This window comes from Haliotis rufescens, unplaced genomic scaffold (assembly GCF_023055435.1).
Source record: "Haliotis rufescens isolate VD_foot unplaced genomic scaffold, xgHalRufe1.0.p SCAF_27, whole genome shotgun sequence".
Lineage (NCBI taxonomy): Eukaryota > Metazoa > Mollusca > Gastropoda > Lepetellida > Haliotidae > Haliotis > Haliotis rufescens.
This window is the reverse complement of record NW_025963968.1, coordinates 2,784,208-2,928,386: the sequence shown is the minus strand read 5'-3', so window position 1 is coordinate 2,928,386 and position 144,179 is coordinate 2,784,208. Positions and strand designations below refer to the sequence as shown.

Here is a 144,179-nt window from a genome sequence, read left to right as displayed (position 1 = left end):
CCAAAGGATGTTATTGGTAAAACAGGAATGAACATAGAATCGTGAATGGATCCCTGAAAATTAGTCCTGACACCAGGTGTTCGCGAAAAGGAAAAGCATGTCCTATTCTACGGGTAGCATCAGCCATTGACACATTTTTAATTTGTAAAATAGTGAGTGAGTGAATTGGGTTTAACGCCGCGTGCCCCAATTTGTAAAATAAGTGCCATTGAGTACGGATGTGTGAAAAATCCATTTAAAACTCATATCATGGGATAGCATTGCGCATTATGTGGACAAGAACGTATCATATTGTGTAAATTCCTCTGAAAGTCTACCATAATAATTCTCGAATGACTTAACCAGACTTAAGCCTGATTTAAAAGTGTAAGCAAAATTGAAATAGAAAATAAAATGTACATCCTCTGACGTATCTAACACTGATGAAATTTCTCAGATTATAACTGCCATAATTATTAGATACTAGTATATATGATAAAGACTGTTCGCAGCCTACAAGTTTTTCTGAGCATCAGTAAATGTTACTAGCAAGAATATACTCTAATGTAGAAATGTCAACGTTAAACTATTCCATTGTTAAATGTCAAAGATGCAGTTTGCACTCCTCATAAATAAACTGATCAGTGTATAACTTACACTCAGTCTGTCATATGTTAGTTTTATGGTCGTCTGTGAAGGGTGTCTTCCACAATGGCGTCCTGGGTACATTTAAGCCTAGTTGACACAGGTGAATGGATGTTATAGTTATCGAGAATACAGCTGAGAAGTGAAGTCCTCTTTCATTCGGACCTGCTCACATGCTTCCGGTACTGTTTTGTTTCCCTTCCAGAAATAGAAATCGAACGAACACATATTGAAAAGGTCAGCATAATATGCGTTTATGACATTTCAGGAAATATGTTGTGTCATTCGTAATAAACCGTGGCACACGCACGTAGTCACGGAACAGACCGAGTTTTACCGATACATTCCGAGATAACTGTGTGCCTTGCACTCCCTTGACCGTCGTTTAATGACAGCGTGTTGCTATTATAGATATTATTAGCCTAATGTCATTACTTCCCTGAGTTGCACAAGCTCTGTATGACATGCATCTTACTCTAGCGTGTTCATGTGACCTTTAATCATTTTAATGCACACGTTTCTCATTGCTTTCAAATGTATTGTCCTATTCATTATAAAAAAATCTTTTGGGATTTCCATGCTTCCAAAAATATTTATTTGGCCATGATGACTGGCTTTAAGGGCCTTTGGTTTGTATCTGATTACAAAACCTACATGATGGTATTTAGCCTATGCAATATTTCTAACGATAGTGGCAAGAAGCAATCTCAGGAGATATAACAGGCAATATCAGACAGCTATCGATATTCCCTCGTGGCGACCTGTTCTTGAGCCAGGGTACGGACAATTACATTAATTTGTTTTTCTGGCTATACCTGCTGAAATGTGAATCCGAAACAAACAGTTGACGAAATATCACTGATAAACATGGCAGCAGGTCCATATGCTTGTGTTCCAGTATTTGGACACGACATGCTCACGCTGCGACTGCTGATTCTACATCACTGTAACGTAGTGTTTTACCGTACTCGCAGCTGGGGTGGTGGGGTATATACATCACTGTAACGTAGTGTTTTACTGTACTCTCAGCTGGGGTGGTGGGGTATATACATCACTGTAACGTAGTGTTTTACTGTACTCTCAGCTGGGGTGGTGGGGTATATACATCACTGTAACGTAGTGTTTTACTGTACTCTCAGCTAGGGTGGTGGGGTATATACATCACTGTAACGTACAGTTTTACTGTACTCGCAGCTGGGGTGGTGGGGTATATACATCACTGTAACGTAGTGTTTTACTGTACTCTCAGCTGGGGTGGTGGGGTATATACATCACTGTAACGTACAGTTTTACCGTACTCGCAGCTGGGGTGGTGGGGTATATACATCACTGTAACGTAGTGTTTTACTGTACTCTCAGCTGGGGTGGTGGGGTATATACATCACTGTAACGTACAGTTTTACCGTACTCGCAGCTGGGGTGGTGGGGTATATACATCACAGTAACGTACAGTTTTACCGTACTCTCAGCTGGGGTGGTGGGGTATATACATCACTGTAACGTACAGTTTTACCGTACTCGCAGCTGGGGTGGTGGGGTATATACATCACTGTAACGTAGTGTTTTACCGTACTCTCAGCTGGGGTGGTGGGGTATATACATCACTGTAACGTACAGTTTTACCGTACTCGCAGCTGGGGTGGTGGGGTATATACATCACTGTAACGTAGTGTTTTACCGTACTCTCAGCTAGGGTGGTGGGGTATATACATCACTGTAACGTCTAGTGTTTTACCGTACTCTCAGCTGGGGTGGTGGGGTATATACATCACAGTAACGTAGTGTTTTACCGTACTCTCAGCTGGGGTGGTGGGGTATATACATCAATGTAACGTCTAGTGTTTTACCGTACTCTCAGCTGGGGTGGTGGGGTATATACATCAATGTAACGTCTAGTGTTTTACCGTACTCTCAGCTAGGGTGGTGGGGTATATACATCAATGTAACGTCTAGTGTTTTACCGTACTCTCAGATGGGGTGGTGGGGTATATACATCACTGTAACGTAGTGTTTTACCGTACTCTCAGCTGGGGTGGTGGGGTATATACATCAATGTAACGTCTAGTGTTTTACCGTACTCTTAGCTGGGGTGGTGGGGTATATACATCACTGTAACGTAGTGTTTTACCGTACTCTTAGCTGGGATGAGGGGGTAGTCGTTTGGTTAAAGCTTGGATGGTTTGGTAGTCTTGTGGTTAAAGGTGGGATGGTGGGGTAGGCTTGTGGTTAAAGATGGGATGGTGGTGTAGTCTTGTGGTTAAAGATTGGATGTTGGGGTAGCCTTGTGGTTAAAGTCGGGATTGTGGGTAGCCTTGTGGTTAAAGCTTGGATTGTGGGGTAGCCTTGTGGTTAAAGCTTGGATGGTGGGGTAGCCTTGTGGTTAAAGCTGGGATGGTGGGGTAGCCTTGTGGTTAAAGCTGGGATGGTGGGGTAGTCTTGTTGTTAAAGCTGGGATGGTGGGGTAGTCTTGTTGTTAAAGCTGGGATGGTGGGGTAGTCTTGTTGTTAAAGCTGGGATGGTGGGGTAGTCTTGTGGTTAAAGCTGGGATGGTGGGGTAGTCTTGTGGTTAAAGCTGGGATGGTGGCGTGGCCTTGTGGTTAAAGCTGGGATGGTGGGGTAGTCTTCTGGTTAAAGCTGGGATGGTGGCGTGGCCTTGTGGTTAAAGCTGGGATGGTGGGGTAGTCTTGTTGTTAAAGCTGGGATGGTGGGGTAGTCTTCTGGTTAAAGCTGGGATGGTGGCGTGGCCTTGTGGTTAAAGCTGGGATGGTGGGGTAGTCTTGTTGTTAAAGCTGGGATGGTGGGGTAGTCTTGTTGTTAAAGCTTGGATTGTGGGGTAGCCTTGTGGTTAAAGCTTGGATGGTGGGGTAGCCTTGTGGTTAAAGCTGGGATGGTGGGGTAGCCTTGTGGTTAAAGCTGGGATGGTGGGGTAGTCTTGTTGTTAAAGCTGGGATGGTGGGGTAGTCTTGTTGTTAAAGCTGGGATGGTGGGGTAGTCTTGTTGTTAAAGCTGGGATGGTGGGGTAGTCTTGTGGTTAAAGCTGGGATGGTGGGGTAGTCTTGTGGTTAAAGCTGGGATGGTGGCGTGGCCTTGTGGTTAAAGCTGGGATGGTGGGGTAGTCTTGTTGTTAAAGCTGGGATGGTGGCGTGGCCTTGTGGTTAAAGCTGGGATGGTGGGGTAGTCTTGTTGTTAAAGCTGGGATGGTGGGGTAGTCTTCTGGTTAAAGCTGGGATGGTGGCGTGGCCTTGTGGTTAAAGCTGGGATGGTGGGGTAGTCTTGTTGTTAAAGCTGGGATGGTGGGGTAGTCTTGTTGTTAAAGCTGGGATGGTGGGGTAGTCTTGTTGTTAAAGCTGGGATGGTGGGGTAGTCTTGTTGTTAAAGCTGGGATGGTGGGGTAGTCTTGTTGTTAAAGCTGGGATGGTGGCGTGGCCTTGTGGTTAAAGCTGGGATGGTGGGGTAGTCTTGTTGTTAAAGCTGGGATGGTGGGGTAGTCTTGTGGTTAAAGCTGGGATGGTGGGGTAGTCTTCTGGTTAAAGCTGGGATGGTGGCGTGGCCTTGTGGTTAAAGCTGGGATGGTGGGGTAGTCTTGTTGTTAAAGCTGGGATGGTGGGGTAGTCTTGTTGTTAAAGCTGGGATGGTGGGGTAGTCTTTTGGTTAAAGCTGGGATGGTGGCGTGGCCTTGTGGTTAAAGCTGGGATGGTGGGGTAGTCTTGTTGTTAAAGCTGGGATGGTGGGGTAGTCTTGTGGTTAAAGCTGGGATGGTGGGGTAGTCTTGTGGTTAAAGCTGGGATGGTGGGGTAGTCTTCTGGTTAAAGCTGGGATGGTGGCGTGGCCTTGTGGTTAAAGCTGGGATGGTGGGGTAGTCTTGTTGTTAAAGCTGGGATGGTGGGGTAGTCTTGTTGTTAAAGCTGGGATGGTGGGGTAGCCTTGTGGTTAAAGCTGGGATGGTGGCGTGGCCTTGTGGTTAAAGCCGGGATTGTGGGGTAGCCTTGTGGTTAAAGCTGGGATGGTGGGGTAGTCCTATGGTTAAAGCTGGGATGGTGGTGTAGTCTTGTGGTTAAAGCTGGGATGGTGGGGTAGCCTTGCGGTTAAAGCATTGGCTTTTCATGTCGAAGAGCTGGGTTCGACTCCCGACAAGGATACAACCCATACATGATGTCACCTGACGTGATATTGACGGAACATTGCTAAACGGCGTGATCAATACTCACTCACCTAGATAATTATTTCGATTACAAAATATTATTTTTAATTATGTAATTCCGTCCGATATACTGTAATAAAGTTATTGCTCTCAGAGAAAATTCTGTGTGGACTTGAAATCAATAGGCTGGCATTCGATACACGACTATAAGCTGGGCTATAGAGTATAGTTACATCGACATACATACCAATATAGGGTGTTTTTTCCTTGCCTCCAAGCTGACCCAGGTGTCCCGTGTTCTCATATGTGTCTCTGAGCTGCCAGGAATATTCACATAACTTAAATACTCTAACGCCAGACATTCTAGCCGCCTTAAATCCCAAATCTGTCATTTACACTTGCAAATACAAAATGTCAACACCAGAGCATATTCAGCGTCGATTATCTGCCGAAACAGATTCCATTCGGCGTAGAAGTCAAAGTGGCGAGGAATATTATATGAATGAATCACTGAATGTCATATCAAAACTATTTGCAGAGAACCAGGTTAATTGTTTTGAATATTACCTGTTGCTGGTTCAGATTTTGTTTATAACATAAAACTGACTGACACAATGACACTTGGCATCATTAGAATTACAAGTTTAAGCACTAATGTTAAATTCTTAAAGTGAAAACAAAACAAAAAAATGTTTAAAAAGATAATATCTCATATTTATTCCAAACTCTTGTAGCAAATCAAACCTATATCATTGACGGAACTGAAACATTAATATATGGCTTAGAGTATAAATTAAAAAGTTCTTTCATGTGAAAACAAAACAGTAAGACAATATAAATTTATATAATGTGTTTCCGGGGCGGTTGAGTAGGCTCGTGGTTAAAGCGATCGCTCGTTACGCTGACGGCCCAGGTTCTATTCCCCGACATGGTGAAACCCATTTCAAGTGTGGTGTTGCTGGAATATTGCTAGAAGCGACGTAAACCCATACCCACTCTCTCGTTGTTCCACGTATCTGGGCTGTTCACGTCCCTGCTTGTGTAACGGTTTAATTTCCCTGGCCTTGTCGCCGCGTCACACAAATCACCAACTGAAAATATCTTCTTTCAAGATGCGACTAAAGATGGTATCAAATTACATTTTGTTAGGGGGTCTTTTTCTCTTCTTCGAAGAAACGTATCTCTATCACTTTGCCTACAGAAACACATTTCTTCTTATGTATGATAATGAGCCATCGGACTCATGTTGTATTGACTTGAAAGGTAGATGTTACGGAAAAGTTGTCCTTGACATCCCATTTGGGGGACGTTCCAGGAGCGCCCTTAGCGCTTTATATGACTACGTAGCTCACATGTACTTTGTGGGACGCATCCCGTGAAACGGTCGGTGACATCGGGAACAGGTCTGTCACTGACGCAGGACCCTCGCCATCTTGTCTGACTGTGTTAGTGCAACCCCAATGTTCAGAATTCATAATTCTGACGCCGTCCTCTTTTTAACAACTCTTGGCTCCGCCTCTGAGTTCCACTGCATCTCTGTACCAAGAAAACACAAAACGTGGGTCCGAGTAATAACATTTGGCATTCGTCACCACTCGCCCCTTTCCGTAACCTGCAAGAAGACTCGTCCCCCTAACGATCAATGTTATGTGCGAAAATACGACAAACCAATCAGATTGCGCGTATGATTTCAAGTTCTTCGTCAAAGAATCCCTCAGGAACAATTTTTGAATTCACATATGTCTTGCATCTAAAAATATACCAAAGACACAGTTAAATATGTTTAATCATACTGTATAATTCCGCACGTCCCGATGTGCTTTAAATTGCATCTGAAATATATATAATATATGGGGAAAATGTGTGAACCATTACGCAACGAGTTGACAATTGTTTTAGGTATGCGCGTTTGCGCTAAGACGGAACCCGGTCGCAAAAATGGACACGAGAGGGGCACGAGTCGCTATTTGGCTTGTCCCGGAATAACACGAGTTGGTCACGAATGAACATTTGGGTGACCTGAGACAACCGAGGTTACCACTTTTGTGACAGCCAGGGTTGACTAGATTCAACCTTAGTCAACCAGGGTTAATCAAGGGTAACTTAGGGCATGCGCAGTACCCAAAGTACAAAGCATATAAGGCAACCTTGGCTATAATGATGGTTGCCAGGGCCCCGTTCCTTGAAGTGATCTTAGAACTACGATGAACGTAAGCCTATGTTAAAGTATGGGACTTACGATCACCTTAGCGCTAAGATGGCTTTGAGGAACGGGTCCAGGACATGGAGGAACACAACAGCCATTGCTATAACACACAACTATGAGAGGTTTACAAGAGTTTCTCATTGCTCGATAAACCTACCATTGTACCTTTTCTATTTTCTATTCTATAGATTGAAATCTAATCTCTGGCTTCTTCTCGGCTGTCTGACACTGGCTGCAAGGGCTCACTAGCTGCCGTGAGTCGATTTGCTCGCTGACGCAACTTAGAGCGTTTGGTCAAATTGATCAACAAAATATAAATACAATTTTGGAAATAATTAGGAAATGTAGGTTTCTTTGTTGGTAGCATTGGTAATGGTGACGACGTTTTGATAAGACACTTGCTTGGTAATTGTGCGATTTTCGTTTACACTATTTTGATTTGAAACACAAAGTAAATATTTCACCTGAGCATTTCTTATTTCATCGTGTTTATATTTTTACAGTCAAGATGTGCAAAATGTTCAAATATGTCCATCTGTATTATAATGATAACAAATTCCAAACATTTTTATTTTTAATATCATCACCAAGTGACTGAAAATGGTAGGATTACAAGTACATTTGTACATTGTTTTGCTTCTAATCCCAGCATAATTAATCTATTGTGATGTTTTTGACCGTCTTAATAAGTTTTAGTCAATCTGTTAAATAAATGGACAGATTTTTCAGTCAATTTGTAAAATTACTGAATATTTTGGCGTTTAATAAATTTTCTAAAGCCTGAGTGAATCACATTTTACACATTGACTGTAACATATACACGCTTACAAAGGAAAAGACTTGTGAAAACAACGTCTATCGCGCATCGAAGAACTTCCCAACCAAGACGAAGAGGAACAAGAACGATTCTGTTAAATGCTACAGCAAATGAATGAAAACAAAATGCAAATATCATAATTTCAACCTACCAAGGTTTATACATAATTTTATGAAGCTTCCATGTTCGAGGAATGTATCCGTGAATATCCACATAAAGGAACAATATCCCCCACGTCTGCAGCTGTACAAAGAAACTTACACATATCATTTCGGAATATTATAATCCGTGTTCCTTTCTCAACCTAGCACTTAGTTTGTTTCAGTTGTTTCACATAGGTGTCAAGTCTAAAAGGTCAGCTGAGAAAGCCCACGTGACAACTATTTTCATAATGTCCACGGTTCTTAAAAAAATCCATTGAGTTAGATAACAATGAGCAATCAATCAACGTATTATCGGTTAACTCTTTAAACAACGTATGATGTTTTTACATCGGCACTTCACGCCGTGATATGACTGTATTCCCTTTGCTTTAGTAAACCTACACATGTAAACACTTACTTTTGACATATCGACTGTGCAAGATAACATGATAAATCAGTCAACGTATTTTCTGTTGATCCTTTGATGGCTAGGAATTTACAAAAAAGTAAATCAACTGATCATTCATCTCTTGCTGGGCTTCCACGTGCATATTACATAACACAAATTTCCCCTCACTTTAAACCTAGATTTAGATTGAATAATTACTCCAGACACAAGAAATGCCGAATGGGACCCTTTATCAGGTATTCGGACTGGTGCTATCCACTAATTATACCTGTAATAAACTCATTACCTGAGCATCAAGTGAATGACGACACATACACAAGTGTAGGGTTATACCAGAAAACATGGATGACAACAAGGGAGTAGTGATCGTATTATCCACGCAATCCGAAATCCGAAAATGCTTTCACTGCAGGGATACTGTTTTATTATTAAACTATAACCATCAGGGGTATTTAAAAAAACGGCATCCGATAAGCTTCCACAGTTCTTTTTGTCTGTTTGTTTAGGCTGAAGAAATTAATTAACATGCGCCCTTTGTCGAAATCTTCATAGATCACGGGTAACGAATGTGTTCAAAAAAGGGTAAAACAAATATTGCCTCCAAGTATATTTAGCTGTCCTTGCAGACGGTAGCCCAGCCTCTTGTCACGCTCAGTTGCGTTAGCGAGCAAATCGACTAGTGAGCCCTAGCTGCTACTGTCAGACAGCCGAGAAGAAGCTTAAGCCAGAGATTAGTGCCCCTTTAAGGATGACGTCATTTGGAGGGTGCTGGCCGGAGTTCCACACCCCAGGGGGTCAGCACGTGTGGGCAACTTAGGTCAGGCGAAGTAACAGGAGCTATCATCTTCACACTGGTGCTTTAACCAGGTGAGCTTAAAAAAAAAAGATGCTCTGTTATTTTTTTTTATTGACTTTGTGAGGGGAAACAAGCGGAAAAACGCGGACATTTGATAACGGTGAGAGGGCATTCAAAGTCTCCCAGGGATGATGGTACTTGCTGTACGTTGGACATTAGACATGCGTGGTTAAACTTAGATAGCTGTTTCTAATGCATCGGTTTAAGGGCATAAGTTAACTTCTTAAACCCTACAGTGAACAGAAGCTCTACAAACATTAGCAACGTCTCCATGTGAGAGAGAACACCCAAGGGACAGGGGTTACTCCTGCGTGGGCACCCTTACGTCTCAGTGCACCACATTTGCTCAGTGCGAACAGCCCAAGGGACAGGGGTTACTCCTGCGTGGGCACCCTTACGTCTCAGTGCACCACGTTTGTTCACTGCGAACAGCCCAAGGGACAGGGGTTACTCCTGCGTGGGCACCCTTACGTCTCAGTGCACCACGTTTGTTCACTGCGAACAGCCCAAGGGACAGGGGTTACTCCTGCGTGGGCACCCTTACGTCTCAGTGCACCACGTTTGTTCACTGCGAACAGCCCAAGGGCTGCAATTGTCACCTCAGCAAATACAGCTCGTCAAATTTTGAAAGAGAATATCATTTTTTCGTTTCTGGGGAATCGATATTTCGAGCAGAGTTTGCTCGTTAACATGTCTATACTTGCCTTTAGAATTACGTTTAACCATCACCTGACCGGTCTTTGTTTCAGAAGCGGACTGGCATTACATTATCTACGGTAATACATGTTAAGGGATGATAGTAGAGGCAAGTAAAACATGTTTGTGTTTATATAAAAATAGCCATGTCATGTTTAATCTATACCTGTTACAGGGTCACTCAGCAGTTATCAAGTATCTTCTTGAAAATATCACAGTTAAGGCAGAATGACTATTTCGTTCATTTTAAAAGTGTTGTGATATGGTTGAGACATCTCCAAAGCCGGGTTAAATATTAATTGTAATTCACTTAATGGAAGCTGTGACTTCAGCATATTTTACGATCAATGTTGCGTGCCTCACGTCACATTGCTGCTGGGTGTTTGCTGTGTCTTCACACTTTATAATAATACTTCGTGAAATTCAAAATTTCAAATTCATTGAACCGGAACGAGAAATACATAAAATGTTCCCAAATCAAAATAGTTTACAAAAAGCAGTTTTCCAATAATTTACTATCAACTTTTCACACCCGTAATCTTTTTCGTCTTTTAACTATTATGGGTCTGTGAGCACGAGATACGGGTTTAGCCTTGATACGCATCAGAGCCAAGTTAAAATTACTTGGAAGCAAATTTCACATTTGGACGCCTTCAAGTATTATACGATACTGTATTTGATGACTGCAATATTATTCCGTGATATCCATAAATAAACTACAAGGCCAAAAGATATTCGCCCATGTTTGATGGTGGATACCAAAATAAACAAACAAGAAACGGAATTCCATCGTGATGTATTTGATACGGGCCTTAAGGTTACAGTAGTAGTAGTAGTAGTAGTAGTAGTAGTAGTAGTAGTCGGACATTTAACGTGCGCTTTCCGCGTGTAATAATTACACTATAGCGTATCTCGCACACGGGGTTGCACTTATACTATTTGGGTAAAAAAACCGTAATGAACTAATAACTATGCGGACCTTATCTCAATAATATGGAAGGTTTTGGCTTGGGTTGGAGGGGTGGGGGTCAAGCGTGGGAAGGCACGGTGTCGGCGGGCGAGCGTGTGTGGCGTTTACAGTGTTTCGGCGACTGCTTTCAACCTAATAACGTTTTTATAACGTTTATAATTATGTTCGTTCAATCCATATATCAAGTGTATATTTTCTTTTGCCCGGTAGTTTATATTCTATTGTGTCAGTTTAGGAATAATATGTTTTGTTCATGTGATGTAATCTATTAATTCATATGTATTACTTCATATCGAACATATTAATACATATAATATATTCAATATTAAAGATGTTAGTTCATATAACTTATATCTCTATTAGTTGAAAATGTTATGTATAATCGGGTACATCCTTTACGATCCTTTTGATGATACAAAGCTATTTCCGGCAGTCTTAAGAGCCGCAGTTTGTAGAGTTACGTCCCTTTGACCTGTCGGGATCCTATATACACTTGCCTAGGAAATCACATGCTGCACATGTTCAGATTTTAACAAGAGACCCGTGATTCCGGGTTCGAATAGGCTACAGAAACACATGCCTTGTCGTGTCTCCGAAGTATCCAGTTGCGCGAGTCCGTCTTGTAGGCTAGACCCATCGTTTGAATGTTGTTGAAAGTGTTGGCTGAGTGTGTGTTGAAAGCGGGTGTTGAAAGCGGATGGGTGTGATGGTTTAACGCTTCATTGGCCAGTGTTGTATCACTTGGTGCAGAAACTGGATGTCGTTTGTCGACCCGTGAAGATCCGGGTAAGAATAGGTCTTCAGCAACCCATGATTGCCATAAGAAGGGCTATGCTTGTCGTAAAAAGGCGACTAACGGTATCGGGTGATCAGGCTCGCTCATGTGGTCGATGCATGTCATCGTATCTAAATTGCGTAGATCGATGCTCATGATGTCAGTCAGTCGATTGTCTTGTCCAAACTCGATTATTTACAGACCGCCATCACGTTGCTGGAATATTGCTGAGTGAGGCGTTAAACAACAAACAAACAAACAAACGATGTCGTTTGTCACGAGTACGGGCATGGCTCTGACAGACCAAAGGTCATAACAAAGGATATTCCTGGATTCAAACCCTCAAAACGTTTATCCTGACATGGCAAAGGGGCGCAACTCTGCACAGCAAAATGTGGTGAGTCTGTAGTATTGTCGAACGCATGACATATTTTTTATTCATATCACCAATGCTTGTTTCATGAGCATGGTATGTAACAATAGACGCCGACTTGTCTTATAATCATGTCAACTTATTCCTATGTTATGGCTCCAACCAGGGGTCACTATATTAAAATCATGAACAAAGGCACACATAGTGGCATTCATATAAATTGAGAAGTGTACAATGTCATGTAGAAGTGCGTGAAAGAATGATGTTTAACGCCGCAGTCAGAAATAGTCAGCTATATGCCTGTAGAAAGTCAAGTCTGGCGAACCATTGACTTAAAGCGTGAGCATTGACCAACGACAACGACACGATGACATGCAATCAGCTCATCACCGAGTTTGACCACTCGACCAATTTAAGCCGACTCTTACGCCAAGTATAAGTCAATGGGGATCAATTCTTACCAGGCTGTATCCGCGAAGAAAGTGAGTGAGTGAGTTGGGTTTAACGCCGCTTTTAACAGTATTCCAGTTATATCACGGCGTGTCAGCTTAATGTGGGAGGAAAGCCCGAAGTGATGCATGTCTCAGACGTTTACCATTTCGGTGAAACCCCCACGAGCATGGGTAAGGTGCTGACAAACCTAGAAACATTATCGGGGCGAACCGGGATTCGAACCCACAATCATAGGTTTCTGGCGTGTCCAAGGGACGCAATTCTGCATAGCGAATCGCGGCGCCCTAGACGACTGGGCCACCCGTGCCCCCCCCCCCCCCCCCCCCCCCCCCGCGAAGAAAGAGTAGACGTGTTCCTAAAGAACCAGCGGTAAAGAATATAAGGTTCATTTACATAAAGACAAGGCATTTCAGATACAGTCATTTATGATTATGAATTACAGGAATATTCGGCATATTTCATTTTTGCAAAGCGAATTGCGGCACCTGAGACGACTGGGCTGATACGAACTGATAGTACAGGGCAGTAGGACTGATTAATAATCAGAAATTTGACTTGAAAAGGATCCTGATAATTCACTGTGTCTCAAAATCGATTTACAATAATTATTATTCGCAAGAAAATCCGACATAATCAATACTTTCGTCCTTCGTAATAATTTCCGGACTGCTAGGAAAAAAATATGAAGCCAGGCAGGGTCCAAATCTAATTAGCACATATCCTACAGCGATAACCAGACCCCAAGGGAGCATCAACCGGGCTTGACACAGATATGGAGACAAAGTGGAGAAGAAACTGCCACCTCCTGCTTTGAGAAATGAAGCCAGCCAACATCTCTCAAAACTCCGGGTTAGACTTGGTCTTCAGTAAACCCATGTTCACTGTAACAGGCGCCTGTGTGTCGGAAGGGGTGACTAACGGGATCGGGTGGTCAGACTCGCTGACTTGGTTGATGCATGTCATCGTATCCCAGTTGCGTAGAAAGATGCTCATGATGTCAATCACTGGATTGTCTGGTTCAGACTCGATTATTTACAGACCGTCGTCATATATATTGCCGAGTGCGGCGTTAATCAACAAACACAAAAAAGCAATAATCCCAATTTTGAACGGCGACGGGTAGATGTAAAAAATGACATACACTGTCAGCTCTTCGCTATTCTCCATCCGGAAGAAGATGAAGTCAAAACAAACGTTATTGTCTTCTAGCTGGTCGTTTGCGTTTCTCTCAGTTTACAGTGATGACACCGGGTGATCAGGAATACTGTCAAATGACAGCGAGTGTTCACGAATCACTGTCAGTTCATTTTTATGACCCCGTGTCTTGTGAATCACTATCAAGTCACGGTAGTGAATGTTTCACCGTCAAGCCACATTGATGACACCAGGTGTCCATGGTCATGACGGCAGGGGTACACGAGTCACATCAAGCACCATTGTGGCACTAGGTGTTCACGAATCATTGAGTCACAGTGATAACACAGGTGTTCACGAATCATCGAGTCACAGTGATAACACAGGTGTTCACGTATCATCAGGTCATAATGATAACACAGGTGTTCACGAATCATCGAGTCACAGTGATAACACAGGTGTTCACGAATCATCGAGTCACAGTGATAACACAGGTGTTCACGAATCATCAGGTCACAGTGATAACACCAGGTGTTCACGAATCATCAAGTCACAGTGATAACACAGGTGTTCACGAATCATCAGGTCACAATGATAACACCAGGTGTTCACGAATCATCGAGTCAGAGTGATAACTCCAGGTGGTCACGAATCATCAGGTCACAGTGATAACACAGGTGTTAACGAATCATCAGGTCACAATGATAACACCAGGTGTTCACGAATCATCAGGTCACAATGATAACACCAGGTGTTCACGAATCATCGAGTCACAGTGATAACACCAGGTGTTCACGAATCATCGAGTCACAGTGATAACACAGGTGTTCACGAATCATCGAGTCACAGTGATAACACAGGTGTTCACGAATCATCGAGTCACAGTGATAACACAGGTGTTCACGAATCATCAGGTCACAGTGATAACACCAGGTGTTCACGAATCATCAAGTCACAGTGATAACACAGGTGTTCACGAATCATCAGGTCACAATGATAACACCAGGTGTTCACGAATCATAGAGTCACAGTGATAACACAGGTGTTCACGAATCATCGAGTCACAGTGATAACACAGGTGTTCACGAATCATCGAGTCACAATAATAACACAGGTGTTCACGAATCATCGAGCCAAAGTGATAACACCAGGACTTCACGAATCATCAGGTCACAATGATAACACCAGGTGTTCACGAATCATCGAGTCACAATGATAACACCAGGTGTTCACGAATCATCGAGTCAGAGTGATAACACAGGTGTTCACGAATCATCAAGCCACAGTGATAACACAGGTGTTCAAGAATCATCGAGTCACAGTGATAACACAGGTGTTCACGAATCATCGAATCACAGTGATAACACAGGTGTTCACGAATCATCGAGCCACAGTGATAACACCAGGTGTTCACGAATCATCGAGCAACAGTGATAACACAGGTGTTCACGAATCATCGAGCCACAGTGATAAAAACGGGTGTTCACGAATCATCGAGTCACAGTGATAACACAGGTGTTCACGAATAATCGAGCCACAGTGATAACACAGGTGTTCACGAATCATCGAGTCACAGTGATAACACAGGTGTTCACGAATCATCGAGTCACAGTGATAACACAGGTGTTCACGAATCATCAAGTCACAGTGATAACACAGGTGTTCACGAATCATCGAGACACAGTGATAACACAGGTGTTCACGAATCATCGAGTCACAGTGATAACACCAGGTGTTCACGAATCATCGAGTCACAGTGATAACACAGGTGTTCACGAATCATCAAGTCACAGTGATAACAACAGGTGTTCACGAATCATCGAGCCACAGTGATAACACGGATGTTCACGAATCATCGAGTCACAGTGATAACACTGGTGTTCACGACTCATCGAGTCACAGTGATAACACCAGGTGTTCACGAATCATCACGTCACAGTGATGACACCAGGTGTTCACGAATCATTACGTCACAGTGATAACACCAGGTGTTCACGAATCATCACGTCACATTGATAACACCAGGTGTTCACGAATCATCACGTCACAGTGATAACACCAGGTGTTCACGAATCATCGAGTCACAGTGATAACACTGGTGTTCACGAATCATCACGTCACAGTGATAACACCAGGTGTTCACGAATCATCGAGTCACAGTGATAACACGGGTGTTCACGAATCATCAGTAATCTTAACCAGTAATGTCTTTATGTTTCCAGTGTCATCTGACACAGATGTTCAGAGATTAACATACTGTACGCTTTATCAAACAGTCTGATGTTCGATGGTTCTGATGCAAGCATGATATGGCTGTGTTGGCTGGTATCAAGCCTTGTACAAGTGTAATGTGTAGGTAGGAATGACGTTTAACGCGTAGCCAAAATAGCACAACAACTGACAAAGCAAAGGACAAGTGTGGGCTCAGAACCCCAGACCGGGTGATCATGACTGCCAAAGGGAGGCAACTCTACACAGGACGATGTGACGTCATGGACTACTGTACCTCCCTGTTCTCTGGAGTGAGTGAGTGAGTGAGTGAGTGAGTGTGTGAGTGAGTGAGTGAGTGAGTGAGTGAGTGAGTATGGTAAAAACTCACGCCCATTTTAGCAATATTCAAACAATATCACAGTGGGTAACACCAGAAATGGGCTTCACACATTGTACCCATTTCGGGAATCTAACCCGGGCCTTCGGTATGACGAGCGAACGCTTTAACCACTAGACTACCCGACCGCCCCTGGAGTGAGGGGGGTTTTACGCAGCTGTCAGCAATGTTCCAGCAGAATCTCCGGCGGACATCATAAATGGGCTTCACACTTTACCCTTTTGGGAATTGAACCCGGGCCTTCGGCGTGACGAGCGAACGCTTTAACCACGTGGCTACTCCACTGCCCCTCTCCCCTGTGGATTGATGTACGCGCACGTATTGAGCAGGTACAGACATTCCAGTAATGCCATACTTGTATAATACACGGTCACAAACGTAAATAACAGGCTGCTAGTTAAATATGTCTGGCCCCATTAAGTACTGCCTGTATAATGTCAAAACAAGACAGACTAAGTACGCAACATGGACAGAATAAACGATGGCATTGTAAAGAGATTGGACGGATCCCAAAGTGGTGAAAAGTTTCCTACAACGATGCTGCGGTAGCGCGGACGCTTTAACGTGTGTCATAAAGTGTGTTAGCTTTCAGGTCTCAGGGCAAATACGCAACATGCTCTATCGAAAAAGTTGGATGGTTTTGTAAGCGGCACGCAAACACAAAATTGTGCCATGAAATTTTCATAGTGCCGAGCAAACAATTCAAATCCCTTTGGGACTTTGCGTATCGGTTTTGTTTGATGATGGTTAAACATTATCCATTAAATATGCGTGATTAAACTTGGATAACAGGCGGCCTCTATGTTTACTTGTTAAACCAGTTGTAAACTAAATATCTTTAAATTTCAGTATCATTTCCATCCAATATAGAGTCCCCAAAGGACAAGGTTTGTCAGAGGCGTGGACACATTCATGTCTCAGTGCGTCAAACTATCTCTCATGTAAATAAAACATGGTGTGATTTGTCACCTAAGGAATACAGAACGGTAAATTTCGAAATAGAATATGCTTTTTGTCACGAAATCAATAAAGAGCCGATTTTGCCGGGAAAATGTTCATACCTGCCGTTAGAGTGACAATTAACTTACAACTGACGATGCTTTTATCGGAAAATGATATTTGTGTGTGTGTGAGGGGGGGGGGGGGGGGGGGGGGGGGTTGATTCAACAGTAGACTTATGTTGGACTGTTTCAGTACAGAGCAATGGGTGAGTGAGTGAGTTGGGTTTAATGCGGCTTTTAACAGTATTCCAGTTATATCGCGATCGCGGCGTGTCAGCTTGATGTGCGAGGAAAGCCCGAAGTGATGGCGCATGCAGATGCTGAAGGCTGTGGAGGGTGATACCGCTATGGCTGCTTTGAGAAACGAGACTGGGTTTTGTCATTACATCAATCAACATTGCATTTTATATTGGCCTGGTGTCACATTGTGGATGTTAACGCCAATATCATAATGTGCACGACACGTACTTTACGGCACTGACAAGTCCGAGGATTACACAGGCAACTTGGCCTATCCCGAGAAGCGCGCTATCCCATGGAATGAGCAACACTTTTCATTTTGGAACACTAAAACTGTTATTGTATAAGGTCTGAGCATATAGGTAAATAATACCAGCAAATCATAATCATAATTGTTAAATGTTTATAAAAGATAATATTCCATATTTTTTTAAAAGAAATTGTAACAAATCAAGCCTATATCATTGACATTGACCTTAATGGCTTGGAGTATAATAAATTGCGTGCGGAGGTATGCGCTTTATAGGTAGTTATTATTTACACATTAAAACAAAAAATGCAGCAAAGAGGGTTTGGGTGATCCTGGCACAGTCAGGCTGGTCAGACTCATCAGCTCAAGGCCCTTGCCCCCTCTACACGCAGCCCAGACAGCGAAAGGGACCTCTCCCAGTAAGCGCTGCAGAGTCGAACCCACCCAGAACTTTTCGGAGAATGTGAAGATTCCCAAATACTGCAGCCTTCTGCATTACCCAGATTGTCAGAAGGGCTGTATTCCTGGTACTCTCCCAATGTAAGTCAACAGATTGGGAGGTACCAAACCTAAGGCACCGAGAACAATGGGGAGTCGGACAACTTGGTACTTAGGATGCAAGCGTGACATTTCGAAAGCGAGGTCTGCATATTTGCCATATCTTTCCTGAATCTTGTCAATCACATTAGTGTCAAAAGGAACAGAAAATTCAATCATATGTACTCAACAACAAAAGTTCCTGTGACACCAATATTTAAGTGTATTTTTCAAACAAGTAAAGCTTGGTTTTCAATATTGTAATATATGTATGGAATCAAGTCACAAAAACGCAGCTGCTACAGAAAAGCATGCATTCCATGCAAAAGTTGACTTTTATGCAAGCCCCATGCATCTCACTACCCAAGAATGGGTAAAAAAACATGTGCGTTAACGGGATTAAATATGCATTGTTTAACATCGTGCTGACAACAACCACCCAGAAAAACAACAAAATTACGCAATTATTCAACATAACTATTCGTCTGCGAGCCATTGGTATGCTTGAAGCAGGATCGAGTCAACGTGATGCAAGACAATTTAACGTCCACAGAAACACCATTTGGTGTTTATGGCAACGTTTGCAACAAACGAATGCAATCAGAGACCATCCTCGGAGTGGCAGGCCACACTTAACCAATTATCGACAAGACAACTGGATTCGAACAACACACCTACGAAATCGATCGTGTCTTTTATCTGTTGCAAACCGAAATTATTCCAGATTTGGTAAAAAACATAACTGCATTAAATCAATGTCACGGGAACTTTTGTTGTTCAGTATATAAATGATTTCCTTGGATTTATCTGAAAGGACAAGATCAAGTTTGTTGACCTGGATAGGTCTGAGGCTGTACATGGGCCTATTCCAAAGAATTTTGTATTCATCATTTTCCATGACGCCCTCTAGGTCGTATCATGGATGGACTTCTGTGCCAAAACCAGAAGCATGGCAAAGACCATAATAAAATGATCCAGCCACTCCATCATGTGGCTTAAGATACTGTGGTTGTGCCAAAGGTGGGCATCCACTGACAATGTGTAGGCCAGTCTCATTACATTCATTACATAATCTACATTTCATATTTACATCTTGATACAAAATCGGGGGCACGGGTGGCCCAGTCGTCTAAGGCGCCGCGATTTGCTGTGCAGAGTTGCGTCCCTTGGGCACGCCAGAAACCTATGATTGTGGGTTCGAATCCCGGTTCGCCCCGATTATGTTTCTAGGTTTGTCAGCACCATACCCGTGCTCGTGGGTTTCACCGAAGTGGTAAACGTCTGAGACCTGCATCACTTCGGGCTTTCCTCCCACATTAAGCTGACACACCGTGATATAACTGGAATATTGTTAAAAGCGGCGTAAAACCCAACTCACTCACTCACTCACTTGATACAAAATCACACATTGACAGTTTCGAGTGGGAAGATACTAGTCCTGAGCAGCAAACAGAAAGCCTCCTGCTGTGAAGGACAGACAGACATACATCACCCATGTCTATATCTCCTCCTGTCTTCGTCCTGTCATGTGTGATCGGAAGGACAGACAGATATCACCCATCTCCCATCATTCTGTCTGGGTGATATATACATAACACAAAGGCAATTTTCTATATAAATATGAATGTTTATTGAATGGCTCTGACGCAGTTAACATGTTTGTCTGAACAAGACTAAAACAATCGGAATGTGACTACAAGGAACCAAAGCGACAAGCAAGATTGTGAATATACCAAGTGAATATCTAATTTGGGAATGACTTTAACTTTATCTATTGTTTATCCACCTTTGTTATCCCATTACTTTTGTTGTTCTTACAGTTACAGGTACATATATATGCTCTCTGCCTCATAGCACTTATTCACCTGATGAAGAAGTAAGTATAATACTCTGAAGCGTTAAGTTCCTCATAATATAGAAGTTGACATCCATAAAGTCTCTTCCTTCTAAATGCTTCAAAGTCTTCCAAGTGTATCACTTCTAAATGCCTTTTAAAGACTTGACTCAAACAAAAATATTTTTTTTACAATTTTCGAACAAATTGAGGATGTGGCAATTAATGCCTTTGTTGTAATTTGCATTACTGCTGTAACAGCATGACAGTAAGCCACAGCGGAACTCTTTCAGTTCGGTATATGAAAAGACAGGCAATGAAGACTATGACAACTTGCAGGAAGACAGGGAGACAACTCTGTGTGTCACCAATACCATATACACATAGCCACGAATATGAAAAAAAGACTCAGATTAAACCCTATTTTGAAAACGTAAAATTTGAACATAAACAGTTCAACTCATCTGTATAGAATCAACATTAACGTCATATGATCCATATGTTTATGTATATTTCTTGTTAAACACCGCACTCAGCAATATTCCAGCAAAATGACAGCGGTTTGTAAATAATTGAGTCTGAACCAGACAATCATGAGCATCGATCCGGGCAATTGGGACATGCATCAACCAAGTCAGTGAGCCTGACCACCTGATCCAATTAGACGCCTTTTACGACAAGCATAGTCGCCTTTTCGGCAAACACAAACATTATCCACTGCCTCAGGATCATGTGAGTAAACATGAAAGGCAACCAACTGTTAGTCCAGGATGCTGCCATTCTATTCACAAGGTACTAACATGGCGGAATTATTTTGTTGTAATTTGTCCAGACATGTAATTAAGAGTACTGATATTTAGCACCTGTATTTTACGTCTGGTTATTATTTATTTCATCCAAGAGAGTCAAATAAGCATTTCTGTTTTTCAAGACCAATGTCCAAGGCACTTCTGAGTGCTACTAAGATGATCAAATAGCCAACAAATACCTAAGACCACCAGGATGATCAAATGTTCAAGAAACATCTTGAGGCCATCATGAGTATCAAATGGTCTAAAACATAACTTAAGGCTTATCACAGTGACATATAATCACAAAACAAATCACAACTCTTAACTTTTACAAATAACTAAAGGATAATATAAAAACTTAATTAATCACAGTTAGACATATCCCACTATTTACAATAATCTCACGTGGTATTCACAGTGTCCCGAGCACTACTCAAGACTACATCTCACAACTGTGAGGGTGCACACGCAGACAGGAATATTGCAATATTTCATTTTCTGAACTGGTGAGATTGTTACAAATGTCCTCATTCTCTTCAGCACCATTAAAATCAAAATTGGGCATGACACAAAAAAAGAAGCATTATTTATGCTTTTAAACAAAAGATAAAAATTCTGACCCTGAGGGAGTCACATTAAGGGCTCCCACTTCACCAAATGTCATTTCACCTAGAAGCATCTTATTCTGAGTATGAGAAAATGGTGTGGGTGCAAGAAAGTTGTTTTAAGCTGTATTAGCAATGTTGAAGCTGGAGTTTGCCAACACATTAGGAGTGTCAGCTGGAAAAACTTGTGCTATCCAATCAGGACACATCAAGAATGAATAACTGCCGTATCAACACAGTCCCTCATGTAGCTATTGTCACTATTTACATATTTACATGAACATCTACATAATATACACAATGTACACATAAGAATACAGATATATTTCACAGATGTGGCTTTGTTATGGGACAGGAATGCTATTATTCCAGATTGTCTTTGAGAATGTGATTTTAACCCTGCTTTGAACAGTATTTTAGTTTATCACGGTGCGTCAGCTTTTAGCAATATTCCAGCAATATCACTGTGGGGGGACACCAGAAATGGGCTTCACACATTGTACCCAAGTCGGGTTTCGAACCCAGGTCTTCGGCGTGACAAGCGAAACGCTTTTACCACTGGGCTATGCGACCGCCCCAGGATTCAAATGAACGACCCTTGTTTCACATGGACTATATCCACAGCCCATACAGGTATTACTGATAGTCAGCTCTGTGCTACACATGCATTTCATGCACAATTTGATATTCTGCTGTGCCTTCAGTGAGCTAGTGAATCTCTGACAGAACACCAGCAGAACTCTATAAGGATAACTGCACAAAAATGTTATATTTACATTTCTTCTTTTATAGCAGCAGTACTGTCCCATATCTACATCTACAACATGACAATACGTGGGCGATCTTAGCGCTAAGACTATTGTAAGCCTATGATAAAGTATGGGAGTTACGATCATCTTAGCGCTAAGATTGCTTGTGCAAGTGGGCCCAGGTACTCAAGCAATGTCAGTGAATATAATTATATAACATTCAATATCAGGGAATAATCAGTCTCGATTATCCATCGAAACAGATTCCATTGGGTGCAAAGAGGCAAAAAGTGGTGAAAATTATATGTATGGATCACTGAAGATCAGTGGTGACAACAGGGCCCACTTGCACAAAATGATCTTAGCGCTACGATGATCGTAACTCCCATATTCTTACATAGGTCTAAGATAGTCATAGCGCTAAGATCTTTGTACAAGTGGGCCAAGGTGTCACGAAAAGGGGAAGCATGTCCTGCAGCATGTGTCACAGACACAATTTACACAAAAACTGATGTGTTTATGTGTTACCCAACGCCGCACAGCAGCACTCCTGCCACACATTGCCAAGTGAAAACAAAATATTTCTGCTACATGCCAGGCCAATTCCTTAATTATGTTTCAAATAAGTCTATATCAAATTTGGTGACCGAACAAAAGAGCAAAATGCTATTGATAACATTGAATGCTTATTTCACACTACACCTACTCACTCAAAATACCTTTCAGAAAAATTTCTAATATTTGCTAATAATCAACATATATTTCTAGAACCCAGATGACACACTTCTTAACACAAGATACATATTCAAAAGACATTGCCAGGAACCAGTTACCTTTTCATAGATGTCCAACAAATGTAACTGTGGCTGTTACTTTGTATTTCATTCCAAGCCCATACCGGCAGCTTGTAATGGCAGATAGCCGTGGGACCAACATGCTTACTCAGCATATACTCCAGCCCAATGCTACACAATGCAGAGCTTCACCTGGAACTGATCAACTTGACAGAACACAAAGCTACTTCCCAAATGGACCATGAATATACATGTATCAAGGCATGTGGCTTGTATCTCTTGTATAATCGCACAACTTGTCAGTAAAACAATTGTACTTTTTGTGTTGGAAACTGAATAAACGTATCCTTTGCTTTAACCATGCTTTGTAATGATAAAGGAGTCATTTGAAAATATGGGATCTGTGTTCTTCCAAACACGTTTGTGACATGTGAAACAGAGCAGAGGTAAATGTAGGGCTTAAGGTAACAAGATTTACCACAAGCGCCAAAATAAGCACCATGATTGACGAAGACACAACGCAGTTATTGCTTCAGAATACAACTCATGCTAACCAATTTCCATGCTAACCATTATAACCAAACATAACACTTTTTATAATGATGTTGCAATAGGCAGTATACTTAAATCATGGGCCAATATCCCAGCTATATCTTCCTGAAAATTGTAATAGTGAAGCTTGTTTCTCAATATATCATTGTCTACTGTCCTCATTGTATCATATTCCGTTTCCTTCCTGGTTACCGTATTCGACGTAATAAGCGCCCTGCTCTAATAAGCGCCCACGGCGACATTTGCTAATATATTGGCTTGTGAACATCCCCAATTAGCACCCCTTCCGATTGATCAATGTACACAAGACTTATTTATTCGCGTATAATACGCACTCGTGTGTTATATGCACCCTTTATTATGGGCAATTAAATTCTGGAAAAATATATCTGTCGTACATAAACACTTCAGGCTGTCAGCATAAACCACGAAATTTATCTTTCAGCTGTTTTTTTTCACCAAAATAATATTCTAATAAGAGCCACCTATTTCTAATTTCGAGAGCGCCCTGGGTGCTTATTACATCAAATACGGTATGTCATGGCCTTGCTGAGGCTCTTCATAAGTTAAACTATGTACAGGATACAGAGAAACTCCGAAAAAAAACTGCTAGTGATTCTGTGGCATTTGATTGGGTAACCAAGCAATTCTTTTTGTGTATATACTTCCAATGTTTTTTGCGTTTTTGGAGGCATGAACATAAAAAACAGTGTGCACACCATAAAAGCAAAAGATATTGATGTCAATTTTAAATAATCATAATAATACAATGTACAGTAAAAGAAATTCACCAGATCAACAAATATCCAGATTAATGATTTATGGGTACAGTCTAATGTCCTTTGTATAATGTTTTTTATGTCTGTAGCAGAAATCACCCCCCAAAATGGCTTTCCAGAATTCCAGGGTCAAGGGTAATAAGGTTTTATTGAATAAACTGGCTGGTTAAATCAAATATCTCATAAGAAATCTCTCATTTTTTAACAACAATGTAATGTTCCAGAACCTAAACCAATATCCTGGTTAAATTATCAAAGTGTCCAGGTAAATGTTTGACTATCTTGGGACATCCGGATTATAAAGGTTTTGTTTATACGCATGATGGGTGTCTTTAAAACACATCAACATGAAAAGACTTATCATTTCTACTGATTTGACACCTCACCTATGGTCAGCAAATCCTAACTCATCTAAGGGCCACAACTCTGCACATTGAATTAGATGACTAGAATGTACCAAGGACCAAAAATGGGTTTCATGATTCATCATTTCCTCTACAAAGCAAAAGCATGCCTTCAAACATATGACAGAAAATACTTCAATCAGGCTGTAAGCACTAAGCATTAATCACAAAATATACATCATTGAAGCTCACCTGGTCAAATATTCAATGTCCACAGCCGAGGTGTGCCAATACACAAAGAGTCGTTTTTAAATATTCACCCTATACCATGATTAAACACCTCAAACCTCATTTACAAAAGTGCAAGTAAATGTTACATTTTCTGTTTATGGCATGATTAATCACAGAATTAATACCAATTATTTGATGTAAAAACTCATGGGTAATCTGTGTGCAATATACACAACACATGATATAACGTGCCATATACACACCACAAAAATACATTTCTGGGATTATTGAGTGAGTGAGTGAGTGAGTTGGGTTTAACACCGCTTTTAACATTATTACAGTTATATCGCGGCGTGTCAGCTTAATGTGGGAGGAAAGCCCGAAGTGATGCAGGTCTCAGACATTTACCACTTCGGTGAAACCCACGAGCACGGGTATCTGGGATTATTGAAACAGGTTGCTTCTTACTGTGTGTAGATAGTGAACATGTTCTACAAACTGGACTTTGGTGACAGCTTCATCATGTTTGTCTAATACTACTCAAAAGAAGTTAAGGACCACTTGATTCTTTCATATTACTCTCATGGCATGACAGAAATATCTAATATGAAAGAATCAGGTGGTCCTTAACTTGTTTTGAGTAGCATACATTCATCATAACAGGGTAAACTCAACAATCAACATTATTATTAAGATACAATATGACAGCCAAAAATATTTGCATCCTTAATATTGTAAGGACCGTGTGAACTTGGAGTATCCTGGATCATGACATCATGATTTAGCCCAAACCATAAAGTTAACTTTAACAGAAACAGACCTAAGAATGACAGTTTGTGCAAGCTGTCTGATAGGAGTTGTGTCCCTTGTCATCACTCACTCGTCCTGTAAAAGGGTTCACAATTCTCTGACATGAGGATCAGTCGTTTATCATCGTGGAAAGCTGTGGAATGGAAGAGTTAGATGAAGCCTTTGGATGAGGGCTGGGACGGGTAACTCGGGTACTCAAGTCGTGTGGGTCCTGAGTTGGACTCGGGTACCCACATGACTACCCAGACCTGTGGTTAGTCACATGATATATACTGTTTAATGACAAAAATAATCAAAAACACTATGGTTACACTACAAGTCACTAATGTACACATTTCTTTCTGACAATGCACCCATTCCTTCTGACTTTTATTTGTTTGAATAAAGATAAAACTTCATGAAGTAAATTTTAGTGTATGCATGACCAGATCGTTTTACATGTGTTTCTAAATACATTTTGCCAGGGCTACAGTCAAACGTTTCCAAATTGGACAGTTTGTACCTATTTCTAAATATCTTCAACAGGTACCTGGGTAGGGTCGGGTAATAGGGTGGTGGGTACCCGGGTGGTAAATTTGGACTCGTCCCAGCCCTTCTGTGGATCCTTGGTAAAAGGTTTTTTTGACCAAACTTTTCATCAAAGGTTTTGATAGTGGGTGAACTCAACACTCTTATGAACCAAACAAGAAAGATTATTTTACAGTTGTCCTCCACATAACATTTTGATAAAAAAACGTTTTGATGGTCAGGGCATTCCCTGAGATTATAGTGATGCTGATCTCAACAACAACAAGTCACCAGCACGACTGAGATCAGGCATATTTATAAGTAGCACTACAGTGGAATAAAAGGTCAAATCTAACACCAAACATTATGCCAATAGCATAAAATCATATTTTATATTAATTCAAGGCAAAACAGAATTTTCTTGATTTTCAAACATCAAACATGAACTCAAGCTTTTCAACCTGGGCCCCGTTCCACAAAGCAATCTTAGCGCTACGACTGTCGTAAGTCAGTGTTGAAGAATAGGAGTTACAATCACCTTAGCGCTAAGATCGCTTTGTGGAACGGGGCCCTGGAGACAAGCAACAATATACATACTGCACAAAAGAATTTAGAGACCACCCATTTTTTTCTTTGTCATTTGACTGTAGTTAATATGTCGTGACATGATGGATCAGCTGCAGCCATAAAAAAACAAACAGATGTTCTTTCACTTCTTTTGAGTAGCATATTATGTAAACAATGTTTCCATGTGATTTTTTTTCGTAATCACATAAAGTACATATTCTCATCTCAGAGTAGCACAATTTTTCTCACAGAAAATATATAGCCACCATCAATATTTCAAATCTTAAAAAATCAACATCATCTAAATTTTCAGTGTAAAAACTGCTTAAATTATTGTTAAGCACAATAGTCATTCACAATCTTGTTATAATGGGCTGATCTTTGAGAAATGAGTAACCCCTAATTCTGCAAGTTCACAAACGTCCCATTTTGCAAATAAACCCAGTGACCAGTCAGGTGTGATCTTGGTCCACTGTAATAGTGCGGTAATATCACTTTGATAAATCCACTTGCAATTCCATTTTATTTCTTTGTGACGATGAAGCTATAAGCTGAGGTTTACATCTCAAACATGCACAAACAAAAACAGGGCGGTCGGGTAGCCTTGTGGTTAAAGCGTTCACTTGTCACGCTGAAGACCCGGGTTTGATTCCCGACATGGGTACAATGTGTGAAGCCCATTTCTGGTGTTCCCTGCCGTGATATTGCTGGAATATTGCTAAAAGCAGCGTAAAACCATACTCACTAACTCACAAACAAAAACAGTAGTATAATAGGTGTTTTGTTCCAAACAAGTCATAATTGTTATCATCCATCGTCAGTACTTCACGATTTTGTGCTTACTACAATCCTCCATCACCTGTGAATATATGCAGCCAATATATGAAGTGCCTGGAGCAGGTGGTGTCTCCTAAGGAATGTGACCTCATTGGTAATATGCCTCTGGTCACCCAGCAGTGAAAGGGTACCCGGTAGAATGAGATGACCCTTAACCTTCCGGCACCTTACTAGCAGCTTGGGTTGTATACTCCCAAAGGAGCTGAGAGTGAAAATCGAGTGTACACTGATCCATTGAGTAAGGTAATAATAATGTAGTGATATTATCATTCACTAAGTGAATAGAATTTGGCGCATTATTATAAGCATTGGCATTATCATTGTTATTATTAGTCAAGCAGTGAAATGGGGCCATTTGTAACTCATGGAGGTGAGGGTAGTGGATGCAAGGCTGTAGCAAATGTTGAACAAGAAGTACAGCAACTTGTGTCATGTGAGTGAGTGAGTGAGTGAGGTTTTACGCCACTTTTAGCAATATTTCAGCAATATCATGGCGAGGGGCGATTAACAGGATCGGGTGGTCAGACTCGCTGACTTGGTTGATGCATGTCATTGATCCCAATTGTGTGGATCAATGCTCATGATATCAATCACTGGATTGTCTGGTCCAGACTTGATTATGTACAGACCACTGCAAATAGCTCGAATATTGCGGAGTGTGGCGTTAAACAAACAAACAAACACAGCGAGGGACACCGGAAATCACGTTGTACCCATCTGTGGAATCGAACCCTGGTCTTCAGGGTGACGAGCCAATGCTTTAACCACTAGGCTACCCCACCGCCCTGTTGTTATCGGAGTGCCCATTGGTCTGGGCATTTGCTGGTTCCCCCTTAATGGATCCAGGCCATGGCTTCAGCTGCCATTAAAGCAAACACACAGCAAAGCGGTTGTATACATTGACTGGTGATGAAAGAACACGGTGAAACCATGCAGCACTAATGATGGTTATCACCATCGATCTCATCATCAAGTGTGAAACATAGCATGAACATCTGGCGCCAGTGATATGTGACACGTTGGTTTGGATTAATACGGAATGTTGTTTTTTACAACATCTAGAAAACTCACAGCTATAAATACACATGAATCTTAACAGTCTAACCCCATATCATATATCAGATCGGTAGATACAAGGTATTGGAGATGATATAACATTAAAGGGATATAAATGACATGAAAATTGCACAATATTCAGTTAGAAATCTACTTGTGGCAATGATATTCTTGTCAAGGCTTTAATAAGAAGTATAAGTCAACAATTAACAGAAGCAAAGCACTGAATCACGATTTCATTCTGGAATGTCTTCCGGCTTCCTGTATTCTGTATACATGAAGTAGTCTCCACATATTCATCCACTCCATGTCTCTCAATTAGGGCTAGGATGGGAAACTTGGGTACTCGGGTCAGGTGGGTACTGAGTAGGACCTGGGTACCCACAGGACTACCTGGTACTAGGGCTGGGATGGGTAGCTTGGGTATTTGGGTCGGGTGGGTACTGAGTAGGACCTAGGTACCCACAGGACTACCTGGTACTAGGGCTGGGATGGGTAGCTTGGGTACTCGGGTCAGGTGGGTACTGAGTAGGACCTGGGTACCCACAGGACTACCTGGTACTAGGGCTGGGATTGGTAGCTTGGGTACTCGGGTCAGGTGGGTACTGAGTAGGACCTGGGTACCCACAGGACTACCTGGTACTAGGGCTGGGATGGGTAGCTTGGGTATTTGGGTCGGGTGGGTACTGAGTAGGACCTGGGTACCCACAGGACTACCTAGTACTAGGGCTGGGATTGGTAGCTTGGGTATTTGGGTCGGGTGGGTACTGAGTAGGACCTGGGTACCCACAGGACTACTCGGACCCATGGTTAGTGCTCAGTGGTATAGTGCTCAATGACAAGAGTTCACTAACACTCCATGGTTACACTACGAGTCACTAATGTTCGCTTTTCCCTTTTCGACTTTTTTTATATGTTAAGATAAAGATTCAGTCAACTTGTGTGTATACATGACCAGATCGCCTTATTACATATATATGAATATGTTTTGCCAGGGTTGTGGTTAAACAATTCCCAAGCAGACATTTTGTACCCAACTCTTGAGACCCATAGCGTGTATCCGGGTAGGGTCGGAGAATAGGGGGTCGGGTTCCCAGGTAGTTAATTTGGACTCATCCCAGCCCTAATCTCAATCCTGTCATGCTGAACTAGTAGCAAGTTATGAAGGGACAATTACTGTCCCTATCACTGATCAACAGTTTGCCATCGTCACTTGTCTGTAAACTGTCAAGCCTGTGAAGAGTCTGTGAGTATGTCATAGAATTATCTCCCCTTGTCCTGCTACAAGCCCTGATACACTGCTTGCACGGAGGTCATCATGATTTGCAGAATTATCTCCCCTGTCCTGCTACAAGCCTTGATAAACTGCTTGCACGGAGGTTATCAGGGTTTGCAGAATTATCTCCCCTGTCCTGCTACACACCATAACACTCGTTGCACAGAGTTAGTCAAAGGTTCAGGGAATTATCTCCCCTTGTCCTGCTACAAGCCCTGATACACTGCTTGCACGGAGGTTATCGGGGTTTGCAGAATTATCTCCCTTGTCCTGCTACAAGCCCTGATACACTGCTTGCACGGAGGTTATTGGGGACGCAGAATTATCTCCCTTGTCCTGCTACATGGTTGCACAGAGTTTGTGAAGGGTTTGGTGAATTATCTCCCCTGTCCTGCTACAATCCCTGATACACTGGTTGGGGGGACTTTGTTAGGGGTTCACTTTCTCCTGTTGGTGTCAGGGTCATCCGTCTCTTCTGCCTGTAGCACTGCACACTCACGATGAGAACCACCACAACACCAGCTGGAACACATCACCAGTACTGATATTATCAGACATTCATATATACAAGACCAGGTGTTTTCTTGAGCCAATCATGGACTATACGAAAATAAAAAAACTACTTTTTACATTTATTAATAATTGAGTTTTATACATACATACATAAATCTTGAACATTCAATTGAAAACTTATGATCGAAATAGTAACATGCATAAATTTTGTAAATAATGACAAAATTGGTGTAAAATAATAACTTTATTGATAATTTATAACAATAATTAGATGTAGTCGTTGCAACTTCCAAACTTTCAGAAAGTTGTAATCTTTTGGTGCGTCATTCAGGCGATGTTTCTGACAGATCACGATCTGGAAAATACCTACCAGTGCTGATTACCCCCAGTCTCCCATTTGCCCTGTGTCCATTACCTATTACTTATCTATGATAACTGAAGTACTGGCTTCCACACTTTCAGCGCTAAATACTGTAAAGTGTTGGCTTCAATTGTCTATTGCTAATCACCTATCAGTGTCAATCATCTGTTGGCTTCCCTTGTGAGTTTCTACCCTTTGTTATTTTCCACCTTTTATTATCTTATTAATTTTGTTGTCCTTACATGAACATATATAGGCTCTCTGCCTCATGGCATTCATTCACCTGATGAAGGAGTAAGCATAATACTCCGAAATGTTGTGTTCCTCACAATAAAGAAGTTGACATCCATATATTCTCTTCCTTACTATTGAGAAAGTGTATACCGTGGATAAGACGACCCCTTTCTACAGAATCTTTTTTGTGGTCCTCAAAATTCGGCTTATCTGCGGATATATATGGTACAATCTCCTATTTCCTTCAATGTCTACCTGTGGAATTCCTTTTTACTTCAATGCATATCTATGAAATTCCTTTTTACTTCAATGTCTACCTGTGGAATTCCTATGTCCTTCAATGCCTACCTGTGGAATTCCTATTTACTTCAATGCCTACCTGTGGAATTCCTATTTACTTCAATGTCTACCTGTGGAATTCCTAGTTACTTCAATGCCAACCTGTGGAATTCCTTTTTACTTCGATGCATACATGTGGAATTCATATTTACTTCAATGTCTACCTGTGGAATTCCTTTCTACTTCAATGCCTACCTTTGGAATTCCTTTTTACCTCAATGCATACCTGTGAAATTCCTATTTCCTTCAATGCCTACCTGCACTACAGCCACCTATTATGGCTAGCAACTCCCCTGTTGGTTTACAGCTTGTACCATGGTCATCTATCACATAGAGAGGGGGGTTGCAGCTGTGGGGGGAGGTGCTCCCCGGGGGACAGTAGGTGTTTTCGGGGCAAAGGACTGGCAAACGGTCATTTTGCTGAAAGAGATAAACAATGTTTTAATGTACACACTTTCAAAGTTACAAATATACATTAAATAAAGAATACCCAAGACCATCAAAAAACCAAGTTAATTTTTTCCGAAAACCATCCAATATACAAGGGGCATCCTGCATGACCTCCCAATATCCAAGGGGCATCCAGTCAAGACCTCCCAATATCCAAGATCATTCCTTCCCAAGACCATCCAATATCAAAGGTCATTCCTTCCCAATATCCAAGGGGCATCGTGCCTAGATCACCAAATATACAAGAGGCACCCTACCAAGACCTCCCAATATCCAAGGGGCATCCTGCCAAGACCACCCAATATCCAAGGGGCATCCTGCCAAGACCACCCAATATCCAAGGGGCATCCTGCCTAGATCACCTAATATCCAAGGTCATTCCTTCCCAATATCCAAGGCGCATGCTGCCAAGACCACCCAATATCCAAGGGGCATCCTGCCAAGACCACCCAATATCCAATAGGCATCCTGCCAAGACCAAACAATATCCAATAGGCATCCTGCCAAGACCACCCAATATCCAAGGGGCATCCTGCAAGATCACCCAATATCCAAGGGGCATCCTGCCAAGACCACCCAATAGCCAAGGGGCATCCTGCCAAGACCACCCAATATCCAAGGGGCATCCTGCCAAGATCACCCAATATCCAAGGTCATTCCTTCCCAATATCCAAGGCGCATGCTGCCAAGACCACCAAATATCTAAGGGGCATCCTGCTAAGACCACCAAATATCCAATAGGCATCCTGCCAAGACCAAACAATATCCAATAGGCATCCTGCCAAGACCACTCAATATCCAAGGTCATTCCTTCCCAAGACCACCCAATATCCAAGGGGCATCCTGCCAAGACCACCCAATATCAAAGGTCATTCCTTCCCAAGACCACCCAATATCCAAGGGGCATCCTGCCAAGACCACCCAATATCAAACGGGCATCCTGCAAGATCACCCAATATCCAAGGGGCATCCTGCAAGATCACCAAATATCCAAGGGGCATCCTGCCAAGACCACCCAATATCCAAGGGGCATCCTGCCAAGACCACCCAATATCCAAGGGGCATCCTGCAAAGACCACCCAATATCCAAGGGGCATCCTGCCAAGACCACCCAATATCCAAGGTCATTCCTTCCCAATATCCAAGGTGCATGCTGCCAAGACCACCAAATATCCAAAGGGCATCCTGCCAAGACCACCCAATATCCAATAGGCATCCTGCCAAGACCAAACAATATCCAAGGGGCATCCTGCCAAGACCAAACAATATCAAAGGGGCATCCTGCCAAGATCACCCAATATCCAAGGGGCATCCTTCAAGATCACCCAATATCCAAGGGGGATCCTGCCAAGACCACCCAATATCCAAGGGGCATCCTGCCAAGACCACCCAATATCCAAGGGGCATCCTGCCAAGACTTCCCAATATCCAAGGGGCATCCTGCCAAGATCACCAAATATCCAAGGTCATTCCTTCCCAAGACCACCCAATATCCAAGGCCATTCCTTCCCGACCATCTAATATCAGAGGGGCTTCCTGCCAAGACCACCCAATATCCAAGGAGCATCCTGCCAAGACCACCCAATATCCAAGAGGCATCCTGCCAAGACCACCCAATATCCAAGGTCATTCCTTCCCAAGACCACCCAATATCAAAGGGGCATCCTGCCAAGACCACCCAATATCAAGGGTCATTCCTTCCCAAGACCACCCAATATCAAAGGGGCATCCTGCCAAGACCACCAAATATCAAAGGGGCATCCTGCAAGATCACCCAATATCCAAGGGGCATCCTGCCAAGACCACCCAATATCCAAGGGGCATCCTGCCAAGACCACCCAATATCAAAGGGGCATCCTGCCAACATCTCCCAATATCCAAGGTCATTCCTTCCCAAGACCACCCAATATCCAAGAGGCATCCTGCCAAGACCTCCCAATATCCAATAGGCATCCTGCCAAGATCACCCAATATCCAAGGTCATTCCTTCCCAAGACCACCCAATATCCAAGGGGCATCCTGCCAAGACCACCCAATATCCAAGGAGCACCCTGCCAAGACCACCCAATATCAAAGGTCATTCCTTCCCAAGATCACCTAATATCAAAGGGGCATCCTGCCAAGACCACCCAATATCCAAGGAGCATCCTGCCAAGACCACCCAATATCCAAGGAGCATCCTGCCAAGACCTCCCAATATCCAAGATGCGTCCTGCCAAGACCTCCCAATATCCAAGATGCGTCCTGCCAAGACCTCCCAATATCCAAGATGCGTCCTGCCAAGACCTCCCAATATCCAAGATGCGTCCTGCCCAACAAGAATGGGACAGGAGGATAAAGGCTAGTGTATGACCTCCCAAACTACCTGGGTACCCCATTTTACACAGATCCATCTGTGATGAACTTACTGGGCAGAAGTACTCCTTTGGACACTCGGTACACATTGCTGCTCCACTGGAGGTGTTGTACCACCCATCCGGGCAGTCACGACAGATGTCGCCATCCTCAAAAGGTTTGAATGAACCTGAAATGAAGACACATTTCAACTAACTGTCTTGTAACTTGATCGCATTAGCTCCAGTTAGTCTCCTCCTTCAACAAGCATGGTTCTAACCTGAATCTACACAGGGGCAGTTGAGCCTGAAATTCAGAAGACCAATTCTAGCGGAGGTTTTTCACGGGGAACAAGTATGGATCACTGAAATCTTTGATTTTGTATTGAGATCCGATATTTTTTCAATTAAAACTATGAGCCAAAATATTTCTTTAAAAAAAAATGCCATTTTTTCACATTTAATAGAAAAAAAGTCAAACCAATCTTTTTAGGAATTCAAAAAGAAATACTTCGATATTATGAAATTACAAAACGTATTGCATATTCAAATTGTAATTATGCAAGGGTATTCTCTACATGTATTATTTAGAATCTCTGTATAACTATGTTATATGATCTGTCCATGCTACAAACATGCCAATAATGTCACAATAAATCCATGCACACTGTGTACGATATTGAAATGTAAAATATGATGGAAAATGGAATAAAAAATTTATAGAAAAGATGTAATTTTTGTGGCAGACAATTTCTATCTTTTCCCAACATTATGAAGCATAATTATTTTTAAAGAAATTTCAAGGACAATTAATTTTTTCGATAAAACCCCAGCACAACCACCCCCAAGTATCAAATGGTCTGCCCCATAGGCTTGAAGCTATGCCTTCACATTAATTATCATTTTACCCTACGGGTACCAGAGGGTGGGTGAGATTCTCTTGGAGTGTTTGGTTTAATGCCGCTTTGAACAGTATCCAGTTGGGAGGGAATCACGAAGTGATTCAGGTCTTAGACGTATACCACTTTGGTGAAACCCACGAGTACGGGTATGGTGCTGACAACCCTAGAAACATAATCAGGGTGAACCGGTATTCAAATCCATTAAAATGGTTTCTGAACAGCGAATTACAGCACCTACCAAAATTAGAGCATTTCACAGTTTGAGCCCAGATTATAGAAAAGCGATGTTGATTAACCTACCAGGTTGACAAGGTGTACAGTTGATAGCCCTCTCCATCGTGGCCTCATAGCCACTGGGGCATTCAAAACACACATGGCAGCCGCTGATACTGAAAACGCAACATGCTATAATCAGCCATGATCAATCTGTGCGTTAGTCGTCAATGCATTTTGAGATTATTTAAGAGGAATGGTAAAATCAGATAGGTGACACTAAGATCCAAATATAATGTACCGGGGTATCTGAAAAAAGGAAAACATGAATCCTACTGGTTTTTTATGTTTGTTTTTTGTTGTTTAACGCTGCACTCAACAATATTGCAGCTATTTGACAGCAGTCTGTTAATTACCAAGTCTGGACTAGACAATCCAGTGATTGACATCATGAGAATCCATGCATCAACCCAGTCAGCCAGCCTGACCACCTGATCCTGTTAGTCTCTTCATACACAATTACAAATAATAGCATCTGGAATACTTATGACATATTGGGGAAATGAATGTGAATCATTAGGTAACAAGTTGACAATACTTTTAGCGATGCGCGTTTCCACTTGGACAGAACTCAGTCATAAAATATGGTCACTAGTGGGGCACGAGTCGCTATTCAGTTTGTCCCGGAATGACAGTTGGCCACGAATGCTTCAGGGGATCTGTTGTGTGGCTTACTTTAAGTCAGTGGTTCAACTCACTTGCAGTGGTAGCCTTTCGGGCAGTCCTCACACTTCTTGGCCCCTATTACCTCCTGGAACGTTCCTGGATCACAGAGCTCACACTCCGTGGCGTTGCGGACACTGGTGAAACTACCTACAACACATTACACAGTGTGGGGCCAAAACTTGTGTGTCACATTTTGCATGAGCGAGATAGTGCTAATGTATTACATAATAGACAAAAACTGAAAATATGTTCATCACAGAGGCTGAATCAACGTGCTCCGAAGGAGCGTGTTGTTCTACTTTCAAAATCAACAGATTTGACTGATTTCTCCAGTTAAACTATGTGAAAGTTCAAGTATTAATTTCTCATTAATTTTGCATAAGGATCTCCAGTTGCATTGGTTCTTCCTGTTTAAATGCAGGTTCATAATGGCCAGTAAATACCTGGCTCAGAATTAACTGCAGCAACAATAGCGTGATACGTGTATCATCATACTGGTGTAAAGATATTGGATCAAATCCTACCAAAGACATCATAAAATACCATGAATACTGAGCATAGTTTTTGTAAGTATTACAAAGCAATTAGGAAATGAATTCACACAAATATAGGGAATCAGAGTATTCCCCTATCTATATACTTATCCTGACACTGCAGTATGCAATATTCCTTCTTGCTTTGATCATATAACAGTGAATGACATTCTAGAAACATTCACCCGAACACACCCTCGGACCACCTCACTCCCAGCATGCTCCAAGTGTAACTCTTTTCATACAATGGACTGTAGACATGTGACAAGCTGATCCAAACGAGGGGACGGACGGGTGGGCAGTCACATCTGCACATGAACTATGTCCGAACTTGATCTGAGTGGCATCGACAGCGTGTGTTTGTTGAGGAGCAGTGCGTCTCGATTAACAGCAAGAGTTGCCGCCTCCGAGAAACCCCTGGATATCAGCGCCTATTGTAAATGCACCACACATGCATGGCTGATGATTCTGGGCATGCATCCGTTCTTAGTTTGGCGCTCCAATGAGTCAGAGCAGATGGAAAAAAAACCATGTCTGAATGGGCCTTAAGGTGCTACCGAAAGAAGCTGTATGCTCATGTAGATACCAGTTTCTGCAGAACTTGTGGCTGTAGGTGGAAATGCATAAGCGTGTTGGCCGTCTCGTCTGATAGCTAGGCACCAGCTGAAGTTGATGGTTGTTACCAGTGGCAAGTAAGTTGATGTTTGAACTGACTGATGAGAGAGAGCATTGGCTAGAATGCTGGAAACTGTGGAACTCTTGACCCCTTGACATCAAATCTGCCAGCAGCCTTGACATTTTGTGAAAACACACCTTTTCACTTCCTACTGATCCTAAGCTGCAGTTTCTGCTTTTGATAGTGAGAGAGTATGGATTTATGCCGCTTGACTACTCAATACTGAATCTCACGTTCGGCACAGAGCTTACAGAGATCAAGGCCAGTGTTGTCCTTGTAGGATTGACTACTCAATACTGAATCTCACCTTCGGCACAGAGCTGACAGAGGTCAAAGCCAGTGTCTTTCCTGTAGGATTGACTACTCAATACTGAATCTCACCTTCGGCACAGAGCTGACAGAGGTCAAAGCCAGTGTCTTTCCTGTAGGATTGACTACTCAATACTGAATCTCACCTTCGGCACAGAGCTGACAGAGGTCAAAGCCAGTGTCTTTCCTGTAGGATTGACTACTCAATACTGAATCTCACCTTCGGCACAGAGCTGACAGAGGTCAAAGCCAGTGTCTTTCCTGTAGGATTGACTACTCAATACTGAATCTCACCTTCGGCACAGAGCTGACAGAGGTCAAAGCCAGTGTCTTTCCTGTAGGATTGACTACTCAATACTGAATCTCACCTTCGGCACAGAGCTGACAGAGGTCAAAGCCAGTGTCTTTCCTGTAGGATTGACTACTCAATACTGAATCTCACCTTCGGCACAGAGCTGACAGAGGTCAAAGCCTGTGTCGTTCTTGTAGGATTGACTACTCAATACTGAATCTCACCTTCGGCACAGAGCTGACAGAGGTCAAAGCCTGTGTCGTTCTTGTAGGATTGACTACTCAATACTGAATCTCACCTTCGGCACAGAGCTGACAGAGGTCAAAGCCTGTGTCTTTCCTGTAGGATTGACTACTCAATACTGAATCTCACGTTCGGCACAGAGCTGACAGAGGTCAAAGCCTGTGTCGTTCTTGTAGGATTGACTACTCAATACTGAATCTCACCTTCGGCACAGAGCTGACAGAGGTCAAAGCCTGTGTCGTTCTTGTAGGATTGACTACTCAATACTGAATCTCACCTTCGGCACAGAGCTGACAGAGGTCAAAGCCTGTGTCGTTCTTGTAGGATTGACTACTCAATACTGAATCTCACCTTCGGCACAGAGCTGACAGAGGTCAAAGCCTGTGTCGTTCTTGTAGGATTGACTACTCAATACTGAATCTCACCTTCGGCACAGAGCTGACAGAGGTCAAAGCCTGTGTCGTTCTTGTAGGATTGACTACTCAATACTGAATCTCACCTTCGGCACAGAGCTGACAGAGGTCAAAGCCTGTGTCGTTCTTGTAGGATTGACTACTCAATACTGAATCTCACCTTCGGCACAGAGCTGACAGAGGTCAAAGCCTGTGTCGTTCTTGTAGGATTGACTACTCAATACTGAATCTCACCTTCGGCACAGAGCTGACAGAGGTCAAAGCCTGTGTCGTTCTTGTAGGATCCGGGTCGACAGCCAGTGCAGTTGCTTCTGCCTTTGTTCCTGTAAAGTTCAGTTAGCGATACATACGTCATACCATACATATCAAGGCACAGTGTCAATACAGCACTCTCTTATGTTCAAATATGTATATGTTTCTATATGAGGTCAGAGAAAATAACTTGTGGAAGCTCATGGAATATGTTTCTTTTAAATGTTCACACAATGATAGAAATATATGCAAATGATTTTGCCAAGTTGATGTGTGCATTCCAACATATTGTTTCAGGACTTATCAACAGACAGGTTACTGTGAACTCAAGCAAGATTGTGATAATCCCTCTCTGCAGTTTGTACTGCTATGTAACGAACTTACCTTGCTTCGAATCCTGCGATACAAGGATTGCATGAGAACGATCCTGTCTCGGCCTGAAAGGATCCTAAAACAGACATAGTGTTTCCATATCATCACCTACACGTCTCCAACACATCGTCTACTCAGTCCTTCCATACCACAAGCAGGTAAGTATATAAGGAAATTAGCATCAGTAATCATCAACTCCAGACATTTTTAAACGAGTATAAGCTAAACAGATTTCTTCTATGGGAAATACAGGTGCAGGATCAGATATATTTTTAATTTGAAAACAAATCCCCAAAATGACCTACTGCTAACCTGGCAAAGCTGTCAGGGAACCGGCCAATTCGAGGCCAGCTTCATTAATACATTTTTTTGTGTTGTTTAAAGCTTTACTGAGAAACACGCTGGCACAAACTGCCCTGTTTGTGTGAAAGGTGAGTGAGTGAGTATGGTTTTACGCCGCTTTTAGCAATATCACGGCGGGGGACACCAGAAATGTGCTTCACACATATTACCCATGTCGGGAATCGAACCAGGGTCTTCGGCGTAACGAGCGAACGCTTTAACCACTAGGCTACCCGACCGCCCCTTGGTGTTAAAGGAACCTGTGACGTACGATGTTATCAGGCCAGTGGACCATCTAATAATAGTGAGATTTCTTCCTTGCAGTAGAGTATGATGACACACTTAATACTCAGAGAAAAACTGAGAGTTGCAATATGGTGGTGACCCATATTTAAGTACTATTTTCAGCAATCTCATTAAAATTAGATTTTTAAACTTGTACTATCTCACACTATGCATTTGTCATTCTTCTTTTGATCCTAAGTGGAAACGTGCCTAAACAAAGTTTTACACCCACACAATACAATGCCTCTCTGCTTGAAGATCTGACAACACTTCCCTGAAGGGGGCACGGGTGGCCCAGTCGTCTAAGGCGCCGCGATTTGCTGTGCAGAGTTGCGTCCCGATGATTGTGGGTTCGAATCCCGGTTCGCCCCTATTATGTTTCTAGGTTTGTCAGCACCATACCCGTGCTCGTGGGTTTCAACGAAGTGGTAAATATCTGAGACCTGCATCACCTCGGGCTTTCCTCCCACATTAAGCTGACAAGCCATGATATAACTGAAATACTTTTAAAGCGGCTGAAAACCCAACTCATTCACTCACTCACTTCCAGGAAGGTGAACCTTGAGAGAACTGTGAACGCCCAAACAACATAAGGGATGCGTGGGTTCTTTGCCATCAAATGACAGCTTTTGGCTTCATTTCTCAACCACCTTGATTTTCGGAAATTTCAATCTTAGAGAAAACAACCACGGAACACAAATATCCCCTCCATAGTACACCCTTGTGAGTGTAGATGCACAAATATCCCCTCCATAGTATACCCTTGTGGGTGTAGATGCACAAATATCCCCTCCATAGTACACCCTTGTGGGTGTAGATGCACAAATATCCCCTCCATAGTACACCCTTGTGGGTGTAGATGCACAAATATCCCCTCCATAGTATACCCTTGTGGGTGTAGATGCACAAATATCCCCTCCATAGTACACCCTTGTGGGTGTAGATGCACAAATATCCCCTCCATAGTACACCCTTGTGGGTGTAGATGCACAAATATCCCCTCCATAGTACACCCTTGTGGGTGTAGATGCACAAATATCCCCTCCATAGTACACCCTTGTGGGTGTAGATGCACAAATATCCCCTCCATAGTACACCCTTGTGGGTGTAGATGCACAAATATCCCCTCCATAGTACACCCTTGTGGGTGTAGATGCACAAATATCCCCTCCATAGTACACCCTTGTGGGTGTAGAAGTCAACATGCTCAGTAACAACAGAATGTTTAACATATCCAAAACACTATAACAGTGTGGCTGTTATGTCATTCAGACATCAATGATTTAAGAAACCTTTCGGAGTATATGCTTACTCCTTCATCAGGAGCATATACACCGAATCGTTGTGTTCCTTATAATAAAGAAGTTGACATCCATATATTCTCTTCCTGATGTGAATCACTTCTAAATGCCTTTCAAAGACCTGTCAATGATTTTCTTAATGTTTTAGATACAGAATTTGGATATTCTTGTCTGAAAGCGTTGGTAACCCATACAAAGAAGCTAGAGCCTTGACACGGATCGGCTGAGGAGATAGTTCACCTGACACAACTTCTGGGGAGGTGTCCTCAAGTCTTCACGCAGAGAGGTATTGAATCAGATTGAAAGATCTGATTTTAATGAGATGACTCTCTTGAATCTAAAGACCACCATCAGCCACTGGTATATAAAAATCAACTTTACAAGGAAATAGTAGTGGAACGATACACCGATGCATAGATGGATCACCATTTTTACTTCTCGATACAAGTACCAATCAAAAGCGCACTAAGCTAAACGATTTTATTCTTAACTGGGTGTATCGTCCCAGCCCTATAAGAAAATTGGTTGATTGTAAAAGACAATATACCTTGGGGACACTTGACACAGTTGGTCGTCCTTGTAGCATTGGCATATGTCCCTGCCTGGCACACATCACACTGGGTGCAGCCTGTTTTACTGCAATAAATATCAATGTTATTGTTAGACACATCATCAGTGCCCAGCAAGACCCGGGTTAGGATAGGTTATCAGCAACCACTGCATGTCCTGAGAGGCATCTACAGGATTACTTGTCCGAAAAAGTGACAAACAGGATGGAGTGGTCAGACTCACTGACTTGGTTGATGCATGTCATTGTATCCCAGTTTCATAGACAGATGATCATGATGTCAATCACAGGATTGTCTGGTCCAGACTCAATTATTTACAAACAGCTGTCATAAAGCTGGGATATTGCGGAGTGCGGAGTTAAACAACACACAAACAAAGAATAAACTGTCTAGTAGCCATGAAATTTCTAAGATCCTTTGAGGGATTTGAACCGTACGGTCCGAGGTTGGATGCCTTGTCCACATGACCAAAGAGGGTAACTCCAGCAGCAGGCTGTGGGACGACACCACACCTGATACACTTCCAGTAGTGAGTGAGTGAGTATGGTCTTACGCCGCTTTTAGCAATATTCCAGCAATATCACGGGGGGGGAACACCAGAAATGGGCTTCACACGTTATACCCATGTCGGGAATCGAACCCGGTTCTTCAGCGTGACGAGCAGACGCTTTAACCACTAGGCTACCCGACCGCCCCCATTCCAGTAGTACCATATATATAGTTTACAGAGTGAATTCTCCCTTGTACACTGAGAGTTGTACAGTATGCCCAGCCAGAGCTGGGTTTGTTCCTTACTTGCAGTGAGATCCTGGCGAGCATTCGTCACAATCCAGCTGGCCTGTCATGTTCTGGAACATCCCGATCATACACAGGGTGCAGTTAGTGGTGCCGGGTTTGTCAGCATGGGAGCCTGCAATAGAGACAGTGTGTGAGTGGTGTCTTTAGTTAGTCAGCAATATACCAGTTATATCATGACAGTCAGTCAGTAATTGAGACACGTCACACATACATGTACTATTCATACTTATCATGGGTTTGAATCCTGGTTTGCCCCGATTATGTTTCTAAGTTTGTCAGCACCATGCCTGTTCTTGTGGGTATCACAAAAAGTGGTAACATAACATAGAGATCTCAGGAAAGTTGTCTCCCATTTAGGTCACTCACATACATATACCATCCAAAGTGATCCCAGTGGAGAGTTGTCTCCCATAGAGGTCACAAATGTACATGTACAATCCATAGATATCCCAGTGGAGAGTTGTCTCCCATGGAGGTCACACATGCACATGTACCATCCATAGAGATCCCAGTGGAGAGTTGTCTCCCATGGAGGTCACACATGTACATATACCATCCAAAGAGATCCCAGTGGAGAGTTGTCTCCAATGGAGGTCATACATGTACAATCCATAGATATCCCAGTCGAGAGTTGTCTCCCATGGAGGTCACACATGTACATGTACCATCCATAGATATCCCAGTGAAGAGTTGTCTCCCATGGAGGTCACACATGTACATGTACAATCCATAGAGATCCCAGTGGAGAGTTGTCTCCCATGGAGGTCACACATGTACATGTACCATCCATAGAGATCCCAGTGGAGAGTTGTCTCCCATGGAGGTCACACATGTACATGTACAATCCATAGATATCCCAGTGGAGAGTTGTCCCCCATGGAGGTCATACATGAACCATCCATAGAGATCCCAGTGGAGAGTTGTCTCCCATGGAGGTCACACATGTACATGTACCATCCATAGATATCCCAGTGGAGAGTTGTCTCCCATGGAGGTCACACATGTACTTCTACAATCCATAGATATCCCAGTGGAGAGTTGTCTCCCATGGAGGTCATACATGAACCATCCATAGAGATCCCAGTGGAGAGTTGTCTCCCATGGAGGTCACACATGTACATGTACCATCCATAGAGATCCCAGTGGAGAGTTGTCTCCCATGGAGGTCACACATGTACATGTACCATCCATAGAGATCCCAGTGGGGAGTTGTTTCCCATGGAGGTCACACATGAACATATACCATCCATAGAGATCCCAGTGGAGAGTTGTCTCCCATGGAGGTCACACATGTACATGTACCATCCATAGATATCCCAGTGGAGAGTTGTCTCCCATGGAGGTCACACATGTACATGTACCATCCAAAGAGATCCCAGTGGAGAGTTGTCTCCCATGGAGGTCACACATGTACATATACCATCCATAGATATCCCAGTGGAGAGTTGTCTCCCATGGAGGTCACACATGTACATGTACCATCCATAGATATCCGAGTCGAGAGTTGTCTCCCATGGAGGTCACACATGTACATGTACCATCCATAGAGATCCCAGTGGAGAGTTGTCTCCCATGGAGGTCACACATGTACATGTACCATCCATAGAGATCCCAGTGGAGAGTTGTCTCCCATGGAGGTCATACATGAACCATCCATAGAGATCCCAGTGGAGAGTTGTCTCCCATGGAGGTCACACATGTACATGTACCATCCATAGATATCCCAGTGGAGAGTTGTCTCCCATGGAGGTCACACATGTACATGTACAATCCATAGATATCCCAGGGAGAGTTGTCTCCCATGGAGGTCATACATGTACATGTACCATCCATAGAGATCCCAGTCGAGAGTTGTCTCCCATGGAGGTCACACATGTACATGTACCATCCATAGATATCCCAGTGGAGAGTTGTCTCCCATGGAGGTCACACATGTACTTCTACAATCCATAGATATCCCAGTGGAGAGTTGTCCCCCATGGAGGTCACACATGTACATGTACAATCCATAGATATCCCAGTGGAGAGTTGTCTCCCATGGAGGTCATACATGTACATGTACCATCCATAGAGATCCCAGTGGAGAGTTGTCTCCCATGGAGGTCACACATGTACATGTACCATCCATAGATATCCCAGTGGAGAGTTGTCTCCCATGGAGGTCACACATGTACTTCTACAATCCATAGATATCCCAGTGGAGAGTTGTCCCCCATGGAGGTCACACATGTACATGTACCATCCATAGAGATCCCAGTGGAGAGTTGTCTCCCATGGAGGTCACACATGTACATGTACCATCCATAGAGATCCCAGTGGAGAGTTGTCTCCCATGGAGGTCACACATGTACTTCTACAATCCATAGATATCCCAGTGGAGAGTTGTCTCCCATGGACGTCACACATGTACATGTACCATCCATAGATATCCCAGTGGAGAGTTGTCTCCCATGGAGGTCACACATGTACATGTACCATCCATAGAGATCCCAGTGGAGAGTTGTCTCCCATGGAGGTCACACAAGTACATGTACCATCCATAGATATCCCAGTGGAGAGTTGTCTCCCATGGACTTCACACATGTACATGTACCATCCATAGATATCCCAGTGGAGAGTTGTCTCCCATGGAGGTCATACATGTACATGTACCATCCATAGATATCCCAGTGGAGAGTTGTCTCCCATGGAGGTCACACATGTACATGTACCATCCAAAGATATCCCAGTGGAGAGTTGTCTCCAATGGAGGTCACACATGTACATGTACCAACCAAAGATATCCCAGTGGAGAGTTGTCTCCAATGGACGTCACACATGTACATGTACCATCCAAAGATATCCCAGTGGAGAGTTGTCTCCCATGGAGGTCACACATGTACATGTACAATCCATAGATCATGTAGATATCCCAGTGGAGAGGTGTCTGACATGGAGGTCACACATGTCTACTATTCATACAGATCCCAGTCGAGAATTGCATTACGACCACCTGATCTACATTTCAATGGGATCTGGGAACCAACTTTCCCAAGAGGTCTAAATACACTTTTTGGACTTTCTTAATTAATTACATGCAACTGAGTGACAACATTTCTCACCTGCTTCACACTCACTGCAATTTGTACAGCTGGGGGATCTGAAACAAGGTGATTGCGGATCATAAATGGACATGTAAGGCTATATGGTGAACAGTAGGGGATGTAACGTGTACGCAAGACAGGTCTCCCGTCTCTCGTACAAGTGACCACCTGAGAGGGGTCACTCGTATGCGTGACAGTCTGTCAGTGGACCATGGATTTCTGCATGTTGGACAAAAATGTCTCTACAAGTGTTATTTGTGAAAATAATATAACAAAAATGTGCAAAATTTGAGCAAAATGTTCTGTTTTTGACAGCGATTTTCTCCTATGTACATATTTTTCAGAAACTAACATGTAGTATTTTCTAAAAGCTTATTCATCGTAGAATTACAAAATATATGAATTATTTCACGCACACCAATGCACACCCATTTGCCATCGCGTTGAAACATGTTTACTTTCTTCGAAACTGCGCGAACCGTCCGCATACAAGTGACTGGTCGACAAGCCGATAAAGGGAGGTGAAGACGAGAGAATTATTTTCATCTGAAGAAAGTAGTAAAAGGGTTTTGTCCGTTCAATGACAATAAAAGTGACTTTCCACTTCTTTCTGATTTTATCTTTTACAATGTCATCATGGTCATATTTCTATAAAAAATATCAGTCATGTTAACACAAATGTAAACCGGATACATTGACACAACTTTATACCCTTAACAAGTTTTGATTGGCTGAAGTGAATGTGTGTAGTTATATGCCAGCAAAACCAGGACAAGACAAAAATTGGGAATCAAACCTTCAGCATCATAGGCGAACACTTTAACAACAAGGCCAACTAATCACCCCATGTCGACTGAAGACATCCAGTCTATGGGACGGAGTGGAATTCCTCAAGAGAAGAATCATCTCCAGCTTGTAGGCTGCTAATCGGACATGTTGGGGTAGTCTCCTGTCCAGGATTCGAACCCACACTTGCCAGAGTCAGGCACCTAATCGCCAGCACACAAAGTCAGTGATCTAACCCACTCAGCCACTGAGGCTTCCACAAAACGAAAGTCCCACAACTGGTAGTCTAGATCACGTACTTTGAGTACCCCTCTGACAAGTGTAAATTGACATCCAATAATATTGCTGGAATATTGAAAGTGGCACTAAACCATACTCACACAATCACTCTGAAGTCAAGACTACGATACTGAAACCCCTGAAGCCCCACCAAGCCAGAATGAGAGTACAATGTCGGCTACATACCCACAGTAGGTCCCCTCATCACACGGCAGACACTGTGTCTGGCCTGTCTGGCCCTGGTAGTATCCTGGAGTACACGAGGGACAGCCTGTCATCTTTGTCTGGTTGTTAGCAGTGCCTGGACACCATTGACAAAAACATCATCCATTAACAGAAGAAGATAGAAGTAGTACACTTATGTGTCATATCAATTTTGATAGGTACATCGGACCTCACTATAAAATATTCATAATCATAAATGATTACTGACGGACAGACATGCTGATCTGGGAACAAAAAAGCTGTTCAACCACATTTTTTATTTGAAGCTCTTTTTCATGAAATATTCTAGAAATATTAGGTCATCCTGACAGTGGACAAGGCAAACAAACAACACACACATGCTCAAACAGATCTCTCACTGCAGCCACACGGACAATGCATCAAGTGGGTGCACATTTACACCAATACAACCAGATTAAGTGGAGAAACATAAAGCTCCATTCTAGTAACTATGGTAATCTAACATTAAAATTAGAGAATGAAGAACATAATTCAACAATGTCAAAAAATCAGGCAAAGTTGTTATAATTTCATTTATTGTGATATCTCCCAAATTAGACCAGCATGTACACATGGTATAATCATTGAATGCCGGTAGGTTCCTAGTGTTAAACTGATACACAAACATCAGCTTTATAATTTGTACAATTACCATACAGCATATTGTTCCTTCATATGACAATTGATAAAAAAAAAAGCTGAATGTCTCCCTTTTTGACATTGCATAATTAGATCACAACATATTTGTTGATGGTGTTCGTTACAACATCAATACAAGATCAGATTACATATTGGGCATGATGTAAACACAACACACCAGCATGTCTCATGCAGCTGGCACACCATCTGTTGATCTGCTATAACAATGAGCACTCACCATGCTGATAAAGAGTGGTGCATGTAACACAATGTTCAGTTTAATATAGCAATGCACATGCGAATTGTTTCGGCATTGTGGTACAGTAATTCACACAAATGAATTCCGCTCCTACCCTCAGGGCAGTTGAAGCAGTCTGACAGTCCCGTCTCATTGCTGAATGTCCCGGGGTTACACGCCTCACACTGTGTGTGGCCTTCCTGGCTGAAAACAACAGTCACAATCATAAATCTGTCACAACAGCTTGGAATCATTGGAAAACCCTTATTTTGTTGTTTAACGCCACACTCCATTCCAGCAATATGATGGTGGTATAATTGAATGTGAACCAGACAATCCAGTGATTGACATCATGAGCATTGGTCTATGCAATTGGGATACGATGACATGCATCAACCAAGTCAGCAAGCCTGACCACCGGAACCCATTAGTCGCCTATTAAAACAAGCATAGTGTCCGGCAAGAATGGGTTGCTGAAGACCTATTCTGACCCGGAACTTCACAGGGCTAAAATTCTAGTAGCATTTGGATGCCTCTGACATTAGACCAAATGACTCTGGCTAGCAGGCTACGTCCAAGTTGCATCCTTGGTTTTCTAATGTACAAATAGACTATGAGTAGGCTCACTTTTGATAGAATCCTTCAAGGCACTTGTTGCAGCTGATCTGCCCTGGGTTCTTCTGGAACTCCCCCGCTGAACACTTGCTACAGGACGAACCGAAGCAGTTGCCATTGCCTTCCCGGCAACACTTACACTCCCAAACACCTGCAACAACAACAAACTGTCTGTTACCATAGTTACCTCCACTCTGTTACCATAGTTACCTCCAGTCTGTTACCATAGTTACCTCCAGTCTGTTACCATAGTTACCTCCAGTCTGTTACCATAGTTACCTCCAGACACACCTACCCATCGGGGTGCTTGTCTTGATACAACAAAATTGGCTGCGCTACCGACATGAAATCAAATATCTATATAACCCACCAGTGTCCTAAATATCTGCCTGTTGGGCTGTATGAAATTTTCCTCTACTTGCCTGGCTGTCTGGCAGATAGTTTTAAGCCAACTTACAAATTCAGTCTTATAATAACTCCTCGTAGATTCTCAAGTAACTGTTAGCTTTATTTCAACTGTATCAAGACAAGATTTGTCTCTTATTATTTTGCGATTTTTCAATTTTTATAATGTCTGACTGTGGGCAGGTAACTTTGAAGATGAGGAGGCAACATCTATGGGTCAGTTGCCAGATTGTCTTGTTGGGTTTAAAATTATTTCAAACATTGTGTCTCACCACCTGGAGCCATTATCATGTTTCTAGGAAATATGAGATTACAATTTTATCTACATTAGTTGTTTAAACTATACGTATGAAAAAAGGAAGGTCATTATGATGCTATTGACCAGTATCTGGAACTAGGGACATGACAGTTGAGGTGGTTATTTGAGTCTGATGATGCTTTGAACAATATTCAGTTATATCACTGTGTGTCAGTTTAATGTGGGAGAAAATCCTGAACTGATGCAGGTCTCAGACAATTACCACTATGGTGCTGACAAACCCAGAAATATAATCAGGGCAACTCTGTGATTCAACCCTCGATCCAGTGTCATGAGCAACCTACAGACCAATATCTCATAGCCATGACTACTTCCATCTGAACATGATTGATTGGCGTACTACACTGACCCCATTGTTACAGCTATTTATTACCTATATGGGAAGGAAGATGCGAGGTTGTATTATAACTCACCTCTAATTTCATTGGTTAATCATGCATAGCCGGAACTACTTTTTCACATTCATTATGTTCATTAATCTTTTTGGACAAACAAATTTCTGTCATACAAGACTTGTCATTTACAAGATCAGTGTTCCCGCTGGATTTTGAAGCTGCCAGTCCACCAGGACTGGCATCTCTAAAAATTTCCAGTCCCACCTAAGTTTTGTCAGTCCCAACTTTCAACAGATAAATAAATGAATGAAAAAATTGCCTGGTTTTAATTCTTTCAACATCATGTTCAATGCAATGACTCATCTCTGAAGTAACTTAGTTCAGTCACAATTTCCTCTTTTGTTTCGAAACTAAATCACTAAAAGTATATATTTAACCTCAAAGCAAAGCAAAATGTTATTTCCTTGCACGAAAAGTAGCCAGAGGAAAAATATAGTTATATGAATATCACTGATTTAATATTTATGAGGTACTTTAATTGCCGGTCCACAGGGCCTGGTAGTCACATGAATTGCCGGTCCAAGCTTAATTTTACCGGTAAAAAACTGGTAATTACTGGTAAACGGGAACACTGAACATGCTGTGAATATATAAAGCGTTTTCATTAATCCAAATAATATATCATTCACACATTGTTTCTAATATTGGACAACACAAAACACAAAAACTAAAAAAGATTTGTAAAAACATTAAATTAGATTTAATAAACTGTCTGCTATCCCTGCATGTAAACATGTATGTCGCCTGCCTGCCTGCCATCATGGCCATGTTGGTTGTTATTCTTTTGGAAGAACAGATGGTCTACAAACGGTATGAATTACTTTATTAGCAGTCTTTGCTTGGAAGCATTTTGTGTTAATATAATTAACTTATCAGCAGCACTTTCTATAGTCATGATAGTATTCAGTCACGTTATTTAGTCTGTATTTTCACAGGCTGTTTGCCGCATTCAAAACTCGCTCACTTTGCACGAGGTTTTAAAAATAGATTTCGCAACAGGTTGTTTTGCGAGGGCTTTTCAAACTTATTATTTAACAATAAAAGCTTATTTATAAAAATATTGGTTATATGACCTGACTGACATGTTTCGGTTCTCAAGAATTTCAAAGATGTAGACTTTGTAAAATATATCTTTATTGGTGAAGTTTGATACATAATATTGTAATAGTATTGCAATGTAAAATAGCATTATGCCATGCTATATTTTCCCTATTTTCGTATTTATTGCAGCCAATCTGACACAAGTGAGGCTTCAACATGTACAACAACTGTAAACTCTATGAAATAAGAACTGAACTTTGATATAAACTTACAGTCTTCAGTCTTGCTTGTTTTCTAAATTGGCTATATGGATCTATCTACTATAAAGAAGAACAATGTCTGCATTCCTATCTACGATAAAAGTAAACGATCTTGTGAGGATTGACGTGAGTTTTGTTGGAAGAAATGTAGAGGTGTAACGATACAGTGGGGTCATGATATGATACATATCCCGATACAATGGGTGTGATATGATTCGTATCCCGATACAGTACTTTTATTTCACAAGTTGATACACACTCCTGCGCAGTGGTGACTTGGCATAACACCACTGCCACAGACTAATTTGCATAACACGTGACCGGACTCTTCTCTTGTTTGTAAACAAACACACTTTTTCAGACATCAGAATAGAACGGACTAATGCAAGTATTTGTTGGGGCTTTACATATTGTTTCGCATGATTATATAAATATGCTACTACAATTGCGACAAAGGTTGCTTGACAAAACATATTTACACATCAAAGTTACATATCACTAGCTCTCTGGAGGGCTTCGATGACAGCATGTGGAGCCATACAACCAATGTCAACATTGACTAACTACGCAAATGGAAATAGTTTTTCACGATTTAGGATATTTTCTCCATGAAAGTTAATCATTCTATGACATATGTTTATCTAGATATGTAGACTTGTCCAAATGAAACAGACGAAAAACATTTGCAATATCTTGAATGAACTGTGTAAGAATACTAAGATGTGACGAATCATCACATGGCGGTGGCTGTGGCAGAGCTACTATGCTGGTCGCATGGAACTCTGGGTAGGAGAGTGAAGTTGATATTCTTTCTTTTTGCATGTGAATCATTTTGTTATTACATTTCAGAGTTCAAGGATGGGATATTGAAGGGCAGGAACATATTGGCTAGACATGCAAGAGGGCACTGTGAATGTTATGCTGTTTATGTCCAACCATGAAATACTAGAGAATCTGCGTAAGCTGGTTGCTGAACAGTTTCTCTTATGATTCACATGTGTTTACGCCATCATAACTTGGAGGGAAATTTATATGTATTGAGATACGGAGCTCATAAATCGATGTATTTGGGCCTCGTAATACGAAAAAAATACTGTGTCGTTACATCATTAAAGAATTGTGAACATAAGATAGTCATTGAACAGTTATAATGACTGGGTGAGTAAAACGTCACTCCTATAACACTAAAGAAATACCAGACCGAAAAACCCCATTGGGAAACCTCATAGTGAAACAATTGCATAGTCACTGAATGAACTGAATTCTATGACAGGGCGAAATAATAAGTAAATTACTACACATATGACAACAACATATTCCCTACTTTGGTTGGCAAACTGTCCAGGTGGACACTGGGTGCAGTTTGGAACAATGTGGCTTGTACAGTTGACCTGGTCTGTGAAGGTCAGGCCGGGGAACACCACACTCACACACACGTGGGCACACAGCAACAGTGTTCCTGGAATAAATAACCAAGATAATAGCAACTGCACCTGCTAAATGTAAATCTAAAATAATCATAGCATTCTTTTATTCTATGTTTTAAATTTTCAGAACAATACAAGTGAGGTTTTGTCAGACCACATATGGTGTCTGTTGGAGATGTCCTCCAAAATCTCATGCTTGATTGCACAGAAAAACTGCCCTCTGTTTGTGGTCACAGTCGGTTGCCCATGTTTCGTGGCAAGTAAACTTAACATAGCAACTATACAGATTTTAATACTTTAGGGCAGACTTAGTCACAAATGCTTGACCAAAATTAAATCGTGAAACAATTAAAATAGCATAAAAGAGACGATAAAAAATGACAGGCGACATCTTCCCCCACATAAAAAGATCTATGACTGGAGTTAAAACAGGCACCCAGTGTTTGATGCACTGTGTAATTTCGACAATCCACCTGGCGCCCAATCTGCCTGCTTCCGGCTCAGGTTTGGTAACCACTATACACAGCTTTTTGTGTCTGCTCATACGTTTGATTATCATGTCCACATTTTATGTCAACTTATGCCTTATTAGTCATCTAATGTCTAATTAGTCACCTTATGCCTTATTAGTCACCTTATGCCTTATTAGTCACCTTATGCCTTATTAGTCACTGTACGCCTTATTAGTCACCTTACGCCTTATTAGTCACCTTACGCCTTATTAGTCACCTTATGCCTTATTAGTCAACTTATGCCTTATTAGAAACCACATTGAAGATGTCTTCAGTTGTCTACTCAGGGGATTCATCATCTGATCATTGTGTGGAATAGGACCAGATGTTGGTCATAAAAAGCATTAATTGTCTTTTAATTATTCACAATGTCAAGATCAAAGGTCATTTTACACATTCCACAATGTATGCAATGTTATTTTATCCATGTCATACCAACAACAAGTAAAGCTTTAAACTGAAAACTCTGACATAAGATGTTTCGAGGGAAATGCCAACCTGTGAAAAAACATAAGTTATTCTGACATCAAGCTTAGACATTCTGTTGCTACTATGTGTTACAGCTGTTTCCTTTTGTAAAATTAGCAAGCATGTTCACAGGAACTTTCAGAGTAAAGCAACTTAATAACAACCTCAGTGATGTTGGCCACTGCAAATGTAAGCAACAAATATAACCAATTCAAGTGAAAGGTAGGTCATGTCCACGATAGCTGTCACCACATGATATAATGATTAGAGAGATTTATCTGTGATTAACAGGCAAACTGGGAATAAAATCATTGATTGTGAGTTTGCCAAAGTTCTTATTTTCTCAAATTCAGAGGTATTAAAACATCACATTAAACATGTTAAAAATACAATAATGTAAAACTACCCGTATCATAATATCAAAGTCTTTTCCTTTTTATTAGCCCTGTTATCGGCCAAAAACAATAGCCATTCAAATATTAACCTGTTTGTGGGAATTTCCAATTCCAATTTGGGAGGTTTAATTAATATTTGATCATGTTGATGTTGACTTGGAATCTCTGGATGACATGATTGTTATTCCTTCTAATAATCAAGGCTAGCCCTGAGCATGGCGCCATATATATATCAACATTGTCAATCATGATAATCATTTTATATTAAAAAAAGATGTTTTTTCTTCACTGTTTATGTGTTTGTCATTTGTAGGTTTCATAATTTTCTCATTACAGATTTAAGATATACATTTTTCACTGAGATACATATCACAAGTACAGTATCCATCTGATTTTAACTTTTCAAGGAAATTTGGCATTGCATGAAGATATTAGCCTCTGTTAACATACAAAAGGGGAGTCCCAAAACATGTAGGGCAGAATCATCAGCTGATTATTTATTATCACAATCATTGAGTGTTTTTCTGTCATCCTGGGCTATATCAGGCTAATACCTACAATAACCTTGGACATATGCATAACTATGATTGCATATATGTATATAGAATATATTTACAACGTTTGTCATTTAGAAACAAAACCGTCAATCAGCTGCAAACATAATTATGAATCCTCAGAGTCAAAGTCCTAGGGACAACACCCATTGCAAATTTCTTCCTAAACGTGTAGAGTCCCGGTGAAACGAAGATAAATATGACACTCAGCATGTTCATAACCTAATCGGAAATCCTTGGCCAGATTCTAAATTCACCGTCCTCGTAATAGTTGTACATCCGATAACTTTCAATATGTTCAGCTGTATGTGCCTGGCGTTTTCAGCAATATTGGACAAGTTGTAAGTGTAATTATGGTAAATAACCACTGGGATAGCAAACAGTAGTAGTTTTCAAGCTTTTTTCTGTAAAATGTAAAAAGGGTAAACTTTTGCCTCCCATCTGATCGAAGTCTAGGCATAATCAATGACTGCCTATCTACTTACCCGTATAAACGACGAGCAACCATTTTGAATTCATGTTGTTCTTCTTTCACGTATCAATACAAACATGCTTTCGATGCAATCTTTCAGTAAGTTTCCTCTGCAAATACATTGATAAAACACGAAGTATTACTCAGTGACAAGCAGAGGAAAACGCCATTTTCAAGTCATGTGAATGATCCAAGCTCCTTACATCAGTGGTGTCACGCGCTGGGAAGGAGCTTGGTGAATGTGTCGATAACTCTAAATTTGTTATGTTATGTTCCCGCAGAGTTACCGTCCGTCGTGGCGAAAATCTCTAAAACGAAAACAGAGTATTTATTTCATAATTTGTTTATTTCAGGACGCATGTGATATCTGATCAAATATTCATCGCATAAATAATACTATACTACTATGTGTATCATATCTCTCATAATAATGACTCGAATACTTTACACAAATGTTCTCCGACGTAACTCATTTCGTTTAAGAACTCCCGTTTCATTTTTTATAAACTGATGTTATTTACGCGGTGTCTTCAGATGCGACGGACACCTGTTGAACCAAAATAATGTACACATGAAAAATAATGGATGTCACGTACGGATTGATATCGAATCTCGTAAGAACCAAGTCAGTTGAAAGAGTGCTGGCCCCGATTGCATCACAGGTAAGGAAACACTGCGAGGATCGTCATTGTAAATAAGGACACGACTGCCCTACGTTTCTCTGTATTAATCATTCATTGATAATATTGATTCAACATACAACTCATTCTTCGGCAGACATCAAACCACAGCCCGAGCAGTGCATGATATATCAGAGTAACAATTGTGAAACGCAGTTGATTTACTCACTATCAAATCATTACCTTCAAGAATAAACTGAAGTGAAACATTTTGATTTCAAGAGAATAATTATCGAGCGTAGTTGTCGAGTAGGACTACGTATGAAAAATATAATCATGATAATGGATGTTGCATATGGATTTATAGCAAATTACATAAAAATCAGTGAGTGGTATCTGCAACATATTGAAACATAAACATCGTTGTGTAATATATATAATTTCAGTTGAATTTTCTGTTATGCCATGCAGTTCTAAAACATATTTTTGTTTGTTTGTTTAACGTCGGACCTAGCAATATTTCAGCTATATGACGACAGTCTGTAAATAATCAAGTCTGGATTTGACAATCTAGTGATTGACATCATGAGCATTGATCCACGCAATTGGGATACAACATGTACAATGATATGCATCAACCAAGTTAGCAAGCCTGACCACCTGATCCCATTAGTTGCCTCTTACAACAAGCATATAGTCCCCTTTCACGGCAAGCATGGGTTGCTGAAGACCTATTCCAACTCGGATACAGTACGTATCCCAATATTATACATGTTATAGACCCTGTGCAATACGATTCGTATCCTTATTAAGTACTTTTATTTCTCAAGTGGATATTCTTTCTTTTAAATGGTGCATCGTAACCCTGAATCATTTGTGATTAACTTTCAGATGAAAGATGGGATATCTAAGGGCCAGATGGTATTGGTTAGAGGGCACTGTGTGTGAATGTTATGCTAAATATGTCCTAGCATCAAATACTACATTATCAATACTTCCGTGATTTTTAACATTATGGTGAAATGGGGTTTAACGTCGCGTCCAAGATTATTGCACTTATATAGCGACGTGCATGTACGTGTGTGTGTTTGTGTGGCTGCTTGTACTAGTCCGGACTGATGCCGATTTATAGTGCTAGCTCACTGAGATACCATGCCACAGTTTAACATGAATACCCCACTCAGACACAGTATACTGACTCCGAGCCCACCAGTCCTTGTTTTAGCCCCTTAATGCCGAGCGCCAGACAGGGTAACAACAAGTACCATCTTTTAACGTCTTTTGGTATGACGCGGCCGGGGATCGAACTCCGGACCTTCTGCTCTCCGGGCGGACGCTCTACCACGGAGGCGGTTCTCCATGGATGAAAGTTTGACACATCAACTTTTGAAATTGTCTAATCATCACTTGCTAACAACTAGTTAGCATTAAAGTGATTCAGAGCTGTAGATACGCTTTTAGTTATTTGGGTATTTTACCCAGGGGTTTGATTTTGATTGGGTATCCACAAGTTTTGGAGGGTATTCAATTTTTTTTATCCACCCTTCTCTTCACATTTGGGTATTTAACTTAAAACCTGTTATGTAACAATCTCTATAAATCATTTAAAACTATGTGATTTGTAGTATGCCTGTCTGTGTCTGCTTGCAGCTCCCACTCCAGGAAGACATCTTTTAAGAATTTGTTTATTTCTTTAATCACCAATGAGCGACTAATTAAGATATAACATGTACATTGACTAGGTACGATGTGCTTTTCAATTTGCATCTATCAATAGTCTTATCTAACAGTTGTAATTTACGCAATTGTTTTATCGAATAGTTGTAATATACACTTTGATTTTATTTTAATAGCATATTTATAGTTTTTGTTGCATATTTGATACGCAAGCATTTGATATATCTCGAGCTCTGGTGATTGCAGATCTACAGATGTATATACAGATACAGAATCATTAATTTTATAATTTATTTTGAGTCGATATATCAATACAAATATTTCCAAATAATGACAACCCTATTAACAATCCCCCATGCATGGAGCATGTTGATGGCTGTCATTAACATTGATAAACACATGTTTCTGTATCCAATTCTCTTTTATTAAAAACTATGCAACCTTCAAATTTACTTCAACCTTAGCTTCTGTTCTGCTGCTGATGCCTTACACTGATACTACCACTCAATGTTCACTCCATCATTAAAATAATTAACTGTTGTAATGGTTTTTGGGCATGTTTTTATGAAATATAAGTAAGACAAAAAGGAGAGGAAAAAAGGTTTTTTTGAGTTTCTTTTTTATAATTGCAATAAACATGATAAACATTTTCTACTGCTACGAAATGGATTGGGTGGTCAGACTCCATGACTTGGTTTATTATATGTCCTCGTATCCCAATTGGTGGATCGATGCTCATGATGTCAATCACTAGGATTGTCTGGTCCAGACTCGATTATTTACGGACCGCCCCCATATCAGGTGGAATATTGCTGAGTTCAGTGTTAAATGACAACCAAACAAAACAAACAACTAGTAGTCATTTTAACTGTTCAGAATGTGTAACAGATCTATTCATTGTTGCACAGCATGACGTACTCATTGGTTTTATTACAAGAGTCTCTTATGTTGTTACACCTATTGCAGGTATCTCTCCTTATCATACTTAACGAGGCATCCGACACTCACCTTGATGGAAGGGAGACAACTCCAGGAGATATCTCGACTTGTGCAAAATGTGTCAGTGCAGCAGTTGAAGGTTTCATTGGCGTTGCCAAGCAACAGGCTCAAAATGCACAAGAAGCTGTAAGAAAATGAAGAATCATTTATTTGTTTATATATACACGTGGAAATAAGTTTAGCACCACTTACTATGTATATCCACAGATAATAAGCCTTTTTAAAAATTGTATCTTGTATTAATATTTTTTCTGTATTATTAAATGCTTTATTAAATTAAACTTTCATTTTTGCTTACAAACTGACATACTCATATTGAAATATAGGACCTGAAATTGATTATAAAATGACTTGAAATGCAGTAGTTCTATTTCTGTCATTCTGAATAGCTCCAATAGCTTATGATTCTTGGTTTGTCAGCACCATACCCGTTCTTGCTCACCAAAGCAAACGTCTTTGACCACAAATCCCATCACTTTACATGTTTTGGTCTTTCTTCCACAGGGGCGGTCGGGTAGCCTAGTGGTTAAAGCGTTCGCTCGTCACGCCGAAGACCCGGGTTCGATTCCCGACATGGGTACAATGTGTGAAGCCCATTTCTGGTGTCCCCCGCCGTGATATTGCTGGAATATTGCTAAAAGCGGCGTAAAACCAAACTCACTCACTCACTCACTCACTTTCTTCCACAAGATATTGAAGTACTGTTTGAAGTGGCGTACATATGACTCATTCAGTTCTCTGATATTGTTTATAACAGGAGTTTCAGCAAGATATGGCCTCAGCGTGTGAAACCCTGGACGTGGCCCAGTCTGGTTTTTATGTGGCAGCTCAGAAATTCACAGCCGATTCGTCAAGCAGACAGACCCGGGTCACTCTAGTCCAGAGGTCAAAGGAGGTTCTGCAGGGGATACTCAAGGTGGGCAGATGCTTTAACAGTGACATCTTCTCTTACGTCCGCTCCATCTTGTACACGGCTCGCACAGGCCTTGAAAAGGCCTGGAATTTAGACATTTGCCTTAAAAGGCCTTAGATGCCAAATTAGCTTGAAAAGGCCTGGGATTCAGACAAAATACCTTGAAAAGGCCTGAATTGGTCATACACAGTCAACTCTATATTCAGTTTCGCTTTTAAAATAATTATTGTAGTCTTATTTCCACGAAAAAAACACTGTTACCTGCTTGAATGGTCGGAATGCGAAATGTTGATAAACATTTGTTTTTGTTTGTTTAATCTAATCTGTTCAAGGATTACAAAGCTCTGTTCTGTTTTAAACCTGTTAAAAATATGTTGCGTTTGTCATTTTGGGGGCCTTAAATGTGTGTGCAAGAGCCTTGACAAGGCCTGAAAAAGGCCTTAAATTTGGTGACTGAAGCCCTGTATGTACCATGTTGTAGCTTTCTTGCATTTCATGATGATGATGATGTGTATCTATTTATCATTTGTTTTATGTCCATGCCATAAAGTATGTAAGCAGGTAATAACAAAATTTAGGATGCTTTTTTTGCACCTGTTCTCAAATTCTACATGATTTCAATTAAATTTTTGTAACACGTCAATTATCAGTTCCTTTTTAACGCCATGGTGAAAATAAGGTTAGGGTGGTGGCCAAAATAAAATTGTATTGCAAAAAACTCTCTTTTTTTCAAAGGGAATATTAAAGAATGGTCAGTCCTGATAGTCATAGAAACAAAAAACATGTGTCTGTATCATTCTACTTTTGCATTAGGATGAGAAGATCTGTCATCCATGTGATAAAATTGAAAATATCTTGATAATGATGCTTGTTTTGATCATCAATACAAGGATATCTGTATTCTAACTGCTACTCTAATTTCAGCTACACTTTAATACATATTTTTTTTACATTTTTGTCCAGAAACATGATAAGTTGTGATGTGGTATCATCCATTATATTTACAGGTGTAACGATACATATCCTGATACTATGGGTGCGACATAATATGTATCCAGATACTATGGGTGCAATACGATATATATCCTGATATGATGGTTACGATACGATTCCTATCCTAATACTATGGGTGCGATACGATACATATCCTGATACTATGGGTGCGATATAATACATTTCCTTATGCTATGGGTACGATGCGATACATATTCTGATACTATGGATGCGGTATGATACGTATCCTGATACTATGGGTGCGATACGATAGGTATCCCGATACAGCACTTTTATTTCATAAGTTGATATTCTGTCTTTTTGCAGGTGAATCACAACCCTGAATCATATGTTTTAGAATTTCAGAGATCAAAATAGGATGTTGTAGGGCAGAAACATGTAGACTAGAGGGCACTGTGAAGTGTTATGCTATTCATAGCCAAATGGGAAGTACTGGAGAATCTGTATAAACTGGTTGTTGAACAATTTCTGTTATTATTCATGAGTTTTTACCGAATAATACTTGTAATGTATCGTATGTATCACGATACAGGGTTCATTAATCGATGTGTTACATTATGGGCTTCGTATCGCGAGATAATACTGTATTGTTGTATCGTTACACCACTAATTATATAAGCTTTTTGCAATGGCTAAATGATGTGATGTCTAATGCCTTCTAGGTTCTCCTTGTTTCTGACAATGCGGAGGTCAAGAAAATGGTGGCAGCTGTTGGTGAAACCAAGGTCAAGGTCAAACTTGTTGGAAAAGTCACCAGTGTCAAAGAACTTGTATCAGCATTCAAGGTTTGTGATTTGCCTCTTGTTGCAAATGTTTATTTAAATAAAAATGATAAAGTTTACCTAAAGAATTGTAGAGGAAAATTGGTAAAGAGCTAGCAGGTTGTGTAGATACGTATACATTTAGTAACTGTGCATGGTAACTGCTGAGTTTTTGTTTTAATAATGATTATGTATTAAAGAGCCTAACAGAATCGGTCATGTCGTTGATTGCTCTGACGAGGCGGAGACAGAAGGAGGTCATCAACTCCCAGCATCGAGAACAGCTGATAACAAGCATGACCGTCCTCCGCAAGTCTCTGTCTGGACTCAACACTACCATACAGACATACCTCAAGTACCCCGACAACCCACAGGCACAGGTAGGTAGTAGGAGTAGAGTCAGGGGGGAGGGGGTGGCTGGACAAGTGAGTGAGTGACTAGATGAGTGAGTGAGTGAGTGACTAGATGAGTGAATAAGTCAGTGACAAGGTGAGTAAGTTAGTCAGTGACTAGGGTAGTGAGTGAGTGACTGACTAGATGAGTGAATATATTACTGACTAGGTGAGTGAGTGAGTGACTATGTGAATGACTAGATGAGTGAATAATCAGTGACTAGGCAAGTGAGTGAGCAAGTGACTAGATGAGTGAATAAGTCAGTGAATAGGTGGGTGAGTGACTAGGTGAGTGAGTGACTATGTGAATGAGTGAGTGAGTGACTATGTGAATGAGTGAGCGAGTGACTAGATGAGTAAGCGAGTAACAGCTGAGTGAGTGAGTGACTAGATGAGTGTATAAGTCAGCGATAGATGAGTGAGTGACTATGTGAATGAGTGAGTGACTAGATGTGCGAGTAAGTCAGTGACTAAGTGAGTGAGTGACTATGTGAATGAGTGAGTGAGTGACTAGATGAGTGTATAAGTCAGTGACTATGTGAGTGAGTGATTGGGTGAGTGACTAAGGTGAGTGAGTGACTATGTGAGTGAGTAAGTCAGTTACTAGGTGAGTGAGTGAGTGACAGGTGAGTGAGTGAGTGACTAGATGTGGGAGTAAGTCAGTGACTAGGTGAGTGAGTGACTATGTGAATGAGTGAGCAAGTGACTAGATGAGTGAATAAGTTAGTGACTAGGTGAGTGAGTGATTGGGTGAATGAGTGAGTGAGTGACTATGTGAATGAGTGAGCGAGTGACTAGATGAGTGAATAAGTTAGTGACTAGGTGAGTGAGTGATTGGGTGAATGAGTGAGTGAGTGACTATGTGAATGAGTGAGCAAGTGACTAGATGAGTGAATAAGTTAGTGACTAGGTGAGTGAGTGATTGGGTGAATGAGTGAGTGAGTGACTATGTGAATGAGTGAGCAAGTGACTAGATGAGTGAATAAGTTAGTGACTAGGTGAGTGAGTGATTGGGTGAATGAGTGAGTGAGTGACTATGTGAATGAGTGAGCGAGTGACTAGATGAGTGAATAAGTTAGTGACTAGGTGAGTGAGTGATTGGGTGAATGAGTGAGTGAGTGACTATGTGAATGAGTGAGCAAGTGACTAGATGAGTGAATAAGTTAGTGACTAGGTGAGTGAGTGATTGGGTGAATGAGTGAGTGAGTGACTATGTGAATGAGTGAGCGAGTGACTAGATGAGTGAATAAGTTAGTGACTAGGTGAGTGAGTGATTGGGTGAATGAGTGAGTGAGTGACTATGTGAATGAGTGAGCGAGTGACTAGATGTGCGAGTAAGTCAGTGACTAGGTGAGTGAGTAAGTCAGTTACTAGGTGAATGAGTGAGTGACTAGGTTAGTGAGTGAGTGACAGGTGAGTGAGTGAGTGACTAAGGTGAGTGAGTGAGTGACTAAGGTGAGTGAGTGAGTGACTAAGGTTAGTGAGTGAGACTCAGTAGTTTCTGAATATGAGTATATGGTATCTGAGCTCTTCAGTAACACGCTAATGGTGATACAAGGGCTCTGCCCAGGCTCCCTGCCATACTGCTACAGCTTCCATATAAACAGACTGCATCATTATACGTCATTCACTTCCACAACGGTAATTTGTTGTTTCCAGACAGGGAAGGAGGCCATGATTGGTCAGATCCTGTCAACTCTGTCAGACATTCAAGAGGCACTAGAGAGTAAACAGACAAGGGAGACAACTCTGAACATTGAAGAACCTGGGTATTTTATTTCCAGGGTGGACTTTGTAAGTTTTCACTTTCTACAAACACAAGTAAACAAGATACCAGGAATTTATCTACGATAAGTTCCGTGACAGACAAAATGGGAAAACAATGTTATTAAGTTTAAATTTGAGATTTATGTTAGTTCTAAATTTATTATTAAGTATTTGGCATTATGTTGTACCATTGCATTCAATACACTAATGTAAAATGTAGCTTTTTGCTCTTTGTTTGTCCCGTTATCAGTGGACATGATGTGTCATGATGCGAGACAACATTGAACATTGCTTACAATATTAACCACCAGTTTGTCCTCCTGTGATATTGGTGGAATATTGCAGACTGCAGTGTTACACACTATATTTATTCTAACTTTGTTATAATTGATACGGGGGGCATGGGTGGCCCAGTCGTCTAAGGCACCGCGATTCACTGTGCAGAGTTGTGTCCCTTGGGCACGCCAGAAACCTATGATTGTGGGTTCGAATCCTGGTTGGCCCCAATTATGTTTCTAGGTTTGTCAGCACCATACCCGTGCTCGTGGGTTTCACTGAAGTGGTAAACATCTTAGACCTGCATCACTTCGGGCTTTCCTCCCACATTAAGCTGACACGCCGCGATATAACTGGAATATTGTTAAAAGCGGCCTTAAACCCAACTCACTCACTCACACTATAATTGATACAGTGACCAAAATATCCCAAGAATCCCATGTCATACTGGGTTCAAACCACTGAGCTGATCAGAGTTTAACGCTTTGTCCACATGACTAATGAGGTTCATCCTAGTACACATGCTCTGATTAATTCAAACCCACAAAGTATCCCACTGCCACGTTTATGCTACAGATTCTGGAATCTCTGGCAGAGGAATCAAGGGAGGTAATTCACCCTGACTTTGAGACTTGGATTGCTGGCGTGGTGAGGCACAGTATGGCTGTCGCTCACCTGTGCAGAGACGACTACCGTGACCTCATCATTCAAAACTGTCAGAGAGTGAGTGTATCAACTATCCAGTAATTGAGATTGATAGAGAATATTTTTTGCATCAATTTTGTATTGGTCTGAGATAAAAACCTGTTCAATATTGGCAAATTGGGGATGGGTGTCCATTATTAAAGGCACTGTGCAGAGTTGTATCCCTGAGGGCCCTATGATCATATGATTTAGTCACATTTCACAAAGTGGTTACCATCTAAGACCTGTATCAGTTCAGTCTTCCATTCTGCATATAGATGTCACGCTGTGATAAGACTGAAACACGTTTCTAAGCAGCTATATATGTAAATCTAACTTCAGTATAACCTGGATCCAGTAGTAGCACTATAATGTAATGATAGGTCTTATTATCCCCCGCCTCAAAGTGGAAGGGGGACATAAGAATGGGTGCTGTCCATCCATCCGTCCGTTCACGTTTCATTTCCGAAGCACAGCTCAGAAACCATAAGAGATATCTTAACCAAACTTAGATAGGGCTAGTGGTGAACTGGTGCCTTTTGATGGTTTGGGTTTTTGACAGACTGAAAATAGCGGTAGTGCTTGTTTCCGGAGAGCTAATGCCTTGCACACATCCGACATGTCATATTGGTGGGGGATATGAGTATTAGGTATTCATGCTTGTTTTAGACCAATTCCACTGACCCAGCATAAGGTCGTTCCTCTCATGTGTGGTTTGTGTTGTAGGTGTTGCAGGTCAAAGGGCGGATGCTGGAGCTGTCCCGGTCCCTGCCGCAGACCCCACCTGGCAGTCACCACAGGTGAGACCTCTATGTGGACAAGAAACCTTTCAGAGACTGGCAGTCACCACAGGTGAGACCTCTTTGTGGACAAGAAACCTTTCAGAGACTGGCAGTCACAACAGGTGAGACCTCTTTGTGGACAAGAAACCTTTCAGAGACCGGCAGTCACCACAGGTGAGACCTCTATGTGGACAAGAAACCTTTCAGAGACTGGCAGTCACCACAGGTGAGACCTCTATGTGGACAAGAAACCTTTCAGAGACTGGCAGTCACCACAGGTGAGACCTCTATGTGGACAAGAAACCTTTCAGAGACTGGCAGTCACCACAGGTGAGACCTCTTTGTGGACAAGAAACCTTTCAGAGACTGGCAGTCACCACAGGTGAGACCTCTATGTGGACAAGAAACCTTTCAGAGACTGGCAGTCACCACAGGTGAGACTTCTATGTGGACAAGAAACCTTTCAGAGACTGGCAGTCACCACAGGTGAGACCTCTATGTGGACAAGAAACCTTTCAGAGACTGGCAGTCACCACAGGTGAGACTTCTATGTGGACAAGAAACCTTTCAGAGACTGGCAGTCACCACAGGTGAGACCTCTTTGTGGACAAGAAACCTTTCAGAGACTGGCAGTCACCACAGGTGAGACTTCTATGTGGACAAGAAACCTTTCAGAGACTGGCAGTCACCACAGGTGAGACTTCTATGTGGACAAGAAACCTTTCAGAGACTGGCAGTCACCACAGGTGAGACCTCTATGTGGACAAGAAACCTTTCAGAGACTGGCAGTCACCACAGGTGAGACTTCTATGTGGACAAGAAACCTTTCAGAGACTGGCAGTCACCACAGGTGAGACCTCTATGTGGACAAGAAACCTTTCAGAGACTGGCAGTCACCACAGGTGAGACCTCTATGTGGACAAGAAACCTTTCAGAGACTGGCAGTCACCACAGGTGAGACCTCTTTGTGGACAAGAAACCTTTCAGAGACTGGCAGTCACCACAGGTGAGACCTCTATGTGGACAAGAAACCTTTCAGAGACTGGCAGTCACCACAGGTGAGACCTCTTTGTGGACAAGAAACCTTTCAGAGACTGGCAGTCACCACAGGTGAGACCTCTATGTGGACAAGAAACCTTTCAGAGACTGGCAGTCACCACAGGTGAGACCTCTATGTGGACAAGAAACCTTTCAGAGACTGGCAGTCACCACAGGTGAGACCTCTATGTGGACAAGAAACCTTTCAGAGACTGGCAGTCACCACAGGTGAGACCTCTATGTGGACAAGAAACCTTTCAGAGACTGGCAGTCACCACAGGTGAGACTTCTATGTGGACAAGAAACCTTTCAGAGACTGGCAGTCACCACAGGTGAGACCTCTATGTGGACAAGAAACCTTTCAGAGACTGGCAGTCACCACAGGTGAGACCTCTATGTGGACAAGAAACCTTTCAGAGACTGGCAGTCACCACAGGTGAGACCTCTATGTGGACAAGAAACCTTTCAGAGACTGGCAGTCACCACAGGTGAGACCTCTTTGTGGACAAGAAACCTTTCAGAGACTGGCAGTCACCACAGGTGAGACCTCTATGTGGACAAGAAACCTTTCAGAGACTGGCAGTCACCACAGGTGAGACTTCTATGTGGACAAGAAACCTTTCAGAGACTGGCAGTCAGATACAGTTAGAGGGGGCCTGCTTTTGTTGAAGTCATGATTCAATGTGATTTTACTCATTAGTCTGACGAATGAGTTAACTATTAATTGTGGGTGTTGTAAACTTTTGTCAGCGGTAAGCTTAGTTTATAACTGCCTATATATAAGGGAAAAATAAGTTTTTGCTGGTTGATCTGGGGTAAAACTGACTGATGTATATTTGTGTCACCTGAGCTGTATTTCATTTATTTTGCCATGACAGGTTGATGTGAAGGCCCACACAGGTAGTTAATGTTTAATTAAGAATTGGCTTCAATTATTTTTGCATTTATCAAGATGTAAATGTAAAACCATTGTGCATCTGTGTAAATCTGCTCAGAAAAAATGTAAAAAAAGATTTGCCTCCTTACCAAATCAAATGCCATGGAAACACAAGCCGTTTATTTATTCTTTTGATTAACTCACTGCGGGTGAGAGAGACCAAGATGTGTACCCACAGCTAACCTTGGCTGCTAAGGCCACACATTCCCAGACCCACCCATCCTACTGAAAAGCATCTGGATCAGAAATATATTAAACATTAACATATTTATTTTCATTACGTCTCCCACTTGTAATATAGACCCTCTTATAGATTATAAAATATTTTGTATAAATTCCATGTCTACATCACTATCTGTGATTCAAGAAGACAGCTGCAGTTTTAACTCCACGTCAGAATGACTTTCATATAAATAAATATATGTTTGAATAAATCCGTGAAACGTAAAATTAAAAAAGTGTGGCCTTGGTAGTGAATGGGTCCAGGTGTTCTTCTCGATTATCAAGGATACAGTGTCCCAGAATATGAAACAATTTGATTAATGCATTTCATGTGATTGCCAACTCTTCGTTGCCGTGGTTACAGAAGGGAGCACGGGGAGGTCTGCGAGACGATGCTGGACGAGTTCTGTCACCTGGAGCAGCATGTCAACATGGCCCTGCTGCATCTCATGGTGGACGTCTTCAAGGACACCACAGAACCTCTGGAGAGACTCCTCAAGGCTGTGCTTTGTCCCAAACAGGTCAGTCAGTCTGCAGTGTGATATTGTGCTTAGTCCCAAACAGGTCAGTCAGTCTGCATTGTGATATTGTGCTTAGTCCCAAACAGGTCAGTCAGTCTGCAGTGTGATATTGTGCTTAGTCCCAAAAAGGTCAGTCAGCCTGCAGTGTGATATTGTGCCTAGTCCCAAACAGGTCGGTCAGTCTGCAGTGTGATATTGTGCCTAGTCCCAAACAGGTCGGTCAGTCTGCAGTGTGATATTGTGCTTAATTCCAAAGAGGTCGGTCAGTCTGCAATGTGATATTGTGCTTAGTCCCAAACAGGTCAGTCAGCCTGCAGTGTGATATTGTGCTTAGTCCCAAACAGGTCAGTCAGTCTGCAGTGTGATATTGTGCTTAGTCCCAAACAGGTCAGTCAGTCTGCAGTGTGATATTGTGCTTAGTCCCAAACAGGTCAGTCAGTCTGCATTGTGATATTGTGCTTAGTCCCAAACAGGTCAGTCAGTCTGCAGTGTGATATTGTGCTTAGTCCCAAACAGGTCAGTCAGCCTGCAGTGTGATATTGTGCCTAGTCCCAAAGAGGTCGGTCAGTCTGCAGTGTGATATTGTGCCTAGTCCCAAACAGGTTGGTCAGTCTGCAGTGTGATATTGTGCTTAATTCCAAAGAGGTCGGTCAGTCTGCAATGTGATATTGTGCTTAGTCCCAAACAGGTCAGTCAGTCTGCAGTGTGATATTGTGCTTAGTCCCAAACAGGTCAGTCAGTCTGCAGTGTGATATTGTGCTTAGTCCCAAACAGGTCAGTCAGCCTGCAGTGTGATATTGTGCCTAGTCCCAAAGAGGTCGGTCAGTCTCCAGTGTGATATTGTGCCTAGTCCCAAAGAGGTCGGTCAGTCTGCAGTGTGATATTGTGCCTAGTCCCAAACAGGTCGGTCAGTCTGCAGTGTGATATTGTGCTTAGTTCCAAACAGGTCAGTCAGTCTGCAGTGTGATATTGTGCTTAGTCCCAAAGAGGTCGGTCAGTCTGCAATGTGATATTGTGCTTAGTCCCAAAGAGGTCAGTCAGCCTGCATTGTGATATTGTGCTTAGTCCCAAACAGGTCAGTCAGCCTGCAGTGTGATATTGTGCTTAGTTCCAAAGAGGTCAGTGAGTCTGCATTGTGATATTGTGCTTAGTCCCAAACAGGTCGGTCAGTCTGCAATGTGATATTGTGCTTAGTCCCAAACAGGTCAGTCAGTCTGCAGTGTGATATTGTGCTTAGTCCCAAACAGGTCAGTCAGCCTGCAGTGTGATATTGTGCTTAGTTCCAAACAGGTCAGTCAGTCTGCATTGTGATATTGTGCTTAGTCCCAAACAGGTCAGTCAGTCTGCATTGTGATATTGTGCTAAGTTCCAAACAGGTCAGTCAGTCTCCAGTGTGACATTGTGCTTAGTCCCAAACAGGTCAGTCAGTTTGCAGTGTGTTATTGTGCTTAGTCCCAAACAGGTCAGTCAGTCTGCAGTGTGATATTGTGCTTAGTCCCAAACAGGTCGGTCAGTCTGCAGTGTGATATTGTGCTTAGTCCCAAAGAGGTCGGTCAGTCTGCAATGTGATATTGTGCTTAGTCCCAAACAGGTCAGTCAGTCTGCATTGTGATATTGTGCTTAGTCCCAAAGAGGTCAGTCAGTCTGCATTGTGATATTGTGCTTAGTTCCAAACAGGTCAGTCACTTGCATTGTGATATTGTGATTAGTCCCAAACAGGTCAGTCACTTGCATTGTGATATTGTGATTAGTCCCAAACAGGTCAGTCAGTCTGCATTGTGATATTGTGCTTAGTCCCAAAGAGGTCAGTCAGTCTGCATTGTGATATTGTGCTAAGTTCCAAACAGGTCAGTCAGTCTGCAGTGTGACATTGTGCTTAGTCCCAAACAGGTCAGTCAGTCTGCAGTGTGATATTGTGTTTTGGCCCAAACAGGTCAGTCAGTCTGCAGTGTGTTATTGTGCTTAGTCCCAAAGAGGTCAGTCAGTCTGCATTGTGATATTGTGCTAAGTTCCAAACAGGTCAGTCAGTCTGCAGTGTGATATTGTGCTTAGTCCCAAACAGGTCAGTCAGTCTGCAGTGTGATATTGTGTTTTGGCCCAAACAGGTCAATCAGTCTGCAGTGTGTTATTGTGCTTAGTCCCAAACAGGTCCGTCAGTCTGCAGTGTGTTATTGTGCTTAGTCCCAAACAGGTCAGTCAGTCTGCTGTGGGATATTGTGTTAAGTCCCAAACAGGTCAGTCAGCCTGCAGTGTGATATTGTGCTTAGTCCCAAACAGGTCAGTCAGTCTGCATTGTGATATTGTGTTTTGGCCCAAACAGGTCAGTCAGTCTGCAGTGTGTTATTGTGCTTAGTCCCAAACAGGTCCGTCAGTCTGCATTGTGATATTGTGCTTAGTCCCAAACAGGTCAGTCAGTCTGCAGTGTGATATTGTGCTTAGTCCAGAGAACCAGTTTGAACCCCAGTGGCAGAGAACCCATTTTATCTCCAGTGGCACAGAACCTATTGTAACCCAAGTGGCAGAGAACCCATTTAACCCCAGTGGCAGAGAACCCATTTTAACCCCAGTGGCAGAGAACCCATTTTAACCCCAGTGGAAGAGAACCAATTGTAACTCCAGTCGAAGAGAACCAATTGTAACCCCAGTGGAAGAGAACCAATTGTAACTCCAGTCGAAGAGAACCAATTGTAACCCCAGTGGCAGAGAACCCATTGTAACCCAAGTGGCAGAGAACCCATTTAACCCCAGTGGCAGAGAACCCATTTTAACCCCAGTGGCAGAGAACCCATTTTATCTCCGGTGGCAGAGAACCCATTTTTACCCTAGTGGCAGAGAACCCATTTTAACCCCATTGGAAGAGAACCCATTTTAACCCCAGTGGCAGAGAACCCATTTTTACCCCAGTGGCAGAGAACCCATTTTAACCCCAGTGGCAGAGAACCCATTTTAACCCCATTGGAAGAGAACCCATTGTAACCCCATTGGAAGAGAACCCATTTTAACCCCAGTGGAAGAGAACCAGTTTTAACCCCAGTGGCAGAGAACCCATTTTATCTCCAGTGGCAGAGAACCCATTTAACCCCAGTGGCAGAGAACCAATTGTCACCCCAGTGGAAGAGAACCAGTTTTAACCCCAGTGGCAGAGAACCAACTGTAACCCCAGTGGAAGAGAACCAATTTTAACCCCAGTGGAAGAGAACCAATTGTAACCCCAGTGGCAGAGAACCAATTTTAACCCCAGTGGAAGAGAACCAATTGTAACCCCATTGGAAGAGAACCAATTGTAACCCCAGTGGAAGAGAACCAATTGTAATTCCAGTGGAAGAGAACTAGTTTGAACCCCAGTGGAGGAGAACCAGTTTGAACCCCAGTGGCAGAGAACCAATTTTATCTCCAGTGGCAGAGAACCCATTGTAACCCCAGTGGCAGAGAACCCATTTTATCCCCAGTGGCAGAGAACCCATTGTAACCCCAGTGGCAGAGAACCCATTTTATCCCCAGTGGCAGAGAACCTCTTGTAACCCCAGTGGCAGAGAACCAATTTTATCTCCAGTGGCAGAGAACCCATTGTAACCCCAGTGGCAGAAAACCCATTTTATCCCCAGTGGCAGAGAACCTCTTGTAACCCCAGTGGCGGAGAACCCATTTTAACCCTAGTGGCGGAAAACTTGTTTTAACCCCAGTCGCGGAGAACCAGTTTGAACCCCTTTGGCAGGGAAACGGTTTAACCCCAGTCGCGGAGAACCAGTTTGAACCCCTGTGGCAGGGAAACGGTTTAACCCCAGTGGCGGAGAACCAGTTTGAACCCCTGTGGCAGGGAAACGGTTTAACCCCAGTGGCGGAGAACCAGTTTCAGCCCAGGGGCGGATAACCAGTTTTAGCCCAAGTGGCCGAGAACCCGTTCTAACCCCGGTGGTGTTTTTTCTCTTCAGTTTTAAGCTATTTCCATTTCTAGAACTTAATCTTGGTCAAGCATTTGTGATTAAGAATGCCCTTAAGTATTAAAATCTGCAAAGTTGATGTGTTGACTTTACTTGCCCTTCACCATGATGTTATGTACATGTTGGGTGCATAGACACACAGGGTCTATTCCATTTTGTGTCTATTCCATCCCCGTGTATATGTTTTTGTGTACATGAAGTTTCTACGGGCACTTTGTGGAGTAGTCACCATTGTTGATGTCTGTTGTTGATGAGGGAATCAAGTGAGAGGGAATCTAGCAAGTACTTAGACCAATGTCCACTCAGTTTACGTCACTTAAACAGCGATATTTCTTGCTTGACATCATGTGCAACATTTGCCATGGCCTTGTGGTATCTACTCTACACACTGCTTCAGTGTCCGGCAACGGAAGGCTTTGCTCAAAGCTGATGCACAGAGTAGGACACGTGACTTCCGTGAATTCTTCACAGCCTTATGTCATTAGCTGAAGAACGCTGTGATATAACTGGGATTCTGTTAAAATCGGCGTTAAACCCAACTCACTCACTCATTAGCTGAAGACATGGAAACACGTCACTGCACCGCACATCGACCCCATCAAGGTCGATGGAGGAACATAGAGTAACCAAACCTGTTCATTCTCGATGATGCTTTTCCATGGCTACCAGGCTTCTGTTTTGGCTACGATAAAGAATTCAGTAAAGTCTGGACTGATTGTTTTATGTTAGCTTCCTCTGTAATTATCATGTCCTTTTGGCCTTTGTGAACAGATTCTGGTGAAGGCACAATTTCTCATAGAACATGCAGTTTTGATTTCCATATTTGTGAAGATCAGTAATGGCTTCCCCTGTTGCTAGGATACCCCAGAAAGTGGAACATCCTCCTCCCCTCACTCGCTCTGTTTGTTTGTTTGTTTGTTTATTCTAGTTAGCAATACGCGAACTATATGGCGGCATCTTGTAAATAATCCAGTCTGGACCGATATGGGGATAGAAATTGTGAGCAGCGATCAACATCAAGGGATGCAATAACATGCAATCAGTCAAGTTTCTTACAACTGGTTGCTGGGGAACGATTCTAGCTGAGACTCCTCATGGGGCTACTAGCACTTCTGACCCATGAAGATCCGGGTTAGAATTGGTCGTCAGCAACCCATACTTGCCGTAAAAAACGATCGTAAGAGGCGACTACTTGGATCGGTTGGTCAGACTCGGTGACTTGGTTGATGCATGTTATTGTCCCCTGCCGTGCGAAAGCGCGGAGCGGGAGATATAGTATTTACGACCGTCCGTACGTCTGTAAGTCTGTACGTCCATCCGTACGTCCCACCTGTTTGTTGCCGCGATATCTCAAGAACTAAACGCTGGATTGTCTTCATATTTGGAACTATGGTTTATATACAGGCGGGGGACATTTCATCACTTTGTGACAAATACTTGTTGTATCCCAATTCCTTGGATCGATGCTCATGATGTCATTTTCAAGGTCACAGCAGGCAAATTGCTTTTGGAGTTGGAAAACGGTGTTGCCGCGATATCTCAAGAACTAATCGCTGGATTGTCTTCATATTTGATACCATGGTGTATATACAGACACCGCAGACACCAGTCGGTTTTGGTGACCTTGACCCCATTTTCAAGGTCACAGCAGGCAAATCTGCTTTTGGAGTTGGAAAATGGTGTTGCCACAATATCTCAAGAACTAATCGCTGGATTGTCTTCATATTTGGTACTATGGTTTATATACAGGCGGGGGACATTTCATCACTTTGTGACAAATACTTGTTGTATCCCAATTCCTTGGATCGATGCTCATGATGTCAGTCACTGGATTATTTGCAGTCTGCCATCATATAGCTGGGATATTGCTGAGTGTGGTGTTAAACAAACAAACAAAGAAGAAACAAACAAACAAAGAAACTGGCACTTCTTCCTCTGTCTCAGATAACAAAATCTGTTCTACACCCTGAGTTATGGTTGTAGGAACTAGATCTAAAGTTAAACTTTTCTTATTGTGCATGTGTGGTAACCCCAGACTTCATACAGTCATATCATCAACAAGACAACCCGGTATTAGAGGGATAGTCAAGATGCACATTTACTCTTCTAGAGTGTTTCGACATACATTCATGGCGGAAGCAGACAGACCTGAGGTTCCCAGAAATCCCTGCTAAGGGAGCAGTTATTATGCTTAAGTGGAAATTGCTTATTGTTTTAACTGTTACTCTATGACAGCATGTGAATATCAGACACAACAAATCAGGTTTGAAGATTTCTGTTTTTTAATAGTGGACTTGTTTGTATATTTAGATTTACACCAGGTTATTCTAAAATTTAGACAGATTGCAGTCAGGAAACTTTGTGCACAAAGCATGACTGTTTGTCCTCATGAGTAATATGACAATCGGCAAGCATACAAATTAATTCCTTGTTCAACTATGTAATACAAGTAAACACTGTAAAGAGTCTTTTGTTACTTATCAGTGAGTGTTCAGTAGGATAATGCAAATAGCAGGCAAGGGTTTCACAATCAATAATGACTCTTAAATATCCGGGTTAGAATAGGTCTTTAGCAACCCATGCTTGCCCTAAAAGGCAACTATGCTTGTCGTAAGAGGCGACTAACGGGATTGGGTGGTCAGGCTTGCTGACTTGGTTGATGCATGTCATCATATCCCAATTGCGTGTATCGATGCTCATGATGTCAATCACTGGATTGTCTGGTCCAGACTCGATTATTTACTTACATCTTGAATATTGCTGAGTGCGGCGTTAAACAACAAACACAAACACAAACACAGTCTGTTGTTTATTACAGAAGTGCCTATGTGAGGTGTTATTGGAAGAAATAAAGTAATAACTTATCAAATATATATAAGACACAAACCTGTTTAACAGGGCCTTCCTCAGATCATCTGCTGTGAAGACCACTGTGTATTTTTATGATGAAATTGAGTATGAGCACAGCTAAAGTCTCTTGATAAATGGGTGTTTGTCATTTAGGTCATGTGTAGTATAATGATATCCTGAGAACGTCCTGCAACCAATACACTTGAAACAACACTCCTGCTCCTGTAGTGTGTATTTCGAGATTTACGTATCCTTGTGTGGGGGTTCATAGGCCTTGAATAAAAAGTGGAAAGTGTCGTCTGCATGAACTGATGGCTTCGTGCATGAGTAGTATAGGTAATAGGGGTTCTGGACCACTTCCACTGGAGCAGGATTCGTATACCTATACTGCTACTACAGGAGGAATTTTTTATGCCAAAATGATGATGCGATTTAACGATAGTCATGAGATTGGCTCTAGCTCACCAATACCTGGGGCCAATCATTGCTTCTATTAGTGATGTAATTCAGCGAAAGTCGTTTTAAAAGAAATATCAATATTAATTAATAATGGATAAAATTTACTATAGCCCACGAGGATATTGGAAAGGTGTAGGAGCAATAAAAAAATTAGCCACCACGGCTAAGGTATCTAAAGATGTGGCCAAGGATTGGTTAAAGAAACAAGCGATGTGGCAGATATATTTACCGGCACCGCGTTATATACCGAGGAAGAAGTTTGATATTTTTACAACGAATGAAGTTCATCAGGCTGACCTCTTGTTTCTTCCCCACGATAAGGTAAAACGCAAAACGTACAAATACGCTTTAACCGTAGTGGATGTGGCTAGTCGATACAAAGAGGCTGAGCCATTAACATCGAAAGAATCAACAGAGGTAGCTAATGCACTGAGTCGCATATACAAACGTGGACCTCTAAAATGGCCTAAGCTATTTCAAGTAGATCCCGGTCGCGAGTTTATGGGATCGGTAACTAAACTGTTAACAAAGCAATATGTCGAAATCGTCCGTGGTGAAAGAGAGGCCCACCGCAGTCAAGCTATCGTCGAAAGATTTAACAGGACATTAGCGGAACGTTTGTTTGGCTATCAGTATGGGATAGAAATGAAATCGGAGCGATTGAGATCAACCGAATGGGTGACACGATTATCAGCCGTTGTATCAGCGCTGAATAATGAAGTAACGAGATTAATAGGGAAGAAACCATCCGATGCTATTAAAATGAAATCCGTGACTTCCGAATCTTCAGCACCGAGGAGAGGCAAAGAACGAAACTTCCGGATAGAGTAAGGGTAAGATATTTATACCAGGCCGGTGAACTCGAAGGAGGCCTACGTCGCGCAACCGATCCCATATGGTCCCTTAAGACGTATAACATTAGTCGATTGGTTACGAAAGAAGGAGAGCCTATTCTTTATTATCTTCAAGATGGACCGGGTAGGGCATTTGTACGAGAAGAGTTGTTCATAGTTCCCGACGGTACAGTATTACCACCATAACCATAAGCATAGGTATTTACACCATCATTATCAATCCATCTCTTTGTATCTAAGGGGGATAATGATGTCTTGTTCATTCTTAATCCATATATCCTATGATCGTAACTTCTTAAAGAGTTCATCTCGTGTTTGAACGTTCTACCGTTAAATAATGATTCTTTATACTGTTCATGTTTGATATGCTTTTTTACAACATACTTCTTAACGCCCTTAGCTTTTCTTATCTCTCCATTATCGGACTTCTTTATAGAATACATCTTAGGTCTTAATCCCACATACTCCGCTATAGGGGTCCCAGCACATTCATCCTTCATCTTACCTAACACCTTTTTATTTACAACGCTGTGCAGTGGATTATCTTTTGGGTAATCGCTCGTGTCGTACATATCTATTTTTTCTGCCATATCTTTATACACATCCTCGGTTTGTATTTCCATCAACAAAGAATCTGTGTCGGTATATAACACCTCGCATCTATCGCCGTATTGCTTCTTAAGTTCGTTGTAATAAAAGTCATACATTAAGTGTTTTGACAAGTCGAGAATACTCATACCAACGTACACCGGTCTGTTGAATTTTATATTACTCTTCTGCATATGCAACGCGGCTAAGTCGTTATCGAATATCTTGCTTCTGTTAAAAGCCGGACTGGCTATAAGTTTCCTGAGTCTTTCTTCCTCATTAGATCTGACTAATTTAACATCAACACGCTTCCTTAGATTCTCCATAGTTTTACCAAATACCGAGTTATTCATGAGCTTATACAGATTCTTTTCGAAATCGCTGGTAGCTATCTTTCTTAAATCTGTGTTCAACCTTATATAGGGCTCCATCCAAGGGCTTTGATCAAACTTTAGAACTCTGTGTATTTTCTTAAGTTTCATACCTAACGATAGATACAACTGGAGATTTCTGTAGTGAACTATATATTTTGTTTTATCCATCAAATTTGGTACGAGTTTTTCTACGTTAGCTAACCTACTATTACCCATCAAGGAGCGTTGATATTCCGACATCCAATCTTTATTAACCATTAATCTTTCGGGAGCTAGCGGATAACTGTTATGATCTTTATGTAACGAACTTGGATATTCCAAGTCAACTTCTAGTATGTACCCTTTATTCACTTCGATATTATGGATATTATTCACATTGATATCATTGACCCATTCAAAACCACCCGTGGGTAAAGGTTGACTCATAGCCCATCCGTACAAATTGTTAGCGTCGAGATATAATATGTGGGTGTCGGGTTTACTGGGATCGTATCCTTCCACTAATTTATTATTAGCCTTAGAATACCTTTTAGCTGCCATCGATATACCACCTCTTAATCCTTTCTCAATAACTAAGTGCATATCGTAATCTGTGAGTAGTTTTAGTTCTACGCCGGTCTTCTTCAACAATGCATCCCACGATAGTCCGGGACTGGAATAGTACCATGCCGGGTCCAAGCCATATTGTTTGAAACATGTCTTTCTAAATATCTCGAATATATCGGCGAGTAACAGTACATCTGTTTTTAAGTACAGATCGTGATAATCACCTAAATTCTTACAACCTAATTTATCCCACACCGTCAGAGCGTGTTAATAATCGGCATCTGTTATTCTAGATTCTGTTAAGTTACTATAGAATGATTCGAGGGGTGGTAATTCAGTTTCTTCGAATCTAGACCAATCATCCATATATTCGTAAGGATATACGCCTTTTCTCAGCAACAAATGACGTGTTATCTTATCGGTATATTTATTTGTTATCGCAAAGTCATCGGGATTGTTCGCATTAGCTAAATTGTTCAGGGAAGATAACAGAAACTGTACGGAGTCTATGAATCTTAGCCCATTACTTTGCTTTGTTCTAGATTTCCCATCCTTGTCCCTATAATGTATAGGTTTAGTCAACGAGAACGATATGTATTTTTCCATATTGTTAGGAATGCACGTTAAACCACCGTCGGTCTTCGAGATAGCTTGCATAATGAGATGTGAATCGTATCCCCTAAGGTTATGAAACACAACGGGGATGGGTATTGTTTGAGAGTTCATTTTCAGTTTCAAGTTACACTCGTTATGAGCGGCTCCCCGATAATTACCCGTGACGTGACAATGATCTCTTACGGAATCCCCATCCAGGGGTTTATTACAAACGTGACAACTCGTTGACTTCTTATAGGCACTCCAATTATCCCTCGTCATACGCATGGGTATCTTACACGATAATTTTTCCCTGATTATTCTCTCTTCATTTTGTAGATATTCTAGGAACTTTCCCGCTGCATCGGGACCTCTGTAAATCACGGGAGTGTTTGTTTTCCCATCATACCTTACAACTATATATCCAAACCCACAAGGAATATGTTCTTGAGTTTTGTACGTAAAACTATTATCTTGATTATTATCTTGATTATTTTCTATGGGTTTGATAAGCGCTTCGAAGTCGGCGTAAATTACGTACGGTACTGGCATTTGATTACAATAATGTTCAAATTTTAATATATTTTTTCCTTCTTTAGGCATATCGATCCTAATAGCATTCTGTCCAACACCTCTACAGTCTTCTTTATGCGCTTCTAATAGATCTTGTCTGCTGTACCCATGCAGGCATCTTTCGCAGAAATATTTCTTTCCCTTATATTTAGTTTGATCGTATAATAGCTTGTTTAAACTCTTTATCCACGTATAATGATATTTACCATCTTTTTCGATCAGAAATGAATTGATTCTGGGAATATTTTCCGGAGCGGAGCTTATCCTGTGTACAACAATTCCTTTAGAATGTCCGAAAACATTTATAGCTAAATTATTTTGCTTTTCCACCTTATCAATTTGTGATATTGGTGTAGGTTCGTCTATACCATCGAAGTTGAGTCCATCGTTTTGGGGATAGCTAGAAGGTCTATCTGGATGCTTGTCTACGGGGAACAATGCAGATCTTATCATCATTCTTAAACAGTCATCGGATTTATTTTTTACGTTAATTATGGCTTTTTTCTTCTTATAATACGGAGGTAAATCTATATAAGATCCACCTTTGAAGGGCATATAATTCGCTATATCTAAATATAAACTATCGATTTTATCAACACCCCAACCGGAACCTCTATTAGTCCAGCGTTCTAAAGTTTCCTGTATCCTCTGAATTGATGTATCTAATGATGAATTTATAGTATCGGATTCGGTTATAACTTCTTGATTGCTACGGAAATATGGTTCGGTATATTCGGTGCTATCATCTGTGTTACTTTTACTCAATGTCATTTTAATCGTCAGCTGGTATTTTATACTATGTAAATCATCTAATTCCTCGTTAATTTTACTCGATATGATGGGCTTAATATCGTTAACATCCATGTTGGAATTAATATCCATCTTCCAACCTCTTAGATATTTACCAACGCCGGCGGATGTGGGTACAAATATTAATTCTTGTTGTTGATTATCATCATCATTATTAGGTTGATTCTCAACATCATTATCATTATCAACATTATCAATAGGTTGATTATTATCTAGTAAAGCGATCAATTCAGCTCTTCTCATTCGAGAATAACCTCTCAGCCCACTGTTTCTCGCTCGAACTTTGAGTTCTCTAACAGTCTGGGGTCTGTTGTATTCCAAACCGAGTAAATCCATCAATTCAGCTTTTCTCATACGAGAATATCCACGCAGTCCACTTTGCTTTGCCATAGCTTTTAATTCTCTGACAAAAACCATTGTGGTTGAATGGTATATGCAAAATGAGACAAATGTCTAATTGGTTGTTTTCATATATCTAAATACATATTCTCCCCAACCTATTCCTCTCATTGATGTAATCTCTCTTCCTAGCATAAATAATTTGGTTCCTGACCCTATCAGCACCGTGTTCCTTACATAAACAATAACGACCTTTGACCCCTATCCCGCATACAGAACACGTACAGTTGATGTTTCCGCGCCTGATGTAATAATTGTGTATCCCGCAGTAAAAAAAATCAACACAGCGTCGGTTACAAAGGGTAGTCTTTCCCATGAGTGTAAACTTGCAGTTATTCATGGTATATACATCTATCATATCATTTGTCTAAATGCAAATCACAGCTACACTGCGAGATATTGATTATGCAATTTATAGATCGCTCTAAACTAGGTCATGGCTTATACATATCCACAGCTGTCACTCTGACTTATGCATGGTATAGCTGAAAATCAATACAGAAGTCAATCCAATAATAATAAATGCGACCTCTCGGTTCTTTTGTTCCTCTGACGGTGTATAAAACTGACTCATTGTTGGTCTTGGTATTGGGTCTAGTTTTTTCCCATAAACGAGGAAGTATTCGTGCATGGCAGATTCGACATCCTTAAACGTTTGAATTGAATGTCCTTCCTTAATCAGTTGTTCATGAATAAAGTCTAATCTCTTCATTCTCTGCTGTGTATATTGTAACTGGGCTGCTTGGTATTGTTCTAAAGCTTCGTTATGTTGTTTACGCTCCTCTTCAACTTCTTTAGCGTTTGATTCCCTCATACTGGAAAATAAAAAATTACTCCCCGAAAAAGCTAGAGCATTAACAACAGCTCCACCGACCATCATCGCAATTGATGCCATATGTATAATAATATAAAATATTCAAGTGTTTAATTACTTCATTATGTCTTCCGGGATAAGTCCTTGTTTGATGAGCATATCCTTCGTTGCCATAGCTAATCCAATATCAAGAATGGCCATTCCGATGTCATATCCATTAAAATCTAGCTTGGGAGGTGTGGCTTTAGTAATCATTTTAGCCATACGGGCATATCCAATGGCCAAGCCGGTGACCACCGCTGAATGATACGTCGCGTTTACCAACATTTTACCATCTGTAGCTGGAGTAGTCATGCTTCTTATAGCATTATATGAGGACTAACCTCTAATTGAACTTGTTGTTGCGGCGGGGGTGACGTTTTATCTTCTCCGGACTTATAAAAGAACCATACAGCCGCTATACCAGCAACTCCTACTAGTGCCCATGTTTTAATCGGATTAATATTTGAATTATTTATTAATTTTGCTTTGCGCGCCAGCCCACCCTTTCTTCCTGCGGCTATTTTCAAAGGATTCTTAGTAACTCTGGGTTGTTTTTTTGTTTTCTCATTCACTGGTGGTGGTTCCTCATTCACTTGTTGTTCCGCAATCTGTTGTTGCGTTTCCACAATCTGTGGTTCCTCGTTCACAATCTGTGGTGTCACCTGTTGTGATTGTGTTTCCGCAATCTGTTGTGTCTCCATTTATATTATTAAGTGGGCACGTATGTTTAAATTGACAATACCTAGCCGTTATTAAAGCTGTGGTGAACGGAGCTAAGAACATTCCGTATCTATGATAAAACTCACAGCTCACTGCGCTTATAGCATGTTCGATGAATGGGTCTTTCTCTAGAGATTCGCATAAATACAGGCGATGTTCTGCCGGGATGGGGAGAAACGTACTAGCTACGGCTGTGTATAGTTGTAATATAGAAGACCCTATCGTTTTAGTCATGGTAGCTCTCAGTCTAGACTCGTAACGCGCGTACAGTTTTTTAATCTCTTCGTCGGTCATGTTATCAATTTTTTCGATGGTATAATTTTCTCCCAAATATTGGGAACATTTTCCACCGGCTACCAAAGCGGCGAGTCTTTCTCTATGTTTATCTAAAGATTTATCAGCATGTTGATCAACATCAGATTCTTTGAGCATTTGTTCGATGAGTTCGTCGCATTCCATAATGTAATACCTAAGGAGATATTTAAGTCTAACATAATATAATATGACATATCCAATACAACCCGTAATAATGAACTGTTGTGAAAGAATGAGGATTTCGAACCACATTTTTATGTAATATTAACCGCTAATGTTCAATTTGCTACATTTTGCTATAATTTGCTACATTTTTGCTACAATTTGCTATAATTTGCTAAGCAATTGCATAAGCAGCTGGTTGATCGGTTTTTAATACGAGTTTACAGTGCTTCGTTGCCGCTAACACTTTTCTGACTTTGTCTCGTTCACCCTTGGTATAAATGACATCATTTTCGCGTAAACATTCCTCGAATGAATCTCGATCTTTGCAATGAAAAAGCGCTACCCATTTGGTCTGCTCTCTGAGATCTTTCAGGACAGAGTTGTATTTTTGTGTAAGTACCCAAACGCTATGTTGAGTATGCCGACCGGAGAATGCTAAATACGAAAGCATATCTTTCTTTTTTGTGAGTTCTTTACTCGCGCTGCAGTCGTCTATTACGAAAAGGGTTGATTCTCCTTTGTATTTTTCGTGACATACTCGGAGACAGTCTTGTAAACGATCGCCCGGATCGACTCTGTGTACCCCGTCGTCATTCATTACCCAATCTCTCGATAAGTATGTTTTATTAACGCTTATAGTCGGGCACAGAATAATGATATGATCGAAAACGTCCTGATAATGACTTTCTAAAATATCTAGAATAAAGGCTGTTTTTCCGCAGCCCGTTTGCCCGCATATGATAGCGCAGTGCGGATCTTGAGGTAAAAGATTATCAATAGATTGCTTGCACGAATCTCCCATTCTGTATATTAAGTTGCGCATCCATAATCACGTACAAATATATGTTTAATTTACCAGCCGCTTCCTGGAGCTTCGTTATCTGTATGGTGGCACCCTCGCTAGCATTTTCTATTCTCCTCCCACTGCCGTGTAGTTGGTCATCGTCCGTTGTTCGCATGTCGAGCCATAGCGCGTACTTCGTTGTGAGGTATTCACCCATCGATACACTCCCGAGAGACAGATCTTTCACGACCGCGTTAACTTCCGGAGAACGTTTTATAGAAGGAAGTTTTTTAATCTCATCCCACTGGTGATACGCTAGCATTCCTTGGCTATATAGTTGATTAGGAACGCCCTCGATAGTCAATTCTACTTTTGTAATCTTGGGATTGTAGAACTTCTCGGTATTTCTTTTAAACGCATCGGAGGGGTCCTCGAACAACATTAAAATACCCTTCAACGACCTCGTGGGAACGTTTAGATTGATATTCCACATCGTATCTTTTTTAGTCCCTCGTGATCTTTCGGTGTCGCAGCACGCGATCGTACAAAATGGCTAAACTTCCGGTATACTGGTTACGAATTTGTCTTGCTAATTCGGGATCCGTTATCATATCGTACTCCAGAGAGATATTGTCAATGGAATAGCTAGCATCATCATTAGCAGATCTGATTACTCTACCGTAGTCATTAAAAGTGAGTTCGTATTCTAACCTATCACCTAGGGATGCTTGATAAAAGGGCATGTGGGAATCTAGTAATTCAAAGTCTAAGGGAACATAGAATCTGTTACCTAATGCGTCGGCAACGGCCTTATCTTTTTCGTTGGTATCAACACCATTTTCAGCACCCACGCGCAGTCTCAATGTGTTCTTATTACAAATACCTTGGTACTGTAAGTTTTCCCGCTCTTTATCCGTTCTCCAGAGATCCATGTAACAATAGTATACATTGCTATCGTCGATACTCAAAACCTCATTACCGCTAATTTTAATAGCGATTTTCTTTACGATAGCACGACCTTAATAGTATTGGTCGACCTATGTTCTGAACGGGCTCCCTGTTAACGTCTGTTGAAGTCAAACTAATCGTAAATGCTAGTCGGACAGTTCCCGGAACTAACACATCGTGTGCACCGAGATTAGGAAAGCGAACCAGAAGCGTTTGATTCTGATCTATGGTACTAGGGTTATTAGTTATAGTTACAGACTGACGAATTGCTTTGACCCCTAATGGATCTCGAAGTCTACGTTGTGGGTTTAACTTGCGTCCGTATTGCGAAGACATTGTTTATATTGAAATTATGTACCCTATGTTTAATATAAAAATGGCTAATTTTGATATTGATGAATATGATCTAAGTACCTTTGATGATCCGAATCCAATCGAAGAGGGTACTGATGAAACCAGGTTTAGTAGTCTTAACGATGAACTTTTACAATCGTCCGTCAATGATTATTACGATGCCTTAAAAGATGATACCCCAATAGGTCGTGACTATTCAAAGTTTGAGATAGATAGTAAAGGAATATTGCGACTGCGTGACTCTCCGGATATTGATCTTATGCATTCTCGTACTCGTAAGCCCCTAGCCTTGTCTACGATAGCTGCTAAACACGGCATCAGCACTGTTCGTGATAAATTAGGTTTTGTGGACTACCGACGACTTTCCGCGAAGACTACTAAAGTTCTTCGAACCGTGCGTGATGAACTCGTTAATACAGATGATTTGGAAGAAGCCTCTAACGTGGCCACGAACGGACTCGGAGAAATCTTAGATACCTATTACGATAATTCCACGGTCAGTGTATCACCATATTCGGAGTTTAGTATTAGGGAATTACGAGGTCTTGACAAGGCAATGCAAACAGGGGAGAACTCATCAATAATACAGCCAAGATATCCGAAATCGACAAGCATATAGCTAAAGAGAAAACAAAACTCGAACAGGCGGGCGATGAGTTCAGTAGACGCCGCGTAGCGGAAAGATTACGTAACTTAGAAGACGAAAGATCGGCCCGCCTCGAAGCTGCTTCCAGTAATAGAAAGGCACTTCGTTCGCAAATCAGTCGTATTCGAGAAACTATCGATCAAGTCCTCAACGATGACACTACACTGGCCGATAAAATTAAAACATTGTTCAGAGAACAGGGAATAACAATTGCCAGTATTTTAACCGCGTTGGGATTTATTATATCGACTTTGACTCTCTCGTTAACAGGTGGCAGTACAGGTGGAGGCGGATCACCGCCCAGCAATAAAAATGGTATAAAAGAGTGGATAAAAAAGCATTTAAAAGCATTAGGTTCAGCACTGGGAAAGCTCGCTGAGAAAGCCGCAGCCGCACTTCCCGGTATAATAGGGAGTGTTGTTTCCTGGCTATTGAATTTATTAGCTAAGACCACCACTTGGCTTAGTCAAAACTTGTGGGGGCTGATCGTAGCAATTGCAGGGCTGCTGTACGTGTTCGCTAAGAACTATTTAACCACCAAATCATGAGTAAACCAACCGAGACTCCACCCACTACAAGCGCTGTTTTTTCATCGATATGTTGTTGATTTTTAGCCTCAATATGCGGTGGTACTTGTGCGTGTGCATTAGTAGATGGTTGATCGATAGTTGGTGTTTGTGGCTTGACTATTCCCTTTTCGCCCGTGATCGTTTGCGTTATTAATTCGACGTTAATATCTGAATTTATACCTAGTTTTTGTTGATCGGTAGCGATAACAATTTTATTATTATAGCCTATCACTTGACCGATCTTAAGTTCCATATTACTCGGGGACATGTATAGTCCCGGCGCATAAACGAAGTCCACTTTTGATTGAGCGTACTGTAATGCATCTTGAAAACGCTTTATAGACGATGGTATGTCAACTGGTGAATTAATGGCGTCCTCCACGTTTGAGACAAACTGTTTTTGAGCATCGAACGCCGTCCCAGTACCGATAATGGACGTTCGTGTTTGCGATTGTGCTCCGAGAATTGCCCATACATAAGTTCTTATCGATTCATTAACTCTTTCAAATCCTGGGTTAGTAAAATTATTTTCCGTTTTATCATTAAGAAATTCATTCCAAGCATCTGTTGTATCGTTTGGATGCACAAACTTTGTTATAAGATAAGGAATGCCACTCTCAAAGTTCATACGATCTGCTCTAAACTGTTTATCCGAGAGAGCAAAGCCTGAAGGGATCACACCCGCTTTAATTAAATAATCGCTTTTATCTTTAATAGTTCTTTGTCCATTGTACTGAATACCTAGACCATGGCTAGGTCCACTAATGCGCCAATCTTTACTCGTAGAAACATTAAATTCATTACAAATACGTTCGAAGGCCCTCTTATTATAATGATTATTTGCATGATTCCATGCTGGATCCATCGGTAATGGAGCACTAATTTCTTTAAGTATACGTCTAATCTGATAGTACACGTGAAATAATATAACAGACTTATATAGTTTAAATCCTGGGGCATTAACAGATACACCACATCCCGTTGTGGCACACCATACGGCAAAGTTTAACTGATTCTGCCAAAATTGCATCGGACGGTTAAACCAATCGTCCACCATTGTATCGTTAGTTGCCGTGAAACTGTATTTTTCAAAGATATCGTGGAATTTAACGGTAAACTCAGCACCGGAGGCAGTTACCATAATCGATTGATTAGTAATGTGAGTCGATTTCATATTTAAGTTATGATATAGTATCATTGTATATTTAATATGTATGTTACACTACCTGGAATAACAAATGGTCAGTCTATTGAACTGCTTCATACTATCGATAACTGGGATGGACAACTCGAAGTCGCACTATGCGATGTAACGTATTACCCGCTGTGGACCAATATAAGTGCTGCGAGAGATAATAATGAGATATTTATATTAGATGACCAAGATAGAATTAAAAATATTATTACTATACCTGATGGGTATTACAGCATAAGCTCACTCAATGATTATTTTAAGGATGATGATGAATTTGATAATACTGGTAAAATTAGTATCACACAAAATGAGGCGACTGGGAAAGTGAAAGTCATCAATGGATACGGAAAAATAATTATTAGTGATAACTTAGGATACACAATTGGATTGGGAAAGGGAGTAACATTATCACGCGGCTCATCAGTGGCTGGAAATTATGAATTACCCTATTTAGTTCCCTATAAAGAGTTGTTCATTCATCTTGATCAAATCAGCACGACGGATAATATTCAACAAGAAAGTCCTTCAACTCTTCTCAGAAGTGTTCCAGTGAAAAATGAAAAATATAATAGCGGTAGAACAGAATCTTTCTCGTTATTACAATATAAAAAATTGCAGCGGGGTATTATTTCAGACCTTAAAATTTCTGTATTAGATGTAAAACACCAACCAGTACATATAGGATACTTAAGTGTAACACTCCATATTATATAATGGTTGATTCCATATTTAAGTTATGATATAGTATCATTGTATATTTAATATGTATGTTACACTCCCGGGAATAACAAATGGCCAGTCTATTGAACTGCTTCATACTATCGATAACTCGGATGGACAACTCGAAGTCGCTCTATGCGACGTAACATATTACCCACTGTGGACCAATATAAGTGCTGCGAGAGGTAATAATAAGATATGGATATTAGATGAACAAAATATTATTGAAAAATTCATTATTATACCTGATGGGTATTACAGCGTATGCTCACTCAATGATGAAATTTTTAAGTCTAATAGAATTAGTCTAACACAAAATGAGTCCAATGGAATGTTGAAATTTGACACTGGAGAAAAAGGTGTACGGATTGTAGGGAACTTATCAGCTACACTTGGATTTACACGCGGAATTTTATCAATATTCAAGGCAACATTTGATGGAGAGACATTGTCCGATTTAGTTCCCTATAAAGAGTTGTGTATCCATCTTGATCAAATCAGTACGACAAATAATATTCAACTAGAAAGTCCTTCAACTTTGCTCAGAAGTGTTCCAGTGAAAAATGAAAAATATAATAGCGGTAGAACGGAATCTTTCTCGTCATTACAATATAAAAAATTGAAGCGTGGTATTATTTCAGACCTCAAAATTTCTATATTAGATGTAAAACATCAACCTGTACATATAGGATACTTAAGTGTAACACTCCATATTAAAAATAATGGTTGATGCATCAGGCCCTGGAACAGTAAGACAATGTAATACAATTGCGCTTTCCGATCTCGGAGACACAGAAGGATTTGATAAACCCGGTTACAATGGTAAGTTATACGCTTTACACTTACACGATAATGTATACAAGCGGAAAGAAGTCACATTCACGGGTAATCTAGGAGATTTAAGCGATGTCGATGTTAGTAGACTCCTTAAAAACACTTCGTACAATATTACTCGCAACGATGATAATAAATGGACTATGGTCGAAGCAAACATCGAGTGGCTACTGAATATCGTCATTATCCCACCTTATGTGATGATGGGTAAGGGACATAATTTAACTAAGATAATAAATAGTGGCATCGTACTCGCGGCTTATATCCCATCAAAACGAAAAAGTGTGTTGGTTACTCCCCTGCCAGAAAACCCAGGTCATATGTTATATAGTCGTCCGTCCTTAAAAAACATTAGTTTAAATTTGGTTACTGAATTCGAAGATATTAAAGTTAACCTGAGTGCAATACCTAATATTTCTACGCTTATTATTGAAGTCTTGTTCGGAGATGTACCGGTAGATGCCTTCGAAATATTACCAGGTCTATCGATTAAATGGTTCAAGAATCACGAGCGTCAACGTTGCAGTATTATTCATATCGGAGCATCGCCCGTTGCAACCCTCGAGGGGGTCCAAATTATTAAAAGTGGTAGTATTTCTCTTTCTAAGATATTCTTGCCGTATAATATACATTTAATAAGGTTGATGTATAGTCTCAAAACATTTAAGCAAGACCAATTAAAGACTATTATATGATCGTTATATACACTATGAGTTTATATCCGGCGCTCGATGAAGCATTTGAAAAGATGGAAATTGTTGATGGATTTCGATTACATCAAATAAGCGACATAAAACATCGAATAGAGAAGGATAGGGAGTTGAGACTTGGATTGTATAAAAGGTATCGCAGAGCCGTGAATGCTCTGGACGGAGTTCACACCGCTCTTATAGTATCTGGCATGGGACTCGGTGTAGCGGGTATCGGTTTACTATCAACTATAATCGCCGCGCCTATCGTGCTCGGCATGGAAATAACCGCTGGAGTATCGGGACTGGCAGGAATAGCGATAAAATTCATTTCTCGTAGGTTACAAAAGAAAGCATTAAAACACGATAGTATTCGGATACTCGCCGAAGCAAAGTTGAACAGCATTGAGGATCATATTTCGACAGCAATGGCCGATAGTAAGATATCCGAAGATGAGTTTCGTTTAGTGCTGTCGGAGCTTAACAAATACAACGAAATGAAGCAGGAGATTCGATCAAAATCTCGTAAGACCAGTGGTATTAGCGAAGACGAGAAAAAAAAGTTCATAGAAGAGGGGGGGCAACAAGCTCGTCAATTATTCCGTGCCAAAACCAAAGAACTGGTTGGAGATTAAAAATAGATTGCTTACTATCGTGTGATTACATTTAGACAAATGCTAACATAAATATATAATAATGGAGAAAGCTATTCAATGGAAAGAATTACCACAAGGTTTTTATTATATCAGTGATGCCAAACCAACCAAATACGGTTATCAATTGTTTCTTATCAATTTACAAAAAGAGTGTAGTTATATAGTCTGGTCTCCTAGTAAAATGAACGAAGAACTTAATAAAAATGTTGAATATCGCTTTATCGATAAAAATAATGAAGAATATTTTTATTACCATTTAGGCTCATCTAAAGCAATGATTGGCCCCAGGTATTGGTGAGCTAGAGCCAATCTCATGACTATCGTTAAATCGCATCATCATTTTGGCATAAAAAATTCCTCCTGTAGTAGCAGTATAGGTATACGAATCCTGCTCCAGTGGAAGTGGTCCAGAACCCCTATTACCTATACTACTGCATGTATCTGCAGTTCAGTTGACTCGGCAACTTGGCCGTGCTGTAAGACAGAGGACTTATGACAGCACTATATCTGCATGACCAGGAACAATGGTGAGAACAATAGGGCTTTGTCTCACCCTTTGTTCTCACAATTGTGACATATCTCCACAGAGTACTGTCACTTGTCTACTATGCATTTTCCTAGGTACCTTAGTAATGTGTCATATTCTTTGTTCACTGGGGGCACAGGTGGCCCAGTGGTCTAAGATGCAGCAAATCGCTGTGCAGAGTTGCGTCCCTTGGGCATGCCAGAAACCTCTGTGGGTTCGAATCCCGGTTTCACCTGATTATGTTTCTAGGTTTGTCAGCACCATATCTGTGCTCGTGGGTTTCCTCCCACATTAAGCTGACACACTGTCATTTAACTGGAATAATGTTCAAAAAGGCAATAAACCCAACTCACTCACTCACTCACTCACTCACTCACTCACTCACTCTTTGTTCATATCATCATAATTGTTTTTACAGTGTTTGCATCATTTCATAAACTTATATGATTTTTTAATTTGAAGTTTACACGACATACAGCTTTTCCATTGGACAACTGGTTGGTCACAAGACCGCAAAATTGACGTTCATATCCTTGAAATGATGTAAACACTGACAGACTACTCCCACAATTCTGGGAATTCCCTTGCACGAATACATACAGAAGCTTTGTTTCTGATCATTTAGAATCTTTAATCTTGAACTAAGCATTTTAGTATATACATTAAGAAACATCAGAGAGTTTGACTGCATGATCATTCACGAATATCCTTGCTATGACCCATCCTAGTCACAAGAAATGCACATCCAAACTATCGTAAGATCGACTTGATCCCTGCCTAGGCTGACAGGGACAGTCTACAGCAATCTATGAATTTACCCTAGTATGTATTTGACACATCTTTACAATCACCTTTCAATGATCAGCCAGTTGATCTTTGATGACCAACACATGTGACTACCACAGGTTCATCAAAAACTTCAGAAATCTCTCCCATGACGTTTATCGTGTCGGCCATTTTGATATCTTGTACTTGATGTAAATGTATTACAATGCAACATTGTCATTGTTACTGACTTACTGAGGTAGTTCTAAACTTACTTTCCTCATCTAATGATGGTATTATTGGAATACACATGTTGTGATACAGATGTTCCTGAAGAGCAAGTTGTGCATACATACACTCATGTCACCTCTCTTTATGAAGGGGGCGGTCGGGTAGCCTAGTGGTTAAAGCGTTCGCTCGTTATGCCAAAGACCCGGGTTCGATTCCGGACAAGGGTACAATGTGTGAAGCCCATTTCTGGTGTCCCCCGCCGTGATATTGCTAGAATATTGCTAAAAGCGGCGTAAAACCATAGTCAGTCAGTCAGTCAGTCTCTTTATGAAGAACTATTTTATTCCGCGATACAGCTGGTTGTTGTATGGCTGTCAGTGTAAACATGAACTCACACATGCTAAAAACAATTGTATAAAGATCTGGGCCTACATTCTTTGAGGTAAAAAATATCCTTACAGTTTTGGCCCTCACTCTATGAAGGTTGATTCTCCAATGAACTCACACAAAGTGAAAGTCATTTCTTTTATAACTATATGTTTGACTTCAGCCTGCTGAAGCATCTCATATCTTTCGAAATTCTGATTTTGCTGTCACACCTAGAATTGTCACATTTCTTACAAAATATAGCTTTGACATATGTCTGTCTAAAGTATCTCACTTCTCACAGAGTATCAGTTTAATGTTGGCTGTCAAAGTATTTCACAGTTTGCAACTATATCAACATTACACATGTCTCGCTGAAGGCTCATTCGTATCTTGTAGTATCTCACTTTTTACAAAATATCAGTTTGACGTAGGCCTGTCTGAAATCTCTGTTGAGAACACCGTACAGCATCCATGTGATTGTGGAGAAGGAGAGCGCCAACGTGAAGAACGTCAGCCAGACATCGGGAGACACAGGGATGGCCACATGAAGGATATGCACCATGCACATCGGCAGATACAACACACAGAACAGCGTGAACACCAGGAACAGGTGCAGCGTTAGTCTCACTTCCTGTTGAAACTTGGCGGCAGCGAGTCGACTCTTCGGTGGCTTGGAAACGACGGTTATGACAACCTGGGCTTGCCCTGTGAGATTAGCCCCGACAGTCCGGCTCGCCTCGGTCGTTGAGATTTGAAGTTGATTCACTCTTTGTTGCTCCCCTTTTCTCGAATCTGTTCGTTTGTACTGTTTCTTTTTTTTTGACATTGTCTCTGCTATACTGTGGGTGACATCAGCAATGGTGGTGGATGTCGTACAACAAACGCCAGTACTTGTAGAGGGCTGTGGGAAGTTGATTAGTTCAGAGGGAATGTCGCTGCAGCTTGACGTGTGCTCTTCACCAGTTTTGGCCATGGTGGCCATGACCTTGAGACGACTCTGTCGTACTTTCCGTAAAATCAACGAATAAGATACAAAAATGAAGACCGTTGTTAGTATGGCAGGAGCACTAATCGCTATGACGACGTACCAGTAGGCGTTGTCAGATGCCAGAAAGAAGCAATCAAGAATGAATTCATGGTATCCGACATACGGCAAACTGCTGAATGAGATCATAACCGGAATTGTCCACAATAAGGCAATAATTATAACAACATTGCGAGTTCGTTCTGGTTGGGGAGAGGAAACTTGTTGACGATTTACCACAAGGTATCGATTCAGAGCAATTGCATCCGAGTTAACAAGCATTGCTAGAGTCAGCATAAAGTTCATATATCCTTCAAATTCGCACAACGTGGTATTTGAGTTGACTTTTCCAACGTTGACTATGTTGAATATATGGAAGGGGATGATGACGAGGCAGACAAGGAGTCCCACCACGCTGAGGTTGGCGATGAGCAGATACGTGAGTCTCTGAAGTTTACTTGTCTTGACCACGCTGAGGATGACCAGCATATTACCCACAGTTCCCAGCACGGCCATGAGGGCCAGGTATGTGATGGTGACTATTCGGGCTGTGGGTGTGTGGAGGCTCTCGATGTCGGGGTTGTCGGGATTAGGGAGAACAAGGTCGGAGTCATTGGATGTGTTTGTGGCAGACATATCTCACGCGGCTCTCATCCTCTGGAGTAGAAAATACAATGTCAGAATGTTGAAGAGATAAAGATGATATGCTGTTATATACTCACCACCAAAAGAAATGCAAACCATAGAAACATATAGAAATGTATGTACGTTAAGAGATGTTTCCAATGTGTACCACAAATAATGACAAAACTAACAGTCAAGCGTTACCACGGTGTCTGTATTCTTTTATCACAATATGCTGCACCTGATTTCCAAACTTTAAACGCTAATCCTGCACGAGACAAATGGTGCATCTCGAGTCATGGATCTATGACGTCACATGTGATGCGTTCATAAGCATTGGTTCACACTAAATACCAGTATGTTCGTTTGTGCATCGAACCAATCTCTTGAAAATGAGTAATTCTTCATATATAAACCAACATGTGTGGTATTTGCATTTCTTTTGACAGTGAGTATATATCGTTGGTAGACATTATGATTGAGATATTGGGTATTTTGGTTCTTACTTAGTAAAACAAATTGTCTATTAGTTATTTGGTTTGTTATAATATTATTTGGCGTGTTTATGTGAATATAGGGTAGGTGGGTGAGCCTAGTGGTTAAAGCATCTGCTCGTCACGCCAAAGACCCAGGTTTGATTCCCCATATGGGTACAATGTGTGAAGCTCATTTCTGGTGTTCCCTGCCGTGATATAGCTGGAATATTGCTAAAAGTGGCATACTCACTCACGCACTCACGCACTCACGCACTCACTCACTCACTCACTCACTCACTCACTCACTAAAATAGACTACTCAAAAGAAGTTGAAGAACCCCCAATTCTTTCATATTACAGAGTTAATCAAATGACAGATTAACTGTAGAAACTGAAATCTAGGGTTCTTTAACTCCTCTGGAGAAGTATATTTGTTCGCTCCACACTCTGTTACACTGCTATATTCTGTTACACTGATATAACTGCTATATTCCATGTATACTCACAGCATATAAGTTATAACTCCACCTCTCTGTTTCACCCACATGTAATCACTATCAGGACTTTCAGCCATATATACTACTGTAAATATTACATGACAATGGTTTACTTTGGATATCAGGAGCTATGTGAGGTATTTCATTATCTTTATTCTTGGGATGAATATGGGTTACCCAGTTATAATAATTGTTCAATACATGTACAAATGGGGTGGTCGGGTAACCTAGTGGTTAAAGTGTTCGCTCGTCACGCCAAAGACCTGGGTTCGATTCCCGACATGGGTACAATGTGTGAAGCCCATTTCTGGTGTCCCCCCCCCCCCCCCCCATGATATTGCTGGAATATTCCTAAAAGCGGCGTAAAACAATACTCACTTATACCTACTTATACATGTATAAATTTAATTCCAAGGAACACTACTTTTAGAAAAAATCAGCTGACATGGCATTATATTTTTTATCCTGTTTCTGTTTATTATCCTACTAAGAAACATTATCTACATCTTTCATTGGATTGTTATTGTTATCATTGAACGCCTCATTGTTTTAAAATGTGTTGAATACAAACTTTGATCAGTTTTCATGTGATAAATGTATATGTATTCTGTATCATTGAAAGTCTAGATGTGTATTTCGATTCAGTGGGGTGTGTGCATGCTTAACATCTTTATATAAAACCCTTCAGGATTAGTTGATATAACAGGACTCCGCAATCCCACAGAATATTCTCTCTTGTCGGTAAATTTACATTCATTTGTAGAACAATCTCACTTGCTGGTGTCTACAAATATATGAATAACTTGCAAATGATTCTATTGCATTTGATTGGCTAACCATGAATAATATTTGGGTATATTTTCCATGAACCTAAAAATGGTAGCCCCGAAAATATTCTAAGAAATTTCAAAAGTTACCCTTAACTTCTTAAATCTAAGAATTTTCTTCAGGCAAAAATCCTAAAAACTTTTAGTGCTAATAGTTGTTGAGAGTGATCAAGAGGACTTTTAGTGAAATTTTGATTTTGAGTATCCAATATGGTGGCCGCTGGAATGATGTGTTCAGTGTGTATTTAGACATTGTATTTATCCTGCGAGTTTAGAATATTCTTAAAAACATTCTGAGAATGTTTATGAATATGGCTCCTGAATTCACTCTTTGTTGACTTGTATTTTCTTGTGATGAAAAATAGACAGGTGTGTGATGAAGCTACAATAGTAGTTGAAGATCATCAGTTTACCTGTAATTAACATGATAACATGCACACCTGTGTTTCCCACTTGAGAATTCTTAAGAAATTTGAAACATATAATATTGGTGTCCAGAAAGATCTATATATGTATTGTGAAGATGATGACGAAAATAAAAACCTTGACGTTTTATCATGATGCTCCAGATTATTTTAAAGAGATAACATTAAAAAAAAAGAAGTTTATTTTATTTTGATCACTGACCCTCTGTATTTTTTTAAAGAAAACTATAATGTGGGAAATATTAATATGATTTGTCAGAGTAACTATGGTAACTGAATTATTGTGATACTTTTGTGACCTATGAAACACTTCCACAAACATTTAGCTTGAAGGTATTTTTTATATTAAAAAAGCATGCAGAGATTGGAAATTGTCAATGTCTTGAATACTTTCGACTAATCAGAGTATGTCATCATATCACACAAGATTTCATTAAGTAGTCATAATATCATCTATATGTTTACCACCTATGTAAAATGAGTGAGTGAATGATTAATATGACATCTCACAGTCAGCAATACTCAAACTTCATCTTGGGACCCGTGGAGATCCGGGTTTGAATAGGTCTTCAGCAACCCATGCTTGCCGTAAAAGGCGACTATGCTTGTCGTAAGAGGCGACTAACAGGATTGGGTGGTCAGACTCGCTGACTTGGTTGATGGATATCATCGTATCCCAATTACGTGGATCGATGCTCATGATGTCAATCACTGGATTGTCTGGTCCAGACTTCATTATTTACAAACCGCCGTCACATAGCTGAAATATTGCTGAGTGCGGCGTTAAACAAGTTTAACAACAAGCAAACAAGCAACATAACTGCTAAGGTAACCAAATAAACCTGAGCCAGACAAACCAATGGTTGATAGCGTGTGCTATGTTCGCCCTCATCGGGGCCCCGTTTCACAAAGTGGCAGTAGTGTTACGACTATTTCATTGAGTACACTTTACCATTGACTTACGATACTCGTAGCACTACAACAGCTTTGTGAAAGGAGCACAGGGTACGATGACACACAATCGGCCATGTAACGGAGTCTGGTTCCCTAAGCATGGGAAGGGGATCAAGTCAGACCTGAAGGCCCCAGGGTGATGTAGGCTGGAGAAGTTATCATATGTAAGGCCCGTCATTTGAAGTAGTTATATTTCTACCAGATTTTTAAATTGCTAACTTCTCATCACGATATGGCTGAAATACAGCTGATGTGACGTTAAGTTTCAACTCACTCACTCACTCACTCACTCACTCACTCACTCACTCACTCACAGGTAACATTCAGTGCTATCGGCTTCCACTCACCTCATTAATTGTGGATAAGATGATTATGACGTCCTGTCAGCGGGAGTCAGCTTCTTGCATGTCAGGGGACATTGTGTGCTGGCATGTCTCGGATCAATACCATAGGAAGTGTCCAGAACAAGCACCTGTTTTCTCCATATCATTTCTGTCTCTAGTGCTGTGGGTCTCTTTCTGCCAACTACTATAAGTTGCTTTAACTTCATATCTCCATTTTGCAACAATTTTGTAACTTTTGCCTTTCAATATCATAATTGTTTTATTTTCCTCAAAACCATGACCATTAGAATTATCATTTTTGTTAGCGTTTGATATTCTTATTCATGCAAGAATCATCCTTGAAACAGGAAAAATTGATATCAGAGTTGATGAGGTATGACTTCTAGGATCCATATGTCCTTGCTGCTAATTGAATCTACCAAAAGCACACATGTTCCGTGAAATTAATTGATGATTCATCAAACTTCATTCATTTGTTTCGTTTCCTCCATCACTCTGTGGCACAATGATCACGCCAAGAAATCCCCTTTTTTTCACCATATCCATCGTTATAAGACAGATTAGTCTAAAATCCCTTACCAGAAATATGACCATAGACGTCAGAAATTCAACATTTGCAGCCAACCAAGATATACTTTCATGCTGTATCAATAAAGGAACGTAAATGTTCCGAAAAGGGTAACCATGGTAACCAGTCCTGTTGAGGTGTTACCAGTCTCAGTACATTTCTGACACTATGTGAGAAATATCCACAACTTCAACAGACACGCTTCATGACAGATATGCCATGTGATGAAACAAGATCACAGATTCACAAGTTCCACAGAGATGGGCTGGTCTTGTTACTATGGCCCTGGTACCGTTCATGATATACTTCTGAAGAATCTGGCCATTCTCTTCTCACTTTTGACCTATTGTTGCTGTGTATGATGGTTAGCGTGCCCTATCATCTTCCAGCTCTTGTCATCCCTAAGAGGATAACGAGATAAGAGGGTTACACCTGGCTCAACTTTCAGATGTAATACCTCACTCCAGGTAAAATGCGCACGCATCGCTTTCAGGGAAAACAAAGTTGCCATTTGTCATGGAAACTTAATGTTGTGTTTTTGTGGAAATTCTGTTCAAGACCGATTTATTTGAACTGAATGAAATTCATCTCAAAGAGACATTTCTTACAGAAATACCATTTTTTATCTTTTTGCAAGTTCTGAAATACTGCCACAAAAGTAATTTACATGAATTTTTGCAAACAAAAATAAATATAGAGGGAGAGAGCACAAGTCTATTGGCACTTTTTTGTTTACCTGGATGACATTAATTACTAGTTAATAATACCTGTACAGGTAGATCTGTTTCCAGGGGAAACCAGATGGCACATAACTGGCTGGCCGACAAGCTGGATAACTAACTATACATCCTGCACATAGTATTGCGAATCAGATGGAACTTAATTATCAATTAGAATCTACTTACTCCAACAATTTAATTGGTCATTTTGATCAGTTATTGACATTTGATTGATTTTCCCTATATGTACCGTATTTACCGCAATAAATACTCCCAAGATGTTAGAAAATTGGGACGGCGTGGGGGTGAGCACTTATTAAAACTATACACGAGTTAAATGGTTGTAGTGAACATTCTAAGATAAGACTTAAACGTTTTTGATAATAGTTACAAGAGAATTATGTTGCCTGTGTATTTTCTGTGCAAATCTGTAATATGCAAATGTAGGGGTAGTTTATAAAGATTAGCCAATATTAACTGAAGCGGTCTGTCACAATATGTCAAATATTATCCAACCACCTGTACTATTGGCCCCATGGCCAGACTATACGAAATAAATTCTGTTCTGTTCTGTTTATAATATATTGGTCTAAAAGTTCAGGGGCACTTATTTGAGCTTGGCGCTTAATACGGTGAATATGGTTTGCCATATAAAAATATGGCACAATGCCTGTTTTCATCACAATTTAATATCAAACAAATCATCATTCTCAGAATATACTGTCAGGTTGTTGATTAAGGCTTATGAGGTTAATTTGGTTGTCAATTTTAATAAGCCCATAGCAGTGCCTGCTGGTGCCACTTCTCCATCACCCTGGACTTCTTCCCCAATCAAGATCCGGGTTAGAATTGGTCTTCAGCAACCCATGCTGAGGGTAAGAGGCGACTAACGGGATTGGGTGGTCAGGCTCACTGACTTGGTTGATGCATGTCATCGTATCCCAATTGCGTGGATTGATGCTCATGATGTCAATCACTGGATTGTCTGGGATTTACAGATCACCATCATACAGCTGGAATATTACAAACATTTTGGGCGTCTCTGCCAGTTTAAGCTGTAGTATAACTGAAATACTAAAATACTGAATAAAATGGTGTTAAACCCAACTCACTCACTCTTGAGTTGATTTCCATTAAAGGTAGTATATGCTTTGGAAAGAAACAGTAATGGTCAAACTTTATCTTGATCCATTTCACGTGAAGTTTTGTAGCTGTACTTTGTATCATATTTATTCCATTAAAAACCCCACTGTGGCTTGAAATGTAGTACATTGTTTTTCAGTGATTCTGGTATAGTGAGGTTTGTAGTTTTAAGCAAAACTACAATGACTGATATATTTTCACAGATTCATAGTATTGAGATTGTTGATAATAATAGTTTTTTATGAAAAATTGATTCTCAAAATAGATACTGGTTTTATCTGCAAAGACATTTACATGATTTAAACAGTAATACCAGACATACGAGACAGGATAAACTAGCATCCTATCTTATCTTACCAGTTAAACTTTGTATCCATTTTACAGGTTTTAATTTTTCAATTAAGTAATTATTTGTTCAATTTTAGAAATACATGACGAGTGGGAGTTGTTTATGGTACAATAAAACACTGCAGGCAGAATAAACCATGAGGCGCAATTATTGTACGATAAATAACAACCACGAGTTGTTTATTTCTTATGTGAAATATCAAGATAACGTACAGCCCCTTTAAGGATTTCGATAAAATGTACAAGGTTTAGAAATATTTACCCAAATTTTAATAATGATGACTCCCTGAATAGAATTCGACCATGAACATGTCGGACAAGTCCATTTCATGAACAGGTGGGTTAAGTTTGGTATTTCCCGCGTTTTCTCACAATCCTTACAATCCTCATGTCAATTATCTGTACCTTTTCTCCTAATACCAATTGTCATATCTCTCCCACTTTTGGATACAATCGTTTGGCCACTGCGTTTATCTGCGTAGCCAACATACCAGACACTTCACACTCAAAAAAAAAAAAAAAAAAAAAAAAAAAAAAAAAAAAGTGGGTTCGAATCCCGATTCGCCCCGATTATGTTTCTAGGTTTGTCAGCACCATACCCGTGCTCGTGGGTTTCACCGAAGTGGTAAACCTCTTAGACCTGCATCACTTCGGGCTTTCCTCCCACATTAAGCTGACACGCCGCGATATTACTGGAATACTGTTAAAAGCGGCGTTAAACCCAACTCACTCACTCACTCACACTCAAAAATAATGTCGTCCAATATATGATGTCATTACGTTGCGAGCACATATTCCAATCTCCAGAAATGACATCATGGTAGAACAATGTTTTACAGTAAGATAAACTATGCTTCGTTGTTCATTGTTCTTTGCAATTTATCACGTAGCTATCATATTTATAGTTACAGCACCCAGTAGACATGGTGTATATTGTATGTTGCATTTAGGGGTCATTGTGTAGCTAACTTGTGGTGAAAGCAATGCTTATACCACGGCAGACTTGGGTTTGATTCCCCACAAGAGTGTTGTGTGTGAAGCTAAATCTTCTTGTCCCCTGATATGTAGTTTGCTAAAAGTATACTTCTTTGCTCAAACTGTGTTTGAATTTAATCATTGTTAATTACAGATCATGTTCAGGATGTTTCCGTTGAGGGAATAAAATCTATTTTGAAAATATGCATATTATAAGATTGGTGTTAATCGAGTGGAGTCATGATCACTGGTTTGTCTGGTCCAGACTTGTTGTTTAACGCTGCACTCAGCAATATTCCAGCTATATGATGGCAGTCTGTAAATAATCAAGTCTCGATCAGACAATCCAGTGATTGGCATCATGAGCATCAATCCATGCAATTGGGATACGATGACATACATTAACCAAGTCAGTGAGGCAGACCACTCGATCCCGTTAGTCGCCTCTTACGACAAGCATAGTCACCTTTTACAGCAAGCATGGGTTACTGAAGACCTATTCTACCCCCGATCTTCATGGGTGTGATTATTTACATGCTGCTATCATGTAACTGGAATATTGCTGAATGAATCTTTTAACAGCAAACAATACACTAGTTTGACACAAATAATCATCAGACGAGTAACTTGGTTATTTCAGAACAATGCGAGTCCAAGTGTGAAGGACCTGGTGGCAGACTTCAGCGACCACGCAGACAGCATCTACCAGGTGGCCAGCCTCGCTGCAGCCAGCTCCTCCGACAGTAAACGTAAGTAGGCCACATCTATCATACCTGTAGCTGTCATTCAAATCAGGGCAACATTTCAGCAGCAATCGTTGATAACCCACATCTATGCAGAAATCTGTGCAGTTTCATCCCTTGACTGTGCCAGGATTTGATGATCCTCGGTCTTAATCTTGGATACCTAAAGATTATGATCCTGTCAGCACCATGCATTTTTACTTTGGGCTTAAGATTAACTCTCGCAATAATCTGACAGCTGAGAAGATTTTCGAAAATTTTGGCATAATTTTAATATCAGTTCATTGATATCAAACATTTACATAAATGTTCACTGTTGGTTCTTTTTTTTTTAATAGATGTTTTTGAAAATCATTGTTTATTTAAAAAAATGTATATATAATTCATGTTTTTTTCAATTTCTACTGTTAATAAATGATAGAAAATGCCATTTGATTTTGCAAATAAACCAAATCAGATCATGTTGACCTGTTTGGCCAGGTCACAGCGTGCCTTCATTCATGTTCAGTGTCACAATCAGATAATGACCCCATCACTGTCACAGATCAGACATCATGTCCAGATGTATAGATAACACATGGAGGCTACAGAAGAGATTTGTAGGTTATATGTAGTTGCATACCAGTATCAGTGGAATATATATACAATACTAAACAAGCCAACATGTAATACCAATTTTATGAAACTCATGAATAGTTCTTGTATCTGATTGTCGAAAAGAATTTTTTGTGAGTTTCATAAAATTGGCATGAGTTAAGTATTTGGTATTTATGACTTGCTGTTTTTAATTTTTTTCAGTTTCTCTGTCGTGTGTAAATAGGCAGACATCAACGTGATCCACAGCATAATCCAATTGAGTTTATCAGAATAATACAACTTCAAACACATTAAAAGATGATACTTATTGATCTAATAACCATACAACAGTCATCTTTAGAATTCAGGGGACCATTCCACAAAGTTATGGTAGTGCAAGGTGATCATAACCGCCAAACTTTAACATAAACTTACAACTGTGTGATACGATCGTCTTGCGGAAAGGGGCCCAGCCCCACAAAGTTTACAAACATGTCACAGGACTTAAGATACACCGGCAAAACAATGCCACATGACGTCAGCCATGCAACAGGGTTGCTAGGGTCAACGAGTGTGCATATTCCCCTCAGAGAACTATCATCTCTGCAAGCAAAGTTGTTGAATAAGCCCAGGGATTTTGGGAGTTTTAAATATTTGTTAGTGAAACTAGTCCCCCAGTACATAAGCATGTGCTTTAGTATTAAACAGTTTGTAATACCAGCTTATTATCGGGCGCTGTCCGTCCATCTTTCCATCATGTTTCGTTTCCAGAGCAGAACTCAAAAACCATGAGAGACATGTTAACCAAACTTGGCACATAGATAAGTCTAGAGGTGAACTGGTGCCTTTTGATAGTTTGAGGGGTTTGTTTTAAATTTATTTTTTGAATTTCCATGGCAACGACTTTGATATAGACTGAAAATGGCAGTAGTGCTCCACACAGCCAGACCTGTCATATTGGAAAGGGATATAAGTATTTCATGCTACTCTACAGGCGAGTAATATTGGAATTGTTTGAGGGGTCATGGTGGCCCAGTTGGCAATGGTTCCAATATTCACTTGTAGAGTTACATCCTAGGATTCACTGATCGTTGGTTCAAATTACAGATTCAGCAGGATTAGAATCCTTGTGTTGCCAGGACCATACTTGTTCATGGGTTTCACTGAAGTGGTAAATGTATTAAGAACTATCACTTTCAGCTTTCCTCTGATGTCAAGATGACACACAGAGATATAACTGAAATACTGTTCGTGACTTAAAACCTGAACGCTCTCTGATCAGGAGTCAGCTTCCATTACTTAACAAGACAGGGAACATATGCTTGTATATTTGTGGGTCAGATATATCGGTCAGCTTCATAGGTCAATGGTGAATTGTTTGATAGGCATTACTTAGAAGTTGGCGGATGACAAAGTAGACACAATTTATGAATAACTTCTTATTATGCTAAGGTGACTTTTTGGTATAGATCCTTATACTGTTGTCAAGCAAGGCTATTTCATACTATCCACCTGCTGTGAACTAGCAATAATCACCCCATATATGTATACATAATCCTGTTTAAATGGCTTCGTGTCATATTTGTTTCCTCATCATGTGTTCTCTGTCCATCATGGTGTTACAGTGTTATCCTTCTGTTGTCATTACTTAACCTACTCATGGTAATCTCTCTTGTATGCAATTGTTACTGTTAATGGGGCGGTCGGGTAGCCTAGTGGTTAAAGCGTTCACTCGTCACGCCAAAGATCCGGGTTCGAATCCCAACATGGGTACAATGTCTGAAGCCCATTTCTGGTGTCCCCCGCCGTGATATTGCTGGAATATTGCTAAAAGCGGCGTAAAACCATATTCACTCAGTTTCTGTTAATCCTCCACTTACTATATATGTTCTGTACCATGTTCATTATTCAGCCTTGCTTGACAATGGTAGAAGGATCTATACCCAAATGTCGCCTTTACAGTAAATACATAAGTTGTTATCCATAATGTGTACTGAAAGGTCATCACTCCTTCAATACAGCGGTGACCTACTGACCGAATACTACCATGTGCTGACATGGATGACATTATCTTGATTGGAGTTCAATATCTGGACGAGGGTCAACTGATGTTTCCCAGGTCTGCATCTGTGTCATGGTGTCTATGTTCCGATATCGGTCACGCGGTTCAATTCCCCACATGAGTACAATGTGGGAATCCCATTTCTGGGGTCCCCTGCCGTGATATTTCCGGAATATTGCTAAATGCGTTGAAAAAGAATACTCACTCACTCAAAAACAATGATTTTTGCATTGCAATTGTGTTTGATCTTGTTGATCATGTGCTCTTGAATTTTCTCAAAATGGATATTCGCCTCTGTTACGTCTCCTTATCATGCTTATGATGACATCATATTTTGTGAAATTTTTCTTATTCATACAGAAAAAATTTGAATATTAATTCTGACAAGTTTTCTTCAGTGGCTGTGAGTTACAGTGGAGGGGTGAAATGATGCTCGGTTACCGGTGCATCACTAGTTTTCATGTGACGATGCTATACACAATGTTTGTTTTTTTGTATCGATTAAAGACGATACACTTGCTAAAACCAATTACTCACTACTAGTTTCATGACCTCAGTATTTTTGTCAGTCAAATATCACAAAATGTGTTGAAATTAGGGTCACATTCACTAATGAAAATAACCGCTACAAACATGTGTCTACAGCTAGCTTTTCCTTTTGAACCTGCTTTGAAATGTTTAAAGTAAGAAGTTTCAACAGGATTTTATGTAAATATGCGTATCACGGATTGATTGTTTTTCTCGGCTACAGGTGTGAGGGTGATCCGTGCCTGCGTGTACCATCTTGAGAAAATTGACCCCAACATTGTACCATCAATCAAGGCAGTTGCCAGGCAACCAACAAACATGGCCGCCCTGAGAAACTTAAAGTTATTGGTAAAGGGCTGGAAGGAAGAGTTATCTGCTCTTGTAGAAGTTCTGGATGAAATGGTAGACCCGGAGTTGTTTATAGAAGTTTCAGGTACTTCCATGGCTCATTAAGACACATACATACTTTTTTAAGATGGATCTTAACTTTACTGTACCATTGCAAGCAGCTTCCGTTATTCATCGTCCTTGAATAAATGGGACCCGTGAAGAGCCGGTGTAGAATAGGTCTTCGGCAACCCATGCTTGCCGTAAAAGGCGACTATGCTTGTCATAAGAGGCGACTAACGGGATCGGATGGTCAGGCTTGCTGACTTGGTTGATGCATGTCACCGTATCCCAATTGCGTGGATTGATGCTCAGGATGTCAATCACTGGATTGTCTGGTCCAGACTTGATTATTTACAGACCGCCGTGATATAGCTGGTATATTGCTGAGTGCGGCGTTAAACAACAAACCAACCAAACCAACCAACCTTGAATAAATGGAGATTTGCAGCTTATTTAACTTAACTTCTCTCAACTCACTGTCAAATATTTCCACTTCAATCAAACAAATCAAAGAATCGTAACCTTACACGCTGATGTCTTTTCTGCCAATCAGAGTTGAAGATAGGTGAGGACATATGTGCCGTGCGCGGGTTTCTCCTCCAGGCGGACCATGAGGGCAGCACCGAGGCCATCTCCTGCGTGTTCCGCCGCACCAGGCGTGTCATACAGATAGCCCAGTCAGTGGTGGACCACAGCACGGACGCCATCTACAGGAACGGCCTGCTCGTCTTTGTCAGAAAGCTTCAACAAGGTGGGTATGTTCTTGGCAACTTGACTATGGCTATACAGTAAACTACGGTTATAACAAACTCAAAGGAACCACTGATTTTAGTCCGTTATAACTGTAGTTTGTTATAAGCACATATGCAGCATATATACAGCAAATGGCCAGGACCAAAAAAAACAGTTTGTTATATCCGTCAGTTTGCTATAAACATACTTTACTGTATTTTATTTCTTGGATCACAGACACATCACACACCCAAATGTTTTTGTGATTACTCAGTGAAAAGATCCACAAGTGTAACATGAGGGTTGGAAACTCAATATGATGTTCATGTTTCGCCAGATTGATCAGTCATAACTGATTCTGTTCACAGTAAATCTTGGTCAGTCCTTTGTCTTGGTACACTGACTGCTGAAGTCGACTGTCAGATGTGTGGGAAATATGAAAGTAAAATAGACTATATTTTTTATCCCCTGCCCCGAAGTGGAAGGGGATGTAGGAATGGCTGCTGTCCATCCGTCATGATTCGTTTTCGGAATTCAAAAACCATGAGAGATATCATAACTTAAATTTAAATTTAATCTTAAATTTATTTTTCGAGTTTTCATAGCAATGACTTTGACATACACTGAAAATGGCGGTAATGCTCGTTTCTGAAGCAGATCTTGAAAACCGTACAATATTTCTTGCCCTACACACAACCAGACATGTCATATTGGCGGGGGATATTAGGAGTTCATGCTTTTTTAGGACTTTAATAACACTAAAGGTAAAGGTAAGACTAAAATGTGCCTTATGTGTACGAGTAAAAAAAAGTTGAGGACACCTGATTCTTTCATATTACTATAGTTCATCTGTCATGGCAAATGTTTTGGTCCAATCAGCTGAGTCTATCACCAAAGAGGCACTGAGGTACCTGCAGCGAGACGTCCACAACGAGCGTCTGCAGGAGACCTTCGTGAAGCACCTGCTCCTGCTGAAGGGGTTTGTGGGACAGGTGAAGGAGGGCCTGTCGGCCGACAACCACCCCGACATAACCAGTCCCGACCGGATGAAGGTGTACAAGAAGAAAAGGCTCAGGCTGTCAGGTAGGAGCAGGTGGAGGGGAATCGTGATGTCATGGTGATGGAGCTGTCATGGTAATGGTGTTGTCATGGTGATGGAGTTGGCATGGTAATGGAGTTGTCATGCTGATGGAGTTGACATGGTGATTGTGTTGTCATGGTGATGGAGTTGTCATGGTAATGGAGTTGTCATGCTGATGGAGTTGTCATAGTAATGGAGTTGTCATGGTGATGGAGTAGGCATGGTGTTTGAACTGTTATGGTTCACCGGGCATTGGTCGTAGTTATTGAGTGATCATGTTCTTGGATTGTCATGAATATTGATTTGTCATGGTTATTGAGTTGTCATGGGTATTGAATTGTCATGGTTATTGAGTTGTCACAGTGATGACTACTCATTGTCCTAGTATCATGTGTTTTAGTGTCATGCACTGGTTAGGACAAAAACAGAGCCCTATTTGAAAAACAGATTTAAGCACTGTGACTGTCTCTGGCCAGTGATGAAGTATGTGCGTTAAGAGACCCAAAGCATTGACATAATATGGCTTTTTTGAAATTACAAATCTTAAGTTTGAACCCCTTCCCAGCACCAGTGACATTGTTCCAAACCTCAGTTGAACATTAGGACAGTGTGTTAAATAAACTTCTGACAATAGCAATAGTTTGAGACAAGTCTGAGCATCAGTTAAGATGGATTGGTACCAACTGTAATGCTATTAATTAACATGGTGATTATGTTTGATGGTTGTACTAAACACAGCAGTACCAGTTGAAAACTCTGTGGTCTAGAGGTAGAGCGTCCGCCCGGAGAGCGGAAGGTCCAGGGTTCAATCCCCGGCCTTGTTATACCAAAAGACATGAAAAAATGGTACTTGTTGTTGCCCTGTCTGGCACATGGCATTAAGGGGGGAAAACAAAAACGTTAAACCCCATTTCACCTCACCTGAAAAAGTAACAAAAACCAGAAATGGAGAATCAGACATTTCTTCTTTTGAAGTCCCAGCAAGAAGAAGTCCCAGCAAGAAGAAGTCCCAGCAGGTAGAAGTCCCAGCAAGTAGAAGTCCAAGCAAGTAGTAGTCCCAGCAGGTAGAAGTCCCAGCAAGTAGATGTCCCAGCAAGTAGATGTCCAAGCAAGTAGAAGTCCCAGCAGGTAGAAGTCCCAGCAAGTAGATGTCCCAGCAAGTAGATGTCCCAGCAAGTAGAAGTCCCAGTAAGTAGAAGTCCCAGCAAGTAGAAGTCCCAGCAAGTAGAAGTCCGAGCAGGTAGAAGTCCCAGCAAGTAGAAGTCCGAGCAAGTAGAAGTCCCAGCAGGTAGAAGTCCGAGCAGGTAGAAGTCCCAGCAAGTAGAAGTCCCAGCAGGTAGAAGTCCCAGCAGGTAGAAGTCCCAGCAAGTAGAAGTCCCAGCAAGTAGAAGTCCCAGCAAGAAGAAGTCCCAGCAGGTAGAAGTCCCAGCAAGTAGAAGTCCCAGCAGGTAGAAGTCCCAGCAGGCAGAAGTCCCAGCAAGTAGAAGTCCCAGCAAGTAGAAGTCCCAGCAAGTAGAAGTCCCAGCAGGTAGAAGTCCCAGCAGGTAGAAGTCCAAGCAAGTAGAAGTCCCAGCAAGAAGAAGTTCCAGCAGGTAGAAGTCCCAGCAAGTAGAAGTCCCAGCAAGTAGAAGTCCCAGCAGGTAGAAGTCCCAGCAGGTAGAAGTCCAAGCAAGTAGAAGTCCCAGCAAGAAGAAGTTCCAGCAAGTAGAAGTCCCAGCAGGTAGAAGTCCCAGCAAGTAGATGTCCCAGCAAGTAGATGTCCCAGCAAGTAGAAGTCCCAGGAAGTAGAAGTCCCAGCAAGAAGAAGTCCCAGCAAGTAGAAGTCCCAGCAGGTAGAAGTCCCAGCAAGTAGAAGTCCAAGCAAGAAGAAGTCCCAGCAAGAAGAAGTCCCAGCAAGTAGAAGTCCCAGCAAGTAGAAGTTCCAGCAAGTAAAAGTCCCAGCAAGTAAAAGTCCCAGCAAGTAGAAGTCCAAGCAAATAGAAGTCCAAGCAAATAGAAGTCCAAGCAGGTAGACGTCCCAGCAGGTAGAAATCCCAGCAAGTAGAAGTCCCAGCAAGTAGAAGTCCCAGCAAGTAGAAGTCCAAGCAAATAGAAGTCCCAGCAGGTAGAAGTCCCAGCAGGTAGAAGTCCAAGCAAGTAGAAGTCCCAGCAAGAAGAAGTCCCAGCAAGTAGAAGTCCCAGCAGGTAGAAGTCCCAGCAAGTAGATGTCCCAGCAGGTAGAAGTCCCAGCAGGTAGAAGTCCCAGCAAGTAGAAGTCCCAGCAGGTAGAAGTCCCAGCAGGTAGAAGTCCCAGCAAGTAGAAGTCCCAGCAAGTAGAAGTCCCAGCAGGTAGAAGTCCCAGCAGGTAGAAGTCCAAGCAAGTAGAAGTCCCAGCAAGAAGAAGTCCCAGCAAGTAGAAGTCCCAGCAGGTAGAAGTCCCAGCAAGAAGATGTCCCAGCAAGTAGAAGTCCCAGCAGGTAGAAGTCCCAGCAAGAAGATGTCCCAGCAAGTAGATGTCCCAACAAGTAGAAGTCCCAGGAAGTAGAAGTCCCAGCAAGAAGAAGTCCCAGCAAGTAGAAGTCCCAGCAGGTAGAAGTCCCAGCAAGAAGAAGTCCCAGCAAGTAGAAGTCCCAGCAGGTAGAAGTCCCAGCAAGTAGAAGTCCAAGCAAGAAGAAGTCCCAGCAAGAAGAAGTCCCAGCAAGTAGAAGTCCCAGCAAGTAGAAGTTCCAGCAAGTAAAAGTCCCAGCAAGTAAAAGTCCCAGCAAGTAGAAGTCCCAGCAAGTAGAAGTCCCAGCAGGTAGAAGTCCCAGCAAGTAGATGTCCCAGCAAGTAGATGTCCCAGCAAGTAGAAGTCCCAGCAAGTAGAAGTCCCAGCAAGAAGAAGTCCCAGCAAGTAGAAGTCCCAGCAAGTAGAAGTCCCAGCAAGAAGAAGTCCCAGCAAGTAGATGTCCCAGCAAGTAGAAGTCCCAGTAGGTAGAAGTCCCAGCAAGTAGAAGTCCCAGCAAGTAGAAGTTCCAGCAAGTAGAAGTCCCAGCAAGTAGAAGTCCCAGCAAGTAGAAGTCCCAGCAAGAAGAAGTCCCAGCAGGTAGAAGTCCCAGCAAGTAGAAATCCCAGCAAGTAAAAGTCCCAGCAAGTAGAAGTCCCAGCAAGAAGAAGTCCCAGCAAGTAGAAGTCCCAGCAGGTAGAAGTCCCAGCAAGTAGATGTCCCAGCAAGTAGATGTCCCAGCAAGTAGAAGTCCCAGCAAGTAGAAGTCCCAGCAAGAAGAAGTCCCAGCAAGTAGAAGTCCCAGCAAGTAGAAGTCCCAGCAAGAAGAAGTCCCAGCAAGTAGATGTCCCAGCAAGTAGAAGTCCCAGTAGGTAGAAGTCCCAGCAAGTAGAAGTCCCAGCAAGTAGAAGTTCCAGCAAGTAGAAGTCCCAGCAAGTAGAAGTCCCAGCAAGTAGAAGTCCCAGCAAGAAGAAGTCCCAGCAGGTAGAAGTCCCAGCAAGTAGAAATCCCAGCAAGTAAAAGTCCCAGCAAGTAGAAGTCCCAGCAAGAAGAAGTCCCAGCAGGTAGAAGTCCCAGCAAGTAGATGTCCCAGCAGGTAGAAGTCCCAACAAGTAGAAGTCCCAGCAAGTAGACAAGTCCCAGCAAGTAGATGTCCCAGCAAGTAGATGTCCCAGCAAGTAGAAGTCCCAGCAAGTAGAAGTCCCAGCAAGAAGAAGTCCCAGCAAGTAGACAAGTCCCAGCAAGTAGACAAGTCCCAGCAAGTAGAATTCCCAGCAGGTAGAAGTCCCAGCAAGTAGAATTCCCAGCAAGAAGAAGTCCCAGCAAGTAGAAGTCCCAGCAAGTAGAAGTCCCAGCAAGTAGAAGTCCCAGAAAGAAGAAGTCCCAGCAAGTAGAAGTCCCAGCAAGTAGAAGTCCCAGCAAGAAGAAGTCCCAGCAGGTAGAAGTTCCACAAACTGATAATGCTTCCAGGTTTCGAAGACAAGATTGATTTAACTTTGTCTTACTGTTATGCCATCACTGTTGTTGATGACTTGCTTGATAAAGGTTCTGGCATCTGTACTGAAACATTGCATGGAAATAATATGAGAAAAATAAGAAGTTGGAATCCATGAGTCATAAGCCTTCATTTTTTTGTTGCTGCAGCTTTTAAATTGCCACTTGTACGCAACCTGCCCAGTTATTGACTGACATGCAATCAGTCTGGCAGCACAACAGGGTTTAACTCAGTATTATACATGGTACAGTAAGCACTTATGGTGTGGCATTGATTTGTGTGTCTTGGACATATTCCATGGAACTGTCAAGTGCTGCTGTAAGTCTAAATCAAGGCACAGAAGTTATTGCTGCAACTACCAGAAACCTATGTTACATTGTCGAGAGCAGTGTTCGTATCCTTATACTAGTCACACACATAGTCAATCAATCAATCAATCAATCAATCAGTCATTCCTGGCATTTTATGGTGATTGTTCAATCAATCAATCAATCATGACATTTAGAGTGCTTGTTCAATCAATCAGTCTTTTAGAGTGTGTGCTCAATCAATCAATCATGGCCTTTTGGAGTGCTTGTTCAATCAATCAATTAGTGTTTTAGAATGTGTGTTCAATCAAGCATGACATTTAGTGTGCTTGTTCAATCAATCAGTCAATCAATCAATCAGTCTTTTAGAGTGTGTGTTCAATCAATCAAACATGGCCTTTTGGAGTGCTTGTTCAATCAATTAATAACAGTCTTTTAGAATGTGTGTCAAGCAGGACATTTAGAGTGTGTGTTCAATCAATCAATCATGGCCTTTTGCAATGCTTGTTCAATCAATCAATCATAGTCTTTTAGAGTATGTGTTCAATCAATCGTGGCCTTTTTGAGTGCTTGTTCAATCAATCAGTCAATCAATTAATCACAGTCTTTTAGGGTGTGTGTTATCAGTCAATCAATTATGGCCTTTTAGAGTGCTTGTATGTATGTGTGTGGACAGATCACCTTGCAGAATTTCTGCTTTTGTCAACTTGGTTCACAATAGTGCTTAAACAATACAACAATACAACAATACAACATAATGCTGTATTCCACAGATGTTACTATTACTTCTTTGTGATTGTTAGTGTTAGATGTATAGTGTCTGTGTGAAATGTCATCATAGAGATGTTACTAAGTCACACAAATATATACACCCACAACATTATGTTGGTCAGCTGACAATAAGAGGGTGACATGGTCAAAACCCAGCTGTGGATTTCTAGAAGTTGGTTGAGTAGCTCAGTGTCAGCCTTCTATGGGGATAGTCCATGTTTGATTCCCACATGTGCACAAGAAGATCATTTATGATTGCCTTAATCAATGCAGGCTTATGACCTGAGATAAGTGTTATGCTATAGCTTTATGCTATAGCACTCTACGAATTCTCTTTATCTGTACAGTAAAAACTAGTACAAGAAAACACGCACACACGCACGCACGTGAATATCAGCATGTCCAACAGAGTATGTCACACAAACTCGGAGATTATGACCGTGTCCACACACACACACACACACACACACACACACACACACACACACACACACACACACACACACACACACACACACACACACACACACACACACACACACACACACACACACACACACACGTGCATGCACATCGCTATATAAATGCAACAATCTCGAACACAACACTAAAACCTCATTTCACCTCACCTCACCTCACTTCACCTCACTTCACCTTCACCCATGTCAATCACTGGATTGTGCCGACTGCTGTCATATAGCTGGAACATTGCTGAGTACAGCATCAAACAAAACCAAAAAAATCATTAAGGATGTCATGGTAACTGAATTAAGATAATTTTCATATTTGTTTCAGGCTCCAAAATCAACAAGCCCCCCAGCAAAAGGCGCAGTCATTCACACCAACAACCTAGTTACCGTCCATCCTCAAAGTCTGGCCTTGACCTTGCCCCTAGGTCCACCAATCGGAAGCAGGCATCAAAAACGGCAAAACATGATGTCTCACCTGGCAAAGACAGACAACAAAAACCAGCAGTATCTTCTGACGAGGCACCTGCTTCAGGTAACGAGCCATCCTCCATTAGTGGAACAGTTGGACACAATGACAACTTCCTATGGATGTTACTTGGATGAATGTGTAACTACTACAATTTATAGATGGACTAAATGCCTTGGGTAGCCCTGTTGTCTAAGGTGCTATATTTCAATAAGCCAAGCTGTGTCCCTTAGCTGGAAGGATCTGCTAGTCATGGGTTCGGATCCCAAATTTAAACGGATTGTGATCCTTGGTCTGTCAGCACGATTCCTGTGGTTGTCAAATGTCTAATATACTTAACTTCCAACTGACACAGACAAAGCTGATATACTGTTCGAAAATGTGTTAAACCCAACTCACTCATATACTGAATACTGTAAATAATATATAAAATCAAAAACCATTGTGTCAAAGGGACCTACGTAAAAACTTTGAGTCACCGAGGTTCAACACAACTGAAACTGATGAATAAAGAAGGAATACGCAGGGACCAGGATTCTAATTAGTGACAAATGTCAGTTTGAAACATGAAAGGTCGACACAACGGTATTTGACTGTATATCATGGTGTGGAATTATTGTCTCCATGTACTCAAACATATTTTGATTAAATTGTTAAGACTAAACTTTTCCACCTTGCACTGTTATAGCAAACAGGCAAAAGCACAAACATGTATGATATCAATACACAATAACATCCTTTATTACAATGTAAATAAACATGGAAACATGTCTGGATTTTTTGGGTGATAACAAGTATTTTCTTCGTTGTTTAACGCCGCACTCAGCAATATTCCAGCTATATGACGGCGGTCTGTAAATAACCGAGTCTGGACCAGACAATCGAGTGACTGATATCATAAGCATCAATCCAGGCTATTGGAACACAGTAACATGCATCACCCAAGTCAGCGAGCCTGACCACCCGATCCCATTGGTCGCCCCTTATGACAAGCATAATCGCCTTTAACGGCAAGCATGGGTTTCTGAAGACCTATCTACCCCGGATCTTCACAGGTTTGATAACAAGTATAACATGCTGCTCAGTTGATGTTATTTTGATGAGAGCAATGAACTTCTGAAACAGATTTCACCTTGTCCACTATTTGGTTTTTTTTGATAGATGACCAGTGAATGCTATATTTAGTGTCATTCATTTGCAGCTTACAAGAAATCGCCCAACGCCTGTCTGCTTGTTTAGGTAGTCAGGAAACCACTCAGTAAGTCTTTATGACTTTTGTTTCTGATATTATCTTTGAAACCAGCTGCGTGTTGCAGGTAGCCTTGGAGTTAAGATGTCTGACATTCGCCTGGTAGCGAAGCAGTTTGTGTCTGCTGCTGTGGCCGGAGATAAGCAGCGGGTCAATGTGCTGACCTCTGACCTCCTTGCCTGGACGAATCACATTTTAGATGCTTCCCAGAGCCTGACCAATCATTGCACAGAGCTTGAACACATAGAGTGAGTGTTAATTACCTTGGTTACCTTGATGACACGTTTAAACATTGACAGTGGTCAAAATAGAGCTAAAATTAGTCCTTTCAGTTTTTTTACTTAAAGAAAAGACACAAACCTCCTAAGAAACCCTTTCCAAACATTTTTCACATACTTAGCCCAAGGAGAGAGAGAGTGAGAGAGAATACAAAAGTTGTTCCGCTGTTTTTACATCACAGTGCATATCTGTGATACACCCAGATGATGCCTGTGCTGATAAGGTGAGCTATAAACATAGTATGAAGTCATAGTGCAATCTAACATCCTGATATATCCATATATATATACAGATACCTTTTGGTATGACAGACAAGAAATCTGAAATGTCTTCTTTTTCCCCTCACAATTATTAACCAGGAAATAGAAAGTGCGTCCTAAGTATTGAAAAAATGAGGGTAGGTGTCAGTTATTGAAAGACCTAAAAAGGGGTTCCCAAAATTTGAATATTACTGTGACCTTAGCTGTTGCCCTGATACCATTGTATGAAGCCTTCGTTGTGTGTTGTTACCTGAATAATGGGTTTGTCTTTGCTTGTTGCCCCATTCTCAGTCCATTGTGTTGTGGAGGTTTTGTTGATGTACATTAAAACATCGTGATCTGGTGTCCACAGAGAGATGGAGAGCCTGTGTAGAGAGCTTGATCAGCTCACCCCAGAGACTATCAACAAGGCCAAGTACGTCGTGGTGGGGGACATCAGCGAGGTGGCCAATCTGCAGCACACAGCTGATGCCTGGGCTGATAAGGTGAGCTATATACTTGGCTCCTTAGCCCTGTTACACACAGCTGATACCAAGCCTGATAAGGTGAGCTATATACTAGGTTCCTTAGCCCTGTTACACACAGCTGATACCAAGCCTGATAAGGTGAGCTATATACTTGGCTCCTTAGCCCTGTTACACACAGCTGATACCAAGCCTGATAAGGTGAGCTATATACTTGGCTCCTTAGCCCTGTTACACACAGCTGATACCAAGCCTGATAAGGTGAGCTATATACTTGGCTCCTTAGCCCTGTTACACACAGCTGATACCAAGCCTGATAAGATGAGCTATATACTAGGTTCCATAGCCCTGTTACACACAGCTGATACCAAGCCTGATAAGGTGAGCTGTATACTATGTTCCATAGCACTGTTACACACAGCTGATACCAAGATTGATAAGGTGAGCTATATACTAGGTTCCATAGCCCTGTTACACACAGCTGATACCAAGATTGATAAGGTGAGCTGTATACTAGGTTCCATAGCCCTGTTACACACAGCTGATACCAAGATTGATAAGGTGAGCTGTATACTAGGTTCCATAGCACTGTTACACACAGCTGATACCAAGATTGATAAGGTGAGCTGTATACTAGGTTCCATAGCCCTGTTACACACAGCTGATACCAAGATTGATAAGGTGAGCTGTATACTAGATTCCATAGCCCTGTTAGCCCGGGCTGAAGCCTGGGCTGATAAGTTGAGCTATGTACTTGGCTCCTTAGCCCTGATGCCTGCACTGATAAGGTGAGCTATGTACTATGTTTCTTAGCTTGATACACACAGTGATAGTTGGACGGGTATAAGGCTGTTGTAGCTCAGTATTGTGGGCAGGAGTGGCCAAGGGTATTTTGGTCCATTATCACTGACTGATTACTTGTGTAATTAGTACTTGTTCTTTTCAACGCAAACATACACAGACAACTGCCTTCAACATGTAAGAGGTGACCAGCAGGGTCAGGCTCGCTGACCTTGTTGATACATGTCTTCGTATCCCAAATTCCGTGGATCGGTGCTCATGATGTCAATCACTGTATTGTCTTTTCCAGACTTGATTATTTACAGACCCATGTCATATAGCTGAAACATTGCTGAATGCAGCGTTAAACAACAAACAAACAAACAAAACAGCCTTCAACATGCATATTACATGGTAAGGTAAGCTACAACTAGAACTGTATCAAAGCACAACTCTGATATGAAAGATGAGCTGCTTCATGATGACTAACATACTCTAAAACAACTGCCTTCAACATGCATATTACATGGTAAGGTGAGCTACAACTTTGAGCTGCATCATGATGACTAACATACACTAAAACAACTGCCTTCAACATGTGTATTACATGGTAAGGGGGGCGGTCGGGTAGCCTAGTGGTTAAAGCGTTCGCTCGTCACGCCGAAGACCCAGGTTCGATTCCCGACATGGGTACAATGTGTGAAGCCCATTTCTGGTGTCCCCCGCCGTGATATTGCTGGAATATTGCTAAAAGCGGTGTAAAACCATACTCACTCACTCACATGGTAAGGTGAGCTACAACCTTGAGCTGCATCATGACGACCAGGTGAGGCAGTACACTCACCTGGATTCAGCCCCTGGCTGCTGAAGCAGATAAGTTGGCCTGAAAGTCTGTTGTTTATCAGTCACTGCCATCCCATCAGCACCAACGGCAAATTACTTGTGTGTATTATGACGTTAGAGTTAAACTTCCCCAAGAGTCCTCAGGTGATGTAGATTATTTCCGTCTATAGGCTTACCTGTAGTCAGAGGTAATTAATGAGAAAGTAATTAGACAAATATAGAAAAGAGGATTATTTCCCCTGGGGGAGAAGGTGCTCTGTGCATCTCTGTACAAAACAATTTTGATCTTTTTGATCCATCAGGAATATCTGACTGGTTTTAACCTATGTTAGCTCACCTGGTTCAGGACATCAAGTTCTGGCATCCATTATTTAGTTTATATTTTTTCATGTTCATTCCCTAAAGCCCATACTTGTTTCCCTGTTTAGAGAATGTTGGAAAGTTAGTAATAGTGGCATTAAACAAAACACACTCACTCACTCACTCCTGTTTCCAGCTGGATAAAGTCCGAATCCACCTGGACGTTGCCGTGGATACATGGAAGACTGTAGCAGACGGCATCCTGGTAGCCATCCAGAAGGGCAGCGTGGACAAGCTCAAGGTTGAGGTGGGTTGTGGACTCTTAGTTGAGATATGTGTATTGAGAGCAAGTCGCAGTAGGACATACAGTAATCAGTACTTGACTATTGTCATTCTAGGGTGGGTGGCCCAGTTGTCTAAGTTGCTGCAATTTGCTGTGCAGAGTTGCTTCCCTTGGGGATGCCAGTAACCTATGATCATGGTTCGAATCCCTGGTACACCCTGATGATGTTTCTAGCTTTGTCAGCTATGTTTTTAATGGGTTTCAATAAAGTGGTAAACATCTAAGACCTGCATCACTTCGAGCTTTGCTCCACATCAATGTCAAATGCTGTGATGTTGCTGAAATACTGTTTACTCAAAGTGACATTTAACCAGATTTGTGTTAAGGTGTGAAAGGGAAGAACTATAGGACTAATTATTGCATGTTTCACCATTGTGGTGAATGTCAACAGCCAGCTTGTATTCATGGAAAAGTATGTGACAGGCCGGGATATTTCTGGAATCATATTCAAACCAGCATTAAACCTCACTCAATCACTCACTCATACTCACACAAACACCCACACACTCAGTCGCCCCTCACTCACTCACTCAGCCGCCCACCCACTCACTCACTCACTTGGGGCAGTCGGGTAGCCTAGTGGTTAAAGCGCTTGATCGTCACGCTGAAGACCCAGGTTCGATTCCAGACGTGTGAAGCCCATATCTGGTGTCCCCCGCTGTGATATTGCTGGAATATTGCTAAAAGTGGCGTAAAACCTCACTCACTCACTCACTCACTCACTCACTCACTCACTCACTCACTCACTCACTCATCCAGTCACTCACTCATCCAGTCACTCACTCATCCAATCACTCACTCATCCAATCACTCACTTTCAGATGACCACCCTAGAGAGTCACCAGGAAGCCCTGGGAATCCTCCTGTCCTCTGTCGACTCATTCACTGCCGACTTAACGCCTGAATCTGACGCAACCTTGACCTTCCTCAAAGACCAAAGAGATGACCTTGACAATTTGACCATCACCATGAAGACCACAGCTGACCTCACTTTGCAGACAGGTTAGAAACATATTTTTTTAGTATTCTTTTGCTCTGTTCATTGGTTGATACCACAGAAATCTATGTGTATTTTTAGTTGTACATCTACATTTTCACACTCACCAAATCATGTACTGTAGTTCAGTGCCTGATGATCATAGAACAATGATGGCCGTATCTTTCAAAACGCTGCTGTTGTAATCAGGATCCTCTCAAATGTTGAATGTATTTTTGTCGCAAAATGAGTTATGATTACCGATGTCATATGTGTCATGGATTGTGGAATTTGAATAAATGTAAAGCCAAACATTTTCCTGCTGTGGTAACGTGAAGGATCATTGCCACATGAACAGATTAACTCTTACCCGTCTGGTACAAGGGAGGGGCGGTGGGGTAGCTAGTGGTTAAAGCGTTCACTTATCACACCGAAGGCCTGTATAAGATTCCACAAATGGGTACAATGTGTGCAGCCCCTTTCTGGTGTCTCCCGTCGTGACATTGCTGGAATATTGCTAAAAGTGGCGTAAAACCATACTCATTCACTCACTCACTCACTCACTCACTCACTCACTCACTCACTCACTCACTCACTCACTCACTCACTCACTCACTCACTCACTCACTCACTCACTCTGGTACAACAGAGTTAAACACTGTACTTTAATCAATGCCTCCTCAGGTAAATGCTTATTCATCCACTCTTATGTTATATATTTATGAGTACATATGTGGACATTCTCAACATATCTTATTTTAATGCAGTTTATGTAAAATTGTTGATGCGTAAAATGTGACACTTCTTCCATCCATGTGATCTTTGTCAGTGTGGTCAAGCTAGGGTGTCGGTACCGTGAATGGATTTCAGAAATGTAAACTCTCACTTATTAGAAATAGCTTCTGGTTTGGTTAAACAGCTGTTCATGTGAATAGAGTGAGTGCATGTCAACATGATGTGTAGAGAACTCAAAAGAGACATAATGACATTTGGATCTGTAGCCACTGAGAGCGTGAGTGAGTTTGGTTTAATGCCGTTTTGGACAGTACTCCAGTTCAGCTTAATGTGGGAGGAAATCCCAAAGTAATGCAGGTCTCAGACGTTTTCCACTTTGGTGAAATTCCATGGGTATGGTGCTGACAAACCTATAAACATAATCGGGGCGAACCATGGTTTGGAACTCATAATCAAAGGGTGCACAGAGAATTACGGCACCTTAAACAAGTGGGCCACCCTTGCCCCCAGTAGATATCGTGATGAAGTAGCAGGCCATTCTAGCATACAGTTTCTAACACTGCCACCAATGCTCAGAAGAAAATCTGCATATCATGTGTGATAAGTTTATTTGTTTGTTGTATAATGCTCAGCAATAGTCCAGTTTAGTTGACGACCTGTAAATAAGTGAGTCTGGACAGTCAAGCCAGTGGTTGATATTGTGGATAATATTGACGTTGATATAAAGTCATCTTTGTCCACTTTTCTTACAGGAAATGCAAATGATATCTGCGTCTATCGGTGCCAGCTTGGTCAGCTGTGTCGTGAGTGGGCAGTGCTGGTCACATGCGTGCTGTCCAGTCTCCGGACACTCACCTCCCAGGTGATGACTCGGGGTTGTGACAGGATTGCTGGACTAGGGGAGGTGACGCCAGACAACGCGGACAGGGACACCATGAGAGCTGTGGGGGAAAGTGTGAAGGAACTCCTCGACAGTGTTTCTGTTGGGTATGATGTGTGGAGATTTAGTTTGTGTTGAAAATCAATACTGCATACATGTTGAGCTCTAGATAACTTTAGCAAAGGTTTAGACACCAGCTTTAAAGATTAAACGAATTTGATGAATATTTCTACAGAGCTCCAGATAAGCTTTTGCTGTAGTGGGTATTTTACCCATGCATTTTAAAATCGTTGGGTATCAGTAATTCCATCTGGGTATTCAAATTTCTGTTACCCACTTGTTTTTACACATGTGGGTATTTAAGTTATTAAATATTTGAAAACACTATTCATCTAGTCCCAGCAAACTGGTGTCGTGTGGGTTCGAGAGCTTTATAGGACTCAAAAATACCACGATACTTCCACAAGAAAGTTTGATGGCAAATGATCATGATGTAACTGTCATCGTGGAGTATGGCAAGGTTGATGGCATGCCCGTTTATAATTTCAAAATAAGTTGCTGATTTGCTAATCGAATACGCAGGGTTACTTCTCAATATTTTGATGAAACACACACGTTTCATTTTTGTGGCGTATCTGTAATGTTCGTTGTGTATTTGATACGCTTGGATTTTATTTTACTGTGTATTTCTGCATTTTTGATGCGTATTTTACGCAGATATGCAGCTTATCTGGAGCTCTGTCTCTACCTTATTCACCATAATAAAAATTGACAGTGGGCCATATAACATGAGAGAAGCGTTTAGAGGGTGGGAGAGACCCGAGATACATCTTTCCTGATGTAACTCAATATTTAATATTCAGCAAGCTAGTGTGATGTCAAATTTTGTGATAATCATGTTCTTTTCAGTAATGAAGATTTGAAATCTCAATCATTTGAAATCAGCCAATTTCTGGATTCTTCCTTGGAGAAACTTCAGACACCAGGGGGCAGTGTGGTGGAGTTCCGGGGCGTACAGGAGGCCAACATTTACATCAGTCAACACCATAGACTCGTACTGGCCCAGTGGGTTGCCAAGGTAACACTGGTGACATGTTGACTTATGGAAGGAAAATGATTTGTGACATTTCCTTTTCATGCTGTTGTATCTTCAGTTCTTATGACTTGTACTGGTCCATTGGGTTTCCAAGGTAACACTGGTCACATGTTTCAGTAATTGTTATCGAGCATTATAAGGGTATTCTCACTGATTGGCTAGTTCATTCAATTGTTCAATTGTTTTTGTTGTTTGTGAAGAAGCTCATAACATCATGACTTCATGTATTGTCGCGTGTAATTGAAGATATATCACCCATTGTGTATGATGTCATCAACCATTCTGTGTGACATCATAGGACAACAGAACCAATATCTCCTCTTGAGATCAGGATACTATCATTTTCTACTTTTTCTCTGACAAAAAAAGGACCATGGGTTATATAAAAAATTACGTCCTCACAATTCAGAATTACAGATTGTCTGTTTGACGAATTAATGGTGTTTGTTCCCCACCATGGCTCAGAACTAATTAGTTCACTCAGGACAAATAATTCCGTAATTTCATGTAGCGCTGAGGTTATTCTCCAAATAACTGTTTGATTGGCATTCTCAAAGTTGGTGATAAGTAAGAAAACGTACAACTTCACGGATAACAACTTCACACCAGCTTGATAGCGGTGCAAGAATCTACATGGAAACCAGAAGTTGTTATCCATAAAGTTGTATGTTTTCTTATTCTCTAAGTGTGCCGTGAAGCTCGACACAGTCACTGGGCACAGTAGTATGATGTATAGACTATCACAGAGGACAGGGACAACACAATGGAATGTCACTGTTGTAGGTATTAGAAGCTCAACAGCTGGTGGACCACATGACCTCGGACTTCTGTCACCCTCTGGAGTCCTTCCATACACAGGCACTGGACATACACAGACTGTCTCTCACAGGTGAGATCATTGTGTAGTGTCTCTCACAGGTGAGATCACTGTGTAGTGTCTCTCTCACAGGTGAGATCATTGTGTAGTGTCTCTCTCACAGGTGAGATCACTGTGTAGTGTCTCACTCACATTTCAGATCATCTTATAACGGCTGCTTGTCACAGGTGAGATCATTTTATAATGACTGTCTCAAACCAGTGATATTGTATAATGACTGTCTCTTCACAGGTGAGATCATGTTATAACACCTGCTTCTTGTTTTATATTTGGAAATTGTCAACTTTCCCTGTGGAATCCAGGTCAGATCAGGACCCACTTGAACAAAGTGATCTTAGCGCTAAGATGGTTGTAACTCCCCTACTTTAACATAGGTTTACAATAGTCGTAGTGCTAAGATCGCTTTGTGCAAGTGGGCCGTGGTCCCAGTGACCTTTGCTTGTCACTCATTGGATGATGTGGACAGTGTACCAGGACAGCACATACCTTGTTCATGAAATCAATCACCGAGTTATCTGGCCCTGATTAGTTTACAGACATCTTTGACGACATATTGATGACTGCAACAAAAAACAACGCTGTTTCCCCTTCTGCTACCAGATCCAGCATCCTCGGCAGAACATAAATCCAACTACCTGTGCGAGGTGAGCAAGATGGCGGCCAACATCAGCATGGTGCAACAGAAGGCACTCAACGCCATCCAGCTGTCCCCAGACCTGGCCAAAAGGGGTGTTGTCAGGCGGTGCCTAGACGATATCGCTGCCCTCACACCCCAGTTGCTGGACAAGCTGAAGTCCTTTGTTGAGGGTAGGTAGCGCTGGAGTCATCTTGGTGCAAGATCTGTACCCTTTGTTGTGGGTAGGTACCAGTGGCGTCATCTATCTCCACCCTTTGTTGTGGTTAGGTAGTGCTGGAGTCATCTAGGTGCAAGATCTGTACCCTTTGTTGTGGGTAGGTAACACTGAAGTCATCTTGGTGCAAGATCTCAACCCTTTGTTGTGGGTAGGTACCACTGGAGTGTTTCAGACAGTAATACGGATGACTCTATGTGTTTCAGACAGTAATACGGATGACTATGTGTTTCAGACACTAATACGGATGACTCTATGTGTTTCAGACAGTAATACGGATGACTCTATGTGTTTCAGACAGTAATACGGATGACTCTATGTGTTTCAGACAGTAATACGGATGACTCTATGTGTTTCAGACAGTAATACGGATGACACGGAGCAGGAGACTCTCAAGGTCCAGTGGGCAGCTCGCATGAAGAGGCTGACACTGACTCTCCAACAGATGCCTGACCTTAGACCCACACTCAATACTGGTATGTATGTCTGGGTGAAATCAGGCAGTACAGATATCTCCAAGGAGATATCGCTAATATTAAATTGTATCACAATTGTTTAAAGACCATTCTGACACATCAATTACCATGACATCACAATCAAATGACATCAGTAAAATCTCTGCCACTGAAGCTGGTTAGCTGTACCATTTACACTGAAGACACTGGTTATTACTGTTACAAATGATTTTGTATAATAAATAGAATGTGCACTAAAAAATAACTCAGCACTGGTGATAAGTATGTTTTGCAATCACACCTGTTACTGATTTGTACCTCTGTGTTAGCCACCTGTTGGCTTAAAGATGTCAGTTTGCGTACAAACAGTAGAACCAGTTTAATCAGTGAAGAAATCTCAAAGTAGGATATTGTAAAGTCAATTCTGACCATATTTTCTAGTGGTCTTTATGTTATCCAAAGATGGAGTTATCTCCCTGTGATGGAGTTATTCCCAAGCTCCTCACAGCGATAGTCCGTTCGGAGAGCTCTCTTTACTATCGCTGCCACCAGTCAAAACTCCCCACTGTGATAGGTGGCCCCAACCATGCTTGGAGTTGAACTCGCAACCGAATGACCGTTATGTTTACAAACAAGTGACGACTGTCGTGGCGCCGAATACACTTACCGCTGATAAATTACTTTCTTTGTTTGTCAATTTGAATTTCTATTTCATTAAAAGTATCATCTTTAATTGATATAGAAACAATGTAAGGGAGAAGTTGGTTGATTTTCCGTTAGTCTGCAATCTCGAACCAATCTGATTATTAAATTCATCTGGAAAACATGGTCAGTCGTAAACCTTTTCAAAATGAAATATGATGGCATTCTCAAAGACATAAACAAAAGTATAAACGTTACTAATATGGGGTTAGAGGGCAAATTTCAAGATTCTTGTAATGGCCGCACCCACACTGGTGGCAGCGATGTTAACGAGAGTGTAACGAAGGTGTCACGTGCTGGGAAGGAGTTTGAGTTATTCCACACAATATCACTTCGACGCTCGAGGTTTGTTTGTGTCCTTGCATTCGTTACATTCTGTGTTGTGTATGTATATAAATTCTATGAGATTGTGATGTAATTGTGTGACATAGAGGGGCAGTTAGGATACAAACAAACCTCAAGCCTAAAAGAACACCCAGAAGTGACATTGTGTGGAATACAAAGGGAAATAACTCTGTCATGGGAATCACATAAAGGCCACTTGAAAATATGGTCAAAATATAACTTTACATTATTAATGATCACAACACACTAACTCAACAGGTTGTAAGTAACTTTTTTATTGACCAGTCAGGTGATACAATTAATATATGATTAATATATATATTGGTTGTATTTACATTTTCAGAGATTGTGAAACTGTTAACAATGGAGCCTAGCAGAAATGGTTTACCCAAGAATATTTCGAAAGAAGAGGGTAAGCCGAAACAACAGGACAATGAGGACCAAGTAGGTGCTGAAGGAGGACCACAGACACCTCTCAGGACACCAGGAAACAGGGGACATAACTCTGTTATAGGAACACCCATGCTTGGAATGTCTAGACATGACACGCCATTGCTTGGCACACCCAACCATAAACCACTTCGATCTATAATGGTATGTCGTTTTGCATTTGGTACCAGTTGCTCTCTCAATGTCTGAAGCCTTGGCAAGTAAAAGATTCATATGCAGTGAAGAGTCTAGAATATTTCTGTCTTTACTTTATCTCTGGGATTTGTCTGGACCAAAAAATCCATACATTGGACATGCTGTCCTGAAATATAATTGGTCGTTACAGGTCCCCCCCAAATTGTTTGGTCTCTTCCTTTTTGAGAAAATAATTGTTTGCCTTAAAGTGCTGAATGAAATATTCTACCTCAAGCAAAATCCCCATCTTGTCTGCTGCAGTCATCAGCTGTGTATCTGGAGGAGGTTACAAACCAATGGAGCACAGGAGAAAACCAGGTTATTCTGGTTGCCATGGAGATCGTCAAACACACAAAGAACATTGCAGAATATTGTTTTGGGAGAGGAGAGTTGGAGGTAAGTGAGAAACTGAAGCAGCATCAAGTGAAGCTTTGTGACTAACAACATCAGCTCTGTGTAAAACTGCACCTGCTCCTGCAGGCTTGTCATCTATCGACTGGGGCTGTGTTGGCCAACAACTAGTTAGCAATATATTGCGATACAGGCGTCTGTATTGCAATACATATTGTGATATATTGAGAGCTAAAATGTTTGACAGCTATTGACACACTTTGTACATGCAGATCTTGTTTTCTACAAACTAAGGTAAATATTACTCAGGAGGTCAGTCGCTGCCATTTTGTTGTCATAGATACAGGGGAGATAACAATGCGAGAAAAAAATCATATCTATGTTTCCGCTGTTTTGTCAATCAATTTCGAAAGGGAAACATGATTTATGAATGAATTTCTGTGTAGATTTTAGCTTAAACGATACGAATATATTTGGTATTTATTTTTTTAGCCAATATATGGTACCTAAACACAGGAAAAATATTGTTATACTTTTTGTTTGAAAAGCGAATTGCAGTCTACCAGTAATACCATGCAGTTTTAATATCTACAATAAATACACTGGTCATAAGAGGTGACTAATTGGATCAGGTGGTGAGACTTGGCAACTCGGTTGATTGCATGTCATCGTTACATTGACATTGGCATTGGCTGTTGACATTGGCTTTTGCTCATAATGTCAAGCACTGGTTGGCTGGTCCAGACTCAATTATTTGCCTTCATATATTGCTGAGTGGCATTATACAACAACCAATCAGATAAATGTTACTGGTAAACCTTCGTGTACAGTAACAGTGGTTATTTCAAGGCCTCTGTTGAAGCATCAGTGATGCAGCTCTCTCTGTGTGTTGTAGGACACTGCTGGGCTGGTGCGTGCTGCCTCCATTGTGGTGGAGAATGGACAGAAGATGCAGCGGTACATCCGGGCACTGGCCGACAGCTGTGTGGACGAGAGGTATTGCCACGGTTGTGGATTTCAAAGACTGCAACTCCTCTAAACTGACACACTAATATAACTGTAATACAGTTCAAGCATACAACCAAACTCGCACATTCACCCCATAAATGAAAAGTAATCAGTTTTAGGAGCATCATTATTTTAATCAGCAAATATGACCTATTTGTTTGTAATCTGTTGGGACTGTCCTAACTGATTTCAACGTATTTGTCGAGACATTTGTGACACAAAGATCTGTTTTAGCATGATGTAAACGTGTTACTCAAGATACTCACTCACTCACTCACTCACTCACTCACTCACTCACTCACTCACTCACTCACTCACTCACTCACTCACTCACTCACTCACACACACTCACACACTCACCCACCCACCCACTCACTCACTCACTCACTCACTCACTCACTCACTCACTCACTCACTCACCCACCCACCCACCCACTCACTCACTCACTACACAAAGCCCTGTGCTTGCAGTGATGCTCGAGACCTGAGAGTGTGTGTGGACAAGATCAGCTCCTTCACCACCCAGCTGAACATCATCTGCAACGTCCTGCACAACTCCCCGACCACAGCTGAGGTGAGAGACGTGCATGCCTTGCTTCAGATCAATCTCCTTTTTCTCAAGGTCGGGTAGCCTATTGGTTAAAGCATTCGCTTGTCACGCTGAAGACCCAGGTTTGCTTCCCAAATGGGTTCAATGTGTGAAGCTGATTTCTGATGTCCCCCATCATGATATTGCTGGAATATTGCTAAAAGCTCCGTAAAACCATACTCATTCTCTCACTTGTTTCTCATTAGCACAGTTTTGAAATGTTTGATTTATAAATTGTATTTGCAAGAAACACAGATGATATTCTTCTTGTGGCCCCTGTCATGGTAATTGTGGAATGTTACTAAAGACAGATTTATGCCATTTCGAACAATTGATATGTCCTGGATAAGTAAAACCCCGTGGGGACTTTAGGTCCCTTGTATTTCATGGGTACGATGTGTGAAGCTCATTGCTTGTGTCCCCCGCCATGATATTGCTGGAATATTGCTTAAAGCGGCATGACCCATGAAGATCCTGGGTAGAATAGGTCTTCAACAACCCGTGCTTGCCTTAAAAGGAGACTATGCTTGTCGTAACAGGCGATGAATGGGATCGGGTGGTCAGGCTCGCTGACTTGGTTGATCCATGTCATCATATCCCAATTTTCTTTTCATCTCATTTGTACAGTTTGGAAAGTTTGAATAAACCTTTATCTTCAGAAGAACCCATAAGATCTCACAGTTCAACCATTCTCAGAGATTTATATAGATTACTGAAAACCTTTATTCTTTTAAAAGAATCTACATGGAACAAGATCTTTCATAAATGCCATTTCTTACATTTTTTTGGAGTGAGGGTAAAATTGTTCTAAAATTCATTATAAATTAAATATGTTTAAGAACATTATGGACAGGTAGGGGAGCCTAGTGGTCAGGGTGTTTGCTTGTCACTATAGATCTGGGTTTGACTCCCAACAAGAGTGCAATGTGTGAGGCCCAGGGTTATTGCCCCCTGATGTTGCACAATAATGCTCACTTAATGACAGAAATACTAGGGTTGTCACGATAAATTGAAATATCGATATATTGCTATGGGTAAGCACTTAAAGTCAATAAATCAATTGTTAAATCAGTTTCCGATCAATAGTATCGATTTCAGTTAAGAATATTGATAGCGTCAATTGTATTTACCATATCAATAAAATACATGCAATGCTGTTCAAATTTGTGTTTCTTTTGATCATGAGTGGTAGTAATTTACACACATGTAATGTAGAAGTTTCTTTTTCTTAAATTATTAGGGTACAGAAAAAACAAATCAGTCATATCTCAAACTTTACTTTTTATTTGTTGTTATGGTTATCACATTCAAAGGACACTTCAGTTCCAAGGTTTAATTCAACTCTAAAATCCATCTTAAATGATAAACTAAAAACTATCGATATTTATCACAATAGTTGCCTGCAATATCCATAGTTACCGCAATAGTTTCTTTCAATATCAATAGTTATTGCAATAGTGATTTCCGGACCAATAGTCACCCCGACTCAATACCTCCTGTGAGATTTTATATTATTGGTTGCTGAAGGGAAAGTTATGAATTAATGCATGTCATGATACAACTGTAATACTGTTCAAAAGCGGCACTGACTCACTATGAATTAGCATCTACTCCATGTGAGATAAAGAGTGTTTTCTTCTCCCTATCAGAGTGATAAGATCGTGCTTAGGAACACCAGCAACCTGCTGAAGGCAGTTCAAGAGGCCTTCCTGGAGGCGGAAAAGGGCGGAGTCAGGGTGAGTTGTCATAGCAACTGTTCTGATTAAGAATTCATAATTTTAACTCTGATCTGGTCAAATCTTGCAGTGTCCTTTCAACAAATCAAGAAATATGTTGGCTTGTTTGCCTGGTCGAGATGCCATTTTTAAGAGGCCATCATAATATGTCTTGATTCCTAATACTGAATCCCGTTTAAAGCAAAACTTTAAGATGACAAGATACAGATATGTAAATGAGTATGTCACATGGGCCGTTGATACGTACTGTTATTTCTGTGCCAGGGTTTGACAGACAAATCTGGGCAGGACAGAGAAGATGGAGACATCCTCGCCCTGGTGTCCGAGTGGCAGAGGGCGCTGGTCTTGCAGAGGTCGGCCGAGGCAAACACGTCCCCTAGGGATGAGCTGGGGCTACGACGGGTGGAACGACATCGACCCCCATCACTGGTTCACATTCTTGAGTAGGGGAGTCACAATATGCAAACTTTATGAAATTATGTGTGACACTACTATTGCATCATTGTCCATGACATTCTCCATGTTCCTTTCTGCCATAACTGGGCCATTTATTGCCTTAAACCATCTTCCCGAGGCAAGGGATTTTGGCTGGACTAACAAATTGATGCATAGTCCATTCAAAAAACGCATAATGAAATCGACATCCGTTTGTCAACTGATATAAGAGGTGGAATCTGATTGGTCAGTAGGAAGGACGTAGACGGGACATAACTCATAATAGCCACTGGTGGCACTACGATTGAGTCCAGAAGTTCCAGTCTAGTCAGTAAAGTTCCTTGCTGTAGGCAGATGCTTGAAACCAGCTTGTGGTAACTCACATATTCTAATAACATACATATATCTAGCATAATGATTTGTGATAGATAGTAAGGTAAACATAAAGCTAGACTAGTTTTCTAGACACAGTTTTGTTTATTGACAGTAATTTTTGCCAGTCTTTGTGCATTTTACTTCAAAAATTGATACAGAATTAGAATATTTATTGATAATTTAACAGCAGTAGAAACTAACATTTTTAGTCCACTAGTCCTTATAATGATAACATATAGCAAAACCCTAAAAAATGGCAAATTTCTTCTAATCCCTATAATACCTTAACTATTGGGCAGTTTGGCAAGGACGACAGGACCGTGGCATCCCTATTGAAAATGGAAATTTAGAAAAAAACATTATATAACTTATGACTGCTTAATTGGGAATTTTATAAGCGTGCAGAGCACGCTTAATGAAATTGTCCTTTTATGAGTAAACTGAAATAAGGTCTAAATGTGATTATCCCTGGCTTCCGGCGGAAGTCACAAGCCTTTCAAAGTCACGTGAGAAAAACGAGATCTCGTCCTTGATTCTCTGAGCGAAGAAGAACAGACAAGTATATTTAGTGTGATAACAGTTTACTCAACAAAATAACAAATACTGGTACAGTACATGTCGTGACAGCAATAAAACCGAACGTCTTTGAATATCTGTGACACCGGCCCAAGTATCAGAACCTGCACCAGAGTTCGAAGACAACAAAGTCAACTTGTAAACCATGGTAAAGCAGTCTTGAACACGTCTGTGGTCCAGTCCACCCATACACACAGGTACCATGATCCCACTTCATAGAACCTAAGCCAACCAGAACAGCAACAAACACACGAAGTGGATCCTCCTTCCTCTACAGTCTGCAAACTCTTCTGATTTGGGGAAATGCATACGGTTTCATGTCCTTCCATTCCATTAGGAAGGCATCTGTTTGCCATGCTGTCAGATCTGGCCGCCAGCTGACATACCTGTCCACCTGTCTGTTCAGTCTGTCGGCAAACAGATCCACATTTATTGGTCCCCAAATTTTGTTTATTTGATTGAAATAAACTGTTTTCACTTTCCAGTTGCTGGAGTCTGAGTGGTGTCTCGACTCCCAATCTGCCTCCACATTGTCCTTCCCGGGAAGATATTTGGCTGATATTATGTTCTTTCTCTCGAGGCAGTAATCCCAGATCATTTGGGCTACCGTCAACAAGTCCATGGACTTCGTTCCCCCTTTCTTGTTGAGGTATGCCACTGCTGATCAGTTGTCCATCCTTAGATGGATGTGTACATCTGTTCTGCTCTTGGCAAATGTCTGAATGGATAACCATGCAGCCATAAGCTCCAGAACATTGATGTGGTGTTTTCTCTCGGAGAGACTCCACACTCCACCTGTCCGAACTTTCCCATACACTGCTCCCCACCCCAATTTCGAGGCATCTGTAGTTATGACTACATCTGGCCCTGTCGAGAGGAAAGATTTGCCGTTCCAATCGGCGAGATGATGTATCCACCATCTCAGTTCCTGTTTGCATTCTACTGTCAATGTCACTTTCGTCTCGTAGTTTTGTTTCGGTAGGAGAGCTTTCGTTCTCAACATTTGTAAATGTCGATAGCACCGCCATCATTGAGGCAGTAAGTTTTCCTTAATGTCGCTAGCTGTGGTACAGTTGTGTGGGAACAAGTCAACATCATTTCGCACTGTCGAAGAATGCCAGTCACTTTGTCCTGTGGAAGTGACAACGTCATGTCTGTCGAGTTGACAGTGAAACCCAAGAACTCTATTATCTGACATGGCTCTAGGACTGACTTCTTCCAATTCACTACAAAACCTAGTCTGTCTATCATCAATGCATCTTTCTGGGGATTGGCCAAAATCAAGTCCTCTAGATAAATTTGGGCTCGGATTCCTATTCTGCATAAGAAAGATATCACTGGTTTCAACAGCTTTGTGAATACCCTCTGTGCTGAAGCAAGTCCGAAGGGTAGGCATTGAAACTCGTAAAGTTTGTTTTGCCAGCGGAATCTTAGGTATTTCATGTGCTCGTTGCACACTGGGACACAAAAATAGGCATCTTTGAGATCTATTTTTATCATATAGTCCTGTTTGTTTACTAGTTCTGTCAATGTCTCTATTCCTTCCATATCGAAATGTTGGTAAGCAACACAAAAGTTTAGTTTCTTTGCATTGAATACCGGTCTGTGACCCCCAGTTTTCTTTGGGGTCACAAACACTGTGCTCACAAACTGGTTTCTTACTGGAGAAACCCACTGCACTGCCCCTTTCTCTAACATTTTTGTTACTTCTGCAGACATTATGTCCATTTCTGATTTTTGCATCTTTAGTTCTTTTGGTTCTGATTTTTGCTGAGGAATTTGATTGAATTCTATTCTGTACCCCGGAACAATGTTTAGAATGTAATGATCCTTTGTCAACGTTTGCCAATTTTTTATGAAGTGTTTTAATCTCCTCCCTAGTTTGGGATCTGCCTGAATGACCTGAAAGTCTAGGTCCTGTAACTGACTGTGCAGTGTGTTCCCCGTTTGATATTGTGAAACATGCATACCTGCCTCTGGAAAACTCTCTGCCTCTGCCACCACCGTCTCGCTTTCTAGTCGAGTTTGTGAATCGCACCTTCTGGAATGAGTTGGTACTGTAACGGCCCCCACCTCTGTAACCCTGGTAACTTGATGAGGGCCCTCTGTGAAAGGGTCGGCTGTTTCCTCTGTTGAACCCTCTAGTAGAGTTCTTGAAGCCATAGTGGCTCTTGTTTTTGTAGTCTGAAAACTGTCTCTCAATGTCTAATCTCTTCTTTCTGTCCTTGGACAGCTTCAACAATTTCTTGTAAAAACCTTTGCCAAACAAGGCCTTCTTGTCACTGAACTTTTTCTCATTCTTTGAGAGAAATTTCTGGGCTTTCTTCTGACTTTTCATCAGCTTTGTTAGAATGTTCAGTCTTCTATAAAAAGTAGTGGCAACGTTGGCTTGTCCCAACAAACAGTCTTTTCAACCAAATTAAAAAAGTCATTCACATCAATCTCTTCACCACTTTTATCTCTGATTTTATCCACGGTCTGCCACACTTGACCAAGTGGTCCCATCACATTGAGTAGTCATGATTGGATTTTTCCCAACCCTGCTTCGACAGATTTAGCCGCAGTAAATCTTTTTTCTTCCAACATATCTGACCATTCTTCATCAAGATCCAGTGGCACAAATCCTTTTGGGGTCGGACAGCCCTCTAATATGTTCTTGGTGATAACTTCATCTTTAATGTAGTGGTTGAAATGTTCATGTGCATAATCTAGCAGTTCGTTAGACAGTTCTTGTTCAGCCCTATCATCTGTGGGCGTAAACCGCTTATACAGGTGACTGTCAGTACTAATAGTACGATTGTTGGTTTCACAATCTTCTGAATCTGACAATTCTGACGAACTACTGTCACTACTTGAGCTGGATGACGAGCTATCGGTAGGAGAACTACTAGTGCTACTGTCACTTCTTTTGCGATGACGATGGCGCGATTTGGCTTGGTCCCGTCTTGGAATTGTGAAGCCTTTCCAGTCCTTCCTATTTCGTTTCCTGCTTCGATTCTCCAAATCAACATCATTAGGTCTACCATTGTTACCAGCTGCCTCATGGCTCTGGTTATTGTCTGCCTCATGGCTGACAGGCACATGGCGTCCATGCTTTTGGCTAACAGGAATTCCATCCTCGCCATCGGAACCCGATGAATGATCTGATCTCATGACGGTTAAAAAAACGAAGAAAAGAGTTACGCCAAGAAGAAAAGTCACAAAAAGAGCAAGACTGACAAAACACCATCGAAGATTGCTCACGATGAAAGACACAAGACGAGCACGAAAAATTCAAAGTCTTGCGTCTTTTGAAGCCAGAGAATCAAGGACGAGATCTCGTTTTTCTCATGTGACTTTGAAAGGCTTGTGACTTCCGCCGGAAGCCAGGGATAATCACATTTAGACCTTATGTCAGTTTACGAAATAAAATTCAACTCGTCATCATGGGTGTTGATGCTACAGTGATATTACTAGTGGCATGACCGCCTCCCTGGTCTTGTGGATAGAGCATCTCCCTGGAGTAGGTCAGTAGTTCGATACCTGGCTGTGTCATACCCAAAGACATTAAAATATGGTACTTGATATTGCCTTGCCTGCCTCTTGTACATTACTAGAGTTAATAGTCTCTTGAATGAACATATCTTGCAGGAAAAAAAACAGTTGTTAAATTATGTTACTAAAAATATAATAAAAAGGAGCCCAGAGACTCTCTTGATTTCCACTGATTCTGCAGTAATCTAGACTTGCCAAACATTATAGACTTGCATGGGCTGTATTGGATATATTTGTATCAGGGTCTGTATGACAGACTAATACCTCAATTTCGGAAAATATGAACTTTTAGAATATCCCAATTTTGAACCCACACAATAATTTGTTCCTAGTCTGCCTGGAGTTTGGAGGTCAAGGTTGGGAATTGTATACTATTCCTGCTAGGACATAATGTTCGTATGTGCAATATTCTCCAATGGATGAAAATCCTGTTTTTGTTACCCTCATCTCCGTGTGTCTCTTGGCTAGATCAAACATGAAGGGAAACCAAGACTTTGGGGTGAACTCGGGAGTAGCGATTTTAACAAGCTCATGGCGTGTGCTGTTGTCGGAGGTTTCTGGATGTTGCTTTTTATGCATAATGTAAATTTGTAAATACATCACAACATTCCATTTTATCATTTATTCACATAAGTGCTGCTTGAAAGTGATGTGAAATGTGCATCAACGCAAGTTGGAACTGGAGAGGTTTTACTCCAGTGCATATATATGTATGATATAAAACTCAATGTCCATCGCTCACTTTCTGGCCAGAATCTGTCACATCTCAACCTGTCTCTCACTTTACAGCCATAATCAACCATGTCTCAACTTGAAATCAGTGTCGAGCCAGAATCTGTCACATCTCAACCTGTCTCTCACTTTACAGCCATAATCAACCATGTCTCACCTTGAAATCAGTGTCGAGCCAGAATCTGTCACATCTCATCCTGTCTCTCACTTTACAGCCATAATCAACCATGTCTCACCTTGAAATCAGTGTCGAGCCAGAATCTGTCACATCTCATCCTTTCTCTCACTTTACAGCCATAACCAACCATGTCTCACCTTGAAATCAGTGTCGAGCCAGAATCTGTCACATCTCATCCTTTCTCTCACTTTACAGCCATAATCAACCATGTCTCACCTTGAAATCAGTGTCGAGCCAGAATCTGTCACATCTCATCCTGTCTCTCACTTAACAGCCATAATCAACCATGTCTCACCTTGAAATATGTGTCTCGTCAGGATCTGTCACATCTCATCATATCAACAGATTTGTGTCAAGAATCAGATTTATCAGATCTCACCCCTTGTCTCACTTTCTCAGACCAGAATCTATGAGATCTCAGCCTGTCAGTAGATTTCTAGTTCGAGATAATAATTCAGGGGAACAGTTAATGTCTTTGTTTTATTCATTGAGGAAGTATTATCTTTTCACTGGATTCATGAATTTTATTGATATTTTTTTATTATTGGTAATCATGTACATATCGGTATCATGTATACAGTGCATGTATATTGTCTTTACACATTCCATACTTCCTGTTATTATATCACTTTATGACTGCCAAAATATTTTAAAAGTTTTTGAATTGTTATGCGTTGCTACCTCCTGCCAAGTACATTGATGAGCATTTGATTTGTCAAACATACATGTTATATACTGTTGTAGAACCCGTCTTGTCCATGTGTTCTCTGATACACCCTGTCTAGACCAAGGATATGCAGGAGGCAGTCTTTAAATGTTTGTGTAGGTTGGAGTAAAATGAGGGGAAATCATGGCCGGACCTGAAGATGTTTCTCTCATGAAAAGAGGTCTAAGGCACCGTGATCCGCTGTGCAGAGTTGCGTCCCTTGGGCACGCCAGAAACTGATATTGTTGGTTCGAATCGTGGTTTCCGATTATGTTTCTAGGTTTGTCAGCACCATACCCATGCTCGTGGGTTTCACTGAAGTGGTAAACGTCTGAGACCTGCATCACTTCGGGCTTTCCGCCCACATTAAGCTGACACGCCGTGATATAACTGAAATAATATTAAAAGCGGCGTTAAAACCAACTCGCTCACTCACTCACTCACTCACTCACTCACCCCAGCCTCAAAACTACAGGCCCCACAGTTGTCAAGACTACACTCACTCAAGCTAAGGCCACTCATGTGTATTTGTTTGGATTGTATTTTAAGAGTATGTTTAGAAATAATCTTGAGTATGTGTCTTCATTTTACTTCATTTTACTTCATTTTAGTGGGTATAGTGTCAAAGTGGGTACTTTTTGTGAGTATTGTTTTACGCCGCTTTTAGCAATATTGCAGCCTTATGGCAGTAGGGTACGCCAGAAATGTGCTTCACACATTGTACCCACGTGGGGAATCGAACCAGCCGGGTCTTCGGCGTGACGAGAGAACGCTTCAACCACTAGGCTACCCCACCACCCAAGTACTTTTTGTGAAAGCAGAATGTTCATTTTTCCGTTGTGTCCCTTGGGCACATCAGGAACCTATGATCATGGGTTCAAATCCCGGACTGCCCCCGATAATGTTTCTAGGTTTGTCAGCACCATACCTGTGCTCGTGGGTTTCTCAAAAGTGGTAAAAGTCTGGGACCTGAATCACTTCAGGTTTTTCTTCCACATTAAGCTGACATGTGTGATATGACTAGAATACTGTTCAAAATAGGTGTTAAACCCAACTCACTCACTCACTCCATGTTTTTGGTGAATCTTTGAGTTCAAGTCTGGGAGTCCATGAAACAAACTATTCAGGAAGTATGGCCTGAATTACATTCCAGCTCACTTTTTGTTGTTTTCATTAGAGGAAGATTGGGGATATGTAAGCCACTTGAAATGAAATAAATTCATTAAGACGACTGATGTGGTTTCTGTGTTTAGCTCTTCATACACAATCTTCAATCCTTTGATCTAAAATAAGGGATGTATATTGTTCACAAGGGTTTACAAGGAAACCTGATAGTACCAGAATTAGCCTGGTTATCAACAAAATTTTAATGATGATACAAAATATGATATTAATCCTTTTATCTGACCAAGATAATCAGAGATAATCATGTCGTGTCCCCACAACGTCCAAATAATGCAGGGGAAATGAAACACCACGCACTGCCCAAGGAACAGACAATGGATCGTGTCAGCAAAGGGACACAACTCTGCAGTACCCAAGGCCTGTCATACACGTGAAAGGGAGTGAATCATTTATATTTAGTATACTGTCTGATCATAGTGTGTTGGAGCTAACTATACCATGCTGTCTGATCTGTTGTCAGGGGATAATATTATAAGACTTTAAATAACGTAACTCCTTGAGATTTGGGAAGAGACAGATTTCAGTGATATTTCCAAAAACGAACTGTGACATGAACATAATGGCTTTAGTGACCATATACAGATATGTCAAACTTAGTCAGTCACTTTAAGTCACTTCATGATTTACCAAATGTTTTATGAGACGTTATTTTGAGACTTATTTTGGTATGTGAGATATGCATCACCGCGGGCTTTCCCCCCACATTAAGCTGACACGCTGTGATATAACGGGAAAACTCTTCAAAGCGGTGTTAATCCCAACTCATTCATTCTTTAGCTGCGTTCATCGAAATATCAATGATGATCAGAGAAGCCCTTGTTTAACTCCACATTTGCTACTTTCTATATTTAGTTACATAATGTCCTACTTTGTCTATCAGTGCTTTACCTAGCCGTGTGGGCCAAATATGAACTCAGACCCGGGAATAATAATAATAATAATAATAATAATAATTAGGGACAAACTCCAGAATGCCCATATCAAGGAAAAACTTCGGGTAGAGTACAAATGTAGTTAAGTATATGGAGTTCAGAGCTGAACACCCGCAATAAAAGTAAAAGCCATAAATACTTATGCTGTACCCGTTCTTTCATATTCTTTTGGTGTTGTTGATTGGACGAAACAAGTAATTCAGGATATTGACACCCTCACACGAAGAATCATGTCAGACAATAGATCCCACCACCCTCGCTCTTCCCTCAATCGCTTATATTTACCAATCATAATTGGGAGGGCGTGGTTTGATTAACGTTGGGGCTCTTCATGATAGAATTGTTTTGTGCACTTTTGCACACATTTATTTGTCTGATGATCCTCTTGTGAAGCATGTCAAGACTCATGATGAAAACAAGGCATTCCACAGTTTTCTAAAACGAGCCAAGGATGTGGGTCATAATCTCAATGTCAGTGTTGATTTTGTTGATGGTTCTCTACTGCTGGACGGTACAGAAATAAGTGTCAACCAAGCGAATTGCAATATCAAATCGACCCAGCTTCAGTTTTTCAAGGAGAGGCTTTCTGAACGACACCCAGACACCCACGCCCCCACACACATTTTTTTTAAAACCAAAGATGGTTTGTTGTAGTAGTCTCACAAACAAACAAAAAATGGCATTAAAACCGATAAATTTATTGAAACTGTTGATAAACATACTTTCAAAATAACACGAACGTTTAATAATTTAATGACCTGATAACCTCCTGTTCAGATACCTAAGAACAGGCCTATCAAGCAACAACAAAAACTCTAAGATGTAGCCAAAGGTCAGCAGCAATGTATATGGAGTTGGCGCGCTCCAACTACTGTTTCCGTTAAGAAACCAACAAGCACTCGGGCCAAACGGCGACTTTCATCAGTTTCATCGGACATGAATAGACTTTGGCAATCGTGTCGTGTGCAAAATCGATTAGTATTACACACGCTTCTGTCATTATTGACACATCTTACATTTGTCTGATAAAGAGGTTAACGACTTAACTAAAATAGAAAATCTTCAAATCTCAAATGAATATAAACTACATGAAAGAAAAGTGGTTTCACAATGGAGGCATTGTTGCACAATCCTTGTCTTGCAACATGTCCAGTTCGTTTCATACACGGAATATTAAAACAATAACTCGTTCTGTCAGTTTCTGGAGATACATGTGTTCGTTTATGATAACACATAACGAAAGATGTAGCACAAAAGTTGATAAAAACAAAATTGAACAAAATAAAAGATACGTTTGAAATTGATGTCAAAATAACATGACATCAAGCCGCACTTCCTCCCTTCATTAACCATCTTGATTCATCTAAAAACGAAATAATAACAAACTTAACGAAATGAAAATATGGGCTACAAAACATAACTTATAACAATGAATACTAACAGGATAATGCTAGTTTATAATGTACTAGTACAGCTGTTGCTAATATTAGCTGTTAAATGATTACGTAATTATAACATGGACCTTAGATTTAAAGAAATATTCAAATCGGTTTAGGAACTCGTCTATAAGTACCACGTTTTCTATTCAGTTTCATGAGACAGGAAATGCGACAATCTGATTGGTCGTTGATATTGTACAGTGGAACGAATCGCTGGTCAGATCGCCTTCTCTCTATCTGAACCTTTCCATCACTGCCTGTTTTCTCTACGATGACTGGTGACTTGGCTGCCAGTCTCAGTTTAAGCTCCACCCCCAACACCTTGGGGTCAACCGACTCGGGAACTTTGCGGTTCTTCATGGGGAGAGCTTCAATTCTTCTTTTTAAATCCTGTGACAAAAAAATATAGAATAACATGCGCGATTGAAAATATACGCCGGCTCTCCCCTTTGTCACATGTCTTAGTGACGTCAGTCGATATTGTTACGCTTGTTTTACAGAACGTAACCCGTGCAGATCAAGGTTAGAATTGGTCTGCAGCAACCCATGATTGTAAGAAGCGACTCATCGGGCGGGATCGGGTGGTCCGGCTCGCTGAATTGGTTGATGCATATAATCGTTTCCAAATTGGTGCTCATGATTTCAATCACTGGATTGTCTGGTCCAGATTCGATTTTTTTATAGACCGCCACCATACACCTGGAATATTCGGCGTTAAACAACAAACATTCGTAAGGAATGTGGTATACATGAAAATACAGTGTGTTCGATTTCCAACCCCGAACCTCGGAGAACCTGCGTTGACCAAGATATACCCTTTTATTGACCTATGCACATATTAACTCATTTACGTCATACGTCGGTTCACCATCTCCACAGGACCCCTGGAATGTATGGGGTACTCTGGTTTGAAACATCAAAGGGAAGCCATCAATAAAGCTTATTAAGTTAATTATTTAATCTTGTATAAAAGCATTTTAATGGAAACCAGGATTCTGATACGCGTCTCACGGACATTTAACTTTCAATTGTTGATAATAATATTTTAGAATCAATAATGATGCTTTTGCTTCTCTGTTTGATGTTCTGTGCGTTATTTTGAACATTCTTGTCGATTAACATGCATTCAACAGAACAGGTACAACGGCAGCTTTCTTTAGCAATGAAACGCTTGTAATCTCTTTGTGTGTGATAGCATTAAATGTGGTTGTGTTTTTCCTTCTCGCAGCCATGTTGTATTAAGTCTAAGGTTACATTTTTATTTCGGGAACCGCCCATGGTTACCCTTGATAAACACTGGTTAAGACAGGCTGGATGTAATCAACCCTGGTTGCCTGAACACGGTAATATAAGTTGACTCTCAATTGTAGCAATCTAACTAGCTTAGTATCTCACCAAACCGAAACAGTTTAAACATACATATTACAGTATTGTAGATTGTAGAATACACAATTATAGATTGCAGAGCCGCGTCAAAAAAGCGTGCCTGGTAAAGCCGATTATATGAGCATGGAGTGATTGGAATGTGTTGTCTTGCAGACTGAATGATAGTGTTATGCACCCATGGTTGATCTGGTTCAGTCACCTTCACTTACATGTCATCGTGATGTAGCTGACCTGGTAAACATGGGCCACAGTAAACCAGAGTAATAATCACAGGCAGTTAAAAACAGTATACAAAACTTAACCACCCCCGTTGCCATATAAATGCATTGTTCTAAAAGCGGCGTAAAATCGCTGGCGTACATGTGGTATCGCCCAACTGCAAGCAAGCACGGTCAAGGCAAAACGTTTTTTATACTTGGTCAAACCAGGTTGTATTTCTATACCTGCACAATTTTCTCGAGTTTCCTCGCCTCCCTAATAAGTTGCACCTGACGCCGGGGGTTGGGAGTAGGGGAGTCCTCTGGCCACCTCTCACGCTGGAAGGGCGATCTCCTGGCGGTACTGACAAACCTGAAGGCGCCTGTGGCTTGTATTCCAGGTTTCTGTTTCCGTTTCCCTTTCTTGGTCTTTTTGGATTTACTTTTGCCCTTTTTGTATGGTTTTGGTGTCTTTTTGTTTTTTATCATGCTAGCAATGCAAGACTCCCCCTTCTGCGCTGTGCTACTTGTCAGTGGTTATTCTATGACGTCACAAAGTCAGGCATCACAATGGTATGGCGTCATAATACACGTGACGTCATTATCTGTCCCGCGGCCTCGCTTTTTGCCTTTAGTCGTCGCCATCACTCGTGTCTTTTCGTAACCCAACTTAAGGTTACGACACTTATGGTCACAAAGGGGTTTCCCGAGCTGAAACTCACCTGGGGCGCGTTGCCAGCCACGAATCGCTTTGAGAAAGCAAATTCATCGCTTAATCCGGGGTCTGCAACAGTTCGAAGCGCTTGCGCACTCTTCCAAAATTGCGGCACAACTACCGCTTGGTTGCCTTGACGTTTGTTTGATGTTTAACGCCGCACTCAACAATCTTCCAGCTATATGACGGCGGTTTGCCTAGTCGTCTGAGGGGCCGCGGTTCGCTGTGCAGAGTTGCGTCCCTTGGGCACGCCAGAAACCTATGGTTGTGGGTTTAATCCCGATTCGCCCCGATTATGTTTCTAGGTTTGTCAGCGCCATACCCGTGCTCGTGGGTTTCACCAAAGTGGTAAACGTCTGAGACCTGCATCACTTTGGGCTTTCCTCCCACATTAAGCCGACGCGCTGCGATAGAACCGGAATACTGTTAAAAGCGGCGTTAAACCCAACTCACTCACCCACTCACCCTTTATAACATATATCTGCAACTAAACCTACAACAATTTTATGTATGAATAATAATATTTTCCAACTTTGTATGTGGTCAATACACCTATACATTATAGTTATACAAACCCTACTTTATAAAATTCAAAATCAGATTGTTACGTGCATTACGTGGCAAACGTATATATTCACAGGAAAACTATTTGTTTCAAAGTGACAAACTTGTTTCCTTATTTGTGGGGATAATCGAGGTCTGCTGTCAAATATTCGTCATCAATCATTGGTCAAAAAGAACCAACTTTAAGATTACTTCGTACTTTCGTGAAAAGCTAAGACCCAACAGAGCTAATGGACGAGTTTCACATCTATCTTCTTGAGACACAGAAGTCTGCCTTTGTGAAGCCGGTCAAGGCGAAAATCTAAAATAACTCTTTGCTTGAGAAGTCGGTGAAGCACTGCTTCGTGTCAAGAGCAATCTTTATCAGTTTTCTTGCTTACTCTAGCCTCCAGCGACCCCTGAACAATTGGCACATTTCATACATATTCCAGAATGAGTATTCCGCTCGTCACATGGATAGATTTTATAGCACAATGACCACGAGATAGTTTGCCTATTTCCGTCGTTTATATAACATTATTCCGAATTTTATTAATCCCTTATCCGAGTTTATAGCTGTGCATGTAACACTAGAGTACGATACTTTAAAAACTTATAAAGGTGTTGAAACATTTTTACCATGTTCCCTTCAATTTGATGGTTTTAAACATAAATTGGATATTCTGTCGAAGCTGCAGCTTCAGTCATCAGGTCGCCTCTTACAGGGTCTTTGTGAAGGTTGACGATTAAAGTCTTGTAGGTTATCCTCCGGCAGTATTACATCTCTGGAACCACAGCATTGTTTGACAAACAATTTACGTGACATTGTATAGCAGGCGATGAGTACATGCCAGAGAATACATTGCCCGAAAAGGTAATCAAACTTTTTCAAAGTTATAACTTAGTTACAATTAGATGCCTTGGCGCCTCTGAGTTCCCCTGAATTCGGGAGAGGTGAATACACTGACGATGTTATACAAACTTAGGGACAAAAGAAACTCTCAGTTGATTTTAACATATGTCTGATTCTCAGTTGAAAATATCTTAAGGTGCTGATATTATATCCCAAATATGAACTGTACCGGCGCTTAGTTAGCACTCAAAGAATGCTTCTGCATGGTTTTATTTTTATAAATATAATTTGATATAAAACTTTAAAACTTTAAACTTTTTCCGCATAACTGCTGATGGGTAGCTTTGACATCGTATGAAATTTACAACATGTCAAACATGGTAGGGGATCATGTGGTTGCAAATTTATTTCATACCCCAGTCTTCGTTGAAGCAGTCTATTTTACACAAAGCTACCCAGCCACAGAATACTTTTTACAAACCGTTGCAGGAATGAGTTGTTGTTAAATAGACATAATCAAATCTAACACCAGTTCTTTCACTTTTCAGGGGCGGTCGGGTAGCCTAGTGGTTAAAGCGTTCGCTCGTCACGCTGAAGACCCGGGTTCGATTCCCGACATGGGTTCAATGTGTGAAGCCCATTTCTGGTGTCCCCCGCCGTGATGTTGCTGGAATATTGCTAAAAGTGGCGTAAAACCATACTCACTCACTCTTTCACTTTTCATTTACATAAAAAAACAGACATGGCGTACTTGCCCTTAGTTTCCATCATCCGGGTCACTTCTGCATCCTGAAATTTAAAGTTTTAGGTTTAAGAAATTCGCAGGTGTATTTTTTTTATAACAAATTATAGAAAGCACGACTCGTTGGGTTTAAGACCAGTAAAGCCCGACCCTCTACACCATTTGTGTTTGAATAACCATTTAGTCAACATTACACGTGATACTTTATCCTCCGATTCAAAGGAGATACAGTGACGTTATTCGTTCTATATGGAAACACGGCTTATTGATTCTACGACCAGTGTGGCCCTGTTCGATCTACGGCTGTATTATAAGACCAGCTGTTTGTGATTACGACAGTAACCCAGGGACACATCTACTGCAGCCTCGGCTATGCAACACAGCATAGCTCTGGAAGTTATACTAACTATGAGACATATTTACATTTAAGTTACGCTGCTCAACGTAACAGTATGCTTTGTTTGTTTGTTGTTTAACGCCGCGCCGCAATATTCCAGCTATATGACGACAGTCTGTAAATAATCCAGTCTGGACCAGACAATCGAGTGATTGACATCATGAACATCGATCCACGCAATTGGGATAGCATGACATGCATCAACTAAGTCAGAGAGCCTGACCATCCGATCCCGTTGGTCGCTTCTACGACAAGCATAGTCGCCTTTTAAGGCAAGCATAGGTTGCTGAAGAGCTATTTTGCCCCGAATTACAGTATGCATTCTCATAGGACACATACGTATAACTAACACAAGGATGGTACATCTACGTATTGTGTAATTTGGTTAACGCTGCTTTAAACAGTATTTCAGTTATATCACGACGTTTCCGCTTCATACAGTTGATACAATTCTCAGACGTTACCATTTCCATGAAAGCCACATTAACATTAAAGACAATAAGAGTATGGGTAGAAAATGTACGAAATGTCCTCTCAAAGAACACGAAACGCAGCGTTATCTACATAGAAAATGAAGCGATCTTGCGTTATCGAAAACTGTTTAAATCAAACTCACTCACTCACTCACTCACTCACTCACTCACTCACTCACTCATGTGAAAGGAGAAAGCTACATTAACGTAATCAATCCTCTGTGGCACGAGGAAATTTCCGTTGGACAGTTTGATTCGATTGCATCTGGCGAATGTCGTTAACAATTGTAATTTAATTCTAAACTGATTTGTTTTATTGTATGAGGTCATGTGAGACATGTGCTACAATCTATCCCAATAAGGCTGAGGCAGACCCTAGGCTGCCATAATGAGTTATTGTTATCTTGATGCCACCGTGAGCCAGTAAGTAATCTGTCTCTGAAACCAGAGTGTATGGTGGGACTGCACTCAGGGAGATAGGGACTAGTGGGTCCTTACATTGGAAATGCCATGTTTCTAATTGTTTGGCAGCTGTACAAGTTTAGAAATGTTGTGTCGTGAGAGTATTTCATATCGACTTCAACTGTGCGTCAGTATTCACAACACCAACAATAATAATAATATACTGAACCAAATTAAAAACTTCACAATCCTAAAATTTTAACATTTTGACCAGTTATCATTGTGGGCCCTTATTGTGTATTTAAACAGTAATGGCCATGTATTGTCTTCAGATAACACGCGTTTTTGTGCAGATGAATCGATCAAAATCATGTGCACAGCACTATAGTGGCAAAAGTGGTTTTTCACGTGCAACTGATCACGTGGCCATAATACCGCACGTGTTTTCAGCCAAACTTGTTAGCAGTCATTGACAAAAAATGAAAAACACAAGAAAACTAAAGTCTTTACGGCCATTTGACATGCCACGCCTTTCAAATGTGCATCGTGAACGTGCCATCGGCATGTTGCAGACGGGAACGTCCGTAGCTGGAGTCGCGAGGACGATGGGTTGTAGTCGACGGACTGTTTATGATTCACAGACGCATCTACAGCAAACGGGTACCACCGCTGATCGCCCTCGGCCTTGGTCGACCACGTGTGACGTCACATGCAGAGGACCGTCAGATTGTCTTACGGCACCTCCGTAACCGATTTTTGACGGCTACATCAACCAGAAATGCACTGTTTAGGGGTAGACTGAGTGCGCAAACTGTTCGAAACCGTCTGAGAACTGCTCACCTTCAAGCACGACGGCCATACTGCGGGCCGATTCTGACTCAATTACACAGACGTCAACGTCAATTGTGGGCACAGCGACACTTACGATGGACTCAGAGGAATTGGAATCAAGTCGTCTTTAGTGATGAATCCCGATTTAATCTTCGATTTGCTGATGGTAGGGCGAGGGTGTGGAGGCGCCGTCATGAACGTTACGCCCAGTGTTGTGTACAGGAAGTTGACAGATTTCGAGGCGGAAGTGTCATGGTGTGGGGTGCTTTCTGTGGCAATGCACGTTCCAGGCTTCTTGTCATCCGTGGCAACCTCAACGCTGCTGCTT

General features: G+C 41.3%; 4 protein-coding genes across 4 annotated transcripts; 1 reads left to right on the top strand and 3 right to left on the bottom strand.

Annotated features, from left to right (window-relative positions):
* Positions 1–29,379: 29,379 nt before the first annotated feature.
* LOC124139392 (proprotein convertase subtilisin/kexin type 5-like) lies at positions 29,380–54,756 on the bottom strand. Its single transcript, XM_046506426.2, has 15 exons — positions 54,548–54,756; positions 52,031–52,165; positions 48,299–48,437; positions 47,787–47,875; positions 46,756–46,870; positions 45,523–45,560; positions 42,419–42,533; positions 41,602–41,690; positions 39,139–39,202; positions 38,737–38,825; positions 36,069–36,183; positions 35,398–35,486; positions 34,271–34,386; positions 31,670–31,832; positions 29,380–30,487 (listed from the first exon to the last, which is right to left on the bottom strand). Exons 1-15 carry the CDS (start codon positions 54,579–54,581, stop codon positions 30,360–30,362), a joined length of 1,518 nt encoding a protein of 505 aa, XP_046362382.2. The 5' UTR covers positions 54,582–54,756; the 3' UTR covers positions 29,380–30,359.
* Positions 54,757–54,997: 241 nt separating this feature from the next.
* Positions 54,998–128,209, top strand: LOC124139394. The gene is made up of 29 exons (XM_048402584.1): positions 54,998–55,196; positions 57,798–57,956; positions 58,588–58,746; positions 60,420–60,542; positions 60,719–60,898; positions 62,570–62,704; positions 63,530–63,676; positions 64,364–64,437; positions 66,981–67,137; positions 100,032–100,140; positions 103,524–103,733; positions 104,244–104,441; positions 105,302–105,505; positions 111,337–111,543; positions 112,794–112,974; positions 113,618–113,750; positions 115,849–115,959; positions 116,817–116,997; positions 118,459–118,693; positions 119,496–119,664; positions 120,466–120,571; positions 121,160–121,366; positions 121,770–121,886; positions 123,256–123,506; positions 123,798–123,932; positions 124,783–124,883; positions 125,367–125,469; positions 127,134–127,220; positions 127,485–128,209. The coding sequence occupies exons 1-29, from the start codon at positions 55,116–55,118 to the stop codon at positions 127,665–127,667; spliced, it is 4,443 nt and encodes a 1,480-aa protein (XP_048258541.1). The 5' UTR covers positions 54,998–55,115; the 3' UTR covers positions 127,668–128,209.
* LOC124139393 (alpha-2 adrenergic receptor-like) lies at positions 90,837–96,544 on the bottom strand. The gene is made up of 2 exons (XM_046506428.2): positions 95,642–96,544; positions 90,837–92,148 (listed from the first exon to the last, which is right to left on the bottom strand). Exon 2 carries the CDS (start codon positions 92,125–92,127, stop codon positions 90,868–90,870), a length of 1,260 nt encoding a protein of 419 aa, XP_046362384.2. The 5' UTR covers positions 92,128–92,148; positions 95,642–96,544; the 3' UTR covers positions 90,837–90,867.
* An 8,335-nt stretch (positions 128,210–136,544) lies between the features above and the next one.
* On the bottom strand, positions 136,545–139,425 carry LOC124139410. Its single transcript, XM_046506447.2, has 2 exons — positions 139,142–139,425; positions 136,545–137,702 (listed from the first exon to the last, which is right to left on the bottom strand). Exons 1-2 carry the CDS (start codon positions 139,382–139,384, stop codon positions 137,415–137,417), a joined length of 531 nt encoding a protein of 176 aa, XP_046362403.2. The 5' UTR covers positions 139,385–139,425; the 3' UTR covers positions 136,545–137,414.
* Between the last annotated feature and the right edge of the window lie 4,754 nt (positions 139,426–144,179).

What these genes read in the sequence shown, in the direction of transcription:
- LOC124139392 (XM_046506426.2), bottom strand. Translation starts at nt 54,581, where the DNA reads ATGAATTCAAAATGGTTGCTCGTCGTTTATACGG. An exon ending in TGGACAGTTTGCCAACCAAA is followed by an intron (nt 48,438 to 52,030) that starts GTAGGGAATATG and finishes TTGTTGTTGCAG; the next exon opens with GTGTTTGGGAGTGTAAGTGT. An exon ending in TTGCAGTGAGTGTGAAGCAG is followed by an intron (nt 42,534 to 45,522) that starts GTGAGAAATGTT and finishes TCTCTATTGCAG; the next exon opens with GCTCCCATGCTGACAAACCC.
- LOC124139394 (XM_048402584.1), top strand. Translation starts at nt 55,116, where the DNA reads ATGGATGTCACGTACGGATTGATATCGAATCTCGTAAGAACCAAGTCA. An exon ending in CCGACAACCCACAGGCACAG is followed by an intron (nt 60,899 to 62,569) that starts GTAGGTAGTAGG and finishes TGTTGTTTCCAG; the next exon opens with ACAGGGAAGGAGGCCATGAT. An exon ending in CAGCTCCTCCGACAGTAAAC is followed by an intron (nt 100,141 to 103,523) that starts GTAAGTAGGCCA and finishes TCTCGGCTACAG; the next exon opens with GTGTGAGGGTGATCCGTGCC.
- LOC124139393 (XM_046506428.2), bottom strand. Translation starts at nt 92,127, where the DNA reads ATGTCTGCCACAAACACATCCAATGACTCCGACCTTGTTCTCCCTAAT.
- LOC124139410 (XM_046506447.2), bottom strand. Translation starts at nt 139,384, where the DNA reads ATGATAAAAAACAAAAAGACACCAAAACCATACAAAAAGGGCAAAAGT. An exon ending in AACTCGAGAAAATTGTGCAG is followed by an intron (nt 137,703 to 139,141) that starts GTATAGAAATAC and finishes TTTTTGTCACAG; the next exon opens with GATTTAAAAAGAAGAATTGA.